At 57.6% G+C, this 134887-nt stretch overlaps 8 protein-coding genes across 20 annotated transcripts in view; 5 read left to right on the forward strand and 3 right to left on the reverse strand.

The window, feature by feature from the left end:
* Positions 1–914: 914 nt before the first annotated feature.
* On the forward strand, positions 915–9493 carry FAM89A (family with sequence similarity 89 member A). Its single transcript, XM_036436352.2, has 2 exons — positions 915–1202; positions 8491–9493. The coding sequence occupies exons 1-2, from the start codon at positions 930–932 to the stop codon at positions 8737–8739; spliced, it is 522 nt and encodes a 173-aa protein (XP_036292245.1). The 5' UTR covers positions 915–929; the 3' UTR covers positions 8740–9493.
* Positions 9494–12366: 2873 nt separating this feature from the next.
* ARV1 (ARV1 homolog, fatty acid homeostasis modulator) lies at positions 12367–17401 on the reverse strand. 3 transcript variants are annotated; one of them, XM_036436350.2, is made up of 7 exons: positions 17141–17401; positions 16953–17110; positions 15666–15785; positions 14160–14313; positions 13765–13989; positions 13062–13208; positions 12367–12407 (listed from the first exon to the last, which is right to left on the reverse strand). In XM_036436350.2, exons 1-6 carry the CDS (start codon positions 17172–17174, stop codon positions 13066–13068), a joined length of 834 nt encoding a protein of 277 aa, XP_036292243.1. In that variant the 5' UTR covers positions 17175–17401; the 3' UTR covers positions 12367–12407; positions 13062–13065. The 3 variants fall into 3 exon arrangements, with proteins under 3 accessions (XP_036292243.1, XP_036292242.1, XP_036292241.1); XM_036436349.2 differs by having other exon boundaries at positions 16953–17105; positions 17136–17401; XM_036436348.2 differs by having other exon boundaries at positions 16953–17401.
* On the forward strand, positions 17401–47262 carry TTC13 (tetratricopeptide repeat domain 13). Of its 6 annotated transcripts, none has more exons than XM_036436337.2 (23): positions 17401–17731; positions 23068–23162; positions 24712–24787; positions 26501–26571; positions 29806–29871; positions 31110–31202; positions 33984–34100; positions 35276–35386; positions 38316–38398; positions 38875–39016; positions 39187–39361; positions 40480–40636; positions 41313–41443; positions 41754–41886; positions 42113–42205; positions 42558–42641; positions 43384–43468; positions 44151–44260; positions 45110–45245; positions 46093–46172; positions 46614–46692; positions 46820–46899; positions 47053–47262. In XM_036436337.2, the coding sequence occupies exons 1-23, from the start codon at positions 17455–17457 to the stop codon at positions 47165–47167; spliced, it is 2589 nt and encodes an 862-aa protein (XP_036292230.1). In that variant the 5' UTR covers positions 17401–17454; the 3' UTR covers positions 47168–47262. The 6 variants fall into 6 exon arrangements, with proteins under 6 accessions (XP_036292230.1, XP_036292231.1, XP_036292232.1 ...); XM_036436338.2 differs by having other exon boundaries at positions 44154–44260; XM_036436339.2 differs by lacking the exon at positions 31110–31202.
* Positions 47263–51941: 4679 nt separating this feature from the next.
* CUNH1orf198 (chromosome unknown C1orf198 homolog) lies at positions 51942–65656 on the forward strand. Of its 3 annotated transcripts, none has more exons than XM_045581125.1 (4): positions 51942–52302; positions 58557–58607; positions 62543–62923; positions 64110–65656. In XM_045581125.1, the coding sequence occupies exons 1-4, from the start codon at positions 51997–51999 to the stop codon at positions 64164–64166; spliced, it is 795 nt and encodes a 264-aa protein (XP_045437081.1). In that variant the 5' UTR covers positions 51942–51996; the 3' UTR covers positions 64167–65656. The 3 variants fall into 3 exon arrangements, with proteins under 3 accessions (XP_045437081.1, XP_045437082.1, XP_036292244.1); XM_036436351.2 differs by having other exon boundaries at positions 51943–52302; positions 62504–62923; XM_045581126.1 differs by lacking the exon at positions 58557–58607 and having other exon boundaries at positions 62504–62923.
* A 4037-nt stretch (positions 65657–69693) lies between these two features.
* Positions 69694–87289, reverse strand: CAPN9 (calpain 9). Its single transcript, XM_036436345.2, has 20 exons — positions 87021–87289; positions 83542–83611; positions 82681–82799; positions 81799–81932; positions 81247–81415; positions 79429–79512; positions 79090–79175; positions 78752–78829; positions 77572–77732; positions 76546–76703; positions 75922–76130; positions 75480–75516; positions 74777–74857; positions 74552–74609; positions 73608–73672; positions 73113–73181; positions 72052–72130; positions 71466–71582; positions 70747–70805; positions 69694–69941 (listed from the first exon to the last, which is right to left on the reverse strand). The coding sequence occupies exons 1-20, from the start codon at positions 87231–87233 to the stop codon at positions 69915–69917; spliced, it is 2073 nt and encodes a 690-aa protein (XP_036292238.1). The 5' UTR covers positions 87234–87289; the 3' UTR covers positions 69694–69914.
* A 2177-nt stretch (positions 87290–89466) lies between these two features.
* On the forward strand, positions 89467–96175 carry AGT (angiotensinogen). 4 transcript variants are annotated; one of them, XM_045581122.1, is made up of 6 exons: positions 89467–89561; positions 90925–91764; positions 93507–93774; positions 93895–94039; positions 95229–95449; positions 95674–95732. In XM_045581122.1, exons 2-5 carry the CDS (start codon positions 90936–90938, stop codon positions 95421–95423), a joined length of 1437 nt encoding a protein of 478 aa, XP_045437078.1. In that variant the 5' UTR covers positions 89467–89561; positions 90925–90935; the 3' UTR covers positions 95424–95449; positions 95674–95732. The 4 variants fall into 4 exon arrangements, 3 of the variants coding, with proteins under 3 accessions (XP_045437078.1, XP_045437079.1, XP_045437077.1); XM_045581123.1 differs by having other exon boundaries at positions 95654–95712; XR_006741508.1 differs by having other exon boundaries at positions 89468–89561; positions 95229–95473; positions 95722–96175.
* Positions 96176–97850: 1675 nt separating this feature from the next.
* On the reverse strand, positions 97851–112464 carry COG2 (component of oligomeric golgi complex 2). Its single transcript, XM_036436343.2, has 18 exons — positions 112133–112464; positions 110544–110705; positions 109142–109207; positions 108399–108479; positions 107909–108012; positions 107119–107227; positions 106384–106563; positions 105773–105897; positions 105024–105150; positions 104255–104394; positions 102969–103030; positions 101834–101985; positions 101443–101640; positions 100897–100969; positions 100482–100624; positions 100220–100359; positions 98928–99111; positions 97851–98420 (listed from the first exon to the last, which is right to left on the reverse strand). Exons 1-18 carry the CDS (start codon positions 112202–112204, stop codon positions 98319–98321), a joined length of 2220 nt encoding a protein of 739 aa, XP_036292236.1. The 5' UTR covers positions 112205–112464; the 3' UTR covers positions 97851–98318.
* A 7163-nt stretch (positions 112465–119627) lies between these two features.
* PGBD5 (piggyBac transposable element derived 5) overlaps positions 119628–134887 on the forward strand; it is a 16807-nt gene continuing 1547 nt past the window's right edge. The window contains exons 1-6 of the mRNA XM_036436353.2: positions 119628–120257; positions 129592–130019; positions 131142–131276; positions 132359–132539; positions 134198–134395; positions 134480–134585. Of these exons, the coding sequence (XP_036292246.1) occupies positions 119933–120257; positions 129592–130019; positions 131142–131276; positions 132359–132539; positions 134198–134395; positions 134480–134585 (1373 nt within the window). The 5' untranslated portion in view covers positions 119628–119932. The remainder of the gene's footprint in view (positions 120258–129591; positions 130020–131141; positions 131277–132358; positions 132540–134197; positions 134396–134479; positions 134586–134887) is intronic.

The raw sequence follows: 134887 nt of genomic DNA on the forward strand, positions 1-134887 counted from the left end.
CCAGGGGCCCGCGGAGACATCTGCCAACCTTAAAAGCAAGGGTTCTGCCCCACCAGCGTGGCTCAGTGGTGGAGCGTCGACCTAGGAACCAGGAGGTCAGGGTTCAATTCCCCGTCATGACACATGCCCACTTGCATGCTCGGTCCCCAGTGTGGGGCATGTAGGAGGCAGCCGATCAGTGATTCTCTCTCATCATTGATGTTTCTCTCCCTCTCTCTCTCCCTCTCTCTCTCCCTCCCCCTCTCCCTTCCTCTCTGAAATCAATAAAAAAAATTTTTTTTAAAAAAACAACAAGGGCCGAAACTGGTTTGGCTCAGTGGATAGAGCGTCTGTCTGCGGACTGGGGGATCCCAGGTTCGATTCCACTCAAGGGCATGGACCTTGGTTGCCAGCACATCCCTGTTGGGGGGTGTGCAAGAGGCAGCTGATCGATGGTCCTTTCTCATCGATGTTTCTAACTCCTTCTCCCTCTCCCTTCTTCTCTGTAAAAAAAATCAATAAAATATATTTTTTTAAAAAGAAGAAGCGAGCGGGGGGCGGATCCGGGACAAAAGTGGGCGGTGCTGGAAGCCAGCGGGGGCGGGGCTGTAAGTCCTCGGGGGCGGGGCTGTAAGTCGGAAGGGGCGGGACTGGAAGTCGGCGGGGGCGGGACTGCAAGTTAGAGGGGGCGGGGTTGGCTCCAGGGCGCGCGGGATTGGACGAGACGGGGGGGGGCGGGGCGCGCGGGAAAAGTGGGCGGGGCTGTAAGTCGGAAGGGGCGGGGCTGGAGGTCTGCGGAGGCGGGGCGGGGGAGGCTACAGGGCCCGCGGGACGGGGCGGGGCGGGAAGTGGGCGGGGCGCCGCCGGGAACCGGGGGGCGGGGGCGGGGTTGGCGGCCGGGGACCCGGGGCTCGGGCCGGGGCGCTGGCGGGGTGCGTGGCCGGCGCGCGATGAGCGGGGCCGGCGCGGCGCGGGAGGCGGCGGGCGCGGCGCGGGGGCCGCGCGTGGACGGGCTGCCGCCGCCGCCGCGGGGCCTGAGCGGGCTGCTGCGCTCGGCGGCGGGCGGCGCGGGCGGCTGGCGGCGCCTGGAGCGGCTGTACGCGCAGAAGTCGCGCATCCAGGACGAGCTGAGCCGCGGCGGGGGCGGCGGGGCCCGGAGCGCGGCGCGGCCCCCCAAGCCCCCCAACCTGGACGCCGCGCTCGCCCTGCTGCGCAAGGAGATGGTGAGAACGGGGGGCCCCGCGGGCGGAGGCGGGGGGATGGCGAGATCGGGGGGCCCCCGCGCTCCGCTCCGGAAGTCCCCGCGCCCCCACCCCGCCCCCTTTCTGGATTGGGGGCCCCGGGAGCCGGCCCGGGAAGACGGGCGCTGCCCTCTCCACTAATCCCCCTTTTCTCCCTTCTTTTTCTTGTTTGAATAAGTTTTTATTGGCATTTTAGAGAGGAAGGGAGAGAAGCAGGAACATCGACGGGAGTGCTGCCTCCTGCGAGCCCCCGCCCCCCCCCCCCGCCCCGGGGCATGTGCCCCGACGGCCCGGGCATCGAACCGACGGCCTCTTGGTTCCCGGGTCGACGCTCCGCCCCAGAGCGCACCGGCCGGGCTCCACGACCCCCTTGGCTCGCCCTCTGTGTGCTCACCATTTGTCCCATCGCCTGGGGTGTGTGTGTGGGTCCCCACTCTCCAGGGTCCGCCTTCAGAGACCCTCCCCCCCCACACCAGTCCCGCCGGTTCGGAACCTCCCGGCGACTTCCCGGGTGGGGATCCGTGCCCCGCGCGTCCCGGGCCCGGGTTGGGGAGGGGGTGGGGGGCGCAGAGCTGGGTGCCCTGGCGTTCTCCTGCCCCCAGGAGGGCAGCTTTGTCCGGCGAGTGTGGACGGCGGATGGGAGCTGCCCCGGCCCCCTCCCCGCTCCCCGGGGGCGCGTGCGGGGTCCGGTTACCGCTTGGCGGGGCGGGCGCCCCCATCCTGTCTGTCTACGCGCCCGGCCCGCCCCGGCAGCTGCGCCCTCGGGTCTGGGGGTTGTGTCTGGGCTCCAGACAATGGGGCTCAGTCTTGCTCAGCTCTGGGGTGTCTGCGGAGCAGGACGCGGGTTAGGGGACGCGGAAAGCGGGGCCAGGGCAGGGATTTAGGGTGTCAGCCAGGCCAGGCGAGGCCAGGACGGAAACCTGCCTCCTTTCCAGCCCTCTTGTGGGCCCGGGTCACCTTCCCCACCGCTGGCATTGCTTTTAGAATCTGCAGGCCCAGGTGGGTACTTCATGTAGGAAATCAAATACACACCAAGTGGCCAGATGATGGTGAACTCTGGATGCATCCTATAGAATAAAAGGTTAATAGGCAAATTGTCCCCTCGACCAGGAGTTCCACCAGCAGACAGGCCAGCCAACCGCCCATGTCCACTCCCCCTGGCCAGGCTGGCTGGACCCCACCCATGCACGCATTCGTGCATTGGGCCTTATAAATATAATATCAGCAGTCTTCGTATATACACATATATATCCAAACTGAGTGGCCAGATTATTATGCGTTGAGAGAGCATCATCATCGGTGTATATACACGAAGACTGCTGCTCTCTCACCCAAGAATACATCTTCCAAATCACTGACCACAGGAATCCTTTATTCATCTAGAGATTGGTGACCGACACCCAGTGGGTGCGTTCTTTCCTTAAAGGCTCCCGTCAGTTCTGAGAACGGAGACCTCATTAAACATAGTAGACGGGCAAGCAGCCTGCACTCGTTCCCATCCATTAGGTTCTGCCCTCTCCCCCTTCGTCCAGGCCTGGACCGGGATTTCCAAGCCCCTCTGAGAAGGTTCTCGAAGCTGCTTACTTCCAATGACTCTTAATCCCCAGCGGATTCTGTGGACGGAACTGGGTTCGGATTAGAGAACAGGACTCGGCCTGCTGTGTCAGAGGGAGGGTGCCTGTGGGGGTGAAATAGGAAGGGCCCCCCTCCCTACCCCCCTCTGCCTGCTCGCAGGCAGGAAGCCCTGGGGGCCGCTCCTCTGCGGCTGCTGCCTGCTTTGTAAACAGGCTCTGAAAGTCCTATTGTGGCCGCTGGCCCAGCGAGCCCTGCTGGGAAGTCATTTTCCAGGTTCCTGGGGGGGGTTGTGGGGTGCCGGGTGCAGGGAGGGGGGGGGGAAGGGGGACGGGGATCAAGTTTAGCCTAACCTTGCCATGGTGCCTCGGGCGGGCCAGGGCCCTAAGTTTCTTTAGGGCACAAGGAAAATAAACAGCACTGGAGGTCTGTCTGTCGGGCCCTCTGATATTTGGCTGAGATAAAGAAAAGGGAGGAGGGGCTACGGGCCTTTAGAGAAGCCGCCAGGTCTTTGAAAGTCCGCGATGTTTTGGCTTGTTAAGAGATTTGCTAACTTTGGGACGAGGCTGCGGAGTCTCGAACGGGATTATTTGCGGAACACGCAGTGTGCTGGTCTGTTCCGTCTGAAGGCCCGAGGTCCCCTCTGTGTCTGGGGATGCAGGCAGAATGTGATGGAACCTCCTTTTTTTTTAATTTTTAAAATTTATTTAGCTCTGGCCCGTCTAGCTCAGTGGGTAGCGTGCCGGCCCTCAGAGGGAAGGGTCCCAGATTGGAATCGGACCAAGGGCAGGTACTGAGGTGGCAGGCTCCATCCCTGGGCCCTGGTTGGGGTGGGGGTGGGGGGACGCGTGTGCAGGAAGCAACCCGTGGATGTTTCTCTCTCACATCGACGTTTCTCCCTCTGTCTCTCCCCCGCTCCCTTCCACGCTCTCTAAACATCCTTGGAAAAAGCCCTGTGCCTTACAGAACGAGGGCTGGGCCCCCGGAGGCGGCAGGATCTTCACCGGGAGAGGCCAGGGCTGCAGGCAGGAAGGGAGTGTCCCCTCCCGGGAACAGCCTGGGGAGGCACGTGAGCCCCAGAGGCGCTGGGACGGAGGCCAGGCTTGGCCCGGCCCCAGAGGGCCGGGGAGGGGTTGACGCAGGAGACCGCACCGGCCTGGGGTTCGAGGGCAGGTGTAGGAGATGCCACAGGTGTGCACGGAGGAGGGGAGAGCCTCCAGCCGGGTGGGGGGCCCGTGAACGGGGGGCCAGACCCTGGCGGGAGATCCTTCTCTTCAGCAGGATCAGCAGGAATGGCCGATTCGATATTCAGAGTCCGGGGGAAGGGGGGAGGGGAGGGGAGGGATGAAAAGGAATCAGAGGTGACCTCGGCTGGCTTTTTATGGAAAGTGCCGTGAGGCAGAGCAACAATTCAAAAGGGCCCACAGTCCCAGCACCTGGAGAGAACCCTGCCAGTATTTTGGGCTCAACCCCTGAGCCGGCGCTCTATCCACTGAGCCACACCGGCCAGGGACCGACTGTAGATTTTAGAGGCCAGGTGGGTAAGGAGGCCCTCCCAACTCCACGGAGACTCAGGCCCCGGTGTGAAAGCGGAATCACTCCGGGGCCCGGGCAGAAAGCCTGCCTGTAGACCACGGCTTCTGCACAGGAAGCCAGCCAGGGCCCGGCCCCGTGAGATGCTCCCCGTCTCGCCCCACTTCCTCCTCCGAGCCCCGGCCTCCTGGCCACCCCCTTCTTTGTTCCAGATGTTTCCAGGGGATAAGCAGCCAGGCTCGTCCGGTGGCTCCGTCTCTCCTGATGCTCGTTCCTTCACGGACGGTGAACACAGGGGTTTATTCTCGCCCCCAAGAACCTGGGAGAATGACAGCCCGTGGTCTTCCTGTTAAGATGGGCGGCCTTTTCCGTTTTTTTAAGGATATATTTTTATTGCCCTAGCCGGTTTGGCTCAGTGGATAGAACATCAGCCTTAGGAGTGAAGGGTCCCAGGTTCGATTCCAGCCAAGGGCACATGCCTGGGGTTGCAGGCTCGATCCCCAGTAGGGGGCATGCAGGAGGCAGCCGATCCATGATTCTCTCTCATCACTGATGTTTCTCTCTCTCTCTCTCTCTCTCTCTCTCTCTGCCTCTCCCTTCCTCTCTAAAATCAATAACAAATATATTTTTAAAAAGATAGATTTTTTTTTTATTGATTTCAGAGAGGAAGGAAGAGGGAGAGAGTCAGGGACGTCAATGATCAGCTGCCTCCCGCAACCCCTACTTCTGGCATGCGCCCCGACTGGGATTCGAACCCGGGACCCTTCTGTCCGTAGGCCGACGCTCTATCCACTGCCACAGAGCCAAACCAGCGAGGGCGTCTCTTAAAGTTTTTATTTATGAGAACTTTCTGTTCGCTCCCTGACGGGCCCTCAGCGCCGGGCGCTGGCCTAGTTTTGCAGACACGAGCATCCTGTCTTCACGGATCGGCGAGGGAGGGAGGGCTGTCCCTGACCGGTCAGGTGGAGAAGGGAGGTCTCTGTTTTGTCCTCTGACCAGGGTGGCTCCAGGGGAGGGATGGCTCCAGCCCGGAGGCCCGGCTGCGGAAGGTTACAGTAATGCGTGTGGAGGCTGGAGACCGTGACAAGAGGGTGTTTTTATTAGGTTGTTGACTGTACTCAGAATCGGAGGCAGAACAGCCACCGCTCCACAGTGTTAAAGAGAGATGACAGGCTATTTAACATCCCTTATAAAAAATAAAAAAAAATACCGCAGGTTTGCAAATGAAAACAGTGAGCTGCCATGTAACGGACCAGCAAAGATTTAAAAGAATGATCATGCCTGGCTGGTGTTGCTCAGTGGTTGAGCGTTGACCTAGGAGCCAGGAGGTCACGGTTCGATTTCCGGTCAGGGCACAGGCCCGGGTTGCGGGCTCCACCCCCAGTGCGGGGCGTGCAGGAGGCAGCCGATCCATGATTCTCTCTCACCATGGATGTTTCTCTCCTTCCCTCTCTGAAGTCAATAAAATATATATATATATGATATATATTTAAAATAGTTCTTTGCTGCCCTAGCGGGGTTGGTTCAGTGGATAGAACGTTGGTCCATGGATGGAAGGGTCCCGGGTTCGATTCTGATCAAGGACAAGACTCTGTTGCAGGCTCCTCCCCGGCCTTGGTCCGGGCGCATGGGGGAGGCAACCCATCGATGTCTCTCTCACGTGGGTGTGTCTCTGTCTCTTCCCCTCCCTTCTGGTCTCTAAAAATCGGGGGTGGGGTGGGGGAGGGATATTCTCGGTGAGGATTAACCAAACAAACAAACACACAAGAAAAAAAGAAGAGTTATTTTCGGAATCCAGCTGTGAATGAGATCAGCCGTCCTCCGGGGACGCGTGGGGACCACAGGCTTCCTGTGCTGGTCGATTGGGGGGGACAGTGGTGGAAGCGAGTGGGCACCCGCACCCCTACTTTTTCCTGAAAGGATGAGGGATTTTTTTCTCGTGCGGGGTGTTATCGGTCCTGATGTCAGAGAGGAAGGGAGAAGGAGAGAGAGAGAAACATCCATGATGAGAGAGGATCATGGATCGGCCGCCTCCTGCACGCCCCACACTGGGGATGGAGCCCACAACCCGGGCCTGCGCCCTGACCGGGAACCGAACCGTGACCTCCTGGTTCATGGGTCGAGACGCTCAACCACCGAGCCACGCCGGCCGGGCAGGAAGGAGGCTTTAAGGGGACAGCCTGGGGGTGGGGGCTCAGCCTGACCCATGGCAGGAGGTGCAGATACGGGACCACAGGCCCCTCAGGGATGCCCAGCTTCCCTCTGGAAGATGCCCGGGCCAGGCGCAGGCGAGTCCTGGCTGGGAGGCCAGGTTTGTCCCTGCAGCTCCTCACCCCGTGCCCTACCCTTTGGGAGGGTTTCTGGGAGATGGAAGGCAGTTTGGTGCCCGGAGAGGCAGGGACTGGGCTGTGTGTGGGCGCGGAGTGCACGTCTGTGTGTGTGTCTGTGCTCGAGGCCCTGCCCAGTCCGTCTGAACGCTTGGCATCTGCCGGGTTGGGCGGGAGATGTGAGCCAGGCCAGCCGCACTCCCGGGCGGGTCAGCCTGTTTCTAGGCCAGCAGAGGCTCCGCCGGGGCGGGCGGGCGGGCAGCCTGTGAGTCAGCGGCGGCTGCAGGCAGCGGGCCGGGTCTCCTCCCGGGACACCTTGGCAATGGCATCTCCAGGGAAAAGCCTGGGGTGTCAGAGCGCCCAGGCCTGGGAGGGTGCCGGTCAGCGCGGGTCCGATGGCATACCCCCCCCCCCTTTCTGTCCTGTCCGCCATTCATTCCCGGCCGGATCCCCCAGCTGACCGATGGCAACTGAGTGGCTTAGGAATGTGATCTTCCAGACGAACATTTTCTGTGACTTTTCAAATATATATATATATATAATTGATTTTTTACTGAGAGGGATAGAGAGTTAGAAACATCCATGAAGAGAAACATCCATCAGCTGCCTCCGGCACACCCCACACCGGGAATGTGCCCGCAACCAAGGCACATGCCCTTGACCGGAATCAAACCTGGGACCCTCCAGTCCGCAGGCAGACACTCTATCCACTGAGCCAAATCAGTTAAGGCTATATACTTTTTTATTGATTTAAAAAAAAATGTTATTTTTATTTTTAGGGAGTGGGAGGGGATGAGAGAGACATCAGTGCTTCCCAAATGCATCCCACCGGTGGGTCAAACGTCAAACCCAAAACCTGGGTATGTGCCCCGATTGGGAATCGAACCAGCCACCTTTTTGGTGGTGTATGTGACTGATGCTCTGACACCTCCTGCGACTTTCTGAGCAAATACTGGTGTGACTCCCGGAGGGTGTGACTTAACGTTATCTAAGTTTATGCTCCTTGTCATAAATCCTGGGAAAGACGGGCTGAGTCAGGGTCTCGTGGTTGGGTGGTTGTGTTCACACCCGGACGTGGGAGACGGAGCACTGAGAGAGTCCCGAGGGGAGGGTGGGCGGCAACAGACCCAGCGCCCTTGCAAACACCTGGGAGGACCTGAGGGTATTCACTGGGGAGGACTGACGCTCTTTCTCCAGGGGGGAGCCGGGTAGAGTGAACATCGCCTTCAAACATTTCAAAGGTGCTTGAGAAAGAGGAAGTAGGTTTGCATGTGCAATGGTTACTCTGGCGTGGCTGAGGGGTTGAGCATTGACCTAGGAACCAGGAGACCACGGTCAGGGCACAGGCCCGGGTTGTGGGCTTGATCCCCAGTGAGGGGCATGCAGGAGGCAGCCGATCCAGGATTCTCTCTCATTGCTGATGGCTCTCTCTCTTTCTCTCTCTCTCTCTCTCCTCCCTTCCTCTCTCTGCTGCCCCAGGGTAGACAGTGACTGTCCCAGGGGCCCCTCTGACTCTGATCACAGCGAGAGGCCGGGACACACCTGTACCTGTCTCCACGCCCCTGGAGGAACCAGCGGGGCCTCCCGCCTGTGCAATGCAGGGCGTGCCGGTGAATTCCGGGACCCACCCTGCCTGGTGGAGCCAAGCCTGAGGTGTGGGCATCCATCACGCCTCGGTTCCGGCGGCTCAACCCTGCCGTGCCGGCGCCGCCCTGAGCCGTCGGTGCGGGAGGCGTGTGCCGGCGGAGCAGGCCCAGGCGGGCGCCGTGGCTCCCCGGACCGGAGCCTGCAGAACTGACGTCTCCTCCCCCCCCTCCCCTCCCGCCCTGTCTCCCCAGGTCGGCCTCCGGCAGCTGGACATGTCGCTGCTCTGCCAGCTGTACAGCCTCTACGAGTCCATCCAGGAGTACAAGGGCGCGTGCCAGGCGGCCGCCAGCCCCGACGGCGCCTACGCCCTGGAGAACGGCTTCTTTGAGGAGGAGGAGGAGGAGGAGGAGGAGTTCTTCCAGGAGCCCGGCCTGCCCAGGGACTCCAGGGACCCAGTGGGTCCCCTCTCCGGCAGCGACTGGATTCTGGAGTCCATCTAGGGGGTCTCCAGAGGGTCCCGCCCCCGCCCGGGCCCAGGGCCAGCATGTTGCTTCTCTGGCAAGCGGGCACCTCTGCGTCTGCGCTGGGCGGTCCGGTCTCCAGGCGCCTGGGACCAGGGCCAGCTCCGTGGGCAGGGACCCCGGTGGCCGTCGGTGGCGGTGGCGGGGGCGGGGTTCCTGTTTGGCGAAGAGGAGGTGCCGGGCGGCACCCTGGACGCCTGGGGATGGGACGGAGGGCCCCGGCGAAGATGCTCACGGCGTCACAGGGTTTCCTGCGAGAGGACTCCGGGCTGGGGAGGCCCCGACAGCTGGCGGATGGTCCACACCCCCTGTCGAGGGGGTTCGAGATGTACCAGAGCAGCCTCTTCTGCTGTTTCCAGAGCTTTCTCTCTCTGTCGGCTGCGTCAACGTCGGGGTGACCTGGCGACAGGTGACAGCTCGTTCCGGACACAGCAAGCGTTGCGGGTCGGGTCACACCGGCCGCTGCATTCTCCCGTGGAAACACGTCTCGCTCGGTCGGCTGGCGGAGGGAGGAGGACGACGGGAGGGCCTGCCGAGGGGGGAACAGGGCGAAACGGGGGGCAGACGTTCCTGTCTGCAAAGATTCTGGATGTTTTACCCGGGGTGTGAGAGAGCACAGCCCCTCTGCACTCAGAAACAGAGATCACCGCGAGCCTTAATCTATTTATTCGGAGCCTCTATGAACTCGTCACACACGTTGTAGGTGGAAGGGAGGAGGATAAAGTACGTTGAACTCTGCCTGTGGTGGTGTCTTTCTTTGGGCCTAAAAAAATTAGAATCCGCTTCCGGAGCTGGAAGGCGCTGAATCGAATCGGACACGGGGAGGAAGTGGCAGTCTGTGTTCTTGTCTCTGTTCCCCTGCCGGCTGCTTCCTGGACGTGTGTCCCCAGTGGGTGGTTTGCAGGGAGGTCTCAGGGCTGCTGGGCCTTTTTTTTTTTTTTTTTTTTTTAACGGTTAATCCTCTCCCGAAGATATTTTTCCACTGATTTTTAGAGAGAGTGGAAGAGAGAGAGCAAGACAGAAACACATCGATGGGTTGCCTCCTGCACATGCCCTGACCAGAGGAACGTGCCCTTGACTGGAATCGAACCCAGGACCTTTCAGGCCGCAGGCTGACGCTCTATGGCCTATTGGGATGGGGCCTTTAATACTCTAACCCCCTGCTCCTCTCCTTTTTTGGGGTGGAGATTGCTACTGGCACCTCTTTCGTGGCGCAGAGGGGAGGGGAGCCTCCTCGGGAGCGTGTGCTGGCGGCCTGTGTGTGCAGGGCCCGGCGTCGGGAACTGGGCGAGGTGCTGGGAGGAAGCACGTTCCTGCTCATTTCCTGCGTTGAAAGGAGCAGCTATGAGGGGGGGAGAAGGGGTGGCTTTCAGCATGTGACATGTTGTCCAGTGGGGACAAGAAATCGAAAGTGAGAAGACCAGCCCTAGTCTGTCTGGCTCAGTGGGTAGAGCATCGGCCTGTAGACCGATGGGTCACGGGTTCGATTCCAGTCAAGAGCATGTACCTCGGTGGCAGGCTCCCTCCCTGGCCCTGGTCGTTGCACGTGCAGGAGGCAAGCCATTTGTGTTTGTCTCCCCCCTCCCTTCCCCTCTCTCTGAAAAATCAGTGGGAAAATGTCTCTGGGTGAGGATTAACAGAAAAGAAAAAAGGAAGTGAGAAGGCCACACCATCTCTGGCCCGCCTGGACCTATTGAATTGGGCCTGTCTTTTTAAAATTTATTTTTATTGGTTTCAGAGAGGAAGGGAGAGGGAGAGAGGGAAGCATCGATGACGAGTAAAGACAGGCTGCCTCCTGCCCGCCCCACACTGGGGGTGGAGCCCACAGCCTGGACATGTGCCCTGACCGGGAATCGAACCGTGACCTCCTGGTTCATAGGTCGAAGCTCAATCACTGAGCCACGCCAGCTGGGCCCCTATTTATTTAATTCCTCTTTTTATTATTCTGTTTCACGAACAGTAAGTTACCCCTTTCTTAACAAGGGGAAATAGACCCAGAAACCCCCACTGAACTGGGTGCACAGACAACGTGGTCCCAGGGGTTGGTCCCCTCATAGACCAGGCTTAGAGGCCAAGGTCTTAGTCCCAATGTTGCCACCATATAACCATCCCTAAGTACATCCCTTAACCATCCTAAGCTTTAGTTTCTTCATTAAAGACTATGATTTACAAACGACGTTTTAGCTCAGTGGTTGAATGTCAACCTCTGAACATAGTTCAATTCCCAGTCTGGGTTGCAGGCTGGATCCCCAGTGTGGGGCGTGCAGGAGGCAGCCGATCCATGATTCTCTCTCATCACTGATGCTTCTATTTCTCCCTTTCCCTTCCTCTCTGAAATCAATAAAAATGTATTTTAAAAATAAGTAAAAAATATTTTTTAAGTGTTTTCGCCTTTTATTCTGTCTTGTAAATATCTAAAAACATTCTTTCTTTGGCTCATATAGACAGCACGATGTTTTCTTCCAAATTTAGCTCAGAGGGCTTCAGACCGGGATAGAAAACCTTGGAACAAAAGACCCCTTGTCCATGTTTCATGTGCCTCATTCGTGTCAACATAGTGCTCTCACTGAGCGCTTCTGGCTCATGGCTATGTTGGAAACTCAGCGGCCACCAGGGGGTGCTGTCAGTGTAGCCACCGTCTGCCCCAAGACAGAAGGCTGAATGCCCATGCTTTTCAGCATATGGGATATCTAAAAGGGATTTAGCTTGGCTGGTGTGGCTCAGTGCCCACCCATGAACCAGGACGTCATGGTTCAATTCCTGGTCAGGGCACTTGGGTTGCAGGCTTGATCCCCGGTGTGGGGCGTGCAGGAGGCAGATGATCAGTGATTCTCTCATCATTAATGTTTCTCTCTCACACTCTCCTTTCCTCTCTGAAATCAATAAAAACCTACTTTAAAAAAATAGAGGGTTTTAACTTTTATACCTTCGAGTGGTTTTCCATATAAATGCCTTGTTGGTTGTTAGTAGGCCACATCCCAAGGAGTGAAAGAACAAATGAGTGAAACAGGAGGAGAGAAAAGGGGCGAGGTAATATTGATTTAAGAACAGCTTCATTGAGGTATAATCCACTCCTGTAAAGTGTACCACTCAGCTGTTTTTAGTTATTTATTTCTGGATCTGTTCATTTGCAAGATAACTTACAGGGAAAGATACTGAATTGAGGATCGACAAAAGCTTATTTTTTTCTACTTTATTAAAAGTCATAAGAATACAAAATATTGTTTTAAATGTGTTGTTTAAGTCAGTAGCAAACATTTAAATGAGAAGGTACAAGAGAGCGACAGGAGACAGATTTGGATGAATCTGAGTGCATGCTCCTCTCTTCATTTAGATGCTTACCTGCAGTGCCTACAAGGTGTCCCTCTTTGCTGGTGCCCCCTTCCTGCAGCAATGCCGTGTGTGTGTGTGAGGTTCCGGTGTTCTGGTGTGTCTGTGCCTGTGCCTGTGGTTTTGTGGTCTCCTGTCGTTGGGGTGAGGGCTGAGGGGGTTAGGGTTGGGGTTTTGAAGGTCATGACCATGGCTTTCTTTCCAGTCTATCTAAGTCTTGGCTTCCTTTTGCTCCACAGGAATGAGGAGTTTGGTTGTATTTATGTCTTCTCTTTCTCAGATGGAGCTGGCCATGCCACAGAGAGTAAAGAATAAAACTGTGGGTGATAAAACAAGTATTTGGAACCGCACGTTCTGCTGAAATCCTAACAGTAAACACTGGTTAGGGCAGGCCGTGTCCTATGGGAGGCAGAGTAACCCGGGCCTGGACTCTGGGCACTGAACTTGACCCAGTTTGTGGGGGGTCAGGCACACACACAGGAACTGTAATTTCAGGCATCCACAGGTGCCAATGTAATGGCGGGTAAAGGTCTTCAAAGCACTGTCAAAGACAGGTGACCTTATTTTCCTAAACAGAAGTCATAGTGGGGCATCGTGTCTGCCATGGGGGCAGCCTCAGAAGATCTGGGAAAGGCACTGGGTCCTGGGCCCTGGGGGTGCGAGGGAGGGAACAGATGGTCGGAAAGGGTGAGGCAAGGTGTTGCAGGGACCGACTTCTGAGTCTGAGATCCTTGCAGGAGTGAATGGGAGCGCGGAGCCAGGGAAATGGTGAGGACGGTTTCGGATGTCCCTGAAGATGATGCAGTGAAGGGCCCTGTGAGGCAATCAGGTGTGTGTGTGTGTGTGTGTGTGTGTGTGTGTGTGAGTGAGTGTGTGTGTGTGTGTCCCCTGTAAGAGCCTCCTTATTCACAGTGACACCTGTCTGCCTGGGGAGGGACCCCTGTGGGCGCAGGCACCAGGCGCCGCTGTACCTCCTCAGAAGTCCTGTGACTTGTAGTCGGCGCAGTCGCTGCCGACATCCCACTCCATCGTCTGGAAGAGGTGGACCATGGCGCTCTCCGTCAGCAGGCCGCACACGATGGCCAGGAAGGACAGCTTGCGGCGGGTGTTGAGCGTCACTGCGGAAGCAAAGGCGCACGGGTAAGGTCTTCAGAGCGGAACGGCAGGGCGCTGTCATGATGACGTGACAGGTGAAAACGTTTTGAAAACTATTGTACATGTACCATGTGGTGAAACTGAACAGATACCGAATACGTGCTATGCAGACCGCACTATACAAATGGTAGGCACTGTCGTTATTCTGTAAAGATTTCCAGCGTTTAACAGGTCATATGAAAACTGTGATCTAGAAATAAAAGGCTATAGCTTTTTAAAAACGTATATATATATATATATATATATATATATATATATATATATTTACTGATCTCAGAGAGGAAGGAAGAGGGAGAGGGAGATAGAAACATCAATGATGAGAATCACTGATTGGCGGCCGCCTGCACACAACCCCTCCTGGGAATGGAGCCTGCAACCTGGGCAGGTGTCCTGCCAGGGAGTCGAACCATGACCTCCTGGGTCATAGGTCAAAGCTCAACCACTGAGCCACACTGGCTGGGCAAAGCCTAGAGGCTTTGTTCCGTGGAAAGCTGAGAAGACGGAGTCGAAGGGACGTACCTCTGATCGCCTGGAAGTTTGAGGTAAGGACAAACAGTCTGATGAGCCGCAGGCACAGCGGCGTGTACTCATGCTCCCAAATGACAGCGGGGATCAGCAGGAGCTTCCCGTAGCTGGACAGCAGCAGCGCCTTCAGCAGCAGCAGGAAGTTGGGGTTCTTCTTCGTTGCGATGGACCGTTCTATCCACAGGAAGGTAAAGATGCCCACAAAAAAGGCAGCTTGTTCTGAAAGAGGAAACGGGAAAGAAAAATCTTACGAATGTCCCAATCCACACAAACCCCAACCCCAAAATACAACGTATTACCAAGAACGATGGTTTTCTCTCTCCCTCTCCCTTCCTGACATCAGTTTAGAAAAAGAGAAAAGCAGGCAAGCAAGCGTGGCCTGCGCCTACCGAGAGACGCGATGGCGAACATTCGGTAGAAATCCCACTCCTTGGCGTATCTGATGAAGTCGTCGGGGTCCGAGTTCTGGCTGGAGTCCTGGAGCTGCCACCACCTCAGGTAGGCTTCACAGAGCAAGCAGAATATGCAGAGTTTTCCGTGCATCTGGCGGTCAAAGACACGGCACCGGCCAGTCAGGGGAAGCAGGGCTTAATTCCACTGGGTGCAGACACGGGGTGTATCTGTGGTTTTGAACATCATCGCCATTCCCAACTGCACATGGGAGTGCATAGCTCAGTGGTCGGCAAACCGCAGCTTGAGAGCCGCATGTGGCTCACGAGCTGCAGTCTGCCGACCACTGGCATAGCTGCATTCAATCTATAAACTGGTGGTTTTTAATTAGCAATGTCTTCAGCAGAATCACATGGGGAGACTTTTCAAAATAAATACCCATGTCTCGGCCCCAGTCCTGATTCGGTCTATGGAAGTATGCTCTGGAACAGCGGACGCCAATGTTTGGGACCTCAGGGAGAACCACCAGTGGGCCCTCGGATCACCAGTTGGCAAATGCTACTCTGGAACGTACTGCATACTTTGCCACAGCTCTGGAGGAAAGGAGGGGGATCTGAATGTGCAGCCCTAGTTAAGAATCACAGCTTTAGCCCTAACCGGTTTGGCTCAGTGGGTAGAACATCGATCAGCTGCCTCCTGCACACTCCCTACTGGGAATGTGCCTGCAGCCAAGGCACTGGGAATGTGCCTGCAGCCAAGGTACATGCCCTTGACCAGAATCAAACCTGGGACCCTTGAGTCCGCAGGCCAACGCTCTATCCACTGAACCAAACCGGTTCAGGGTTTCCAGCTTTAGCAAGTAAAAATACAAGCCACCCACTTCAATGTGAGTTCCAAATCAAACCCCGTCAGACACATACAAGGATAACCAATGAATGCATAAATAAGTGGAATAACAAATTGGTATTTCTCTCTCAAACCAATCTTTTAAAGAGTTCTCAACTCAATACACTAAATGTATATTTGAAAAATCCAACTTTATAAAGGGGGCTGCTGAAGTTCAATACTGTTACTTACCTCATGCATTCCCTCAAGAGCAGAGTATAAAATGGTACAAATGACATTTTAAAATATTTTTCTTTAATGTTTGCTTATTTCTTACAGGTGTAATTCTCTCCCTGTCTGGATATATTTAATTTTATTCTGTAAAAATAATTGATATCTGTTTCAAAGATAACCTACTGAAAGGCAACCCAGATAATGGCTTCTCAGTTTCCTACCGGTGACCACATTCTTCAATATTCACTAACCATGGTGTACTTAACGATTATTTCTAGAAACTTCCACACCTTGCCAAGGGGAAAAAAAAACAAAACCCACCCTCATCAAGATTTCTTTTTTAAGAAAAGGTCCTTTAATTCTGTTCACAATGATTCTTTTAAAATGCAAAAGCATCATCGAGTAAAATTAGGAAATTAAAAAAAAAAATAACTGTCACAACTTACGTTTATTTTAGTATTGAAAAGAATATGTCTGTAGGCCTGGGCTTTGCACAAAATAGCATTAATCAAAATTATCACAGGATCATACTCGATATATTTGTCCACAGCCTTCTGGCAGGATTTCTGAAATAATGCAAAAACAATATGAGAACATTAACCTTTTAAGCTCTCCTTTAAGAAGCTAAAAGGATGTTTGATTTAAAGACCGATTTTAGCAGGAAAGTATCCCAGAAAACTCTTCGTTTGTAGGAACCGTTATACATTTATCGGGTACTTCCCCTGATAAGCGGCTGCCTGTTCGCCCCCAACGTTGTGGTTCTTGAAACATGATTTGGAGAAAAGGGTTCAGAAAGGAACGCTGCACCCAGAGCTCCCGAGACCTACAACCCGTAAAGAATGTGGTGCCAGGCGTGGCTCAGTGGTTGAGGGTCAACCTGTGAACCAGGAGGTCAGGCTTCAGATTTCCAGTCAGGGCACATGCTCAGGGTGAGGGCTCCAGTCCCAGAGTGGGGTGTGCAGGAGGCAGCCAATCCATGATTCTCTCTCCCTCTCCCTTCCTCTCTGAAATCAATAAACACCTATTAAAAAAAAAAAAAGTAGCATTTCTGGTCTCTCAGTCTCATTCATACGAAGAGATCCTAAACATGGGTTATGGAGTGTACGAATGCTACGCCACTTGTCTGCCAAAGGGAGAATATCTAGAAATAAAACAGCTTTTAGTGCGAACCCAAATGTCAGCCTAATCTGATCTTTTTAATTTCTCTGCATCCATGTCCGCCCGAGGCCCGTTCGCCGGGTTAGGGCTCACCCACCGGCAAACAGGACCCCCCAAGAGAACAGCAGGGCGCGGTAGTGAGTCCCCGGTCACTACATGTATTCAAGGGAAGGCGTGACCGACCTCGGACAGGTTTTGCTGAGCATCCAACTGAAGACTGTCTTAGAAGATCCTGACACTCGATTCTTATCACCCTCAAAAAAGCTGGTACAGCCGAAACCGGTTTGGCTCAGTGGATAGAGCGTTGGCCTGCAGACTGAAAGGTCCCAGGTTCGATTCCGGTCAAGGGCATGTATCTGGGATGCGGGCACATCCCCAGCAGGAGGTGTGCAAGAGGCAGCTGATCGATGATTCTCTCTCATCGATGTTTCTAACTCTCTGTCCCTCTCTCTTCCTCTCTGTAAAAAAAAAATCAATAAAATATTTTTTAAAAAGCTGGTACAAATTGGCCCCCAAATCTCGCCACTCCATTTTCTCCCCTAAGGACCCCCCTTTCCCCCCATGGGACCACTCACGCAGATGGTTATCTTCAGCACCCCGTGGTTATAGTCTCGGTACAGCTCCTTGGCCTCCTGGTTGCACTCGATGCACCTGTACTGGCAGGAGGCCGAAGCGGCGGCGGCGGCGGCGGCGGCCGTAGGAGCGGCAGACGCCTCTTCGGGGTTCCCCTTGCCTCCTGTCACCCCCTCGGGGCTCCCCTTGCCGGGCCGCAGCCCACCCCGCCCACCGGTCCCCATCTCTTTGGCCGCTGGTAGCCCAGAACTTCCGATTCAGCGCCGCGGGAAGACGTCAGAAGCCAGAACGGAAGGTCTGCGTCGCGCGGTGCTTGCTGGGACGCGTAGTCCCTCCATCTGAAAGAGGGCCCTCGGAGCTGGCCCAGCGGGACTACAACGCCCAGCAGGCAATGCGGCTCGCCGCCCCGCCCCTTCCCGCCGCCCACCTGCCGGCGGCCGCGGGGTAAGCCTGGGAGGCCGGCAGCGCCCGGCGAGGGCCGCCGCACATGCGCCGTGAGGGAAGATGGCACCTGCCGGCTGCCGCTGCCGCTGCCGCTGCTGCTGCCGCCGGGGAGACGCTGCGGCCGCCGCCGCTCGGCGCGTGCTGGTGCCGCCGCTGCTGCTGCTGCTCGCGGTCCTGCCGTCCGGGAGGCCGGGCGCGCTGGCCACCGAGCACTACACGCCGCTGTCGCTGCTCAAGCAGGAGCTGCAGCACCGGCAGCAGGAGGCCCCGGCGGGCGGCGGCGGCTGCAGCCCGCAGTCCGGGGACTGGGGGGACCAGTTCTCGGCCGAGTGCGGCGGTGAGTGCGCGGCGGCGCCGGGGGGGTGCCGGGGCCGTGGGGGCTGCCGGCCGGCTCCACGCGGTGTCACGCCGGGGCCGCTTCCTGCCGCGCGCGCCCCGGGCCCCGGAGGCGGCCTGGGAGGGCGGTGAACGGAGCCGAGAGCGGACCCCAGGCTCCCGGGCCAGGGGCGGCCTCTCCCGAGTCCCAGCAGCTGCGGGAAGGGAGGGCGGTGGAGGAGCTGGCAGGCGGCCGGGGAAGCCCCCGGTTCCCGCCCCGGAACCCCCTGGGGTGCCGTGGGGACCAAGGGAGGGACAGACGGATGGGGACCCCGCGCCGGGCAGCAGGGATGCCTGGCCCATGGTGAGGCCTGGAAATCGGGGTGTCCCGACGACTCCCCAGGCGGCTGCGTGTAGGAAATAGCCTGTGCCATTCGATCCCCTGGAAAGAAGGAGGGGAACCGAACCGCCCGTCGTATCTGCTGTCGGCATCTCGCTTCCGGTTGCTGCTGGATGGACCTGGGACCTGTCAGGTGTGTCTCCCCGGAGGTGAAAAGGGCCCCGCGGGCCTCCAGCCGTCGTGGGACCGCTCATTCATTGCGCTGGGCGCCCTTGACCTCCCTGGAATGAATGGGCCGTGAGGGGTGCCGCAGAGGAGCGACTTAGAGAACCGGTTTTTGAAGTTCTGCAGCGGATGCTTTCACCCTTCAGCCGCCGCCCCCCTCCTCTCCCCCCCTTCCCTGGACTGAGTCGCCTTAAGGCTCACTTTTCAAAGGTCTGAGTCCACCTCCCTCTCTCGTAGGAAGTGGCGTGAGAGCCGTGTTCGTGGGCATTCTGTACCTGGAAGACAATAGTATTTTATTATCATTATTTTTTTTGGTTGAGATGAGATGTCAAGATTAGCACACACACTGATTTCCTTTTCGCACCGCCTGACTTCCTGGAGGAAGTCCCCGTTCCCCGAGGGCTAGGCCGCTTGCTTTATTATTGTGGATGTAGCATGTAGCTGCAGACTTTGGCTAGTGACGGCATGCACCGCAAGGCCAGCCTGTCTCGCCTTGGAATGGGTTTTATGATAGATTAAATAGAGAAGGTAGCCGGACACTGGGATGGCAGGACACAGGCTTTATTGGAGAGAAGAGTCCCCCTGCCGGCTGCTTCCAGAGAGAGAGAGAGCGGAAGAGAGCGAGGGCTGGGGTACCAGCACCTTGAAGGATAGGGGACGGGGCTTAGGGCACTCAGCACACGCTGATGGGTGATTAGGGACCCAGGGATTTAGAAATCGGGGGCTCAGGGTATTTGGCAGGTGCTGATGGGTGGTTAAGAGCTCAGGAATGTCCGGCTGCAGGTGGGGTTTACGTCTGTCCATCAACTGGAGGAAGGGAGGGTCTATCATTTCATACTTCGTGGCTCTCTGTGAATGGGAACAAGCCAGTGGCCTGCCTTTGCAAAAGGGTCTCCCCTCTAAGGGGAAGACACTGTGACCTAAGGACAGGGTTTTCTCTTCTTCGGCAAGAGTGCGTGCGGTGAGGGAAATGAGAAATCGCTAACCTATCCGAGCGCTTGCTGTGTTGTCAGAGTTGAGGGCGGTCAGCCTCTGCTCTCCGTCGATCAGGACACCCGTAACCGCAGCACAGATAGGAGGGTGGTTCCTGTTTCGGGTGAAACCACCTCTTTCCTGCGGCCCCACAGCTGCCAGTAGAGGAGCCCAGGTGGTTAGGCCCCCGGATAAAACCCTGCTTCACGCTAAGTGGTTGTAGGTGGGAGCACACGTCTGTCGCATTTACTAGCAAATGGTATACACGGAGTGGCCAGATGATGATGATCTCTCTGAACGCATGATAATCTGGCCACTCTGTGTGTGTGTGTGTGTGTGTGTGTGTGTGTGTGTATTAGAGGCCCGGTGCATGCATTCGTGCATGGGTGGGGTCTGGCCAGCCTGTCCAGGGGGAGGGGACATGGACGGTTGGCCGGCCTGCCTGCTGGTCGAACTCTTGGCGGAGGGGACCATTTGCATATTAGCCTTTTATTCTATAGGATAGACACCGAGTGGCCAGATGATTATGCGTTCAGAGATCATCATCCTCTGGCCACTCCGTGTGTATACTGTGTAAATCTTCATTCCCCTTCCCGCCTATAGTATAGCTGAGCTGTGTGATGCTCACTGGGCATCCTAGGCAGTGGAAGAAACAATTGGATTTATATCATCAATTGATGTTATTGATCCAGGTAGATCGTTTTATCCTGTAGCATCAGGCTTATGCCCGTGTGCACCTCGCCCCACCCCCCAATAAAGATAGATGTGGGTTTCCTTTAAAAATTTTTTTTATTGATTTCAGGGAGGAAAAGAGAAGAGAGAGAAATATCCATGATGAGAGAGAATCATGGATCGGCTGCCTCCTGCACGCCCCACAGTGGGGATGGAGCTCCCAGCCCGGGCCTGTGCCCTGACTGGGAGTTGAACTGTGACCTCCTAGTTCATAGGTCAATGCTCAACCACTGAGTCACTCGGGCTGGGCGCATGTGGGTTTTCCTAAACTGAGCTTGTAGAGGAATCATTCTGTCCCTCCTAACTCTCCCTCCTCTGTAGACTAGACACCATTGTCTAACCTTCTCTGCTTGGGAGGAGGCACACTGCCCCAGAAGCTTAAAGCGTAACTTGTTTCAATGTTTCACTTCACTTTGTCTCTCCCCCAGGCTGGACTTCTTTTCTTAGCTCGGAATTTTAAACATGCCATTGCTCATGAGCTTTGCGAGTCCCTCAGCCAACCTCGCAGGCTGACATGCATGTCCCAGCAGCTGCTGACAGGTGCTGGAGGGCCTTTGTCACTGCTGACGTCAGATTGTTCCCAGAGGCCACTGCTGGTGCTGCTTGGGGCTGCGGCTGGCTCTGTGGCTTCCCTGACTGCAGGCTCTGACCAAGTGGTGGAGACGCTGGGACATCTCAGATCGTCAGGATCAGACAGACCTGCACTCACCAGCTAGCATTCAGCTCTGGTTCTGGCCAAGTCCATGAGACTTAACGATGGCCAGTGCAGCCCTAGCTGGTATGGCTGGGTGGATAGAGCGTGGGCCTGCGGACTGAAGGGTCCCAGGTTCAATCCCAGTCAAGGGCACGTGCCTGGGTTGCGGGCTCCATCCTCTGTGTGGGTGTATAGGCGGCAGTTGAGCAATGATTTGCTGTCATCATTGATGTTTCTCTCTCTCCCTCTCTGAAATCAATAACACACACACACACACACACACACAAAATAAGGTGGTCAGTACAGGGGGTATCTTCCTTAATTGAGGGACCAGTAGTTTAAAACAATGAAATCGGTCTGATGGCCCACAGCACTTCAATCCTCAGTGCCTTGGAGGTGATAAGGAATCAGCAGACGGGAGCTTTTGTAATGAGAGCCATTTCCTTTCTTGCTCTGGCTACGAGAAAGTTAAGTAAATTTTTGGCAACTGCGGTAACCCTTACCATTAGTATATTTGCTCAATCCATTATTTCTTTTCCTTGATCCTGATTTTGTGTGTTTGTTGACATATGTACTTTTGTGACAGGTCTCTTCGGAATTTTTTAAATATATTTTTATTGAATTCAGAGAAGAAAGAGAGAGAGACATCAGTGATGAGAGAGACTCTTTGATCAGTTGCCTTCTGCACGACTCCTCTTCGGGATGGAGCCTGCAACCTGGGCATGTGCCCTGAGCGGGAATTGAACCGTGACCTCCTGGTGCATGGGTCAACGCTCAACCACTGAGCCACACCGGCCGGGCCTGCCTGCAGCTTTTGCCTTCAGCCTCTCTCCTTATGCCTGGGATGTCACGCCCTCTTGCCTTCCATCAGCATCACCTGCCTGTAGTACCCCCATCTCGAAAAACAAACAAACAAACAAGTAGCAGGGACGGGACCAGGGCCTTTCCCGCCGTGACCTCATCTCTCTGCAGATTTCCTCAAAGGAGGTTTCACGTGCTCCGCCTCCACCTGTCCAGGGCTCTCTCGAACCTACCCGTCATCTCTGCTGGGGAGGAAACATTTCTCCTTACCCTTCTCGGTTCTGACTGGTCTGAGAGATCGACATGGAACAGATCATCAGGAGAAAAACAAAAATGTCACTTTGTCTGGACGGGCGCCTCCGTAAGGACAGAAGCCACAGGCGGTCAGTCGGTCAACGGAGGCTCATATGCCATCATCCTGCGCTAAGACTTCAGAGGTGAAGAGGGCTGGTCCCGGAGACAGGAAGGACACACGTGTGCTCAGCGTTCGCCCTTCCGTGCAGAGAGCCAGGGACACGGAGGGGACTTGGGACCAGCAGGTCTTGTCAGTTTCTCCCCCAGCCCAGGGCACGCGGCCCCCATTCTGTCGATCTTTCGAGTAACGGCTCTCTCCCGGCGGCTGCGGGCCCTCTGTAAACGCTTTGAGGCCGGTCAGGGAGAGATGAAGACAAACTCCTCTCTTGTCTCCGCACCCAAACTGCTCCTCTCGGGCGGCCGTGGGTGCGGCCCGGAGGAAGGAAGTGGATGGCATTGCCCTGCCGCCCTGTTGGCTGCCAGCACCCAGCGCTGGGGAGGGAGTGGCGGCAGCTGGACCCTGGACCTTGATTGAGTGCCGATGTGGCAAGGCTCGGCTGTGCTCCTCCGTTTTGTGACTTTGAACGTGTCCATTCATTCACGCCGAGCTCATTTCCCCACGCGTCCGAGGAGCCCAAGGTGACGATTGCCAGGCTCCTGTGACAGCTCTTATCTACCTCTGTCTGGAATGAACTTCCTGCCTGCCTGTAAGACAGCTCCAAGCTCTGGACTTAAACAAAGTCGCTCTTCCCTCAAGGATTGTCCTTCCCCTTCAACTTCCCCTTTCAGTCCTCTTCCTGTCGTTTGTGTGGATCTGAGTGAAACGTTAACGCCAGGATGAGCAGGAGTGCCTGTGGTCACTCGTGTTTCTGAGCACTTTTTTGAGGTTGTATTAGCGCCATAAAATGCTGAGTGTACACATTAGAAAGACCTGGATGTAACTGCATGTAGACGATACAGTTATTCACGGAACTGACTCCCTGTTTGCCGCGGGACCAGCGTTGGACTAGGACTGGTTTGCCCCGCTGGCCTTCGGTATGTTCTACGTTACTTGCCAAAACCGCATCTTGGCAGCTGGGAAGTCTCACTGGCTTTGGCCATTTGCGGGATGGCCGTGAGCACAGTCATGAGTGGGCGTGCAGGATTCTGGACCTGTGAAACAGGTCCACAGCTGTCAGGGTGGACGGTCCACCTGTCCTCCCTCCGGTTTGGAGGGGCCTTCGCACGCTCGCCCCCAGGTGAGCAGCCGAGAGCTCTGCATTGGAGGTGCAGACAGTAACAAGGAGTGCTTGCCTTTCAGAGTCCTCCTTCCTGAGCTTCCACGACTCAGACTGCGAGCCCCGGGGACCGCTGCCCTGCGACTCTCTGCTCTCCCTCAACACGGAGAAGATCCTGGTGCGTCTCCCCACCGCGCCTCCTGCGCGTGCAATGCTTGTCCCCGCTTATCTTCCCAGGGGGTCCGTGTGCACTAGACGAAGATAGTGCACCTGTATTGGGTCACATTGAGCTCTTAGGAATCCAGAGGCCGGTCCCCCGGGACCTAGTACATGTCACTGTGAAATGCTAAGGAATGAGAGGGCATCAGGGACCTTATCTCTAGAGCACATGTGTCAAACACAAGGCCCGCGGGCCAAATCCATCCTGCCAGGCCTTGCAATGTGGCCCGCACCGTGCTGTCATCACTGCAGTCCGCTGCGTTTCCATCACAATGACAGTTTATGACTGTTCAGTAAACCATTCGGCCCGCGATTTAGGCTGGATTTTAGATTTTGGCCCCTTCTCTGATTGAGTTCGACACCCCTACTCTAGAGGATTTGAAAGTACAGTCTTACAGTAGCATCGACAGCCGTATTTGGGAAGTAGCAGCTCATATCAGACACCATTTGTCTCCAAAACTCGGTAGAGGTCTCATTTCGTGTGCTGGACCAATGCTGCTTATTGAAATCATCCCACGTATAAGCTAACTCGGTGGTCGGCTAACTGCGGCTCGCGAGCCGTGGTTTGCCACTCTGTTGACGAATGAGTTTGCCGACCACTGGGCTAGACTCAATGCTACGTGGTAGTTGGAAGCTGGGAGGACGGGGCAGTTGTGGCACATTGTGTGCAAAGAGGTAAAGGGTAGCACATAACGGTGGTCGGCAAACTCGCTCGTTCACAGAGCCGCAGTTTGCCGACCACGGAGCTAACTTACATACCCTGTTTCTCCCTGGCCCCACTTCTGTTTTGAGTCCTGCCAAGTGTTGTCTTGTTTCTTGGTCCGATTTTGTTGGTCCTTCTATGGTGTCATCTTTTTTTTTTTTTTTTTTTAATATATTTTATTGATTTTATACAGAGAGGAAGGGAGAGAGATAGAGAGTTAGAAACATCGATGAGAGAGAGTCATCGATCAGCTGCCTCTTGCACACCCCCTACTGGGGATATGCCCGCAACCAAGGTACATGCCCTTGACTGGAATCGAACCCGGGACCCTTCAGTCCCCAAGCCGACGCTCTATCCATTGAGCCAAACTGGTCCCGGCCTATGGTGTCATCTTTACAACGTGTAGCTCTTATTTCTAAACCATGTCAGGGTTTAAGAGCAGCGTCCTGTTAGCAAGGCCCACTGAGGAACGGGGCACTAGAATGTGAGGTTTGCAACGTAGCTGAGGTCATTCAGTGGCCCCGGGGATGCAGAGACGGCCTGAGGCCGCCAGAGAGGCCAGTCCCCACGGAGGGGAAAGGTCTGGCGCTCTGACATGGAACCACCACAGGAAGCACATGAGTTACACGCAGACGGTGCCCTTGACGGTGGATGTGTCAGTGACAACTGATTGCTTCACCTGTAAATTCAATGGAGCTTTACGTTTCCAAAGATAGGTTTTTATCATGGTTTCTCTTCCTCTCCGATAAGCTAACGTGTGTGTGTGTGTGTGTGTGTGTGTGTGTGTCTTTTTTTAAAATTTCAGAGCCAGGCCAAGTCAGTCGCAGAACAGAAGAGATTTCCCTTTGCTACTGACAACGACAGCACCAACGAGGAGCTGGGTGAGACTTTGTGGGGGTGCTCCTCCAATCTGTGTGTCAGCGTCAGGACCGGGCCTCGCACGTGTTAGGAGCGCAGCACACGTCGCTGTTGTCACTGTTGTTGCTGGTCCCTCTGATGTGACTGGGCCGCACCAAAGGAGTCTCTCTTATCTTGTTATCCGATAGGGCTGTCTGAATAGCGCCCACTGTTAGGGCGGATACAAGCTTGACCTTCATGTGTCTTTTCAAAGACGCCAGTCGAAAGACAGTCCTTTTTTAAATCTTATTTTGAAGAATGCCCTCAGAAGCCTCTTCTTGCATTATTATGATGCTCAGTGTTTTGGAACTTTGCTTTTCTCAAGTTAGTTATAAAGATGATTTAAATCTCTTTCTGCATTTCATGTTTTACTGCATGTAAGTGTTTTTGCTACTTTTAAAAATATATATATTTTATTGATTTTTTACAGAGAGAAGAGAGAGGGATAGAGAGTTAGAAACATCGATGAGAGAGAATCATCGATCACCTGCCTCTTGCACACTCCCTACTGGGGATGTGCCTGCAACCAAGGTACATGTCCTTGACTGGAATCGAACCTGGGACCTTTCAGTCCGCAGGCCAATGCTCTATCCACTGAGCCAAACTGGTTTTGGCAGTGTTTTGCTACTTTTTAACTGTCAGGAAATTTAAGCTCTAATGGCAGTAAAAGTTTTAGTTGCTCATCTTTTTTTTTTTTTTACAGAGAGAAAGGGAGAGGGAGAGTTAGAAACATTGACGAGAGAGAAACATCGATCAGCTGCCTTCTGCACACTCCCTACTGGGGATGTACCTGCAACCAAGGTACATGCCCTTGACCAGAATCAAACCTGGGACCCTTGTGTCTGTAGGCCGACGCTCTACCCACTGAGCCAAACCAGTTAGGGCTGCTCATCTTCTTGAACATCTATGACAGCTTAGAATTAGAGTTGCGGTACAGTTGTGTTTTTTTTTTGTTTGTTTGTTTGTTTTTGCAAAGAAATATAATCAAGTGGCACATTGAATGAGGAATATTTTTTTCAGGTGTATTTGGGGATGTACAGAGTTTGGGCAAGTATTATAGATGGAAACATAATAAATACATCATATTAAAACTTAACTAAACAATTTTATCAAAACTGCTCATTCTTCACTAGTGTACGTTTTGAGTAGTGTTTGAACGATATTTTGAATAGGAGAGGTAGATTGCAGTCCTGAGTTATTTACAGTTAAGTATGACGTTAATATATATTAATTTGAGCCTCTGTTTCTGTTCTCATTAGATGATTGGCAGTAAACTTAGCATCCCCAGGAATCGAGATTTGTGATGCTCTTTGGGTATTAAGACTTTCACAGTAAAATCGCCTATGATGTGGATATTATTCAGGCTCATTACTAGTTCTTTTGAGATATAGATAGAAAGGCTCATAAAGGTTATTGGGTATTTGAAAGTGAGTGAGGGACTTGAAAAAGATAATTACTTCTTGTAGGCAGATGTTTTATCGCTGGCTTTAATAATTTACATCCAGATAAAACCAGGAGACTGATTAGCAAGTGCGGAGTGGTAGAGGAATTTGATTACATCTTATACCTTCTCAGGTTTCTGGAACTGCTCCTGGGCCTCGGAGCTGCCTTCTAAGATGTAGTCACGCGTTTTCGTTACTGATTCTAGTCTGAGATCCTTGCTTCTGTCCTTTAACCTTTTTGTATTTCTTCCACAGCTATTGCCTATGTGTTGATTGGCAGTGGTCTCTATGATGAAGCCATTCGACATTTCTCAACAATGCTTCAGGTAATGTTCCTTCTTCACTATGTAATTTCAAGTTCATAGTCATGACATAAGCATGGACTTATGCGTCGCTGAAGTGTTGCAATAAGCCACCTGTTTTAAGGAAATCCACCCTGAGTGGGGGCACTTCCGTGGTGCAGGCCTTGTCCTGGGGTCTCGTTCCATCCGCAGTGTTACTGCCAGTGAGGGAAGTGAGTGTCCACCACAAGGTGGCAGGCGGGATTCCAATGCAAGTTTAAAAGATAGTCATTAGCTAAGTTCACTTTTCTCTCTCCCATGGCCTCTTCCCATGAGGGTGGACACGGGTGCTTCTTGGAATCCAGATGTTTGCAATCTACCTCTCCTATTCAAAATATCGTTAAAACATTACTCTATGCAGGAATTGCTCTCCGTGGTTAGCTTAAGTTCCACTCATGGATTTGTTTCTCGCTTTTTTATTAAAAAATATATTTTATTGATTTTTTTTTTTTTTTACAGAGAGGAAGAGAGAGGGATAGAGAGTTAGAAACATCGATCAGCTGCCTCCTGCACACCCCCCTCCTGGGGATGTGCCTGCAACCAACGTACATGCCCTTGGCTGGAATCGAACCTGGGACCTTTCCGTCCACAGGCCGATGCTCAATCCACTGAGCCAAACCGGTTTTGGCTGTTTCTCACTTTTAAGTATAATTATGAGACTCCTCAGTGGGATTATCGGGCCTTTGATGGCGGATAACTGCGCTAACATCTGGTTAAGGTGAAATGCTTAAATACGTAGCTGCCAGGGGACCCTTCGTGAAGCCTTACGTTGTTGGCCTTCTGTGCCCTAAGCTTATTTCTGTAGCTACTTCACCATTGCCGGTGATTGACGGGGAGAACAGTGTCGAACACGTGAACTTTGGAGTTAGGGATGCTCAGATTCCAACCCACTTAGCTGCTCTCTAGCAAGTTACTTAGCCTCCTGGGTTATGAGGATAATAACTACCTCCCCAAATATTCCTGTTAGTCCTAAATGCGATGCCCTATAAAGTACTCCGTAGCCAGTACTTGGCACACATAAACGCCCAGTAAATTTTAACGGTTCGGAGCACCATTCCGGCATACCTGTCTGTGCCGATACAGCATGGGCTAATAGCACGTAGACTTCATTTTAAGAAAATAATTTTGACACTTTTTGCTGTGCTTCTGTTTTCTCTTTTTTTTAAAGCATGGGTTCAGTTAGGTTGCTCATCCTAACTTGGCTCTCAAAAAAAATTGATGGTCCATTTTTTAGTTTTTACTTGAAAGTCCCCAAGGAGCTGTGCGTTTGGGTGGACATACGGAATAATACTCTTCAGTACTGAGTGTCACGTGCAAAGAATAGAGTGTAAATAGTTTTAAAGTCGCCTTTCCGTTTAACATGGCAATATTTAAAAAGGTAAGCTAGCACTTGTACACAGTGAACACATGTGCCCTGACCGGGAATCGAACCGTGACCTCCTGGTTCCCAGGTGGATGCTCAACCACTGAGCCACACCGGCCGGGTGATTTCTCTCTTCTTATTCCTCGTTTTGATGCCTCTTTGGTTTTCCACATCAGACGTGTGTGGAAAATCATACGTGCACGGCCCACTTACATTTCAGATGGAGTGTGGTGACCTTGGTCCCGTGTCTTCAGGTTCTAGGACTAAAACATAACATACAAGGACTTGATACCACATGCTAATGTTCTTTTTACTACTTTGGTAAGAAACTCGTTCCTGCTTTTCTGGCCAGAACTTTTCCATATTAGGCTTTATGTTTGAAAGTGAGAAATTTTCATTGAGTTCTTCAAATTCTTGATAGCCAGTCTCATCAAGAAACCGTACAAGTCAGTGGTGGCAGGTGTGCAAAGAACAAACGTTGCTTCGATTCTCACCGTGACTCAGTTTTATAAATCAGTCTCTTTAGATAATATTTTAGAAGTGGGATCGCTCTTGAAACCTAACTGCTCTTCTTTTTCAATCGTTGGCAAATGCAGTGGGATTCTTCCTTGGGGAGTGAAATTGACTTTTATTCCAACAACACCTTTCCGAATTCAGTCCCCTGAAAGGGGGTGCCTTCCACTCGCCACATTAGAACCATTTAATGGGGCAGTTAGTTGGCTTTTGCGGCTGATTGTGTGACCTAGAGTGATCTGATTCCGGTGGAAGTGACTCCAGTGTAATCTTAATAAACATCCTTTATGTCTATACGTCTGTAGTGCCACTTAGTCCACTGTAGTCCTCCTTACATGGCTGATCCCGTGACTTTGGAGTTTTAATTTAAAAAGCCAGCCTTGTGGCGGAAGAACAAGTCTTCTTAAAATTTTAATGCACCGTGTTAAATGATTGATTTGACAGAGGGATAGTGAGCTAAGATTAAAACCTTTATTGAGACATCAAGTGCGTCATGCATCCCACCGGGGACCCAAAAGGAGCTTACGCCCTTTAGTCCCAGGGTTTTTCCAATCGTGGGCATGTACGTAGATAAATGAGAAAAGGGAGATGGGAAACCATTTGTGTCTTGGGGAAACCACGGCCGTTTGTAACACTTGGAGATGAATGGGGGCAGACGAACGGGGGGGCAGAGGGGGGCGGTGGTGCTAGCAGATGCAGGGAGCTGGGGGAGCTTGGTGTCCGGGAGCTGTCCAGAGTGCTGACATCCAGAGCGCAGGCGCATGCCTGGGAGCGGGCTGAACAGAAGGCAGGCGAGCGGTATTTCCCGCAGGCTGCAGAACGGCCTGACCGTTAAGTGCAAGGACCACGTGGCCCCACCCGCCCGTGGAGCCCACGGGTGTCCTGCTGCTCACCGTGCTGGCTCCGCGGGCGGCCCTTCCCAGGTGGCTTCATGAGGACAGGACAGGAGGCACGCCGGGAAGGGGCCTGCGCCAGCTGTCCACCCCCCGAGCCCCCGTTTTCAGGGAGACTTGCTTGCAGATGCCGTCAGCATTGGAGTGGTTGAGGGATGACCTGCATTCTAAAGAGGATGCCTGTGAAAGACACCAGCCCCGGGCTCAATATTTTAGGGTTTTTGTTTCGTTTTATTTTTTTATTTATTTTTTTAATGCAAAACTCTCACTCCCGTGGGCGTAAGCACACAGATTGCCCTGGCTGGGGACTGCGCGTGGACGTAGGTGTGGTGGCACAGAGCTGCCACTTGGGGCGTGAACGTGCTTGAAGCAGAAACTGACTTTTGTTTTGTGCTGTTCTGTTCTGTTTTGTTTCTAGTTTTTGACGTGTTTCTGTTTTGGTCTGACTAGGAGGAGCCTGATCTGGTTAGTGCCATTTATGGCCGAGGGATAGCCTATGGAAAGAAGGGCCTCCATGTGAGTATGGAATAGTCGCGCCTGCGTAGTGCCTGCACGGCCAGGGTGGACGGAACGCTCGCTGCTGGACGAGCGTTGGTGGGACATGCGGAGGGCTGCCCAGGAGCAGGAGCAGGTGGCCGGGAGCAGGGGACCCGGGGGTGTCCGCCTAGGTCTCCAGAGGTCCATTCTGCCATATTGTCTCCTCCACGAGGGCAGTCTCGGCCAGCCCGCACGTGAACTGGGCATAGACCAGCAAGGCGGCAGACCAGGACCGATTCCTGAGGCACATCCCTGGTGCGGCCAGCGGCTGTGCAGGAGGGCTCCCAATTGGAGCTCCTTTCGCCGTGGTGGGGTTTTGCTTTTGCTTTGTTTTTTAATATATTGATTTTTTACAGAGAGGAAGGGAGAGGGATAGAGAGTTAGAAACATCGATGAGAGAGAAACAACCATCAGCTGCCTCCTGCACACTTCTCACTGGGGATGTGCCTGCAGCCAAGGTCCATGCCCTTGACCGGAATGGAACCCGGGACCCTTCAGTCTGCAGGCCGACGCTCTATCCACTGAGCTAAACTGGTCGGGGCAATTGTGTTTTTTTCTTTTCTTTTTTTTTTTTTTTAACATATATATATATATATATATATATATATGTATGTATATGTTATTGATTTCAGAGAGGAAGGGAGAGATAGAAACATCCATGATTAGAGAGAATCATTGATCAGTTGCCTCCTGCATTTGCCGCCCCCTCCCCCCCCCAAACTGACCTCCCGCTGGGGACCGAGCCTATAACCGGGGCCTGTGTCCTGACCGGGAATTGAGCCAGGACCTCCTGGTTCATAGGTCGACGCTCACCCACTGAGCCACACTGGCTGGGCCCTGGGCGTATTTTAAAGAGAACCTACCTGGACTTCCTGTTGTGTAGGATGCTCAGGGGTTTGATTGACACCCACTTGGCCCCTTCGCTTCCCACAATGCCACTGGTCAGCAGCGTCCTCTGCCCGCTGGTGTCCACCTGCTCATCCCTTGAGATGCTTTGCTTCGGGGCTGAACCGGATTCAGTTTAAACGATTCTGCCATCTGTGGAGCTGGGATAGGAGTCGGGGCCAGGTAGACAGTGAGCTGGATCCTGGTACTTGGACTCCTTTGACTTAGAGATGCTAAGTTGGAACTTATTTCTAAATCAGTAGTTCTGTCATTGCTGAGTTGTTATTGCAGACACCTTGAGTAATCTCACACTGAGCTGCTGCCTTTTCAAGGACATTAAGAATGCCGAACTTGCTCTGTTCGAGCTGAGCCGGGTCATTTCCCTGGAACCAGACCGCCCAGAGGTATTTGAGCAGCGAGCCGAAGTGAGTGCTTTCTTTTCCCCCTGCCCTTCCCGGAGTAGTTTAGTCTCACGTTTCTTTTCTTTTATCTCATCACTTGTCAACTTTAAAGCTCCCTATGCCTGCTCTGTTTTCCTCCTCGGTACTTAATGCTTTCAAACAACTCTGGGCTGATGATACTCCTGACTTAGCATGTAATAGTAATATTTAGTAATAAAACACGATACTCCTGACTTAGCATATAATAGTAATATTTAGTAATAAAACATGATACTCCTGACTTAGCATATAATAGTAATATTTAGTATTAAAACTTGATACTCCTGACTTAGCATATAATAGTGATATTTAGTGTTAAAACACGATACTCCTGACTTAGCATGTAATAGTAATGTTTAGTAGTAAAACACGATACTCTTGATTTAACACATAATGGTAATATTTATATTTACGACAAGTACTACTGTCAGTGTTCATGGAAAAGTATATTATTGTCTATATGACATATCTTAGCAAAACGTAACATGACGGTGTGGTCAAAGTGAAACGTGTCGCCTTTAGAAGCGTGTGTGTGAGTGTGAGCGCCCGTGTGTGTGTGTGTGTGTGTGTGTGTGTGTGCGCGTGTGTATGCACATGTTTATCTGTAATTCTTGTGAGACACACCTGCCCACGTGGAGACAGCTCAGGGCAGCGTGCCTGTCCCCAGACGGTGAGGGAACGCTGGGGGAACGGGAGGTCACATGAGGTGGAAACCCCAGGCCATCGCGAGAGCAGACGTGCGGGAGCTTCCTCAGGAGCCCGGTGGTGTGGCATCGGCCCCCAGCGTCCTCTGCGAGGTTGGCCAGGGGTAGGCCGGGGCCAGCTTCACAAGGCGCAGGCCTCGCCCTCACAGGAGGAGATCTGAGACGGGTCAAATCTCCTGGGGAACAACACAGGAGGGTGCAGACCAGAGAAAGGATGTGTGCGAAGGCACTCGCTTTTAATGTTTTTTAATGAACTGTGGTCATTTTACCGTTTTCAGAAGGTGATGGTGAACATCCACGCTCCCCGTTGTGTTTATTTTACTGCACACGCAGCATGTGGAATGCTTAGAGTTTACGTTAATGTGTTTAACCAGAATAAAACGTAACTTTAGTCATCCGATCAGGTGCCATGTCATAGTTGAACTGCTTTTTCCTCTTTGGGGAGAGAAAACTTAGCAAGGAAGCACTAAGCATCTTATTTTATTTTTAATATGTTTTCATTGGGAGAGGGAGAGAGAGAGAAACACCAACGATGAGAGAGAATCATTGATGGGCTGCCTCCTGCACGCCCCCTGCTGGGCATCGAGCCCACAACCCGGGCCTGTGCCCTGACTGGTTCATAGGTTGACGCTCAACCACTGACCCACACCGGCCATATTTTAGTAATTTCAAACTATTTGTTTTTTTTTTACAGAGAGGAAGAGAGAGGGACAGAGAGTTAGAAACATCAATGAGAGAGAATCATCAATCAGCTGCCTCCTGAACACCCCCAACTGGGGATGTGCCCGCAACCAAGGTCCATGCCCTTGACCGGAATCGAAGCCGGGCCTTTCAGTCCGCAGGCCGATGCTCTATCCACTGAGCCAAACCGGTTTTGGCCAGAATTCAGCATTTTTAGTTGTTTGGGTCATTATTCTGCCTGTTGATCATGGTTCTGTACTGAGGGATGCTTTTCCTTCCAAAGAGAAGCCCCGTCCACTCTGCCTTTGGGGTTCTCAGGCCTACGCTCTCTCGCTGAGCCAGCCAGCCTTTCTGCCACCGGCCACGTGCCCGCCCGGATCCTCTCTGCTTTGCTGGTTGGCAGCTTCTGCAGAACAGGCAGCCTGTTAGTAAAACTTGATCAAAACAACGACCTATCCTGTAAGGAGAAAGCCCTCACTAACTCAGCAACCCTTGCCGAGGAGAACGTGCCTGAGCTGGATGCGTGCCTGCCGACACCCACGTGGGGTCTCTCACGTCTTCTCGGTGGGCTTGTGCCGTCCGAGCTTCCGAGCTGCCTTCTGTGTCGTCCCGTCGCCTGGACATGCTGCTCGCCGGGTCAGCAGAGCTCTCCATTCGGGCTTACCAACGTGTCTCTCCCTACGTGGCGGCTCATGACCGTTGAGTTAAGAATGAACCCAGCCGAAGCTGGTTTGGCTCAGTGGTAGAGCGTCAGTCTGTGGACTGGAAGGTCCCAGGTTCGATTCCGGTCAAGGGCATGTACCTTGGTTGTGGGCACAACCCCAGTAGGGTGTGTGCAGGAGGCAGCTGGTCGATGTTTCTCTCTCATGGATGTTTCTAACTCTTTATCCCTCTCCCTTCCGCTCTGTAAAAAACCAATAAAATATATTTAAAAGAAAAAAGAAAAAAAAAAGAATGAACCCACCAGGGCTTACAGAAACCCCAAGACCTTAAAAATAGCCACTCAGCACTTCCTGCCCAAGGTCGTGGGGGGCTCTCTCTGTGCCCAGCCATTTCTCTGCCTCGATGGTTCCCCGTTTTCTTTCCGGTTGATTCGGACACGCCCCATTTGGGTCTGAAAGAGTCGTTACAGGTTGAGGGGGAAATGTTCCCATTTCTAGTAACGCAGCATTCGCGCTCACCCACATTATGGAACAAGCACCAGGCCCTGCAGTCCCCGCTGACCTTGAACCTCACCGCCCAGTGCCTGGGGTCAGGGACTCCGGTCTGCGGAGAGAGGAGTGCTCAGTGTGGAGCGTGCTGACGTGTAACTGAACACGGGGGCCGTTTTAGGGTTGACCATTGGGAGTTTTCTCCCCTGACCCCCTTTTCGGGTTTGTAGATTCTGTCCCCTCTGGGACGAATTAACGAGGCCGTGAGCGACCTGACGAAGGCCATCCAGCTGCAGCCCTCCGCGCGCCTGTACCGACACCGGGGGACCCTGCACTTCATCTCCGAGGTGCGTGGTGTCTGCCCACAAACACGTCCTTTCGCGACGATAAACACTGAGTTTACTTCTCCTGCTTCGGGAAGGTTTGGGTTCGGGGCTGTATAGTAATATGTTGGTGATACAAGACCGTGAGTTATAAGGGCGTTTTTATTTCATTTTTGTAGCTGAAATAGAACCCATAGAGAAATAGCAAGTACCGAGAATATCCTTCTTGCTTGAACTGTCAGTAGGAACTCACTCTGGCGAGGGGCGGAGCAGGGAGGGCGAGAGAGAAGCAGAAGAGAAACTGGGCTCCTGGCTTACACTTCAGTCTTTCTCGCAAAGATCCGCATAGGGAAGCAGGTGGCTGCTGCCAGTGTGATTATTAAACTCGGAAAGACAGTTTGAATTCCTCTGGGTATCAACCCAAGAGCCATGACGTGGGCTAACATGGCTCCCCAGGCCGCAGGTTCCTATGAGTGGTCCCGGCCTAGCAGGCTGGTCTTCTGTCATCACAGCGGCATTCCTGATTGGCCCAGTTCCCTTTTGTGGGTTTTTGTGATTTTTTTATAATAATTTTTAATGCAAGAACTATACACATTTTTTAAATCTCAGCACAATACATTTGAAGTTTGTGAACTGTTTTAGAAGTACTTAATATAATAACCTGTTAGTACCAGAAAGTAAATCTTAGGTTATGATTTGAGTATTACTGAAAGTAATATTCTCTTAATAGTTGAAACAGAATACTTATATTAAACCTTGGACATTTTCCCCACCAATTTCCTAAAAAAAATAAATAAATAAATAAACTATTTTAATAGTCTAAGAACTCCAGTTATTTAAAAAAAATATATCTATTGACTTTTTTACACAGAGGAAGGGAGAGGGCGAGAGAGTTAGAAACATCAATGAGAGAGAAACGTCCATCAGCTGCCTCCTGCACACCTCCCACTGGGGATGTGCCCACAACCAAGGCACATGCCCTTGACCGGAATCGAACCTGGGACCCTTCAGTCCGCAGGCCGACGCTCTATCCACTGAGCCACACCGGTTAGGACAGAACTCCAGTTAGTTATGGTCCTGAAATGTTTCCTCTCAGGCTGAAAGGGCGCAGAATAAATGGTTTTTTTCTCTCCCGGCCAGATATAGGGAATGCCCGGCTGTCCGGCGGATCCCCCTCATTCTGTCCGCTCTCCCTGCAGGACTACGCCACGGCCCACGAGGACTTCCAGCAGTCCCTGGAGCTGAACAGGAACCAGCCCATCGCCATGCTGTACAAGGGGCTCACCTTCTTCCACCGAGGCCTGCTCAAGGTGACCGCGGTGGGCGGCGCGGGCGCGGTCTGCGGACTCCGCCTTCGCCGTGCAGTGGGGAGGGTGCCGTGGCATTGAGCTTGGCACAGAGGGAAACCGAGTCAGTGGTGAGAGGCCTTCACTCCATGAACAAACTTAGTTTAGATTTTCCCTGGTGAAGGGTTCCTCCAGGCCAGCAGCCGTTCAGAAATCCAGGAAGTGGGTGATGGGTGATCCCTTATTCACGTCATAATCTAGCCCAGTGGTTGGCAATCTGCGGCTCGCGAGCCACATGCGGCTCCTTGGCCCCTTGAGTGTGGCTCTTCCACAAAATACCACGTGCGGGCGCGCGCACACAGTGCGATTGAAACTTCGTGGCCCATGCGCCGACGTTGGCTCTCGTACTATTGATATTTGGCTCTGCTGGCTAATGAGTTTGCCGACCACTGGGCTAACCCGTTAGAAGTCTACCAGGCAGCATTGCATGGCAGACGGCACAGCTGTCCGGTGCATAGCTGTACCAGACGTGGGATTTTCCTGTTGGGTTCTCTCTGTTGTATCTGTGTTTCAAGGATGCTTAAGAAATTGTATGTTCTGGGCACGTATTCTGATCAGCCTTGACCCTGAGGGTTCCCTGAGGTGGTGCTGCGGCCGGGGGGGAGAGCCGGCCGCCCCCCTCCGCCACCAGCCCAGAGCCAGCGCGCACCCATCGAGGCTGATGCACTCGAATGCAGTTTCTTTGTTCCCAATGGCTTCACATCTTGATTCTGCTATGTCCCCTCTTTGGCAGAATGAGGTAGAGAGCTGTGCAGTCATTAGACAGGAACCCCGAAACCAAAGCCTCTTAAAAGCTGAAGAGAAATCAGACATTGAAGATGTGTGGCGTCCGAGCATGCTGTAAGTGCAGTGGGCAGCCGACGGCCCTGGGCACCTGCCTCCCCAGACGCCCACAGTCACCCGGACGGAGCCCGCCCCCCTCCGGGCTCCGCCCCTCCCCTCCCCTCCCACCTCTGTCCTTCCTCCCGCCCTCCTCCCAATGGGTAGTGCTCCTCCCACCCAGGCTCTTCAGCTGAGAAGCTCCCTAACTCCCTGTTTCCTCGTCCTACACCCAAACAGCCGCCGGCGCCTCTTAGTTCGCTCTTAGGGTGTCTCCCGGATCGGACCCTTCTGTTCTTTTCCTGAGACACTGTCTCCGTCCAGCCCCTCCTCCCGGGCCCCCATCTCTCCCCTCTCAGTCTGTCCGCTCTGCTGTGCTCAGCCGTGACCCCGTCTAGAGCCCAAACGTAGGTCACACCCCCGCCTGCAGCCCCCAGCCCTGACACCGGGCTGGTTCCCGGCTCTCCCGTCTCCACCACGCCCCCTCCTCCCCCCCTGAGCTGCCCGCACTCCTGCTGACCCCTTCCTGCCCCCCCACCCCCAATTCTGAGCACCCTGTGCCCTGCTCCGCCCCTTCCCGTCCACCAGGCTCTGTCCTTCTCCAGTTCCTCCCCTTCACGTCCTCTGAGGCCCATCTCCTCCCCACCACCTCCCCCGGGAGCCTGTGCCGTCCCGGCCAGGTCACCGTGTCCCCTCTGCCCCCAGGATGCGGGCTCGCGCCTCTGTCGTAGTTCTTAGTGCGGATTCTAATAACCTGGGTAGATCCTAGCTTCTAACGCCACTGAGTGCCTGCAGGTCAGAGGTCATGACCCGCTCACCTCTGTCTCTCTGTGCCTCACACTGCCCTGCACGTAGTAGGCGCTCAATACATGTTTGCTGAAGTGAAGATAGAGTTGCAAAATTTTAAAAAAATCAAATTACGTCATAACGGGAAGCTTAGGTGCAGTGGTCTTTGACATTTCCTAAACATCGAATTTCCCTGTTCTCTTTCTACCAAGCAGCATTCGGTTGAATTCCTTCAAGTGCAGGTGGTCCCGTTGTTGCCTTGGAAGAATTTTTAAAAGCCAGCCTCTCGCCCCGCTGCTCCCTCCTCGCCCCTAAGAAAATCCAGAAGCAGGGGATGCATAACTTTAAAAAAAAAAAAAAAGAAAGAAAAAAAGAATTAGGATCGTACTGCTTTTGCAGAATTATCCTGTGTGCCTTCCGGATCATTCAATGTTTATCGAGTGCCTAGGGTGTGCAGGGCGTGTGACCTGTCCCGTAGTTTCCTGCTCTGAGCTATCTCATGAGGATGCAATGATGATCACAGAAGCTGTAACATCTTTCTCCTTAAAGCACGAGACTCTGTAGCCATCCACTTCAGCGAGACACTTCTTTTCCCTGGGAAATGTGTAAAATAATCTCTTATCACCGTCCACGATCCCATCAGAATGAAAAAGACACTTGGTGCCGGTGTGAGCCTGGGGTGTCGGTTCTGAAATAGAAGGGTCCTCCCGGCAGGGCCCCCCCCCCCCCAGCCGCAGACCTGCCTCGGTGCTGCCAGGAGCCGGGTCCCACACGCCCACCTTCAAGGTTTCTGTTTTAGTTTGTGCCCCTCTTCCTGTTTCCTGTAGACCACGGGGATCCTTCAGACAGCCAATCTCGGGGAGCCTTTTTATGGCTTTGTGAACAGTTTCCCCCCCTCTTTGTCGGGCCTGTTTTTTTCTGCTGGTTGTGAGCGTCTGCGTTATCCCCACAGCTGGTGGGCTCTGGTTCCAGAGGCTTCCATTCGTGAAGGAAGTGGTAGTGACTCACAGGAAGGTGGGAGCTTGAGGCTGAGCATCCTGAGGAAAGGCAGGGAGAGGCTGAGGTTCCTGGGGAGGCAGCTGTGGACGGAAGCACACCCTCCAGGCTCAGAGGTTGCACTTCCTCCCTCTCTCTCTCTCTCTCTCTCTCTCTCTCTCTCTGAAGTCCTCCTAGTCAGAAAATCGCTCAGAGACCATGTGTAACGGACAGTCAGGTGTTTTAGCGATTTAAGCAAAACACAAGTTGAACTGTTATGCGAGTGAAACAACGATGCCTGTGCTTTTTGCAGGAAGCGATCGAATCCTTCAAAGAAGCGCTGAAGCAGAAGGTTGACTTCATCGATGCGTACAAAAGCCTGGGGCAGGCCTACAGGTGAGGGGAGCAGCGCCAGGCGGGCAGCAGGCGGGTGGCGGGTGGCAAGCCAGAGCCTCAGAGAGGAGTGGTCTCTCAGCGACGTACTCAGAGGGTCCTGTAAAAGTTAGGAAAGGAAGACAGCAACAGAGGCCCTCTGCAAACCTCTGAGGGCCTGGCCGGCGCGGCTCAGCGGTTGAGCATCCGCCGATGAATCCAGAGGTCCCGGTTTGATTCCCGGTCAGAGCACAGGCGGGCTCGATCGCCAGTGCAGGGCGAACAGGAGGAGGCAGCCGATCCATGAGCCTCCCTCGTCATGGATGTTTCTCTCTCTCTCTCTCTGTCTCTCTCTCCCTCTCCCTTCCTCTCCGACATCCATAAAAGTAAAAAGGGAACGCCCACGCCACGCTGTCTGACCCCCAGATTAGGCCTTAACTCTGCAGACGACTTGCTGAGTGTGTGAACTGACGTGTCTGTACCGTGTGCGTGACCCTTAGGGAGCTGGGCAACTTCGAGGCCGCCACCGAGAGCTTCCAGAAGGCCCTGCTGCTCAACCAGAACCACGTGCAGACGCTGCAGCTCCGAGGCCTGATGCTCTACCACCATGGCAGCCTGCAGGAGGCGCTGAAGAGCTTCAAGGTGAGCGGCGCGGCCTGCGGGGTGTGTGTGTGTGTGTGGGTGGGTGTGTGTGTGTGTGTCTCCCCGCGGAAGTCGGGGGGTGTACGGGCCGGCTCGTTCACAGCATGTGCTGGGTCTGATTGCACCAAACCACTGACACTAACGGCGCTCCCCCCTCCCTCGCCGCCCAGCGGTGTCTGCAGCTGGAGCCCTACAACGAGGTGTGCCAGTACATGAGGGGCCTCAGCCACGTGGCCATGGGCCAGTTCTACGAGGGCATCAAGGCGCAGACCAAAGTCATGCTCAACGACCCGCTGCCCGGCCAGAAGGCCAGCCCCGAGTACCTGAAGGTGAAGTACCTCCGCGGTGAGTCCCCCGAGGCGGGCGCGCGCTCTGACACGGAATGCTAGAAGGCACAGCCCTGTCCTCTGAGTTCTCTCCTCTTCCTGGTTTTCCTGGTTCGGAGGACTTGGACTCGTGAGCTCTAGGCCGCGGGATGGGGCCCAGGTCCCGGGTGTTTTCCGCGCTGCCTTGTAGAGAGAAGGGTCGGTCCGCTGGTGAAACCATACAGGCAGTGACTCACCCAGCAGGTGAGGGAACCAGGCTCAGCCTGACACTCGGATTCGCAGCGCCCGGGATGGAAACGTGAGCTCTGTGTGTAGTGCGTGGAAAGGCGGTTAAAACCCAGCCGCAGCGGCCCCGGCTGACGGCTCATATTCCACCCGGGGACTCCAGTCCTTGGCAGGGCACTCCGATTGGCATATAGAAAAGGGACTTAATTAAATCTGGAGTCTCCAGTTAGGGTTAAAAAATATATATATATATATGTATATATATGTATATATATGTATATATATGTATATATATGTATATATATGTATATGTATATATATGTATAAAATACACACACACACACACACACACACACACACACACATATATATTTGATTTTTTACAGAGAGGAAGGGAGAGGGATAGAGAGCCAGAAACATCGATGAGAGAGAAACATCCATCAGCTGTCTCCCGCTCACCTCCTACTGGGGATGCGCCCGAAACCAGGGTCCATGCCCTTGACCGGAATTGGACCCGGGACCCTTCAGTCCGCAGGCCGACGCTCTGTCCACTGAGCCAGACCGGCCAGGGCTAGGATTCTTTTTTAAACTTATCTTTGTTGTTGAAAGTATTAGAGATGTCTCTTTTTCCCCATTGACCTTCCCTCCCCCTCGCTCCCACCTCCTCAGGCATAAAAGTTCTTCCTGGTTAATCTCTTCCCACCCACCCCCGCCTCCCCGCCGGGCCTGTTTTGTTCCTTAGATCCCACTCACGGGTGAGATCATGCGATGCTTGTCTTCCTCTGGCGTGATGCTCCCCACTTAGAGTTACCGTCGCTGAGTGACGTCGTCACGAGGCACGTGCGTGGCAGCCCGCCGTCGCGGGTGCTCCCTCCGCGGAGGCGGTGTGTGAGCGCTCCCTTCCGCCCGCAGAGTACTCGCGGTACCTCCACTCGCACCTGGACACGCCCCTCACCGAGTACAACGTGGACTCGGACCTGCCCGGGAGCTTCAAGGACCACTGGGCCAAGAGCCTGCCCTTCCTCATAGAGGACTACGAGGAGCAGCCGGGCCTGCAGCCCCACATCAAGTGAGCGCCCTGGGGCAGCGGCCTTCCGTTCGGGCGGAGCCATCAGTCCCTCCGGCTCCCTCTCCACGTACAGGGTTTTCTGTCCACACCTCTGATTCCTCCTGTGTTTGACACGTCTGCAAATATTTATATATATATACACACACACACATACGTATATATGGTAGCCTGGCTGGTTTGGCTCAGTGGATAGAGCGTTGGCCTGTGAACTGAAGGGTCCCAGGTTTGATTCCAGTCAAGGGCACCTGCCTGGGTTGCGGGCTCGATCCCCAGTGGGGGACTTGCAGGAGGCAGCCGATCCATGATTCTCTCATCATGGATGTTTCTACCTCTCCCTCTCCCTCCCTCTCTAAAAAATCAATAACAATATGTTAAGATAAAATAAAAAAATTTAAAAAGCATGCTGGAGGCACAGGCAGGAGGGCTTGGCTGAGCCGGAAAGGGCTGCACGGACCCCGTAGGGGACGGGCGGGAGGCGCTCCTGGGGTCTCACCAGAAGCAGGCGCAGGTCCTGCCGAGGAAGAACCCGGTGCGGGTTCGGGCCCCGCGTCCCACGGGGCCAGTTGGTTAATGCGATCGGCCCTCGGTGGAGGCGGCGGCCGCTCCCCCGGGGCACTCCGGGGCCCGGGGCCGTCGCGGAGGTCCTCACCGCGCGCGCGCGGACGGTTGCTTCCAGGGACGTGCTGCACCAGAACTTCCAGAGCTACAAGCCCGAGGTGCAGGATCTCATCTGCGTCGCGGACCGCCTGGGCTCGCTCATGCAGTACGAGACGCCTGGCTTCCTGCCCAACAGGAGGATCCACAGAGGTACGTGGAGCGCTCCGGGAAACGGAACATTCCAGACCGAGGAGGAGCGAGGATCGCTGGACCGCGCCGCCTTGCTTTTTTAAAAAAAAAAACAACCACCAGCATTTGTTGTGCTTATTACTCAAACATCCCCCCGGGATCATCACACAAACGTGCGGGTTCATTCACCCGCACTCCGAAGGGGCACTGCCTCCTGCCTCCGGCTCCGTGCGGTTGCCGTGGCGCCGACGTAATATAGACCGTGGGTCGGTCGGTCGGTCGGTCGGTCGGAGGGTTCCCGCGGGCTCAGGCCGCCGCGTGTCTCCCGCAGCCATGGGCCTGGCCGCGCTGGAGGTCATGCAGGCCGTGCAGCGGACCTGGACCAGCTCGAAGGTGCGCATGAATGGGAAGACGCGGCTGATGCAGTGGAGGGACATGTTCGACATCGCGGTGAAGTGGAGACGGTAACCGGCAGCATCTGCATGACAAGACGGGGGTCTCTTCCTCGCCCTGGCCGGTGTGGCTCAGTGGGTAGAGCCTCGGCCTTCAGACCGAAGGGTCCCGGGTTCCATTCCTGTCAAGGGCACAAACCGCGGTTGCAGGCTTCTCCCTGGCCCGGGCCCTGGTCAGGGCTCACGCAAGAGGCAGCTACTCAATGTGTCTCTCTCACATCGATATCTCTGTTCACAGGATCGCCGACCCGGACCAGCCGGTGCTGTGGTTAGACCAGATGCCGGCACGCAGTCTGAGCAGAGGTTTTAACAACCACATCAATTTAATCAGGTAGGACCCCCGTGCATCTCTGCTGTCCTCATCTGGGTTTATCCTAAAACGGGCGCCCGGAGCCCAGGAGAGACCCATTGCTCTTTTCCTGGTGAGCTGGGCAGGGGCCCGCACCTTTCCCCCCAGAACCGGCACCTTCACCCCCAGAAATAGCCCCTTTCCCCCCAGAACCGGCTCCTCGAGCCGACCAGCAGTCCTCGCCTCTCCGTGCCTTGGTTGCAAACGAGTGAATTCCCTGTAGGTGTGGCTGCATCATCCCCTTCACTTTCTCACTGTTCTCTGACATTAACTTGGACATCCGATGTTGTTTGGAATCTCTTCCTTTGTGAAAACTCCCAATTGTCTCTTCCAGGGGCCAGGTGATAAACATGCGCTATCTGGAGTACTTCGAGAAGATTCTTCATTTTATTAAAGATAGAATTCTTATTTATCACGGGTAATCCTTTACATTCTTTTTCGCAGTCCTGGGTCGGTTTCACGTATGTGTTGTGTTTATGAAGCTTGAAAACCAAGCCTATTGACGGAGTAAAGGAAGTGCATTAAATGTTTACGCTGCGTTTGGAATCCTAAAGCTTCTCATGGTGACTTCTCAGCCTTCCTCATAACCTAACGGACTCCACGGACCTCGGAGTCGTGGCTGGCTTTCCTAGTCTCCTCCTCCTCAAAGGCAGGCTGGCCCTCTGGCCTTCTCTGCCAGGGATGTCAGCCTCCGCATCCATCCCTCCTCCCCTGAGAGGCAGGGAGATGTAAAGCTATAGACATAACAGCGAACAGAACACTGGAGAGAAAACAATCTGACTTAGTCATTATCACCAAGTAAATATAAAGTTGATATAAAAGCCTAACAGGGAAATAAAAAATTAAAAAAACACAGAAAACCTAGCAGTGTACTTCTGTGTGAGCAAAGAAAAAGTATTTGCCTCTCATTTCAGCGTTGGACTCGGCAAAGGAGGTTTTATGGCCAAACAGGGTGCTCGTCCAATCTGCTGCTCCCTGTTTCCCCATCTGGATGGGCCACTCCTGCCTCCTCCATTCTCATCTGCGGGCCAGACTCACTTGGATTAAACCTTCCCATTATTTAGAAACTTCCGCTGTGGCCCAGCGGGAGGTAACCATGCAGTCACCCGTTCCTGTGTTGATGGTAGTTCTTTCTCTCTCTCTTTCTCTCTCTCTCTCAGCGCCAACAACCCCAAAGGCCTGCTGGAGGTGCGGGAGGCCCTGGAGAAGGTGCATAAGGTGGAAGACCTGCTCCCCATCATGAAGGTATAAGCGCGCCGTCCCTGCGCGGCTCACGTTTGGGGACCCAGTCAAGGGCCCCCTTCCTCGGGCTGCTAACGGCCACGTCTGTTACGATTCCCGCCGTCGGTGGTGTGAAGTTTATAAAGCTGCTGCCCGAGAACCCTGGCATATCCACTCAGCGTAGTAACCAACATAAAACAAAACACCGCACCGCGCCAAGGCATAGAAGCAAGCCCGTGAGGAGGCAGTGGGTGTGGGAGACAGAAGGAAAGGGGAAAATACGGACAGGTGAATCCTGCTCCCATCGCGTGGTGCCTCGAGGCTCACGAGTGCTGAGGCCAGGGGGACAGGGTTCTCTGAGACGGTAAACCACGCTCGGGGAAGTTCCAAACAGTACGGGGTACTCTGTGCTCTGTCGCTGACCGCCGGGCTGCGCCCCGGGCACCTCTCTGTGGCCTCCGGGGAGCGCGACGTGTGGTCCGCCCGCACAGCGGCCGGCGGCGGGGTTGGACAGTGGCGTGCACACGAGTGACTTGTACACGAGTGACTTGTACACGAGTGACTTGTACACGAGTGACGTGTACACGAGTGGCGTACACACGAGTGACGTGCACACGAGTGACGCGCACACGAGTGACGTATACACCAGTGACGCGCACACGAGTGACTTGTACACGAGTGACAAGCTTTTCCTTCCCCCCGGAAGCAGTTCAACACGAAGACCAAGGACGGCTTCACGGTGAACACCAAGGTGCCCAGCCTCAAGGACCAGGGCAAGGAGTACGACGGCTTCACCATCACCATCACTGGGGACAAGTACGTGCGTGGCCGCGGGTTCTCCGGTCGCTTCGCCTTTTCTATGCAAAGACGTCTGAAATCCAGACTTAAAGAAAACAAAATAAATAAAATAAAATAAAATCCAGACCTCCTCGGGAGCCTCGTGCCCCCGGAATGGCAGTGTCAGGTCCTAGCAGTTCCTGCCTCACTTCTGCCGCCTCCCTCAAACACCTGTGGCGCCAAATGACACCCTCCCGGCCCCGGCCTGGAGCTGCGCCTGCAGCAGAGGCTTAAAGAAGGGAGAGGAGCCTAAGCCGGTGTGGCTCAGTGGATAGAGCGTCGGCCTGCCGACTGAAAGGTCCCAGGTTCGATTCCAGTCAAGGGCATGTGCCTTGGTTGCGGGCACATCCCCAGTGGGGAGGTGTGCAGGAGGCAGCTGGTCAATGTTCCTCTCTCATCGATGTTTCTAACTCTCTGTCCCTCTCTCTCTTCCTCTCTGTAAAAAAAAATCAATAAAATATATTAATTAAAAAAAAAAATAAGAAAGGAGAGGAAGCTGGTGTCCCTGAGCTTTCTGACGCCCTGAGCCCCGCTCACACGGGGGGGCTGTTTCTGGGCGTTAAACGCCCTCTCTGCCACGGGGAGCTGTTTGCCCCTGTATTCGCTTAAGCTCCTAGAGCAAATGCATGTGGTTAGACCGAGCCAGCTCCCGTGTTGTGAGAAAACGGCACCCTGTGGCCCAGCCCCGTCCCCGTGGTTGGAAAGGCGGGGCCCGCTGTCCGCGGGGCCTGTGCCACGTCAGCGAGCCTTCGGCTCCCTGTTTCACTCTCTGTGTTTGGCTCTGGGCTGCGGAGCACCTGCCGCTGACGCGCGCTCTTGTATCTTCAGGGTCGGCAACATCCTGTTTTCTGTGGAGACTCAGACCACAGGAGAGAGGACCCAGTTATATCACGCGGAAATCGACGCCCTCTACAGAGACCTGACCGCCAAAGGCAAAGTGCTCATCCTCTCGTCCGAGTTCGGGGTGGGTGTGTGTCCCTCTCGCCCACGCCTCTCGCTTCTCTGCCTACTGGGAACTGTACATGTCGTGCTTGAAATCAGCTCTCGTGGTCCTGTACGCATTTTAAATCGTTCTCATCAAAACGTCCCCACCCTCAGTAACTGCAGTAATTGGGGAAGGGAAATGAATTTATTAGTTACTGTTTTATCATTCATTCGGGCTTTGTCACGACTGATGAAAAATTCGGTCCCTGATCAAAGTGACCTTTTCTGGTCTGCGACCTTGTCCCCCCACTGCCCACCCCCAACGCCAGGGGTCTCCCCGAGGGGGGCCTGGCCGGTCCCCAGATGCCTGCCCTGCCCCTGGGCCCAGAGGCTGAGTGAGGCTCCATCCACGTTTGGAGGCCCCTCGCAGGCACCTACTTTCTCTCTCATTTTTAATCAAGTCCTTCACATAATTAAGCATAAAGTTTTATACATAATTAAGCATATTTACCACCTACATCTCTGTGCAGCGGGGGGCTTACTAGCGTCTCTTGAGGTGGAGAGGCTTGTAAAAGGCACAATCCATACTAGTAAGTGCCTTATCTTCATCTCCATGTGTGCTTTGACCTCGCAGATAACATTAGAGCAGATAGAGATTTCTGTGCTTAACAGAAGTGTTTGCAGATGTAAAAACGGCTGGGAAGGTAGATTCTAAACTGGACCGGGCACACTTTTTTAGCAAAACCACGGGAGAGTGCCAGGGGTCAGGAGGGGGAGCAGCTGTGGGAGGAGGGAGGTGACCCCAGCTCCCAGTGTGTTCTGTCCCCCGATAAAGACTCCGTCTGACATCGAGGGGTGAGCTCACGGGCGCGTGTCTTTTTTCCTAGGAGGCTGACGCTGTTTGCAACTTAATCTTATCCTTAGTTTATTACTTCTATAACTTGATGCCGCTCTCTCGAGGATCCAGGTGAGTGCCGGCCTGTCCTGTACAAGGTTTTACGTGGAGAGAAATGTTTTTTTCTTTGCTTACGCCTCCTCCTGTGGGTGTGGGTACGAAAGTTTTTAACGCTGAACCGATGGGATCCGCCTGGATCTGCGGAGCGTATTGCTGATGGGCACGTTACGGGCAGCTGTTAGATAGAAACAGACGCACTTTCTAATTCTTTGTCCCGGGAACGGAGCGCCTGAGGGAAGGAACGTCCTAGTTACAAGGTGGCTTTTATTCCTCAGAACCAGAGTGTTCTCGGTCACGTGGGCCCTTCCGCTTTTGCGGTGAATCAGTAAGTGCTCTCTAGGCCCCAGGAGGTAGTCTTAGGTTTAATGTCCAGAGGGTTTTAAGGGAAGGAAACGGCCATCTTTGACGACGGGGCAGCCCGGAGCCGGGGACTGACCCTGCCTCCTCTCACAGCGTGATCGCGTACTCGGTGATCGTGGGGGCGCTGATGGCCAGCGGCAAGGAGGTGGCCGGCAAGATCCCCAAGGGCAAGGTAGGCGGCAGCCGGGGCGGGTGGCCGAGCCAGCGGGCGGCAGGCGGTGAGGCCCCGGGAGGGACCGGATGCCCCCGAGAGCCGCTCCTCCTGTCTGACCCCCTCCCTGATGCTCCTTCCATCTCAGCTGGTTGACTTCGAAGCCATGACAGCCCCCGGCTCCGAGGCCTTCAGCAAAGCAGCCAGGAGCTGGATGAACTTGAAAAGGTGGGTCCCGGGGCCCGCAGAGGGGAGAGGGGGTCGTGCGGACGGGGGAGGAGGGATTGATGGAGAGAGGGTGAGGGCGGGAAGGAACACAGCATCAGCCTCGCTGTGTCTGTACAGCCGTGAGGCTGCTCACCCTCCTGTGTCTCCCTCCAGCATCCCGCCTTCCTACAAGGCCCTGCCCTCCGTGTCGGAGACCTTCCCCACGCTGCGGTCCATGATCGAGGCGCTCAACGCCGACGCCTCGCCGCGCTGCCTGCAGCAGCTCTAGTCCCGCCTCAGGGGCTCTCCACCAAAGGGCCGGACTCTTGCCCCTTAAGTTATTTTTTAAAACGTGGAATTACAGAGAAATTAGGTCCTCTATTACTTTTGATACCAACTTTTGATAGGGATCGAATACTTGAAATCGCTTCCTGTACGGTCGGCACGGGAACAGCAATCATGCCAGGATCTGGGGGCAGCGGCGGGGGAGGGGGTTCGCCAGGGGCCTGCTGGCTCCCCCCACCCCCCCTCTGGCCTCCCTCCCAGCAAACGTTTACTTCACAACCCAAAGCTAACGGCGAGAAGGGGCAGAAACAACAGGGCAGGCGTGCCTGCATCCCCGCACGGGATTGATTTTATGACATCACTTCCCAGGTTTTGTGTTATGACATCATTCTGGTCCGCCTCCCGCGGGGGCTCCCCGCTGGGGCTGCCAGCGGAGCCCGCAGCCCGGAGCCCGGCTCCAAATGGTGCCGACCCGCACGCGGAATCACCGAACCACGTTTTCGATTTGTTTCTTCCCCTCGCCGCTGGGAAAAATAAACAGGGGCGGTGTCTCCGACTCCCCGGTCTCAGACACTGGATCATGTATGCTTTTTCGTTTTGTGAACCGGCTTCCCCTCAGGCCTAAGAGCATTCGGGAAAGCACGGGTCGCCCTCCGCAGACAGGGTACGTGAGCGGCGTGCGACGGGCTCATTAAACTGTTGCCATTTCCAGCCGTCTGCCTGTCCTCTGCTTTCGGAGGAAGCGCCAACCGGCCCCCTGTCCCGTTCCCGTGTTTACGTCGGGCCTCGCTGAGGGTCCGGGCTCCTGGGATGTAATCGCTGGACGATGGCCGGTGACCCGCCAGGCTCCGCAGGGCACGGCCGACCCGTCGGGTGGGGGTCCCCCTTGGGACAGACGTCCGTCTAGCCACCCGATGCTCGGATGCTCGGGAAGCCGCCCAGGGCCAGGAAACGGGGTGGCCATGGACTGCTGACCCCAGTCAGGTGACAGCACCGAGCCTGGGGCTTCTGCCTCCGCCATGGCTGGACTCTGGTTTAAATTAGGCTGGAAAATTACCGGCCGCGGCCGCGGCACGGAAAATTCCGCTTGTACCCGGTCCTGTGCCTGCACACGTCAGCCGTGACAGCAGCGGGCGCCCGTACACGCAGGCCGGGCCCTGTGACTCCTCGCCAGCGGGTCTGCTTGCCTCGTGCCCCCGAGCAGTTCTCTAACATGGGGCGTGGGCTTGCTTCCTAGCAAGAGCTCTGTCCATTAAGAGCCTCTGTACCAGATTCCAGAAGCTTCCAGCCCATCCGTGTGGCCCAGGGGTTGAGCTTCGGCCCAGGAGCCAGGAGGTCACGGTTCGGTTCCCAGTCGGGGCATATGCCTGGGTTCGGGTTCGATCCTCAGTGTGGGGCACTCTGGAGGCAGCCGATCAGTGATTCTCATCATTGATGTTTCTCTCTCTCCCTCTTCCAATCTGAAATCAATACAAATAAATATGTGTGTGTGTATATATATATATATAAAAGAATGATATCAGAGGACAGAGGGCCCTGTTTTGGGTCCTGTGGCTTTGCCCGGAGAAGGCGGTTCTGTTCCTTAGACATGGGTGCCTCGCCCCTGCTCGGACTTGGTGACAGACTATAATTCCCTCAAAACATTCACATTTCTGCCGAGAGTGAATCTGTCAGGTCCTCCCATCCTTCCCTTCCTCCTCGTCTCAGTCCTGAACTCAGCCCTCCAACCACACCATGCACCGGCTGGTCTATATCCACCAGGTTCGCTCTGGCCAGTGTTGCTCAGTGGATAGAGCGTCGGCCTGCAGACTGAAGAGTCACGGGTCCCACTCTGGTCCAGGGCATGTACCTCGGGTGCAGGCACCATGTGTCTCTCTCTCTCACATTGATGCTTCTCTCTCTCTCTCCCCTCTTTTTCCACTCCATAAATCAATAGGGAATTATCCTCAGGTAAGGGGATGAACCACACCAAAAAAATAAGCCAGGCTCACCCGCACCCGCACCCTCCCCCCCCCCCCCGCCTCCCCCACGCCCGTCCTCTCCGGGGGTGGGAGTGGAGCACTGAGCCCAGGCCGGGCGGCATCCGGAATAACCAGTCACAGATGCCGGATGAGTCACCGTCCTCGGGGCCCGCCCGCATCCCCACAGAAAGCGTCTGTAAGGAAGGTGGAAACTGGGAGAACAAATTCATTCCCCAGACATCTGTGTGTGTGTGTGTGTGTGTGTGTGTGTACTTTTATTGATCTCAGGAGAGGGAGAGGGAGAGAAACATCAATGACCAGAATCATTGTTCAGCTGCCTCCTGCACGCCTCCCACTGGAGATCCTTGGGATGGAGCTGGCAGCCAGGGCCTGTGCCCAGACCGGGAACTGAATGGTGACCTCCTGGTTCATGGGCCGATGCTCGACCACCGAGCCACGTGGGCCAGGCCATTCCATCTTTTTGCTTTTTAAATATTTTTATTGATTTCAAAGAAGGGAGAGGGAGAGAGCGATAGAAACAATGATGAGAGAGAATTGTTGATGGGCCGCCTCCTGCACGCCCCACACTGAGGATGGAGCCCACAACCCCGGGCCTGTGCCCCGACCGGGAATCGAACCCTGACCTCCTGGTTCACAGGTCGATGCTCGACCACTGAGCCACCCCAGCCGGCCTGTCATCTTATTTAGATTAATGGATCACCGTGGTACGAACACACAGGAAGTAGCACCCTTTGGGCCCGGCCGGGGTGGCTCAGTTGGCTGAGCATAGATCCATGGGCCCAGAGGCCACTAATTTGATCCCCCTGTGAAGGCACACGCCCGGGCTGCTGGCTGGATCCCAGTAGGGAGCGTGCAGGAGACAGCTAATGGATCTTTCTCTCTCCCTTACTCGCTCTCTCTAGAAAAACGGCTCTGTTTATATTAATTTTTACAATTCTTACACTACAGCCGCCATCTCCCTAGTTTACCTTATTACACATTTGGCATTTGCCTATTTTTAGTACGTCCCTGGAGTGCAGGACTATGTATATTCATTCCCCACCAGTTCCAGCCACGTTCTTCAATTCCCTGAGGGTCTTATAACCTGGAGGCGAGTTTCCTTTTAGCTGCTGCCCCTGATCTTCCAGACCGTGGACCTGACATACTTTTTGGCTGACGGCGGCCTTAAATTGGGTCTGTCAGGCCATCTTTATATCACGGCTTCTCAGGCAATAACTTATAGTTGGTCTGAAAAAAGGTAACTGGGTCGTGCTTTTTTTTTTTTTTTGAAAGCGACATTCGTTTGTGGCAGCCACTCTAAAAACCAGAGGCCGCCCCCAGTTTCTGATAGCAGCGAACATTTCCCATGCGAATTTCAAAGCAAGTGCCAAGATGTCAATGAACTCTGAGGAACACAGGTTTCCATGCTCCCCTCCCTACTAACCAAGGATCCCCAGGAGAAATCAGTGGGGCTCGGGTTAAAGGTACCTGACCTACGTGGCTGCTGAAATCCTATAGTCTTCCCCAAACTGCCATCCAGGCTCTGCCTGGTGGCTGTGCCCAGGATATCATGCTGATGACATTGTTGATAACAGCAATCTTGTATGATAGAGCCGGCCACATTCACGACATTCTAAAAATATTTTCTGGGCCAGACTGTGGTAAGGCCATCTCGAATTCAAAACAGAACTTTGGCCCTGGCTGATGTGGCTCAGTGGGTAGAGCGTCAGCCTGCAGGCTGAAGGGTCCCAGCTCCTCTCACCGGGACAAGGGCCCAGTGTCCTGGGCTCAGAGGAAAGCAGAAGAACTGGCTGGTGTGGCTCAGTGGTGAGCATGGACCTATGGACCAGGAGGCCACGGTCCCATGGTCAAGGGCACAGGCCCCGGTGGTTTCAGGTCCCCAGAGTGGGGGGAGCAGGAGGCAGCTGATCCATGGTTCCCTCTCATCATGGATGTTTCCATCTTTATCCCTCTCCCTTCCTCTCTGAAATCAATTTTAAAAATCTTTAAAAACACCGAAGCCGGTTTGGCTCAGTGGATAGAGCGTTGGCCTGTGGATTGAGGGGTCCTGGGTTCGATTCCGGTCAAGGGCATGTGCCTTGGTTGCGGGCACATCCCCAATGGGGGGGTGCAGGAGGCAGCTGATCAATGCTTCTCTCTCAATGACATTTCTAGCTCTCCCTCTCCCTTCCTCTCTCTAAAAAATAACATATATCTTTAAAAAAATAAAAATATATATTTAAAAAATATTAAGACTCTTTAAAAACAGAAGCAGAAGACGCTCATCGGGGCAGGGACGGGGAGGAACAGGCGGTGGCGGGTACATTTCTGGGCGGAAAAGTTTCCTTTGTCAAACAGTGGCCACGTGGCGCCATGGCGGCTCCGCGGGCCGCGGGGCCGGACTCGGACCAGGGGGCGCGCCGCCAGCGGCCTCGGGAGCTGGCCTGGGGGGGGCATCCCGGAGGGCGGACCCGGACCCCGGGCCACCCAGGACCTGCGGGACGTCATTGGGACAAACACGGAGGCGGGGGGCGGGGTTCCGGGGGCGGAGATAAGGCGGACGGGATCCTAGGGGGTTAGGGGTGCGGAGGACAGACTGGGGGGGGGGCGTGGGGGCGGGGCTTCTGGGCGGAAGGGCGCGCGGGGAGGGGCGGGGGCTCCGGGCGGGGCGGGGAGGAGGGCGCACGGGGCGGGGGGGAGGGGCGCGGGCAGGGAGGAGGGCGCACGGGGAGGGCGCGGGGCGGGGAGGAGGGGCTCCGGGCGGGGAGGAGGGCGCACGGGGAGGGGCGCGGGCGGGGAGGAGGGGCTCCGGGCGGGGAGGAGGGCGCACGGGGAGGGGCGCGGGCGGGGCGGGGCGGCGGCGCGGCGGGGCATGGCGTCCATGGCGGCGGCGATCGCGGCCTCGCGCTCGGTCGTCATGAGCGGGAACCGGCCGCTGGACGAGCGCGAGCGGCAGCGCCTGTCGTACCTGGCCTCGCTGAGCCCCATGGCGCGCAAGATCCTGCAGGACAAGGAGCGCGTCCGCCAGCGCTACGGGCCCGAGTGGGCGCGCCTGCCGCCCGCGCAGCAGGACGCGATCATCGACCGCTGCCTGGTGGGGCCGCCCGCGCCCGGCGCCCCCGAGCCGCCCGGCCCGCGCGCGCCGCCCGGCCAGAAGCTGGTGCGCTTCGGCGACGAGGTAGGCGCCGGGCCGGGCCGGGCCGGGCCGGACCGGAACCGGGGAACCGGGACCGGGACCCTCCCCGCCCCGCGCCCCTGCCCGGCCAGGATGGGGGGCGGGGCGGGGAGGGAAAGGGGGCGCCTCCCCGCGCGGAGCCGCCCCGGGATGGAGGGAGAGGGCGGTCCGGGAGCCGAGGGTCGGCGTGGGGGGCTCCGCGGAGTTTGGGGGGCTCCCGGGAGTTTGGGGGGCTCCCCGGAATTTAGGGGGCTCCCCTGAGTTTGGGGGGCTCCCCAGAGCAGGAGGAGGTCTCCAAAGACACCCCCCCCGCCCACCGCGGGGCCGTTGTTCGAAGCGGACACAGCGGGGGGGGGGGGTCCGAGCCGGACCAGCGGTTCCGATCCGCGCGCCCCCGCAGGGCAGACCCGCCCCCCGCCCCCGGGGGGCGCCCCGAAAGCTCCCGAGCCTGCGGGCGCCCGGCGAGGGGCCCCTGGAACCGCTGCGCACGATCAGGGGCGGGAGCGGCGCCCTCGGAGATAAGGGGGTGTCCCCGCGGGAGCTGGGCTTTGGGGGTGAGCGCGGCGGCCTGTGTCCCCCGGGAACACGGAGGGGCGCGCCCGCGGGACTCGGTCCGTTTCTAAGGGGGTGGCCGGGCCCCGGGGGGGGGGGGGCCTGGGGACTGAGGGGGACACGGACTCTGCGAGGAAAACTTGGGGCGCCCCACACCCCGTCCTGCGCTGCCCAGAAGCCTGTTTTTTGTTTTGTTTTGTTTTGTTTTCATTTTTTCTTGGAAATTTGTGGACCTGAAGCCTGCCTGCTGCCCTTAGGCTTAGCATGGGGATTTTTTTTGGGGGGGGAGGAAGGGCTTTGAAACTCAACTTTTGCCAGACAGAACGAGGGGTGTAAAAAGGAAGTCCCCACGGGCTGGTGGCCAGGGCTGGGGGTGCCAGTGGCCAAGGCTGGGGTTGCCAGTGGCGAACCCGGACCAGAAAAGCCTAATTTGCAAATTATCGGGGTGCCAGGGAGCAGGAGGAGGAGGCGCCTGGCTGGGGGGAGATTTTCCAAGGAAGCTGTGGGCTGTGGGAGGGGTTGGAGCTGGGAAGGCGGTTTGCATCCGAGCCCCAGGCCTGGGGCTGCGGAGACGTTTGTGAACAAAAGGTCTGAGCTCCTGAGCCCACGCCGATGCCCGGGACACGGACACGGGGTGGACGGAAATGGGCGGCCGATGGGGATTCATTCTGAGAGCGTCCCAGCGTCTGTCTCTCTCACCGCGGAGGTTTCTGCCTCCCCCTCTCCCTTCCTCTCTGACGTCAATAAACATATCGTTAAAAATAAATAAAGAAGTAAAAATGCATTCCTCTGGAGCTGGCAAAAGGCTGGCACCAGCTCAGGGGCTCCGTGGTTGAGCATCGACTTAGGAACCAGGAGGTCCAGGCGGTTCGATTCCTGGTCTGGCCACGTGCCCCGGGGTTGCGGGCCCCATGCCCAGGGTGGGGCGTGCAGGAGGCAGCGGATCCGCGATGCTCTCTCATCACGGATATTTCTGTCTCTCTGCCCCTCTCCCATCCTCTCTGGAATCAATAAAAATATATTTACGGGGTGGGGGGGAAAGAGTCTACATTAGACGTGAACTTCTGGACGCTTCGCCAGGAAAAAGAGGGTGGGGTCGGCCGGAGGGATGACAGTAAAGGTCGAAAATGAGACCTTTTCAGAGCGAAAGAATGCATCTCCCTCTCGATGTCCATTGCAGGGTCTGTGCTCAGAGGAGGCCGGAGGGGGTGGGGGAGGGGGGAAGTGCCGGCCGCTCCTCTGGAAAAGAAGTAAAAGCGAGAGGAAGTCAGCCTGTAAGTACTGTACTTACAGTAATGCTGGCCAGTGCCAGGCCAGCGTGGCTCAGGGGTGGAGCGTTGACCTGTGATGAACCAGGGCGTCACGGTTCGACTCCCGCTCTGGGCACAGGCCCAGGTTGGGCTGGATCCCCAGGGTGGGGTGTGCAGGAGGCTGCCGATCCGTGATTCTCTTTCATCAATGATATTTCTTTCTCTTATTCTCTCCCTTCCTCTCTGAAATTAATAAAAAATATTAAAAACAAAACAAAACACACACACACACACACACACACACAAAAAAAACACACCCAAATGTTGGTGAGTGACTGTCAGTTTCCCTTAGTTTGGGGTCTGGCTAAGAATATCCACAGGGCCTAACCGGTGTGGCTCAGTGGACAGAGCGTCGGCCTGCGGACTGAAATATCCCAGGTTTGATTCCAGTCAAGGGCATGTACCTTGGTAGCGGGCACATCCCCAGAAGGGGCTGTGCAGGAGGCAACTGATCGATGTTTCTCTCTCATCGATATTTCTAGCTCTCTATCCCTCCCCCTTCCTCTCTGTAAAAAAATCAATAAAATATATATATTTAAAAATATACCCACAGGCCTGCTCACCATCACAAAGCCGCGCCAGACAAGGGCCCAGGGTCCCTGATGAGGATGCTGTGGCCACGGTCACTCAGGACTGTCCTTCCTGGACCCGGTGCCAGGCTGAGCCCTTTGTGCGTGTGCACATCCATGTGATTTCAAAACAAGCTGGTACGGCCCTCCCCGCGGGCGCTTCCAGACCAAACCGGCCCTGCGTGTCCGTCCGCCTTGGGCTGTCCCGGACGGGCCGGGAGCAGGCGGCCGAGGCCCTGCCCCGCTCAGCACAGACACAGACACAGACACGTCTTTCTGCCTGCGCTGGCCGTGGTTTCGGGGCACCATGGAATTTAAAATGCATCCCTTAGCCCAGCCGGAGTGGCTCAGGAGTTGAGCTGTGACCGATGCTCCAGGAGGGCACAGGCCCGGGTTGTGGGCTCCATCCTTTGAGTGGGGTGGACAGGAGCTCCTGCAGCTGGTCCGTGATTCTCTCTCATCATGGACGTTTCTCTCTCTCTCCCCCTCTCCCTTCCTCTCTGACATCCATAAAAATATATTTAAAAATAAGTAAGTCGATAAAAATGCATCCCCTGGAGCTGGCGAAAGGTTGGCATCAGAGTGGGGACGGCGGTCTAGTGTCCAGGAGGAGGGCCGTTGGTTAATGAGGAGAGAGAAGCATGGACCGGCCGCCTCCTGCACTCCCCAGCCTGGAGATGGAGCCCGCAACCCGGGCTTGTGCCCTGACCGGGAATCGAACTGTGACCTCCTGGTTCACGGGTCATCACTCATCCCCTGAGCCACACGCTGGCTGGGCCCCAAGGCAGCGTTTTAAATGAGAGGAGGGGGAGAGAGAGAAAGAGAGAAACATCGGTGTGAGAGAGACATGGATCGGTTGCACCCTGCTCAAGCCCCGCCCCTGAGCCCTGGATCGAACCTGCAACCCAGGTGCTTGCCCTCGGCCGGCCGGGAATCAAACCGTGACCCTTCCGTCCGGGGCAGCCGCTCTAACCACTGAGCCAAACCAGCCAGGGCAGCCTTTGGCAGAAAATGCAAAAGGGAAATCTGAGAGTTGCTTTTCAGCATCCCGGACATGCTTAGTTTTTTGTTGTTTTGTTTTGTTTTGTTTTTTAAGAATGTGGATGTGTCATTATGGTCCCCACCGCATTCGCCTGGCAGAGCTGTGGGTTTTTTAGAAAAGATGACAGGGTGGTGTGGCTCTGGGGCCCTGCCCTGCTGGCGTCCTGGGCCCTGGCACAAGCTGAGGACGTGGCCACGAGTCCAGAGCCAGGGGCACAAGCTGCCCTGCAGATGGCGGGGGGGGGGGGCAGAGGGGGGGTAATCGGGGGGTTCCTCTACCCAGGGCAGCACCTGGCAGGTACCCTGCCCCGGGGGCTCCTGGGAGAAAAGCTGGTGACCCAGCTGTGCCCTGGGAGGGAGCCGAGGCTGGCTCCCGGGGAACAGGTTTGGGGAGAAATGGAACGGCTGGTTCCGGTCAGGCAGGGAGGGGACGGCTGAGACCACGTGGCTGGCCTGGAGTCCCCATTTGACTGGCAGGAGTCACTTGTACACTCTGAGCAAGAGATTCCCTCAGAACCAGGCGAAATAGCATTTTATTTTTTAAAATATATTTTATTAATTTTTTTCAGAGAGGAAAGGAGAGGGATAGAGTCAGAAACATCGATGAGAGAGAATCATCCATCAGCTGCCTCTTGCACACCCCCCATGGGGATGTGCCCGCAACCAAAGTACGTGCCCTTGACCGGAATCGAACCCGGGACCTTTCAGTCCTCAGGCCGAAGCTCTATCCACTGAGCCAAACCGGTTTCGGCAAGAAAATTTCTAAAAAATCATAGCCAGTCAGCCCTAGCCGGATTGGCTCAGTGGACAGAGCGTCGGCCTTCGGACTGAAGGGTCCCGGGTTCGATTCCCGTCAAGGGCACAGGCCCGGGTTGCGGGCTCGGTCCCCAGTAGCAGGGCGTGCAGGAGGCAGCCGCCTGATGACTCTCTCTCCTCACAGATGCTTCTCTCTCTCTCTCTCCCTGTCCCCTTCCCCTCTGAAATCGATAAAACCATATTTCAAAACAAATCACAGCCAGTGATAGAGTTACTCGCAACCAAATAATCTCGAAAGCGAAATACCCAGATCCTTCAGACATCGAGTCGCAGAAATGACATTTCGTGTGGGGTGTGGAGCGTTGGCTGCAGGGAGGAGTGTTTGGGGGGTGGGCAGGGTAGCCCCATCCAGGCCCCCGGTGACACCCTGAATCAGGGCCGTGGGGGGGGGGCCCATCCCCCACTGCCTGGGTGTCCGCTCCGGCCGCTGCCCGGGGCCGGAGGGCTGACATCAGTCAGAGCCCCGGCCGCATTTTTGTGCGGAGTGTTTATTTTTGTCCGGCTCGCTGTCGTTTCTCTATGAGCTCAGAATGGCAGCCATCTCCGGAATGTGCCCCTTGACTCGGTTTCTTGCGGGAGCAAACAGCAGGCTATCCGGCTTGACACCAAATTGGGGAGAAATCGCGGCGAGACGCCCTCCCCGGCTGACCCCCGCCGGCCTCTCGGAGCCCCAGGCCCAGGGTTTGTTTGGTGCTGAGCGCCCCGGACTCATTCCCCCGGGACCGGACGGCTGAGGGGTCCCGGCCGCCTGTCCCGACCGGAGCCGGTTCAGCGGGGGGATGAGAGCTGCATGGCTGATGTTTAGGAGGGAGAACATATCCCACGGGGAGGGATTGATATTTTTTACAGAGAGGAAGGGAGAGGGACAGAGAGTTAGAAACACCGATGAGAGAGAAACATCCATCAGCTGCCTCCTGCACACCCCCCACAGGGGATGTGCCCGCAACCAAGGCACATGCCCTGGACGGGAATCGAACCCGGGACCCTTCAGTCCGCAGGCCGACGCTCTACCCACTGAGCCACACCGGTTCCGGCCAACAAGGTCCTGCTGGTTCCATGGTTTCTGAGATCTTAGCACTGTAGGATCTTCAGGTCACGTGGCCCAACTGCACTCCCCCCCACCCCCCGCATCCTTCTGTCCCCCTCACCCCCACCCCCACCCCTACCCACCCGCAGGGGGACGGGCCGCGGGCGCCTGCAGCTGCAGGCTGGCTGACCGGCATTCCTCCCAGCAGCCTGTGGCCTTTTGAGGAGGGAAGGCGTTTGTAAGTGGAAATAACTCGGGTTTAACGTACGTTCATCCACCCACGCTCCCTCTTCGTTTTTATTATTTTTACGAACTTTGTTATAAATATATTTCTATTGATGTCAGCGAGGAAGGGAGAGGGGAAGAGAAACATCCATGAGGAGAGAGAATCCTGGATCGGCCGCCTCCTGCACGCCCCCCATTAGGGATGGAGCCCGCCACCTGGGCCTGAGCATCGACCTATGAACCAGGCGGTCAGGGTTCGATTCCCGGTCAGGGCACAGGCCCGGGCTGCAGGGGGGGGCGTCCGTGATTCTCTCTCCTCGTGGGTGTTTCTCTCTCTCTTTGATGTTTCTCTCTCTCTCATCGATGTTTCTCTCTCATCGATGTTTCTCTCTCTCTTTGATGTTTCTCTCTCTCTGATGTTTCTCTCTCTCTCAGATGTTTCTCTCTCTTTGATGTTTCTCTCTCTCATCGATGTTCCTCTCCCTTCCTCTCTGACATCGGTAAAGAGCACACGAGAAAAGAAATCGGACCCGGGTAGGAGCTGGCACAGACAGGACGCCCCTGGCACGGGGAACGGCGGGTGGGGTGGCTGGGAGGCCGCGGCCCGTACCGCGTGGGCCCCTGAGCGCGCACAGTGGGTCCGCGGCCCCGGCCGACGGCTGCCGGGGGAGGCGATGGGGCTCGGGGCTCAGGTGGCTTCTTGAACTTTCCTTTCAGGACATAACGTGGCAGGACGAGCACTCGGCCCCCTTCTCCTGGGAGACGCGGGTGAGTCGGATGGAGCCTGGGTTTTCGTGTGTGTGTGTGTGTGTGTGTGTGTGTGTGTGTGTGTGTGATGAGCTGGAGGGGAGGAGGAGGAGAGGGGGGAGGAAGGGGGAGGGCTGGGGAGGCGTTAGCCCCCCACAGGCGCTTGCTCTGTGGGGCAGAGCTGTGATTGGAGCTTCAGTGACCAGAGGGAATCAGGGACCGGCTGCCTCCTGCACGCCCCACACTGGGGATCCAGCCTGCAACCCGGGCCTGTGCCCTGAGCGGGAATCGAACCCTGACCTCCTGGATCCTAGGTCAGCCCTCCCCCCTGGAGGTGATGCCAGCCAGGCCCGTTTGGTCTGCTTTTCACCTGGATGAGGACTAGAGGCTCCGGTTCTGACTTCTCCGTTGGAGAGGGAGGCTGGGAGGGGGCTGGGAGGGGGGCTCAGCAGCAGGCTGCGGGGCCCAGCCGGGGTGGGGGCAGTCAGACCAGTGTCCTCCCACTCCTGTCAGCCTGGCAGGCGAGCGAGTGGGGGCAGGAGGGTGCCCCTGGGACCGGTGGATGCCTCTCTCAGGCTCCTGGTATTTCGAGAGGAAAAACCCAGCGGGTGGAATGCCCCCGGGAGGGGGGAGGGGGAGGGGCTGGAGGATTCTTGGCATTTCCTGCCTCTGGGCTGGTCCCTCACCCGCCCCCCAGCCCCACTGCGCTTTCCATCCCCAAGGCGTCTGGACTTTGCCTTTTAAAAATTATATGTATGTTCTTTATTGATTTCAGAGAAGGGAGAGGGAGAGGGAGAGAGAGAGAGAGAGAGAGAGAGAGAGAGAGAGAGAGAGAGAGAGAGAGAGAGAGAGAGAAGCATCCAGGATGAGAGAGAGTCACAGATCGGCGGCCTCCTGCACGCCGCCCCACACTGGGGATCCAGCCACACCCCGGGCCTGTGTCCTGGACCGGGAATCGAACCCGGACCTCCTGGTTCACAGGTGGACGCTCAGCCGGTGCGAGGGCCCCATTTCCCCCTCTTCTCCGCCCTCCCCCCTCTCGGAGGGACCGTGGAGAGCGTGGGTTTTTTGGGATTTGCTCCAGAAAACTCGTCCGCGCCCCCCTCCCCCCCCACGGCGTCACTGCAGCCGCTGGTCGGCGTCCAGCGCGGCCGAGGCCGCCAAGCCAAACAGTTGGCTCCGGCCGCCCGGCCGCCCGGCCCGGGACCTCGCATTCTTCTCCCTGAGCGGGACACAGAAAGAGGCGCTGGGCCCCGCTGCCGTCTTTCTGCTTTTAGAACGGACGTGGCCGGCTGAGCCGGGCCCCCCGCGGGGTCACTGACACCCTGTCCTGGCCGGACCGATGCCCCCCCCCCCCACACCCCCCCGCACACCCGCCCCGGCCGGCCGGCTCTGCCTTGGCGCCTGGACTCACCCCTCATCTCTCCTCTCACACAGCCAAGGCCAGCCCCGGCCGGTGTGCCTCAGCGGGTAGAGCGCCAGCCTGCAGGCTGAAGGGTCCCGGGTTCAAGTCCAGCCAAGGGCCCGTGCCCGGGCTGCAGGCTCGATTCCCCCAGTGTGGGGGGCGTGCAGGAGGCAGCCGACCCGTGATTCTCTCTCCCGTCTTCTCTGAAATCGATTTAAAATTTTTTTAAAAAGGAGCCCTCACCGGTGTGGCTCAGTGGGTAGAGCGTCGGCCTGCGGACCGAAGGGTCCCGGGTTCGATTCCGGTCAAGGGTGTGGACCTTGGTTGGCGGCACCTCCCCAGTGGGGGGCGTGAAGGAGGCAGCTGATGGATGTTTCTCTCTCATCGGTGTTTCTCACTCTCTATCCCTCTCTCTTCGGGTGCTCTCTCCACGCCGGGAAAACGGATTCTCTTCCCAGAAATGAGAACAGCCCCCCTGGATCTCATGGTCTCTCACCCCGGGGTGCAAAGTGTCCCCCACCAGGGCTGCCCCCTCCTGCCCGCCCGCTGGTCCGTCCCCGGCCCGGGGTCCCGCCTGTCAGAGTCTGCCCAGCGGCGTGACCCTCAGAGGCAGGGCGGAGGGTGGAGGTCACAGCCCCTGGCAGGCCGGGACCTGCGCCTCCGCCTCCGTGGGGGCATGCCGGGGCCCTGAGGCCGAGGGAGACGAGATCTGACAGGAGAAAAGGCCCAAGACCCGTCTCCCTCTCTCCCCCTTCCTCCGGGGCCTTCCCGGCCGGGGAGGCCTCTAAACACGAAAAACAAACCCCTGGATCTGGGGGGCGGTGAGAGGAGAGCGAGCACCCCCATGGTGGGTCAAGGAGGACTGTTTTCCAAGCATATGTTTTTTTTTTATTTCAGAAAGGAGAGGGGAGAGAGGGAGAGAAACATCCGTGATGAGAACCGTGGACCGGCTGCCTCCTGCACGCCCCCCACTGGGGATCAAGCCCGAAACCCAGGCACATGCCCTGGCCGGGAATCGAACCGCGATCTCCTGGTTCAGAGCTTGATGCTCAACCACTGAGCCATGCAGGCCAGGGGCCTGTTCTTTGTTTTGTTTTTTAAATACATTTTATTGATTTTTTTACAGAGAGGGAGAGAGAGCTAGAAACATCGATCAGCTGCCCCCTGCACACCCCCCACTGGGGATGTGCCCGCAACCAAGGCACATGCCCCTGACCGTAATCGAACCCGGGACCCTTGAATCCGCAGGCCGACGATCTATCTACTGAGCCACACGGGTTTCGGCAAGGGGGACGTTTTTAAGAGGAGATTGTAGTCCTTATTTGCAGGATAAAAAACACCATCTGCCTGGGGTTGAGGACTTACGGGTTCTTAATCTCTTAAGCTCTTGTTTTCCTCCATCTTCCTCCCAAAGCGCCCAGACCTGGTCAGCCTCACAGACCTCTCTGCTCGCCAGGGGGCGCCCCCCGCCCCCCGCCCCCCGGGAGGAGCGGGGACTGGTCTCCGGGTGCCCCCGGGGCTGAGGGGCCGGGGGAGCAGGTCTGTCCCGCTGGAGGAGGTCACACCCAGCCCAGTGCTGCCAGCGTGCCCCTTCCACCCGCCCCAGGCAGACCGGGCCCCTGCCTGAGCCTCTGGGCCGGTCCCCTCCCCTCCCCTCCCCTCCACGCAGGCAAACAGCCTGGCTTTCCCGAGGCTTCTCCGCAGGGATCCCCGTGGGAGGCACTGCTGCTCCCAAAAAAGGCCTCACTGTCCTCCTCACCCTGCAATTTCCACATCAGAGTCGGCTCTGTTTTTTTGTTGTTGTTTTGTAGTTTTTTGTTTTTTGAGCCGTTTGCTTATTTAAAGAAACCATCCTCTCTGTGTCTCTTCTGCCCGGAGCTTGGAAGACGCCGGGAGCAGGTGGCTGACTCAGAAACAGGCTTTAGCCCCGGCGGGCGTGGCCTCGGGCTGAGCGCTGACCTGTGAGCCAGGAGGTCCGGGTTCGATGCCCGGTCAGGGCACAGGCCCGGGTGGCGGGCTCCATCCCCAGGGTGGGGCGTGCAGGAGGCAGCCGGTCCACGACTCTCTCTCATCGTGGATGTTTCTATCTCTCTCTCTCTCCTCCCTTCCTCTCTGATATATTTTAAAGAGAGAGAGAGAGAGCCAAACCGGTTTCAGTGGATAGACTGTCAGCCTGCGGACTGAAAGGTCCCGGGTTCGATTCCGGCCAGGGGCATGGACCTTGGTTGCGGGCACATCCCCAGTGTGGGGTGTGCAGGAGGCAGCTGGTCCATGTTTCTCTCTCATTGATGTTTCTAGCTCTCTGTCCTCTCCCTTCCTCTCTGTAAAAAAGGAATAAAATATATTTTTTTTAAAAGAGAGAGAGAGAGAGAGAGAGAGAGAGAGAGAGAGAGAGAGAGAGAGATGCAGAAAATGGACACAGAGCTTGGTTCTCGCTGGGGCTGGGGCTGGGCTGTGTGGTCGGCGGGTTCTAAGGGCCCTCTCTGTTCTCTCCCCCACCCGCGCCCGGCAGAGCCAGATGGAGTTCAGCATCTCCTCCTTGTCCATCCAGGAGCCGAGCGGGGAGCCCCGCCCGCTGGCCCCCCGGCCGGCCCCGGGGGCCAAGTCCTGCGGCCCGGACGAGGAGGCCGCCTTCTGGAAGGTCAACGCCGAGCGGGCCCGCGGGGGGGGCCCCGAGGCCGAGTTCCCCTCGCTCACCCCGAGCCAGATCAAGTCCATGGAGAAGGGCGAGAAGGTGCTGCCGGCCGGCTGCAGGCCGGAGCCCGCCCCGAGGGACCGGGAGGCCCCGGGGCCGGTCCAGGCCGGCTGCCCCGGGGCGTCCGGGGAGGGCCCCCCCCCGGAGCCCGGGGCCAAGCCGCCGGCCCCCGAGGCCGGCCCGACGGACGGGGAGACGGCGACGGACGAGCTGTTCCCCGAACCCGGCGCTGCCCAGGTGGGTGGTGGTCTCGCTGCTGGGGGGGGTGGGGGGTCCCTCCTCTGGGGGGGACGTGGGAGTTCCCCCCTCGGGGATGCTGTGATCCTGAGACATACCTGATGGAGGTCCTGCTTTCATTTGTGTGTTTTTTAAATGTATTTTATTGATTTTTTATAGAGAGGAAGGGGGAGAGACAGAGAGCGAGAAACATCGATCAGCTGCCTCCCCCATCACACCCCCCCCCCCCCACACACACACACACACAGGGGATCAAACCCACAACCTGGGCCTGTGCCCTGACCGGGGAGCGAACCGTGACCTCCTGGTTCATAGGTCAGTGCTCAACCACGGAGCCATGCTGGCTGCCTCCCAGTACTTTTTATTCTTTCAGCTTTGCAAGTGTGTGTGTGTGTGTGTGTTCATGTGTGTATGTGTTCATATGTGTGTGTGTTCCCGTGCGCGTGTGGTGTACGTGTGTGTGTGTGATGTGTGTGTATGGTGCATGTGCGTGTGTGCACGTGTGTGTTCATGTGCATGTGTGTTCATGTGTGTGTGGGGTGTGTGTGTGTTCATGTGTGTGTGTGTTGTGTGGGTGTGGTGTGTGTGGTGTGGTGTGTGGTGTGTGGGGGTGTGTGGTATGTGGTGTGTGTGGTGTATGTGCGTGTGCATGTGTGTGTGGTGTGTGGGTGTGTGTGCCTGTGATGTGCGTGTGTTACATCAGGAAGACTATTTGTCGCCTGTTCTCTTACTCCGTGGTGACGACGTGTGCACATGCCTGTCTTTGCTGTGTCGGTTGGTCTAGCAGCTGCTCACAGGCATTTCTGGGGACAGAGAGGAGAGTGTGGATTCGGGAGGAGAGTGTAGCTAGCATTGAATTTGATTTTTTTTTTTTAAATTTTTATTGTTGATCGTATACAGATATCTCGCCTCCCCCCCCTGTTCCCCCTCTCCTAGCTCCTCCCCCCTGTCCTCACCACCCCATTGCCCATGCCCACAGGCTGTGCCTGGAGGTACACACGTCCCCCCAACCCCACCTCGAGGCAGGTCGGTCGCCTTGCGCCTGACCTTAGAACGTTCCGGGGGGCCTGGCCCGCGGGAGCGGCTCCCTCATTTGGGTCCTTTTAAACGAGACGCTGTTTTCAGGTTAACGCGGCGCTAAAAAAGGGCCTCCTGCTCACGCCAGTTCCCGTCCCTCCCCTCGCAGGTCAGCGGCAGCAATGTCATCCTGAAGACCGGGTTCGACTTCCTGGACAACTGGTAAACCGAGGCAGACACAGGCACACTCGCCCCGCGGAGAGCCGAGGACCCCCGACCCCCCACCACCGTGGGGCGGCCGGCGGCGGAGGGGCCACTTGCCGGGCTCTGGACCCAGTTTTGTTTTGTTTTTTGTTTTGTTTTGTTTTTTAAAATCTTCTGGAAACTAGTCAAGAATCGCCGAGTCCAGATTTCCAGCTCTCCCCCCTTTTTTTGCTAAGACCCGGCGCCTCTGCTGTTTTCCACGATTGGACAAACCCAGGAGTCCCGTTTGGAATGTTCAGAGGCTGCCGGGCATTCCCGTTGGGCGCCCTGTGACTCCAGCGTCTGCCTGTCCCAGCCACAGGGCTTCCCCTCCTCCGAGAAAGGGCTGTCTGTCCACCAGGCACAGAAGTGACAAATCGGCCTCCCTCCGTCCCCGTCTCCTTCACCCCCACCCCCTTCCCCCTCTTCCTCCTGGTGGGTTTCCGTGGATGGGTGACCTCCGGTGACCTTGGGCGGGTGGCCGTTGGCGGTGGCCTCGGCAGGCCGGCTGTGATGGTGGGCAGATCTGTTCCCCACGTGCCCACCCCCCTGCGCCCCCCAGCCCGGCGCCCGGCCGCCCAGGGCTCCCCTCGCCGACCCCACCCTTCGAGACCCCCAGTGTGTTGTGCTCACGGCTCACGGTGGCCTGTCCGGACCCAGCGGTGGTAGGGCTGCCCTTCTGCTTGGCGTTTGCACCGTTTTCCTCCTGGACGTGGTTCTTCGCTGCTTCTGTGGGTGCCCACGTCCCCCCACCCCCACCCCTACACCCCCTGGGAGGGCGGCGCGCAGGGTCCCCGGCTGGGGCTCCTTCACCCCCCCCCTCCCCCCTGGGGCAGGTGCCCCGGGCATCATAGATCCTCACAAGCCCCGAGTCTGCGGGGCCGGAGACCACTGTCGTCATAGGAACCCCGGAGACCTCTGTCGTCATAGCAACAGCATCTCCTGGAGAAGGACCTCGCGGCCCCCCTGATGCTCCAGTGGGGGTGGCTCCCAGGCTACCCCAGGGAGCCGGGCGGCCCCTGCACCTGCCGCCCCCCACCCCACCCCCACTTCCAGCCCAGTGCTGGGTGAACCCCAGGAACCTGAACCCCAGGATTCACCCCAGCGTGATGGACACGCACCTCACTGTGCCCTGCTCACCGACGCCTTAACCCCCGCCCGTCCCGCCAGCCGGCACCTGGGCCCAGCGTCCAAGCCTGTGTTTTTGGGTGTTTTTTTTGTGTGTGTGGGTTTTTTATTTTTGTTTTGTTTTTGTTTTTTTTTTAAAGAAACTTGCCTCTTTGTTCCCCGGGAACAGATCGGAGCCGACTCCCGAATATTTTCTCTGGCTTTGAGGCGAGCCCGTGGCCTGCCAAAGCCGCAGCCCGGCCCCCGGGGGCTCGGCTCCCATCAGCCGCCGCGCATCCCCGAACCTCCCCTGGCCCCCTGGGTCCCGGGTGCGACCCTCCTCCTTCTGCTGACTCTGCCATTTTTTTTAAAAAAGTATATGTTTGTGTTGATTTCAGAGAGAGGAAGGGAGAGGGGGAGAGGGATAGAGACATCAGTGATGAGAGAACCGTGGACCAGCTGCCTCGTGCACGCCCCACCCTGGGGATGGAGCCCACCACCCGGGCCTGGGCCCCGCCCGGGAATCGGACCCTGACCTCCTGGCTCACGGGTCGACGCTCACCACTGAGCCACAGGGGCCGGCCTGGCTGCTGACTGTCTTTATTGCGGCAAACGCAGGTTCTTCCTGTGCCGTGTGGATGTATAATAATTTAGCTAAACAAGGGCAGCGTCTTTCCAGCGAGCTGTGAGCCTGCGGTCCCCCCCGGGAGCGGTGTGGGGAGGGGGTCCAGACCCCGGCTTCCCCCCGGCCCTGTCGGGGCCATCCCGCACTCTCGGGCCCCAGCCTGGGAAGCGGGGACCCTTAAGAACCCCGAGATGTGCAGGCAGGCGTTTGCGTCCCCCCGTGTGGGTAGCAGGGTAGAAAGATCCCTGTCCTGGGACCATCCCCGCGAGGTGATGTCTGTGTCTGTCTGTCTGTCTGTCCAGGGAGATGATGCAAATCTCTCTCCCCCTTTCTCACGGAGCCCCTTTGCGGTCTCCTGGGAAACCCCAGAGGGGTCCCCGAGTCCCCCCGTTGCTCTGCTCCACTTGGAAGGGAACCCGAGAGGGAAGAGCCGAGGCCCAAGGCCTGCACCCCGCCCTGCCTGGGGGGTCCTCGGACCCGCAGCAGCCAGTGTCCCCCCGGGAATCCAGGCCCCGGGCCTCCAAACTGGGGGAGATTAAGCTCTTGTGCTGGCCACATTCCACCACCACCACCACCCCCCACCCCCCCCGGGTATCGGGACGGAGGTTTTAAAATAAGGTGACCAGACGACCCGCTTTTGGGACGCGGGGCAAATGGTTAATCGGGACATCTGGTCACCTTCTTATAAAACCAGGAGTTTCTGTTTATTATTATTATTATTATTTTTTAAATATACACCCTTTTCAGCAGAAGCCTGATGTGTTGGGGTTCACCCCCCAACCCCCCCCCCCCCATGGCCCCCCAAGCCCCGGATTCAGCTTAAGGATCCAGCGTCTTTCTCCAGGTGACTGTCTGGCAGACGCTCCCCGGAAGCCAGCCTCAGGCCTGAGTCTGCTCCCCCCCCCCCCCCGTGACCTCTGCCTTCCTGGTCTGTCCCCCCAAACTCCGGATCCGGGCGTGCCGCCCCATGTGGGGGGTCTCGGGGTGGCGCCTCCTTTTCTTAGATCCTCTCCTCCTTTGATACACAGTTTTCCAAGACGAACGTTCTTACCGACTCCTTGTAAGCGGCGGTCTTTTCTATGAATAGCCTTTAATAAATCCATTTCACAGAGTTCCGAGCTGTCTGTGGGGGCCCCTGAGGGGGCACGGGGGGAGTGGGGGCCTGTGAGGACGCATCTGGTTCCCCGAAGCCCCCGACTGGAGACCCACCCGTCCATGGGTCTGTGTATCCAGATGAAGGTGCGGGAGGGCGCGCAAACCACTGAGCCACGCCGGCCAGGCCTGGCTGCAGGTCCTCACGCAGATGGAGGGCTTGTCCAAATGCAGCCTGAGCAATGTGACTCTGAGGGCACGTGGGGGTTGTTCCTTTGGGGGGGGGGCAGGTATAGGGGGGCTGTGGCTCTGAGGGAGCTGGGATTGGGGCGGGGGGGGGGGGGAGGGAGACACTCCTGAGTCAGACTTGTAGTTCTCTGCACGTGGTAGCGAGCACACTCCGCCACGTGCCCTGTTCTCCCCGTAATTGGACACAGATGTGCCTCGTCTGCAGGCTCTGGGCAGACGGCTGCCTCCCCCGCCCCCTGCACCCTCCTGGGTTCTGGGTCTGAGCTGGGAGGGTGTGTGCACCCCACGTTGGGGGGGGGGGACCCCAGCCCACTAAGTCCCTCTAGCTTTTATTTTATTTCTTCATCCTTGCTCGAGGACATTTTCCCCATTGATTTGTAGAGAGAGGGAAAGACGGAAATACCGATGTGAGAGAAACACTTCGACCGGCTGCCTCCTGCCCGCCCCACACTGGGCATGGAGCCCACAACCTGGGCGTGTGCCCTGACCGGGAATCAAACTGTGACCTCCCTGTTTATAGGGACCGGCCTGGCTAGGGACCATCCCCTAACGGTCCACTGGGAGGGAGAGAGGCAAGGCCACGCTCACGTGCAGAAGCCCGGCTCTGCCGAGCGTAGACAGTGAAGGCGCCGAGCAGGTGGAGAAGCTGAGAGGAAGGAGGCGGCGGATTCCTGCCGCCCCCCACACGGGACCCCTGAGGACGGTCCCATCTCCGGGCCTGGAGCCTGGAGCCATCTGGGGACCTGAGCCATGACGGGCTACCCCCGCCCCCCACGGCCTCTCCCTCCGCCCAGCCAGACAGGACGTCAGAGCAGGAACCCTATGAGCACAGAGCGAGGCAGCCCGGTCAGGGCCAGGGCTACGAGGGAGGAGGTCCCACAGGGCTCCGGACTCAAGGCCAAGGCCACGTCCGCCCAGCGGTCACGCACTGGCTCCTTGTGGTTCCGTCGCCCAAAGCCGCTCCTGGGCCCCCGGAGGGCGGCTCTTCCACAAAACACCACGGCCTGGGCGGGTCTGCATGGAAGACGTGGCGTGAGAGGAAGTTTACGTTTCAACAACGTGGCTCTCCAGAGACACGTCCGTCGTGGCCGACAGTGGGCTCTGTGGACGGATGCGTTTGCCGACTCCTGGCCTAAAGGAAGAGGGATTTTTTCCTCCTGGCGGAGCTCTGCGGATGGTGAGCAGACCAACCGTGATGATGAGAGGGCATCCCCGATAGGTGGCCTTCCACCCCTGCTGGGGAGGGGGGCCGTGCAGGTCCAAGGGGGGTCTCTCTCCCCCTTTCTCCATCCTCCCCGCCCTCTCTCCCTCCCTCCCCCCTCTTCTGTCCCCCAGCCCCGGCCCCTTCCCGGAGGGCACCTGGCGCTGGGAAAGTGCCCCCCGCGGGCGGGCATCGGTAGCAAGCACCGCCTGCTGCCAGCCCACAGCTGCGGAGCCCACGAGGCCTCCACCCTGGCGCTTGGCAGGCGGCCCCAGCTCCCGGGATAATGGCGCTTTGTTACCGCAGACGAGCCGGCGTGTGAACCGAGCTGGCACGGTGACCCCGGCCGCCCTGCCAGCCCTGCCAGCCCTCCAGCCCGGCCATGTGCTCTGGTGGTGCCCGGAGCTCAGCACCAAACCCAGGTCCTCGGTCCAAACCCCCGGCACCGTCCCAGGAGGGCCCACGGGCCCACGGGCGCCTGTCCGGTCCCAGGTCCGGGTGGGCAATCGGAGGTAAATCGACCGAACACGGTGGTTCCCCCCTAACTCTCCCCATCGCCCGGCCGGCGTGGCTCGGTGGCTGAGTGTTGACCTAGGAACCAGGAGGTCACGGTTGGATTCCCGGTCAGGGCACAGGCCCGGATTGCAGGCTCCATCCCCAGGGTGGGGCGTGCGGGAGGCAGCCGGTCCAGGATTCTCTCTCATCATGGATGTTTCTCCCCCTCTCTCCCTCTCCCTTCCTCTCAGAAATCAAATATATATACATATTTATAAAATTATATATATATATTTTTTAATAGATTTTATTGATTTTTTTTTTTTTACAGAGAGGAAGGAAGAGGGATAGAGAGTTAGAAACATCAATGAGAGAAAAACATCCATCAGCTGCCTCTTGCACAACCCCTACTGGGGATGTGCCCGCAACCAAGGTACATGCCCTTGACCGGAATCGAACCTGGGGCCCTTCAGTCCTCAGGTCCACACTCTATCCACTGAGCCACACCGGTTTCGGCTATAAATATATATTTAAAGTCCACGTGGTTGTTTAGTATTTGACTATCACCCTGCCGTTGGGGAAGGGAGCAGTACAGACATATTTCCCCCCAACCCAGCCGATGTCTCCATTACTAAACAATGGGAAATTAATAGACAGACTTGGACGGGCTGAAGCTCAGCTCAGATTGCGTTTTGTTGAACGGATGGCCGGGAGATCAGTAAGGGAGGGAGGTGGGGGGCGGAGAGGGAGGAATGGGGGGGAGGCCTGGACCTGGGGTGCCATCCCCGGGCAGCGGAGTCACACAGAAGCAGCATGAACTCGGGCAGCAGAGCGAGGCCATGTCAGTCGTCAGTCTCCCCAGATCAGGTGGTGTGGGGCTGTGGGGGCGGACAGGGTTCGACAGAGGGCGGGGAGAGAGCGTCCAATACTAAATGGGCCGGCTGGGTCACCTCGGTGAAGCCTCAGATGTTCATTGTCAGGTAGAGGAACTGGGGAGAGAGAGAGAGAGAGAGAGAGAGAGAGAGAGAGAGAGAGAGAGAGGAACCGGTGAGTCCTCCACCTCCCCACCCGCCTCAGGAGAGGCCCCGTGGGCTCAGGCCCTGGAGCTCCGCCCTCTGGTCACCCTCCAGGTGCAACATGCAAAGTCCAGACGTGGAACATGCAAGGTCCAGGCGCTCAGCAGCTTTGAAGGCTATGGCCCCGTGGCTGCCTCCCCTAGGTGGCTCCCACACTGCTGGCTGTGGGACCCCATGGGGCAGCTGGGAGGAGACAATGCACACCTCCAGGCCTCTTCCCAGCCCCGGAGCCCCCTTCCTGCCCTCCCCTCCATCATGTTTGCTGTCATCAGCCCATGCCATTGGGTATTTTGAGGAGTTTGCATGTGTGCATACCTTCCTACATGCACTCGCTCTTTCACTCTCTCTCTCTCTCTCTCTCTCACACACACACACACACACACACACACACACACAAGCCAGGAACCACGAGACCCCTGGGACGACAGGAGCCAGGCGGGGCCTGGAAGGCAGGCTGAGGAGCCCCCGTGGCCGCAGGAGGAGGAGGAGAAGGCGGGGCTTGCTAGCTCCCTGCTCCCCGATCCCCGGGGACCCAAAAATCTCTCTATGCCTCAGTTTCCACTTCTGCAAAATGGGGAGACTCTTCGCCCAGCGCTTGGAGGGGCTTCGGTAACCATCCCGTAGCAGCCGTGTGCGTGTTGCTGTTTTTGCCCCAAAAGCTAAATGTTAGCCCTCCTGCATTCTGGGTCCCTGAGCCGGAGGCCTGGCTGGGCCGTACCTCGTTGATGTTGAGATGAAGGAACTCCTTGTTCTCGGTGCTGAGAGCCTGGAACACGCCTGATGGGGAGACGGGGAGAGGCATCCATGTGGGGATGGGTCCTTCCACAGGCTCAGGGCACTGCCCCCACCCCCACCCCCACCTTCACCCCCACCCAAGGCTGCAGAGGAGCTGCTCCCCTGGTGGTGGGCACGGGTATCACACAGGCCTGACTATGCCAGCTGATGGGATTTTGCTCAGAGGGGGGAATTCAGGTGACTGCGGGAGCCCGTGGCCTTAGCCCCCGAGGGTGGGGGGGGTACGTGTTGTCACCCCACAATATCCAGCCGGCCCCTGGGTCCCAAACATCTCCTGATCCGAGCTGTTGGGGGGGCTCCGACCCCTTGCAACCCACGCCCCTCCCCGCAGGGCGAATGGGCAGCAGGTGGAGGTTTGCAGGCCTGGGAGTCCCTTAGGAGAGGGGAGCCTGTGGGTGCTCCCACGCGGGGGAGGAGCCGGGAGCGGCTGTGCTCCCTCGGCCTCGGTTTCCTTCTCAGTCCCGGTGGTCCAGCCAGTGTCCCCCCCGTGACGGTCAGCGGGGCCCGGTGGCTCCGTGGCTGAGCGTCGGCCTGTGGACCGGGTGGTCCGGTCTGGGCCCTGCTCTTTGGCACGTCTGTCTGTCCCTGGTCCCGGGGGGTGGCCGAGGGGGCGGAGGGGACACAGCCGGATGGGACACTCACGGCTGGCGTTCTCCAGCCGCACCAGGCAGGTGAGGAAGTCGTCGAAGCCGAGCTGCAGGTCCGGGTCTGAGTACCGCAGCACCACCAGCTGCAGGAGGCGGCTGCTCAGCTGGAAGCCTGCGGGCGGGCAGCGGGGAGCTGCTGACAGGGCTGCCCAACCCGGTCTGAATTCTGAATGCAGTTGGCAGTGTGTGTGTGTATGTGTGTGTGTGTGTGTGCACATCTGTGTCTGTGTCTATGTGTGTTTGTGTGTTTGTGTTTGTATGTCTGTGTGTATGCACGTGTTTGTGTGTGTCTCTGTATGTGTCTGTGTGTATGTGTGTGTCTCTGTGTGTCTGTATGTGTGTCTCTGTGTCTGTGTGTGCACGTGTCTACGTCTGTGTGTGTTTGTGTGTGTATCTGTGTCTCTCTGTATGTGGGTGTGCGTGTGTCTATGCCCGTGTGTCTGTGTGATTCTGTGTGTGTGTGTGTGTCTGTTTCTGTACGTGTGTGTGCATGTGTCTGTGTTTCTGTACACGTGTGTGCATGTGTCTCTGTGTGTGTGTATGTGTCTGTGTGTGTGAAGAGTTGCCCGCCCGGCTCTCACCTGCGGCTCTCAGCGCGGTCCGCAGCTCATAGCAGGACATGGTGCCGGACTTGTCAGCGTCGAACCGAAGGAAAAGGTTCTGGGGGGCACGGAGGCCGTGAGGACCGCAGACCCCCGGCCGGCTGCACCCTCTGAGCACAAACCCTGGGCCAGCTGCATTTTGGCCTTTTAAAACCCCCTCTGGCCAAAACCGGTGTGGCTCTGGATAGAGCGTCGGCCTGCGGACTGAAGGGTCCCGGGTTCGATTCCGGTCAAGGGCATGGGCCTTGGTTGCGGGCACATGCCCAGTGGGGGGTGTGCAGGAGGCAGCTGGTCGATGATTCTCTCTCATCGATGTTTCTAACTATCCCTCTCTCTTCCTCTCTGTAAAAAAATCAATAAAATATATTTTTAAAAATAAAAATAAATAAATAAGAATAAAAAAAATCCCTCTGGCCTGGCCCAGGGTGGCTCAGTGGTTGAGCATCAACCTATGAACCAGGAGGTCAGCGTCCATTCCCAGTCAGGGCACAGGCCCGGTGGGGGGCATACAGGAGGCAGCAGATTCATGATTCTCTCTTACCATGGATGTCTCTCTCTCTCTCTCTCTCTCCCTCTCTCATCCTCTCTGGAGGCAATAAAAATATATTAGCCCTGGGGCACAACCAAATGTGGTGGGCGCCAGGACAGATGCCTCAAATTCATTCCTTCGTTATCATGTTAATTGTTCCTGCGCACACCTGAGTACACGCCCATCATTTTACTCTTTAGCCAATCCCAGGGGTTTCCCACCCCTTCGCTTTCTCCCGCCTCCTTACTCCGTCACCAATGAATTTCATGGAGCCCACCTACGTCCCTTCTTTGATGTCAGTGTATAAACAGAGAAAGGTAACCCGCCATTCTCTGGAGCATTATCTCAGTCTGTTGAGGTTCTGCTTCCCGGCATATGTCGACAGTAAGGCTCAAATAAACTCACACACACACACACACGTGTGTGTGTGTGTGTTTAAAACCTAGAGCTCCACTCTCTGGGCTTTTTTTTGGGGGGGGGGGGGAGGCCACATGTCCCCCAGGGCACATACCGTCCAGGCCTTCAGCTTCTCCCAGAACACCTTGAATTCATCGAACTCCAGCTTCCCATTGCCGCTGGTCTGTGCCGAGCGTGTGAAGGAAGACACACATGTGTTCCCACCGAGGCTCCTGGGGGACCTCCCGCCCGGGGCTACGGGGGGAGGGGCAGGGGCTGGCCTGCATGGCCTGGGGGACACAGTCTCAGCTTGGAGGGAGGTGGTTTCTCTCTCTCTCTCTGCTGCTCCCTTCCTCTCTAAAATCAATTATATATATATTTTAGCCCTGGCCGGTGTGGCTCAGTGGATAGAGCGTCGGCCTGCGGACTGAAGGATCCCGGGTTTGATTTCAGTCAAAGGCATGGACCTTGGTGGCAGGCATAGCCCCAGTCGGGGGTGTGCAGGAGGCAGCTGGTCGATGATTCTCTCTCATCGATGTGTCTGGCTCTCTATCCCTCTCCCTTCCTCTCTGTGAAAAATCAGCACAATATTATCTGCTGGAGAGGATACGTCCATCAGAGAAACAATGTTCTTACAGCAGATCAGGCTCAGCTCCTGGAATCGGATGCCCTTTTCTGAAATCACACAGACAGCAGGGTTCAGGTCACCACCGGCAGCACGCCCGCAGCCATCTGCCGGAGCCCGCAGTGAGGTCAGCTCTGGGGCGGGGCCCAGAGTGGCGTGTCCCTCTCCGAGGGTGGTGCTGGGAGAAGCTGACACGGCCTTTCGGGAGGGAAACTTGCAAAAGGGGGGGGGGGAGCCTTAAAAATGGGGCTATCCTTTCCTCCCATGGATTCTAGGTTTAAGAAGGCCAGGGAGCCGAAACTGGTGTGGCTCAGTGGATAGAGTGTTGGTCTGCGGACTGAAAGGTCCCGGGTTCGATTCCGGTCAAGGACATGTACGTTGGTTGTGGGCACATCCCCGGTAGCGGGTGTGCCAGAGGCAGCTGGTAGATGTTTCTATCTCATCGTCGTTTCTAGCTCTCTATCCCTTCCCTTCCTCTCTGTAAATATATATATATATATATATATATATATATATATATATATATATATGAAGGCCAAGGAAAGTATTCCCTAGTGAGACTTTTCTCATCTCCCTGGCTGGTGTGGCTCAGTGGACAGAGCGTCGGCCTGCAGACTGAAGGGTTGTGGGCTCGATCCCCAGTAGGGGGCGTGCAGGAGGCAGCTGATCCACGATGCTCTCTCTCTCATCATTGATGTTTCTAGCTCCTTCTCCCTCTCTGAAATCAGTGTGTGTGTGTGTGTGTGTGTGTGTGTATTTTTTTCTCATCAGATTCTTTAAGGTGGAAAACATCTAGAAACGAGGCAGTAAGTGATGCCCGCGTTAGATTACTGCAGGGCAGCAGGCCTGTGGCTCTGAGCAGCAGGGCCGGGGAGCCGTGCCAGGCCCCTCCCGGGAGCCGGCCCCCGGCGGGGGGGGGGGGCACTCACTCCTGCTCAGCACAGCGTTTAAAACGTTCTGCAGCTCCTCCGGGGTCACCTCCATGTCCTGCGAGAGCGGAGACAGTGGCTCGTCACCCCTCCGCGCCTCCTCTGGTTTCTGGAGGCCGTCCGGGGGCTCCCGGGGACCAGGGCTGGTCTCCCTGGGCATCTAGCCCCGCTAGGCCCGGGCACCGCTCCGGGCACCGCGCCTGGGCAGCCGCAGCCACGCCTCACCTCCCCGGCCACGTGGGCAAACAGGTCCCTGAACTGCTGCTGCTCCTCCGTCTCCTGGTCCCGCGGCGTCGGCTTCGGGGGCTGCAAACGGACCACAGGAGCCTCATTGGGGCCACACAAAGGCCACTGGCATCTGCTGCCCCACAGACACAGCCGGAGCCCAGCCGCGGGGCCCAGGGGTGAGCGTCCACCTATGAACCGGGAGGTCCCGGTTCGATTCCCGGTCAGAGCACAGGCCCGGGTGGCGGGCTCCATCCCCAGTGTGGGGCGTGCCAGAGGCAGCCGATCCATGATTCTCTCTCCTCATGGATGCTTCTCTCTCCCTCTCCCTTCCTCTCTGAAATATATATATTGTATATATATAGGATCAATAGTCAATGCAATTCAGTGGTTTCTGATATGCTCACAGAGGCGGGCAACCATCGCCACAATCTATTTTATTTTATTTTTAATAAATATTTTTATTGATTTCAGAGAGGAAGGCAGAGGAAGAGAGAGAGACATGGACCGGCTGCCTCCCGCATGCCCCACCCTGGGGATGGAGCCCGCCACCCGGGCCTGTGCCCTGACCGGGAATCGAACCCTCACCTCCCGGTTCCCAGGTCGACGCTGAACCCCTGAGCACAGGCAACCCTTCCCCGAACTCCCGCGCTCTCTGTGACGCGTTGGTGACAAGCCCCCACGGCCGGGCGGGCCGGCTCACCTCGGGCAGGTCGATGGCCACGTGTCCGTCCAGGTCCCTGCCGGGCGGGAAACACGTCTTAACGGCTTGTCTGGAGCCGGGGGGGGGGGGGGGGAGCAGAGCTCAAATGGAACTGCATCCTGCTTTGTGGGACGGGTTAAGCACTGCCCCCTGGCCCGGCTGGCAGGGCGCAGGGGCTGAGCATCGGCCTATGAACCAGGAGTTCGTGGTTCGATTCCCCGTCAGTGCTCATGCCCTGTGTGGGGCGTGCAGGAGGCAGCGGATCCATGATATTCTCTCTCTCTCTCTCTCTCTCTCTCTCTCTCTCTCTCTCTCTCTCTCTCTCTCTCCCCCCCCCCCCTTCCTTTCTGCAATAAAAATAAGAATATCCTGTGCCCAGTTCACAGGTGCATCTTGGGAACGGGGAGACGGGGGTCCCACGGGCCTCGGGCCTGGGACTCACCGGCTGCTGGTTTTCCTGTCCGAGAAGATCCTCAGGCAGAAGTCGGCCTCCTGGTGGGGCTCGAAGGTGCTGGGGACGAGGACGTAGTCCCCGGGGGGCAGCCGGAAGCGGCCGGAGACCTCCCTCAGGTTGATGAAGGACTTGCTGCGGGCCTGGGAGGCGTGGAACCGGAAGAAGTCCTTGTCCAGGTGGCCCTCCTTCCCGGGGCACTGCGGGGAGGGAGGGGCGAGGCTGCCGGCTTCCACTATGGGTTATTTTTAAAATATATAGACTTTTATTGATGTCAGAGAGGAAGGGAGAGGGAGAGAGAGAGAGAGAGAAACATCCACGAGGAGAGAGAATCATGGGTCGGCTGCCGCCCGCAAGTCCCCCTACTGGGGATCGAGCCTGCAACCCCGGGCATGTGCCCCTGGCCGGAATGGAACCTGGGACCTTTCCGTCCGCAGGCCGACGCTCTACCCACTGGACCACACCGGCCGAGGCCTCCACTATTTGTTGTTATTATGTTCTAATCCTCACCGGGGGATATTTTCCCGTGGATTTCTTAGAGGGAGCGGCAGAGAGAGGGAGGGACGGAGAGAGAGCGGGAGACACGGCGCTGGGCTGCCCCCGCACGGCCCCCACCCGGTAGATGGCGTAGCCGATGGTCAGCATGTCGGCGCCGACGCGCCTGAGCCTCCGGCGGTCTTTCTGCATCAGCGCCACGAGCAGCGTGCACGCCTCCTGGCCCTCGTCCGGCTCCGCCAGGGACAGCCTGATCTGCGGGTTCGTCCAGAAGGTGTCTGGGGGGCACAGAGGCACACTGCTTTGCCTCCTTTTTTTTATTTAAAAAAAATATATATTTTATTCTTTTTTTTTTTTTTTTTTTTTTTTTTACAGAGAGGAAGGGAGAGGGATAGAGAGAAACATCGATGGGAGAGAAACATCGATCGGCTGCCTCCTGCACACCCCCCACTGGGGATGTGCCCGCAACCAAGGTCCATGCCCTTGACCGGAATCGAACCTGGGACCCTTCAGTCCGCAGGCCGACGCTCTATCCACGGAGCCACGCCGGTCTCGGCTGTTTTTCCTCCTTTTAAAAAGCATGAGGGACACGCACACGTGCGCACACACACGTGCACGCAGGACGGCGTGTGTTGTGTTTTCTGTCTCTTGGATTGGAAACTAACCCAGTGGCGAAACCAGGGCGCTTCCCCGAGCAATTCTTTTTTAAAAAATAAAATATATTTTTTTATTTTATGTATTTATTAAATATATTTTACTGATTTTTTTTACAGAGAGGAAGGGAGAGGGATAGAGAGTTAGAAACATCGATGAGAGAGAAACATCCATCAGCTGCCTCCTGCACACCTCCCACTGGGGATGTGCCCGCAACCAGAATCGAGCCCGGGACCCTTCAGTCCGCAGGCGGACGCTCTACCCACTGAGCCACACCGGTCAGGGCCCCGTGCAGTTCTTGGCCAGCACCCTGCCAGGTGGCCCCTCGCCCTCCTTCCCCACCCATCCCTGCAACCCTCGGGCCTGACCCCACGGCTCAGGCTCCCGCTTGGTCCTGGCCCCGACGCCCGAGGCCCGGGGTGGGCCGGACAGGCGGAGAGGAGGAGGGAGGGCGGGGAGGGGAGAGGACGGGGAGGGCCCGCGGACACGCACCCAGGAAGTTGCGGCAGCCCCCGGCCGTGGAGCCCCGCACCCAGCTGCCCTGGTGCACCGTCACCTCCCACTTGTGCGGCGCGCCCTCCTCCAGGGCGTCCGGCGTGAGGTTGCAGATCTCCACCTTGTCGAAGTGGGCCCGGAAGTCGCCGAGCGCCATCCTGCCACGGAGCAGACACGGGGCGTGGGCGGGGCCACGCGACTCACCCCTCATCCCTCCGTTCACTCAGCCACTCGTCCGCTCGTTCACGCATTCGTGTACTCAGTCACTCCTTCGTGCACTCAGATATTCATTCACTCACTCATTCATTCATTCATTCACTCAATCATGCATTCATGTGTTCAATCACTCCTTCATGCACTCATATATTCATTCATTCACTCATTCACTCATTCATTCACTCAATCATGCATTCATGTGTTCAATCACTCCTTCATGCACTCATATATTCATTCACTGGTTTCTTCCTTTATTTATTCACTCATTTATTCTCATTCCCTCACTCATTCATTTATTCATTCGCTCATGCATTCATGTATCTAACCACTCATTCATTCATTCATTCATTCATCCACTCCTTCTTCCCTTCATTTATTTATTTTTAAAAAATTTATATTTTATTGATTTTTTTACAGAGAGGAAGGAGGGGGCTCAGAGAGGAAGGGGGGCTCAGAGAGGAAGGGGGGGGCTCAGAGAGGAAGGGGGGGGCTCAGAGAGGAAGGGGGGGGCTCAGAGAGGAAGGGGGGGGCTCAGAGAGGAAGGGGGGGCTCAGAGAGGAAGGGGGGGCTCAGAGAGGAAGGGGGGGCTCAGAGAGGAAGGGGGCTCAGAGAGGAAAAAGGGGGGCGCAGAGAGGAGGGGGGCGCAGAGAGGAGGGGGGGCTCAGAGAGAAGGAGGGGGCTCAGAGAGGAAGGAGGGGGCTCAGAGAGGAAGGGGGGGCGCAGAGAGGAAGGGGAGGGCTCAGAGAGGAAGGGGGGGCTCAGAGAGGAAAAAGGGGGGCGCAGAGAGGAGGGGGGGCTCAGAGAGAAGGAGGGGGCTCAGAGAGGAAGGAGGGGGCTCAGAGAGGAAGGGGGGGCGCAGAGAGGAAGGGGAGGGCTCAGAGAGGAAGGGGGGGCGCAGAGAGGAGGGGGGGGCTCAGAGAGGAAAATGGGGGGCGCAGAGAGGAGGGGGCGCCGTCGGTACCAGAACTCCCCGTCGTCCAGGGCGGCGTGGCTCAGGCGCTGCTGCTCGGCGGGGCCCACGGCCTGCCACTCGGAGGAGCTGGGAGCGGACACGTGTGCGTTAGGAGCCGGTCCCGGGGGGCGTGTGCCCGGCGCGGGGACTGATCCCGGTGGGTGAGAGCTCGCTGCGCCGGCGAGGTGCCAGGGCCCGGGGCCGGCGGGCAGGGAAAGGCCCCCGGGACTCGGGCACGCTGCCCCCGCCAGCCCGGCCTCCGTGTGCGGTGGCCGTGGCCGTGGCCGTGGCCGTGGCCGTGGCCGTGCGCAGAGGAGGGCACCCGCCGCGGAGACGGGCGGACTCACCTGTCGCTCCAGGCGCCGTTCCACTCCACCTGCCCCCACGGGTTGCGGACCCGGACGAGCTCCGTGTCCCGGCCTCGGAAGCGGACCTGGGAGGCGGTGAGGGCCGGGAACCGGGAAGTGACAGGCGCATTGGGAGCTCCACCTCTGGGCCACGACACGCTAACGACACCCAAACTCCCCCACGCGCCCTGAGCGGTGCGGCTCGTACCCGCAACCAAGGTCCATGCCCTGGACCGGAATCGAACCCGGGACCCCTCTGTAAGGCACGAAGTCAGCACAGGGCACCGGCATTGTTCAGTCTATCCCTGCACCTCACCCGCCCGCCCGCCTGTCACCTACCTGGTCAACTCCCGTCACGGTGTAGGCATGACCCTTAATGAGACCAAAGGGCGTCCGGGCTTCTGATTCTGCAGAATTTTTTATCTGAAACACGAGAGGGCAGTGGCATTGGACCCACGGAGTGAGGCGGGCGGAGCCTGGGCCGCCCGGCCAGATCCAGCTCCGTGCCGGCCCAGCTCCGTGCCCGCCCAGCTCCGTGCCCGCCCAGCTCTGTGCCCGCCCAGCTCCGTGCCCGCCCAGCTCCGTGCCCGGCCAGACCCAGACCCAGCTCCGTGCCCGCCCAGCTCCGTGCCCGGCCAGCTCCGTGCCCAGCCCAGCTCCGTGCCCACCCAGCTCCGGGCCCGGCCAGACCCAGACCCAGCTCCGTGCCCGCCCAGCTCCGTGCCCGCCCAGCTCCGTGCCTGCCCAGCTCCGTGCCCGCCCAGCTCCGTGCCCGGCCCAGCTCCGTGCCCGGCCAGACCCAGACCCAGCTCCGTGCCTGCCCAGCTCCGTGCCCGCCCAGCTCCGTGCCCGGCCCAGCTCCGTGCCCGGCCAGACCCAGACCCAGCTCCGTGCCTGCCCAGCTCCGTGCCCGGCCCAGCTCCGTGCTGGCCCAGCTCCGTGCCCGGCCAGACCCAGACCCAGCTCTGTGCCCGCCCAGCTCCGTGCCGGCCCAGCTCCGTGCCGGCCCAGCTCCGTGCCCGCCCAGCTCCGTGCCCGCCCAGCTCCGTGCCGGCCCAGCTCCGTGCCCGCCCAGCTCCGTGCCCGCCCAGCTCCGTGCCGGCCCAGCTCCGTGCCCGCCCAGCTCCGTGCCCGCCCAGCTCCGTGCCCGCCCAGCTCCGTGCCGGCCCAGCTCCGTGCCCGCCCAGCTCCGTGCCCGCCCAGCTCCGTGCCCGCCCAGCTCCGTGCCCGGCCAGACCCAGCTCTGTGCCCACCCAGCCGCTCTGGCCCGGAGGGATGGGGACGGTCAGGTTGTTCTGTTTGGAGGCAGGAAGTGAGCTGACCGCTGGCATCCTAGCAGGGGGCGGGGGCTCCTGACGCGGTGGACATCCCTGCTCGCCGCCCTCAGGTGCCCTGTGCACCCCTTTCACGTGCCCGGACACAGAGTCCGCCCCTCGGGGGACAGGTTCCCTGACCCGGATTGGGGTGCGAGAAGGAGGCAGCCCATCGGTGTGTCTCTGTCTCTCTCCCCCTCTCTTCCACGCCTTCTAAAACTCATTGAAGCTGAAACCGGTGTGGCTCAGTGGGTAGAGCGTCAGCCTGCAGACGGAAGGGTCCCAGGTTCGATTCCGATCAAGGGCATGGACCTGGGTGGCGGGCACATCCCCAGTGGGGGGTGTGCAGGAGGCAGCTGGTTGATGATTCTCTCCCATTGACATTTCTAACTCTCTATCCCTCTCCCTTCCTCCCTGTAAAAAAATCAATAAAATATATTTAAAAAACAAACAAACAAAAAAAAACAATACCCAAAAACCTTTCAACAAAAGCTTTCGCCTGCCGAAACCGGTGTGGCTCAGTGGATAGAGCGTCGGTCTGCGGACTGAAAGGTCCCGGGTTCGATTCCGGCCAAGGGCATGGACCTTCGTTGCAGGCACATCCCCGGTAGGGGGAGTGTAAGAGGCAGCTGGTCGATGTTTCTCTCTCATCGACGTTTCTAGCTCTCTATCCCTCTCCCTTCCTCTCTGTAAAAAATCAATAAAATATATTTAAAAAAAAAAAAAAAAAGCTTTGGCTTTCATTAAAGTAAATGAACATTTGATTAGAATGAGTCCCTCCCCCTCCCCCGCTGGAGGTCCTGCTCCCCGGGGCCCGGGGCCCGGGCGGGACGGGGCCACTCACGTCGATGGAGCAGCCCACCAGCGAGCCCCGCTGCAGCGCCTTCTCCAGGATCTCGTGGAAGTTGGCGGGCGCCTCCGTGGTGGCGAAGGTCTCCGCCACGCCCCCCGTGAAGTCCTCCATGGCCTCGATGGCGCTGCCCCCCTTCAGCGCCTCGTAGCTCCCGTTCAGCCTGGAAGGGCAGGGAGAGCAGCGTGGGGCCCGGCCTGTGTGGCTCAGTGGTGAGCGTCGATCTAGCGACCAGGAGGTCACGACTCGATTCCTCGTCTAGGGCACACGTGCCTGGGTTGCGGGCTCGATCCCCAGGGTGGGGAACCCGAGCTGAGTCTCCCCGCTGCTCCATGGAAAGGGCAGGGGGAGGCCGGGAGGGGGCAGGGGGCAGCTGGGAGGGGGCAGGAGGCGGCCGGGAGGGGGCAGGGGGAGGCCGGGAGGGGCAGGGGGTGGCCGGGAGGGGGCAGGGGGAGGCCGGGAGGGGTAGGGGGCAGCTGGGAGGGGCAGGGGGCGGCCGGAGGGGGCGGCCGGGAGGCGTGGCCCCGGGGAAGCCGCGGCCCTCACTTGGCGTAGGCCTTCTCCAGCAGGGCGCTCCAGAACTCGTTGTGGTCGGCCGAGTGCAGGAAGATCAGCCGGTCCTGGAAGGTGGGCAGCCGGTCATCCACCACCACGTCCAGCCACTCGCTGTGCTGCCAGAACTGTGGGCGGTGGGGACGGACAGACAGACGGACGGATGGATGGAGGGACATTGGTGGGCGCGATCCTTAGGGTGGGGTGTGCAGGAAGCAGCTGGCCCATGATTCTCTCTCCTCATGGATGTTTCTCTCTCCCTCTCCCTTCCTCTCTGAAATATATCATATATATATATATATAAAATCTATCTATCTATCTATATATATATATATGTGTGTGTGTGTATATATATATATATTAAAGAGCTCTAACTGGTTTGACTCAGTGGATAGAGCGTCGGCCTGCGGACTGAAGGGTCCCAGGTTCGATTCCGGTCAAGGGCATGGACCTTGGTTGCGGGCACATCCCCAATGGGGGGTGTGCAGGAGGCAGCTGATCGATGTTTCTCTCTCATCGATGTTTCTAGCTCCCTATCCCTCTCCCTTCCTCTCTGTAAAAAAATCAATAAAATATGTTTTAAAACAATAAAAAATAAAAATTAAAAAAAAGAATTTCCAAAAGTCAAAGCTCTTAACACAGACCTTTACTGTAGATTTGCCAAAACACCACTGCAAGTTTTTTCTTTCTTTAAATCCTCCCGAGGACATGGTCAGAGAGAGGAAGGGACAGAGAGGGACACGCGGATGTGAGAGAGAAACATCCACCCGTCGCCTTGCGGTGCCCCGGCCGGGGATGGGGCCTGACACCTGGGCCGGAGCCCTGACGGGGCATCGAACCCGGAACCTTTTGGTGACCAGGACGGCGCCCGCTTACCTGGAAGTGGAAGATCCCGGCGTACCCGGGCCCGAAGCTCTGGTCCTGGGGCACCACCCTCGCCAGCGCCTTCTCGTTGAGTGTGAGGGCGGCGATGGCCGCCAGCAGCCAGCAGTCGCCTGCAGAGGGGAAGCCGGGGAAGCTGGTTCCCGTCCCCGTGCACAGCAGCTGGGGACAGGCCGGGCCGGGAGAGGTGGGCGCTCCGGGTGTGGGCACGTCCTCTCAGCGTTGAGAACGTTCAGCCCGACTGGCCTGGCTCAGGGGTTGAGCATCGACCTGTGAACCAGGAGTCACGGTTCGATTCCCGGTCAAGGGCACAGGCCTGGGGTTGTGGGCTCCGTCCCCAATAGGGGGCATGCAGGAGGCCGCCGATCCATGATTCTCTCTCAACATGGATGTTTCTCTCTCCCTCCCTCTCCCATCTTCTCTGAAATCAATAAAAAATATGTTTAAAAAACAAAACAAAACAAAACAAAAAACGAAGTCAAATATCAGACAGTATTTTCTTTTTTCTTCTTTTCAATATATTTCTGGATTGGTTTCAGAGTGGCAGGGAGAAGGACAGAGATAGAAACATCCGTGATGAGAGTCATTCGTGGATCGAGCCCGCAACCCGGGCACGTGCCCTTGGCCGGAATCGAACCCGGGACCCTTCTGTCCGCAGGCAGTAGCTCTATCCACTGAGCCACGCCGGCTGGGGCTAGACAGTATTTTCTGTGTCATTCCAGACCCCACATTGCAGCCATGGGTCCCCAACCCCAGACACGTCCACCCCAGGAGGTCCCTCCATCGGAGCAGCCAGGGGGCCCGGGGGAAAAGGGTCTGTCCCATGGGCCGCCCCTGCTCCCTCCCTCTGCTCACCGAGCTCCCCCTGGCAGATGTCCGTCCTGGTGGCCCCTCCGAGGATGAACTCTGGCTTCTCCACGATCTCCTGGACGAGTGAGATGCTCTCTGAAATCGGAACTCACCCCGGCCCCCTCAGGCTGGGACGTCCCGTCCCAGACCAGCCCCGACCCACTCAGGCCCACAGCCCCTCCCCAAGGCCGGGTGCAGCCCAGCCCACCGGGAGAGCCTGTCCCCCGGCCCCCGCCCCCACCCCCCAGGCCAGGCCCCCGGGACATCCACCTCAGGGACTCCTTGCCCCAGGCTCCCTGGAGGGCCGGGCTGGCCGCCCCCGACCCTGCGATGTCCCAGGACGTGTCTGATTCCGGCGGGCACTCTCCGCCCCGAGCCCAGCCGTGTTTGACAAGCGGGCGGTGCTGAGGGCACACGGACCCGGCGGGACACGCACCACAGGCGTGTGGAGCAGACACGCAAGACACGCAGACACACGCAAGACACGCAAGACACGCAGCCGGGCCGAGGGGGACCTGGCCATTTCCCGGCTGCCCCCGCGGCCCCCCACCAGGTGCCTGAGCTCCGTCCTGCAGGCGGAACCCCGATCCCCACCCCACACCTTTTCCCGTTCCCCAGTCTGTAAGAACGATGCGAAGCCCCAGCCTCCCTCCCCCGGCCCCACCCCCGGGGAGGACACTGTGTCCGGGCAGGAGCTGTGTGTGTGCCGAGCTTTGACCTCGGAGAAATGCCAGTTTTGACCAAGACCCGCAGCCGGGCAGGCGGGTGGGACACAAGGGACCCTCCCGGCTCCAAGCGCCCCGTGCCCTTGACTGACCCCCCCACGAGGGCGACCCACAACCCACGGTCCCCCTTGCCCAGCCCTGCCCCTGCCCTCCCGCTTTATAGTAATCCTGGCTAACGGGAAATGTTGCCCTGGCCATAGTCACCATCGGCTGTTGCGGTAGTGACCACTGGCAGTTGCCATAGTGACCACTGGCAGTTGCGATAGTGACCACTGGCAGTTGCCATAGTGACCACTGGCAGTTGTCATCGTGACCATCGGCTGTTGCCATGGTAGCTGTGAACGGTCTGCATAGCAACTGTTGGCTGTTGCCACGGTAACAGCTGTAACTGTGCCAGACGGTTGAGGGTGCAGTGGGGCTCGGGACACAGGGCTCCTGCCCACGGGGCACGCTCTGAGGCAGCTGCGTCCGGCGCTGCACATGGGGGCGGCCCCGGGGCGGAGGATCCACGGGAGGCCATGAGCGGGGTCCGGGTTCCCAGGGGGAAGGGCCTCTCCGGCCACTGCAGCCGGAGCGTGCGGGCCGGGGGGATGGGTGCTGTGTGAGGAGGGGCAGGGGTGCAGGGCAGCGGGAGGGGGTCGGGGGATCCCTGCCTCATTCCCAGGCTAGGCTGAGCCCCCCGAGGGCGCTGGGCAGGGCTGGCAGGATCCCGGGAGGTAAGGGGAGGGCATAGGTCAGGCAGGAGGCAGGGAGGAAGCTGCTGGGATTCCGCAGAAGCCGTGGTCGGCAAACGGCGGCTCGCGAGCCACAGGCGGCTCTTTGGCCTCCTGCGTGTGGCTCTTCCACAAAACACCATGGCCTGAGCGAGTCTATGTGGAAGAGTGGCTTTAGAAGTTTAAAAAAGTGGCTGGCTCTCCAAAAACATGTCCATCGTGGTGCTGCTGGTATTTGGCTCTGCGTGCTAATGAGTTTGCCGACCGCTGCTCAGAAGAAAAGCTCAGCCGACCCAGGGCAGCCCTGCCAGGCCCAGGGAGAGCCCAGAGAACTGGAAGCAGCTTGCAAGGTACCCGGCAGGATGGCGTGTTGGCGAGCACATCACACACGCACACACGCACACACAGGCACACACGCGCGCTTGCACACAAGCACAAAGTACACACGCACGCCCACACCCGTGCACACCCATGCACACATGTGCAAGCATATACATCCACACCCATGCTCATGCGCGCACACACGTGCACACACACATGCACACACTCTGCCTCCACCAGGAAATAGCAATACAGAGCTTATGACCACAGTGTGTGTGCCCTCTGGGCCGGGCCTGAGGAGCCCGAGGTGGTTGTGTGAAATGGACACAGACGTAGGGAGCTCAGGAGGCCCGCCCGGGAGACCAGGCTCAGCTGACGCTGGAGCCGATGCCACCGGGAAGAGCCTGGCGAGAACAACATCGCTGATGGGGAGCGCCTGTGCCAGGCCCTGGGCACGCCCGGGTCCTCACGGGCCCACCTCACAGGTGGGAAGACTGAGGCCCGGGCGGTCACAGGGCAGGTGAGTGTGACCGGCACTCAGCTCTTACCGTCAGGGTCCCCCTCTTTGTCCACGGCAACCTGTCCCCCCCGGGGAGCCGCTCCCAGGCCAGTCCCCACCCCAAGGGAGTGAGCCGGCTGGCGCTGCCGGAGCAGAGGGCGGCCCTGACTATCCAGCCTGGCAAATATTGACTCCCGGGCACCAGCTGGCGGCCCTCGGGCCCTCTGGCTGCTGGGCGGGGCGGGATGGACACTGGCTCCCTTGGGGCACGCAGGCTGCTGGCTGGGAGTGAACCTGATTTGTGGTCTCCCTCCCTCCCACCGGTACTGGCGCCCGGGCACTCCACATGCCCACCCAGCGTTAGTGCCCGCGGCGGGGGGCAGCGGGGGGCTCTGAATGGCCCCCAAAATCTACAGCTTCACCCTGGATGCGTCCCCTGAGTCTTGTCCTGCAGAAACCTGTGGCCAACCTGTGGCTCTCCGCCTCCTGAGCGAGGATGGGAGGGAGGCAGAGAGCTGGGGGTGGGAGGCAACCACCCAGGAGCCCCGCGTACCAGCCCCCTGCGGCCCCACCTGCTGGCGTGTGTCCCTGCACATCCCTCTGTCGGGGGCAGGAAAAGGACAGCGGGGCCAGCTGCCCGGGACACGGCGCTCACGTCGGAATGCAGTCCACCCTCACGGACAGACAGACAGCCCTGAGGCCCACACCACCCAGCCCCGGAGGCCCCCGCTCTCTACGCACAGCCCCAGCCCCTGAGGCCGGAGTCTGGCCCCAGGGTGCCCGGCGGCGCCCGCCCCCCTCCCTCTGCCCCCCTCCCCGCCCGCAGGGCCCGCAGCCCCTGAGGATGCGCCGTGCGTCATGCCCACGTCTGTCATTCCTGCACCCTCACGTCCTCCTCGTCCCCCCGCCCCATATAGGCAGCTGGCTCATGAGGGGCAGAGCGGACGTCGGTGGATGCCCTGCTGCTCTCCTCGCTGCCGGCAGGACAGGGACACACGCTCCCCTAGGACTCCGCCCGTCTCTGCTGAATTGGCTCGAGTGACAGGCAGACCGGACCCCTGGGTTGTGGGGTTACAGCTCCTGTGCCCCCTGAGCATCTGTGCAGGAGCCACAGCAGGTGAGCCAGCCATGGGTGGGCACCCTCCTGTCCCCTCCTGTCCTTGCTGCCCCCTCCCAGGAGTCCCCCCTTCCCTGTCTCTCCCCCGCCCCACGCCCCTCTGCACTCACCCCCGGCCGCTTCCACACGAAGGGGATCGGGGGCCTCTCGCTGTAGAAAAGGGAGGCGCTGGTGGCCGGAAAGTCAGGGTCCTCGAACAGGACCCCCTTCTGCAGGCACTCCCGCCGCAGCTGCTCGAAGCTCTGGCCGGAGGAGTGGGTGCCGCGGGCATCCCTGGGCGTGGGGTGCCCCTGGGGCTGGGGGGCCAGGCGGAGGGAAGGCATGGCTGGTCCCCGGGCAGCGGACGGACGCGGGGCCGGCGAGGGACGGGAAGGAAGGAGTGAGACGCAGAGACGCGAGCCCAGGCCCTGGCTCTGCCTCTTTGCCCGGGAACCTCCCTGCCCTCGGAGGTGGGGCACGCCCGGATGGCAAACGCCAGGGAGAGGCCTCTGCCCACAGGGCGTGCGAGGCCGGCCAGGGCCAGGGTGGGGCAGGACCCTCTGGGGAGACCCAGTGGGGCCGGCAGGGAGAGGTGGGAGGTGGAGACGGCTTTGGGGAGAGAGTGGGAGCCACGCTGGGCCTGGAGGGGGTGGCCAGGACGGGTGTTGCTCAGGACGAGGGCAGGTCCTGAGTCGGAAAACGGTGGTGCTGCCCTCGGGAGGGGGCCCAGGAGTAGAACCTGTCACTAAGAAATAGCACCTGTCACGGCCGTTACTGACGGCCACGGCCTGCATGGCAGGGGCAGAGCTCGCTCCCGGGGCCTCGTTTTTATTCAGCAGAGGGGCTGGCAGACCCTTTCCGTAAAGAGCCAGCCCTATCCGGTGTGGCTCAGTGGATAGTGCGTCGACCTGCGGACTCAAAGGTCCCGGGTTTGATTCTGGTCAGGGGGCATGTACCTTGGTTGCGGGCACATCCCCAGTGGGGGAGGGGGAGCGGGGGGGAGGTGCAGGAGGCAGCTGATGGATGTTTCTCTCTCATCCGTGTTTCTCTCTATCCCTCTCCCTTCCTCTCTGTAAAAAAAAAAATCAACAAAATGTATATATATATTTAAAATAAATATAATGTATTTTTTTAAATTGATTTTAGTGAGGAAGGCAGAGGGGGACAGAGATAGAAACATCCACGAGGAGAGAGAATCACGGATCCGCTGCCCCCTGCACACCCCACCCTGGGGAAGGAGCCCGCCACCCGGGCCTGTGCCCTGACCTCCTGGTTCCTAGGTCGACGCTCACCACTGAGCCACCCCGGCCGGGAGTGCTCTGATTGGCCAGGGCACTCGCTCAGGCCCTCTCCGCGTCCGGGAAATCGGACACGGGAAGCACAAGGCCTGACCCCACGCTCCACGGAGGCCTCCCCAGGCTGGCGCCCCCGCCCGCGGGCGGCGGAGCCCGGTGTTTGCCTTGGCGCCGGTGCCGGGGAAGCGCCCGCAGAGGGCAGTTCCGTGCACCGGGCGGCGAGCGAGATAAGGATCGGCTGCCCGGATGGAAACATGCAGCCCGCCTGCTCCGCGGACACTCTGTCGCTGGCCTGACGGACGTGCTGTCCTGGGGGCCCGAGGGGCTAGCTCTTGCAATAACTGAGCTCCGGGAAAAACAATATTTACTTAGCGATCAGCTCTTCCTCCACGGAAAACATGGCGGAGACACTGAGGGGAAGCAGGCTGGCCGGCGTGGCTCGGTGGTGGAGCCTATGAACCAGGAGGTCCCAGGTGGATGGCCAGTCGGGGCCCGTGCCCGCCGTGTGGGCTGGATCGATGGAGTGCAGGAGGCAGCCGGTCCATGATTCTCTCTCCTCACTGATGCCTCTCTCTCTCTCTCTCCCTCTCCCTTCCTCTCTGACATCAACACAAATAGCTGGCTCTTTGTAAATATATATATATATTTTATTGATATTTTACAGGGAGGAAGGGAGAGGGAGAGAGAGCTAGAAACATCCATGAGAGAGAAACATCCATCAGCTGACTCCTGCACACCCCCTACTGGACTCGCTCATGCCCGCAACCAAGGTACATGCCCTTGACCGGGATCGAACCTGGGACCCTTGAGTCCGCAGGCCGACGCTCTATCCACTGAGCCAAACTGGTGAGGGGGAAAAAATAAAAATAAAAAAAAGGAAAGAAAGAGTGACCCCAGGCCTCGAGGGGGCATGTTCTGGGGCAGAGGCGCCACACACACACACACACACACACACACACACACAGGATGGCCTCCCGGGAACTCCAGTGAATGTGTAACTGGGCCGCGTCCCGTCCCAGCGCGTTGTGTTCAGCCGCGGGCGCATCGATCAGCCCGCTTCCTGGAAGCCGTCCCAGCAGGAGTCCCTCTGGCTTCCGTCCAGCCCCCTCATCGGCCGGGCTGCTGGGCCCTCCCCCTCCATGATGTAACCCCCTCCCCAGCGGGGCACAGGCCAGCCTGGGCCCAGCTCCATCCCCGCCCCTCACTTATAAAGAGGGCCCTGGGCCGGCCAGGGGAAGAGCTGACCTGATCCAGGGGACAGAACAGTGCGTGCTGGTCTCGGGGACAGAAGCAGAAGGTCCTGTTTTTGGGGACAGAAGCACAAAGTCTTGGTGTTGGAAGTGGACGCAGAGGGTGCTGGTCTTGGGGCTGACGCAGACGGAAAGTAAGCCGGGAGTCCCTCTCCACACACCACCCGAACCAGGCGCTCCCAGGACAGCTGAGCCGTCTGCTGGGCCCAGAAATTGGGGTGGGGGCTGGGATGGGGGGCAGAGCGGCTGGAGGGTGGTAGCTAACCTGCAGCCAGGGCCCAGGGGGCAGGGGGCAGGGAGCAGGGGCCAGGGGCCAGGGACTAGGGGGCAGGGGCCAGGGGGCAATGGTGACCGGCACTGCAGGCGACTTGACCACTGAAGACCCAGGAAATGTGCTGCCCTCCCGTCAAGCCAGCCGTGCAGGCCTGGGCTGTCTCCCCTCGGCCTCAGTCTGGGCCCCACCAGAGACCTGGTCCTCTCCCAAGCCTCACCATGGCCGGATCCCCCCCTCCCCCAGGTTCATGGTGGCCAGGAGTCCACTGGGTCCTCTCCCAGCCAGAGGGACTGGGCAGCTTGCGGTGCAGGCAGAGGGGGTGGTGGTGGGGAGTCTGGGGAACAGAGGGGCCAGGCTCAGGGGGCCCACGGCGCAGTCTCTGAACCCCTTTTGAGCAGACCTGTCTTTCCTGGCCTCCCTTGCTCCTGGCCTAGGGTCGTGGTCGGCAAACCACGGCTCGCGAGCCACCTGCGGCTCTTTGGCCCCTGGAGCGTGGCGGCTCTTCCACAAAATACCACGGCCTGGCCGAGTCTATTTTGAAGAAGTCTATTTTGGCTCAGAGGATGGAGCGTCAGCCTGCAGACTGAAGGGTCCCGGGTTCAATTCCTGCTGGGGACGCATGCCAGGGTTGTGGGGCGTGTGGGAGGCAGCCGATCCATGAATCTCTCTCCTCATGGAGGTTTCTAACTCTCTCTCCCTTTCCCTTATGTTTCCCCCCCTAAATATATATATTTATAAATTTTTATAAAATACAGTTATACATCTTTATTGATCTCAGAGAGGGGGGGGAGAGGGAAAGAGAGAGAGAGAGAAACATCCATGAGGAGAGAGAATCATGAATCACGCCAGCCGGGCTATCCATGTTTCCTGGGGACCTTGAATCCATTTCTTCTGGAAGCTCACATACATGAAGGGTTTGTACTAGGCTAGTACTCGGCAAACGGTGGCTCAAGAGCCTCATGCGGCTCTTCGGCCCCGTGAGCGTGGCTCTCCCACAAAAGACCACGGCCCTGGGCGAGCCTGTGTTGAAGAGGTGGCGTTAGGAGACGTTTACGTTTAAAAAAAAAAACTGTGGCTCTCCGAAGACATGTCCGTCGCGGTGCTGTTGATGTTTGGCTCTCCGGAGGGATGAGTTTGCCGACCGCCGCCCTAGGCCAATCGGGAGCCAATCAGACTCCGGGACACTCAGTAACCTTTCACCCTCCACCTTTCACTTCCAGACGCGCCATGAGCCGCGCCGGCGCGTGCCTCCGGGCGGCCGCGCTCTGCCTCCTGGTCTGGGCCGGCCTGCCGGCCGCCGACCGGCTGTACATCCACCCCTTCCACATGCTGGTCTACAACCAGAGCGTGTGCGAGCAGCTGGAGCGGCCCAGCGAGGCGCCGACCCCCGCCCCCACCTTCACGGCGGTGCCCATCCAGGCCAAGACGGCCCCGGCGGACGAGGAGGCCCTGCGGGAGCCGCTGGTGGCCGCCGCCCGGGGGCTGCAGGGCGAGGACAAGGCGCGGGTGGTCACGGTGGGCATGCTGCTCAACTTCCTGGGCCTCCGCCTGTACCGGACGCTGGCCGAGACCCAGGCCCCCCCGGCGGCCACCCTGCTCTCCCCGACCGCCCTCTTCGGCACCCTCACCGCCTTCTACCTGGGGGCCCTGGACCCCACGGCCGGCCGGCTGCAGGCCTTCCTGGGGGTCCCCGGGGAGGACCAGGGCTGCACCTCCCGGCTGGACGGCCACAAGGTGCTGTCCGCGCTGCAGGCCATCCAGGGCCTCCTGGTGCTGCAGGGCGGGGCGGCCGGCCAGGCCCGCCTGCGGGCGGCCACGGTGCTGGGCCTGTTCACGGCGCCCGGCCTGCGCCTCAAGCAGCCCTTCGTGGGCGGCCTGGCCCCCTTCGCCCCCGTGACCCTCCCGCGCTCCCTCGACCTGGCCGCCGACCCCCGGCTGGCCGCCGAGAGGATCAACAGGTTCATGCAGGCCGCGACCGGCTGGAAGACGGGCAGCCCGCTGCGGGAGGTCAGCCCGGACAGCAACCTGGTCTTCAACGCCCTCGCCCGCTTCCAAGGTAAGCAGTACTCTGTCCCTCCACGGCCCAACCTCGCCCTGGCTGGTGCGGCCCAGTGGTTAGAGCATCCGCGTGTGCACCAGAGGGTCCTGCGTGTGATTCCTGGTCAAGGGCATGTACCGGGGTTTGCAGGTCCAACCCTCACCCCACCCCCAATCAGAACCTGGGAGGGAGGCCACACCCACGGCTCTGTCTCTCTCGCATCCATGTGTCTCTCCTCTCCCCTCCTCCCTTCGCCTCTGTCTTAAAAATAGTAATAGCGTGACATCCCGTTACGAGGGCCTCAGGCACAGCTGGACGTCCCTCCCATGGGCTCCGGCCGCCCTTTGCCCAGCTCCGCTGACCACCCTCCCCCCCTCCCCCCGCGGCCTCCACCGGCCTCGGTGCTGGCCCTGGCAGGTTCCGCCGCATCCGTTGACTTAACCCGGAGAGATTGACTTAACCTCCGGGCGAGGAGGGAGCCTGCAGGGGGGTCGGAGGAAGAGGCGGGCGGCCCCTCCCTGTAGATTCCAGCGTCTGCTTGTTTCCATTTGTTGGTGGGAAAACCTGAGTCCTTTTCCCCCCTCTCTCTGAACGCAAAAGCCTCCTGCTGGGCCGGGGGAGGTCACCAACGCTTCTTTAATAAAAAAAATTTTTATTGATTTCAGAGAGGGAAGGGAGAGAGAGAGAGAGAGAGAGAGAGAGAGAGAGAGAGAGAGAGAGACATCCATGATGAGAGAGAATTATGCATCAGCCGCCTCCTGTACTCCCTGCACCGGGGATGGAGCCCGCAATCTGGGCCTGTGACCTGACCAGAATGGAACTGTGGCCTCCTGGTTCAGAGGTCGATGCTTAACCACTGAGCCACACTGGCTGGGCAGAAGCGTCTTTTTTTTTTTTTTTTTTTTTTTAAGTGGGATGCGAGGTGTGTTTTCCTTTCTTCATCTCTTCACCTTGTTCACCCAACCCCTCCCACCTGACTGACAGCTGTCCGGCTGCTCTCGGTCTCTGTCTCATTGGTCAGTCATGGTGGGCATTAGATCTCCCACGTGAGTGACACCCTAGGGTGCTTGTCTTTCTCTGCCTGGCTCATCAGATTCGGGGGTGGCGGGTGGGGGGGGGGTCCCAGGCTCACGGAAACCTCGGTGCCACCTCTTCATTTTCCCGTAGACGTAAGACTGCTCTACAAAAAGTAACTGGAGCCCTGGCCGGTGTGGCTCCGTGGATAGAGCGTCAGCCTGTGGACTGAAGGGTCCTGGGTTCGATTCCGGTCAAGGGCATGGACCTTGGTTGCAGGCGCATCCCCGGTGGGGGGTGTGCAGGAGGCAGCTGATCGATGTTTCTAGCTTTCTATCCCTCTCTTTTCCTCTCTGTAAAAAAATCAATAAAATATATTTTAAAAAATAAAAAAAGCGACCACAGAGCCAGCCTGCCAGCCTGCTGGACCTCAGGCTCTGGGCCCGGCCGGTTCTGGGGGACTTGCCCCGTCAGTTCCTAGTGGGGGCGGCGCCTGAGCCCTGGGATGCCCCTTGGGGCCCCCAGTAAGGGGGCAGCGGCACAAGCTCAGGTGTGACCTCGCGTTGGCAGCTGCCGTTCCCTGAGCGGCTCCCGGGCCTGGGTTTCTCAGGAGCAGGACTTGGGGGGCCCCAGCGGTGGGAAAGCAGAGGCCTTTGGGGTCCCCGTGGCACCCCCCTTCCCTGTGCGGGCACACCCCTCCCCGTGCCCGCCGCCCGCCGACGCCCCATCTCCTCCTCCGCCTGCAGGTCGGATGAAGGGCTTCTCTCTGCTGCCGGGGCCGCGGGAGTTCCGCGTGGACAACGCCACGTCTGTGGCCGTGCCCATGCTGACGGGCACGGGCAGCTTCCTGCACTGGAGCGACGCCCGCCTCAACCTCTCGCTGACCCGCGTGCCGCTCAGCGCCAACGTGGGGCTGCTGCTGGTACAGCCGCACGACCCTGCGGCCCTGGCCGAGGTGGAGGCCCTCACCTTCCAGCACGGCCTGCTGACCTGGACCAAGCACCTGGCTCCCCGGTACGCACCCCCCCAGCGCCCCCTCCAGCAGGGCTGGGCCTCGGGCACCTGCTCCGGGGGGCCCGGCCGCATGTGGGGGGAGCCCCCGGGGCCACCTGACCGGGGTCTTCTCCTCCGCAGGGCCGTCCGGCTGACGCTGCCCCAGCTGGCGCTGCGAGGCTCCTACGACCTGCAGGACCTGCTGGCCCAGGCCAAGCTGGCCACGCTGCTGGGCGCCGGGGCCAGCCTGGGCGGGATCAGCGAGGACCAGCTCCGCGTTGGACAGGTACGGGCGGCCCCGCCTGATGGGTCTTTTGGCTCCCGGGGCGGGGGGTGTCCGTGCAAGCGACACGGAGGAAGCTTCCGGAAGGTGGGGCGGGGCCGGACAGAGGGGATGCGTGGCCAGGGGGGCGTGTCCGGGTGAGAGAGACGTGACCAGCGCGTTCTGGGCCTGTGCAGAGGTGGGTGGAGAGGACAACCGCTCCCGCCCCTTCCTGGCAGCTCTGAGGTCCAGCCCAGGAAGGTGCCCCCGGCCCAGGGCCGGCCCGTGGCACAGCTCCTGGCTGCCAGGAAGCGCCCCACAGGGGACAGACGGTCCCGCAGCCACGGGAGACCACGCTCCCAGCTATGACCAGGGGCCTGCGAGCTCAGGCTCGTTGCTCAGTACCGTGGACACACGGGGTCCCGCCCAGGCCCGGCCTCAGAGCCCACTGTGGGGGGCAGGAGCCGTCTGTGCTCAGTGACTGGGGTCAGGCCTGGCCGGTTCAGCTCAGTGGATAGAGCGTCGGCCTGCAGACCGAAGGGTTCCGGGTTCGACTCCGATCAAAGGCACATACCTTGGTTACTGGGTCCCAGCCCTAGTTGGGGCGCTTGCAGGAGGCAAGCAATTGATGTGTGTCTCGCACATCGATGTTTCTCTCTGTCTCTCCCTCTTCTTTTTACTCTCTCTAAAAATCAATGGGAAAATACCTTCGGGCGAGGATTAAAAAATAAAGAAAAGTAGCCCTGGTCAGTTTGGCTCAGTGGATAGAGCGTCGGCCTGCAGACCGAAGGGTTCCGGGTTCGATTCCAATCAAGGGCACACACCTCGGTTGCCGGCTCCTCCCTGGCCCAGGCCCAGGCCCTGGTCAGGGCATCTGCAAGAGGCAACCAATCTGTTTCTCTCACATCAATACTTCTCTTTTGTGTTTCCCTCTTTCTTTCACTGTCCCTAAAAATCAATGGGAAAATATCCTCGGGTGAGGATTAAAAAAACAAACAAAAATAAAGAAATAAAAACGAACGAGTGGGATCACAGGGCCTTGTGATCAGCTCACACCTACATCACCCACGCACGGGGCTGGCCGGGGGTCCCGCCCGCCCGCCGGGACAGCCCGGTGGAAGGTGGAGACAGGCGGGTCCGAGCAAACCTCTGCACCCCGGCCTCAGGCCCCGGGGGGCTCCCAGGAGCGACCCCAACGCTGGCTGCTTTGCAGGTGCTGAACAGCGTTCTGTTTGAGCTCAAAGCGGAGAAGGGGGAGCGTCCCACGGGGTCGGCCCACCCTCCCACGGAGTCCGCCGAGGTCCTGGAGGTGACGCTGGACCGGCCCTTCCTGTTCGCCGTCTACGATCAGGACTCCACCGCCCTGCACTTCCTGGGCCGCGTGACCAACCCTCAGAACGCAGTGTGAGGCCAGCCACGGGCACCCAGCCACCGCCCCGGCCACCCAGCCACCATCCCGGCCACCCAGCCACCATCCCGGGCACCCAGCCACCATCCCGGGCACCCAGCCACCATCCCGGGCACCCAGCCACCATCCCGGGCACCCAGCTACCGCCCCGGCCACCCAGCCACCATCCCGGCCACCCAGCCACCGCCCCGGCCACCCAGCCACCGTCCCGGCCACCCAGTCACTGCCCCGGCCACCCAGCCACCATCCCGGCCACCCAGCCACTGCCCCGGCCACCCAGCCACTGTCCTGGCCACCTAGCCACCGCCCCGGCCCGCAGCAGCACCAGCTTGTCAGCACCACCTTCCTCTTCGTCTCCCCACGAGCCAGCCTGGAGCCGAGAGCAGCCTTCTCTGGACCTCAGATTTAGGGGGGACCTGGGGGAACGGGGTGGGGTTGGGGGCAGGTTAGAACCAGCGTTCAGCTCAGGACGACTGTCCCGGAAAGCGTTTGCCCAGACCAGCCTGTGTGTGGGCGCGATCGTCGCTTCCTCTCTCACTGGGAATGGACACCGGGTTTCGGGGTGAGACCGGGGCAGGGGTGGGGGTGGGGGTGTGCAGCGTATGGAAGCGGGGGCCCGCGTCCCTCTTGGTCTCCCCGTGTTCCTTTCCCGCGGCGCCTGGGGGCTTTGGAAAACGCCGGCGGCTGAGTGCGTTAGCATGTAACCCCGTGGCTGGCGATCCTGCTACTAATAAATCTTATCATAGAAGGCACAAAGGGACGAGTCTCTCCTTCACTGAGCACAACAAATATACGTCTTTGAGCAGACATACAGGCACTCGGAGTCACATGTGTTTTTTTTCCTTTTCTTTTTTCTCTCTTTAAAATGTTTTAAATTGGTGGGGGGGGGGGGAGGGAGAGAGAGAGAGAGAGAGAGAGAGAGAGAGAGAGAGAGAGATATTTATTATTCCACTTATTTCTGCATTATTGGTTGATTCTGGTATGTGCCCTGACGGGGGATCGAACCCGTAACCTTGGTGTATGGGGAGGCTGCTCTAACCACTGAGCAACCCAGCAGGGCTCTGAGCATACCTAGGACGGCATTCCATGGAAGGCAGGGCCTGCACGTAGCCATCCTCAGAAGAAGCTGAAGGCAGTGTTTTCTGGACCTTCCTTCCTGCGGGCAGTGGCCGTCTGTGTGCTGGACGGGCGGCCAGCGGGGCTGGGCAGGGGCGGGGCAGACGGGAGCTGCCTGGGCTGTCACTCACTGTGCCCGTTGCCTTGTGTCTGTTGAGCCACGGAGGGCACTTCCTCCCTCCCTACCGTCCATGCCGACCATCTCGGCCCGGCCCAGCTGGCCCTCCTGGTTCGTAGATGGACACTGGACCTCTGAGGCCCGCCGGCCGGGCCCATTACCTTCCCTCTTGGTGCTGCAGGTTCGGAGGTGCCCGCCCAGTGCCCGGCTGTGTGCTGGGCGTGGGGACGCAGCCGGGCGCCCAGTCCCCTCCTGGGAGCCGTCCTGAAGTCGCCCCGGGGGCGGAGCACGTGGGTGGCCCCGCTGCAGCCGGCTAGCGGGAGGACTGGGCACCAACGGCTCTCTGCTCGGCGGGCGGCTGCGCTTCGGCCAATGCCAGGAGGAAGACGCTGCCAAGCACCCGCCGCCGCCTCTGTTCCCAGAATCTCTATGAATGGGATTTGGGTCAGGACGTTCCAAGGATACAAAATCCCAACCGCTCGTTCTAAGGGTTTTTCTTTTTCCTTTTCAATCTGTTCAAAAATTGATTTCAGAGAGGAAGGGGGAGGGGATAGAAAGAGAGAAACATCCATGATGAGCATTCATGGACCGGCTGCCTCCTGCATGCCCCACACGGGATGGAGCCCGCAACCCGGGCCTGTGCCCTGACCGGGAATCCAACCGTGACCTCCTGGTTCCTAGGCTGACACGCAACCACTGAGCCACGCCGGCCGGGCCCAAGGGTTTTTCTTAAAACATTTCTTCTCTGCATCCCAAGTCCTCCTGGGCTGCAAAGTGTGTGCCTGGCAGGCGAGGCACTTACTCAGCAACTGGTCACCTCACCGGGGATTCGTGGGCAGGAGCCCAGGAGGCGGGGCGTCCCGTGGCCCCGAGAACTCACGAGGCCCCGCACCCTGAACAGCGGGGGCTCTGCAGTAGGTTTGTCCCCTCCTCCCCCGGGGCCAGAGGACCCCGCACGCCTGCTTCCTGTCACCGTGGTGCTGAGGACAGATGCCACCGCTCAGCACACGTGTGCAGGTGTGTGTTAGGATAGGGGTAGCAGAGCACCCACACGCTGTGGTCCTTTCCCAAGATTCCCAGCTCTCTGGCCCTCGGCACCCCACCCCGACCCCACCCGGGATCACCCCTCAGGGACCAGCTCCCAGCCGTCCGAGGACCGTCTGTGATGGACGGACTCAGAAGAGCTACACGCGCTCTTGGCAGACACTTTTTATTTAGAAAATAAAGCCTGCAGGGCTCTGGCTCTGACGGAGGTCGGGAAGAGTGACGAGCAGCGGCTCCCAGCACTGGTGGGAGAAGGACCAGCATCTTCCGCGCCTGAGCCGAGCCGGGCGCTCACCCGAGCCGCCGCGGGCCGCCCTGCCCTGGGCCGTCCACGTCCATTCACGTCCATCGTCGACTAGAAACGAGCGCCTCCTCACCGAGATTCACAATAAAAATAAAATCATCTGCTCTGTAAACTAGAGTAGAAAGTGTCACGTGTCTTAAAAAGGATCTTCCATACAACGGAAAAGGCGTAGTGTTCTGGGCGGGGGGTCCTGGCCCAGAGGTGCGGGCGGGTGCCGGGCCCGGGAAGCGCTTGGCAGGGGCCGAGGCGAGAGCAGAGCCGTCCTGGTGCGTCCGGCTCCTTCGGCTCCGGCCCGGCTCTCGGCTCCCGGGGCCTAGGGCTGCTCCACGGTGGCCTGGTCCCTGGCGGCGGCCACCAGCTCTGCGAGGGCCGGGAAGCTCCTGACGTCCTCGGGGCGCAGGCCCAGCTTCTGTATCTGCAGCGGCCGCGAGAACGAGCGGTGAGACGCGCGACGGGAGACGGGAGAGCCTGAGCCAGGTGGAGCCCCCTCGCCCTGACGGAGAGCAGCTCCCCGAGGACAGAGTGCTCGCTCCTTTTTGCGCTGATTGCCAATCCCCACGCTGGGCCGGACGCTTGGCATCTGAGAGCCGGCGTGCGAGTTTGCCTGCACCCACCCGACCCCAGCCCACCCACAGGAGAAGTGAGCTGCTCTCCCCGAGGAGAGGCCTCCACAGGGACAGGCCCTCACTGCGTAGCCTGGACAGCCCTTTCTCAAACCGGCTGAATGGGAACCCTGGCACAGCGTCGTCTGTGAATCGCTCGGTAACCGACGGCACAGCGCATTCCCATGGGGCTCAGCAACGGGCCCCCACACCCTCGGTGAGATCTGACTTCAAGTATTTGGGACCGACCCCTTCCCCAGCGCGAGGGACCAGCCTCCAGGCCCCTCGGGAGCCCCCAGCGGGCCCTCGGACGCGGTTACCTGGTCGCCCAGGTGCGCCACGTCCAGGGCCAGCTGCAGCCGGATCTTGTCGTCGTCGCTCATGCCGCCGGCGCCGGAGCCGCCGGGGGTGGCGGGCGAGGACCTCCGGGCCTGCTTGAGCCTCTTCAGGCTCTCCTCCATCTTCTTCACCGACAGCAGGACATCCGACACCGTCTCATAGAACCTAGAGCACGAGACACGTTAGGGTGCGACAGACACCGGCAAGGGCACACACGCACTCCGGCAGTGTGGACCCACAAAGGAGAAAAACAATTTTTCAGATAAAAATTCACTTCCAATAAAAATTAAAAAAAAATCAGCCGTGGTAAATATTTAATGTTTTTAAGACTGGAAGAAAATTGCCTGCCTAGCACTGCGCTCCCTCCGAACTTAAGAAATATGTGTGTGGGTTTTATTAAAAATTTCGGTCCTGGCCACTCCGAGGAAGTCGTGAGCCATGCTGCCTGACTTCCGCGGCGTGAGCATCCGCAGCGCATTCCTCCAAAGAAGCAAGTTCACTCGCCATCAGTTCTGGGAAGTTCATCTTTTAAAAGCGTTTCAAGATTTTAATAAAACTCCTTCAAACAGTCTCCATGGTCCGTCCCAATGATGAATGAGTTACATTCAAAGACTTTGTTTACAAGATGATTACTTGGCATTTACACAGAAATCATATCAGAATTCATTGTGATGCTTGAAATGAGCCCACAAATCCACTTAACTGCTAAGTAATTGAAGTAAGTATAATACTATGGGAAAATTAATAACTGAACGAAACTCAACAACAAAAGGAGCCACGGGCCCTGGCGCAGTCCACGTGGGCTCCTGGAGGAGCAGGCGGAGTGAGGGACGAGCCGTCCACCCCGGGGCCGAGGCCTCCTCGCCCTGGTACGGGCTGTGGGCACCCCTTTCCTCAGCCCGACAGTCTCCCCACTGCCAGCTCTCTGGCCACGTGGCATTTTGGATCAACAGAGCGAGGAGAGAAAGGACCTCCCAGGAAAGCATGTGACGGGACGTACAGAATGATGCCTGCAGGAGATGGGGCCCGGGACAGGAAAGGCAGGCCAGGGCGGGGCGGGGCCTGAAACTGTATGACCTGGGAGAGCCAGGGCAGGGGAGTGCAGTGAGCACAGCCCGGTGCCCACTCAGATGGGCAGAGACCAGGCTGCCCTCCTTGGTCCAGCAATGCAGCCACATAACGGTCTCCCCGCCTGGCCACCCTCTGATGGCTCAGCGACCTTGAACGTGGGCTCTCTGGGGAAGCCCAGCGCGGCCCCCACGAGGGTCCTCACCTGTGCGTGCTCTCCGAGAGCGCGCCCTGCAGCCACTGCTGGATCAGCTCGGGCTGGAGCTTGTCCTGGTGCCCGCTGCGCAGCTGGTGGCACGGCCGCAGCGCGCTGTCCACGTAGGAGGAGGCGGTCGTGGGAACCTCCTGGGGTGGAGGCGGTGGGGGGAGAGATGCACAGAGAAAACGAGAGAGGGGCCGTCGTTCAAACCTCAAGGTCTCCTGCCACCTCCCCCGCCTCACAACTCCCCGCAGGGAATGGCGCCGACCTTGTTGGTCCTTCGGTAAAGCCGGGGCACTTCCAGGGCGCTTTTCAGGTAACCGAAGCAGGACTCACTCAAGTCCTGGACGATCCTGGCGCTGAGGGCGGGCACGCAGGCCGCCAGGGACAGCCGTGAGTCCTCCAGGGCGGCTGTGACACACAGACCGAGCTCAGCCACCACCCAGGCCGGCGTGACTGTTACTTTAAATGCTGCCGTGGCATTCAGAGAGTATCACGCATGGAATCAAACGGCCGGCATGAAACCCCACTGCCCACCGAGGGCCGTTACAGTCACACCATAGAGTAACCACCAGGGGTTTATAGCTACAGAGAAGGGGAGCTGAAAAGCAGCCCAGCCTCTCAAATTTTATTCTAACTCCTTTCTTACTCACACATGTGCTAAGTCTGAGATTTGCTTTTACCTGAGAGGGAAGAGAAATTCTTAAAGCCGATCGTCTCCAGTTTGGGCCTGATGGTTTCCAAGAGTTCCGGGAGCTGAAACAAACGTGCAGTTGAGGCCGCAGCTTCTTTTTACGCAAGAGGCAATCCCCTTTGCATATCAGGGACATAAACTCAAATTTAGCCACCAAGTTCTCTTAATAAAAGCCAAAGCATGGGCAGGTGCAGAAACAGAGAGAGAATTAATAGTCCAAGGCTTTCCCAGGGGAGCTGAAGAGTGAATGTGACTAAGAAGTATTTGGGAGCTTGAAGGGAAATCATTAAAACCCAGCCCACACCGATCCGGACACCGATCGGGCCGCACAGGAAGTTGAGGATGAAAAAGGGCTGGATGCCATCCCAGGAAAATCGGGGGGCAGACCCAGCCGGGAGGGGGAGGAAGAGCGGCTGCCAGGGAAGGCTGGATGAGGGGAGATGCAGGAGGTGGCTCTTGAGGGGCCTGGGCCGTGGTCTGCAACCCTGTGGCTGCTGTCAGTGTCGGCGCGCGGCATTCTGGGACACGGGCTCACCTGCTCCTGCAGCCGGGCCAGGTCGGCCGCCGCGTGCACGAGCTGCGTGCTGGTGACCGAAGCCGGGGGCTTCGCCTCGGAAGGACCGCTGCCCGGGTCCTCGCTGTTCCCCTGGGCAGCGGGAGCGTCTTTGCTACCAGTTCCCAGAGGCTTCCTAATGTCCTTGGCGCTCTCATTGGAGATGGGCCTGAGCAGCAGCTGAAACAGGATTTCCACGGTTACACACGTCTCCACCAGGAAGAGCCATGAGACTTACATACATGGGCCATCAAGTCACGGGAAATGCTAGCGTCTACCATCAAACGCACCTCCCATGGCAACATGGCCTCTTCGATCTCAGTGCACTCAGCAGCTCATGTATCTTTACAGCCATGTGGCCTATAAAGCTCACCTCGCGGATGAACACGGAGTACCGCGCCAGCACCTGCAGCGTGAGCCTCCACAGCCGGTGCGCCAGCGATGGCAGGAACATCTGCTCCGACCAGCACCTCTGCAGGCAGCTCCACGTCCTGTCCGAGGCCAGCAGGCAGTAGGAGCTTCCGGCTGCAGAGAAAGCACACACGAAGGCAGGCGCCCGTCAATCGGGACTGCAATCTGGGATCTTCGGTGTGTGATCTGGGCGTGCAGAGTGGCATTCTGAAGAAGTCTGTTTGGTCAGCGACCCCGCTCAGCGATGCATTTTCTGATTTCACACGATTCCACCTCCCAGGGGTTCGATGACTATTAACCATATACGGCATTCGGAAATAGTTAAGAAGTGCTTTATACCACATCAGCGATCTGAGTCAAAGTGGCCGTCAATTGCAGGGTTTGGACTTCGGTTTTGAATTTGTCCTGTTTCATTCGTCACCTTCTCTGCCCTACCTGAACACACCATTTGTATGTAGGACGTTCACTGCACTTGAGCGTTTTTGGCAAAGTCGAGTGAGAACTAACTTTCAGGCCACGGAGTGCAGGGCAGAAACTGTGCAGCAGCCAGACCTACATGGCTACAGACACAACCCGTGTTCTGTGAGCGACTAACTGTCTTAGTCAACAGGCTGTCATCCAACAGGAACCTCTTTACTTGCTAACGGGACTGGGGCTGGAAGGAACGCAGACACGGCCGGAAAGCCTGCATCCCACCAGTGCCGCCTGCCCCAGGTGCCAGGACTGTGCCCGCACTGTGGGGGCCCAGCCCCAGGTGCGACTCCCCAGGGAGGGAGGGGCCGTCCGGATCCTGGGAAAAAGGCAGCGGGGAGCCAGTTTGCTATAAAAGGGCTGGTCACTTGGCTCTGCCCCCAGCGTGTGACATTCAGGAACCAACGTACGCCCTGTATTCTTACAGCAGCCCCTTGTTATCTCTGCAAAGCAAGAAACCATGGAAACCACGAGATCTGATTTCTTTTGTCTCTTACAAAGGCCAGTCACAGTAAGTCTAAGGGCCAGCGTCCTGGGGCCCAGGAAAGGGGACAGGGCCCTCGGGATCAGGGTCTGGATGGCGGGCTCCGTGCACCCGCGGGGACACCTGCCACCTGAGGCCTCACCTGGAGCGTCTTCCAGGGCGTCTGTCAGGGCTGCTTCTAAGGATCCCGCGATCTCTCTGAACCTGGGGTAAAACAAGAGCACAAATGAGTGTTTCTGCTGCTGCTGACCGCTCCCTGTCCATTCTCCCTTCTTCCAAGTACTAGGTGCTAATCCCTGGAGCACAGGGGGCTTTGCAGGTGGAATTAATGAGACCCTGAGGTGAGGACGAGATCCCGGGTTATTGGGGTGCCATCACGGGCTCCTTAAAAGGAGGAGGCTGGGGGAGAACTGGAAGACTCAGCAGACAGAGACGCAAACGCTAAGTTTTATGCACAAGAACGATGAGGGGGGAGAGGGGCATACGCGCCGTGGGATGCAGGCACACACACCCGTGACTGGGAGTGCAATGGGAACACTTCTCCTGAGCGACACGTCAAACAGTCCCCTCCCACTGGTTTTGAAACTTCCTTCAGATAACAGCGCAACTCTGACCCCAGCCATGTTTGCAGGGTTCTATGTCGTAATTCGGGGTAAACAATCCAACGCCTGATAAAAATCAATAGGAGAGTCCTACAAAGCATGACTTGAGTTTATTTTTGAACGGAAAAACAAATGTATTGAGAACAAGTTCCATATCCGGAAATTTTTTTCCACAACCAGCCCAGGGCCGTGACGGGACACGGGTGACAGTGCATGGGGCATGGGGCCAGGGGAACGATAGTAAAGGGGAGTTTGCCTGGCCCGTGTGGCTCAGTGGTTGAGCATTGACCTGTGAACCAGGAGGTCAGGGTTCGATTCCCGGTCACAGGCCCGGGTTGTGGCTCCATCCCCAGAGGGGAGCGTGCAGGAGGCAGCCCATCCATCGTTCTCTCTCGTTCTCCCTTCCTCTCTGAAATAAAAAATATATATGTAAGAAAAGAGGAGCTCGCAGGCAGTAGAGAACTCCAGCATGGATGACAAAAGCACCGGCCAATGTCATCAGGCCCACGTGTGGAGGCGGTGACGAGTCAGGGACAGCGGCAGGCAGGAGCTGCTGTGACGCCTGCTCCCTCTCACGCTGGATGAGAGGACGGTGGGAGGGAAGCTGGGCTTGGAGTCCAGCCTGCTGAGCCAGTGTGTGCAGCTCGCTGGTCTCCAGAAACTCAACTTTGCTTTCTCATGCAAGCCATGATGGCGGACATTTCCCTTTGTTTCCCAAAGGATGGCATGACGAACGCCACAAAAAAGCTGTTAACGGGCCACAACGTCCTGATCCCGGACTGGAACGTGCTCAGAAAGGTGGCAGCGGGAGTGAATGAGGACTGACCGGATCTGGAAGTACACAGGCAGGTTCCACTTGTTGTTGAAGCTGTGGTAGGCGGGGTGCGCTCGCAGCCTCCGCACGCTGGCCTGGGACCCACACTGCCGCTCGAATGCTCTCACGAACCCCATGCTGACGGTGTATTTCTGAAATAAGAACAGGCGGGCATCTGCACCGCAGGCGAGCACCCGGATGGGAGCATCCACTAAACTGACCAGATAAAGGAGGGCAGCACAGAACGGCAGCTTCCAGACTACAGGGGCCCCGAGGGACCGCCTTCAGCCCCACGTAAAGACCAGGCAAGGCCCCCGTGGCCCGTGGCAGGCCCAAGGTCTTCCGTGGCCAGTCATCTGGACACCCAGTACTGTAGAGCCGTGCTCTTGACGCGACAGCTCTCATTCTCTAGGCCAGTGGTTGGCAAACTCATCAGTCCACAGAGCCAAATATCAACAGCACATGATTGACATTTCTTTGGAGAGCCACATTTTTTAAACTTAAACTTCTTCTAACGCCACTTCTTCAACACAGACTCGCCCAGGCCGTGGTGTTTTGTGGAAGAGCCGCACTCAAGGGGCCAAAGAGTTGCATGTGGCTCTCGAGCTGCAGTTTGCCGACCACGGCCCTAGGACTGTTACACGAATAAAGCCGTGTGTATGCTTTACGGTCAGTGCCCACGTAGCACCTCAAACTGTGGTTCTGACCCACCCGCAGAGCCACGCCTGATCTAAAGCCTCCGGGAGCATCTCAGAGAGCCAACACGAAGGAGGAGAGGTACCTCGTGAAAGGCATCGGGGTCCCCGGGGTTGAAGAGCGAGGGCAGGTTCTCCTCCAGTCCTCGCACTATTTCCGGCCACACCGAGTTCACCAGGAAGTCATATCCGGGCACAGTGCTGCCCTTCTCACTGCGGGGCAAGAGCAGAACTGCCGTCAAACACACCGCCGCCAGCTAAATGGAGACTAGGTAAGCCTCGTTTCATTGCGCTCATGTTTTTTTACCAATTGAGGCGAGACCCTTCAGCAAAAAGACTGAGTTGCCGAAGGCTCAGATGGTGGTTAGCAATTTTTAACAGTATTGTACAGTGAAGGCAGGCATGCTTATTTAGAAATAAGGCCGTTGCACACCTAACAAACCACAGCATGGTGTACCGTAGCTTTCAGATGTACCGGGAAACCAAAATGGGACTCGCTTTATTGTGATGTTCACTTCACTGCTGCGTTCGAGGGCAGAAGCCACCATACCTCTGGGGTGTCTGGGCCCAGACGGTACAAGTCAGCGCCTACCAGCGTGCACCAGGCAGCAGGGCAGCCATGACACCCAAGGGCGCTCTAGCACCCCCTATCAGCGTGCACCAGGCAGCAGGCGCAGCCATGGCACCCAAGGGCGCTCTAGCACCCCCTATCAGCATGCACCAGGCAGCGGGCACAGCCATGGCACCCAGGGGTGCTAGCACCCCCCATCAGCGTGCACCAGGCAGCGGGCACAGCCATGGCACCCAGGGGCGCTCTGGCACCGGAGACAAGCACCTGGAGATGGCTCCGCCGGTGACTTCCCGGAGGAGGCGGCAGTGGTGAGGGACGAACTCCAGGAGCTTGTTGTACATGAGCTGAAGGCCGTTTGGATGGGACTCAACCACCTGCTCTATAATCACCTGTGAAAAGAAGGAGCGTTTTTAAAAAGCATCTAAGAGACGTATAAACTATTTAGTACAAAGAGAAGAATTGAGAATATCCGCCCTCCTCCCCAACTGACGTTTTCTTTTTTTTAATTTTTATTTTTTAAATATATTTTATTGATTTTTTACAGAGAGGAAAAGAGAGAGATAGAGAGTTAGAAACATTGATGAGAGAATCATCGACCAGCTGTCTCATGCACACCCCCTACTGGGGATGTGCCCTCAACCAAGGTCCATGCCCTTGACCGGAATCCAACCTGGGACCCCTCAGTCCACAGGCCGACGCTCTATCCACTGAGCCACACTGGTTTCGGCGGGACCAGCCTTTCTTTCCACCCCGTGCTGCAGCAGACCCATGCCTCCCAGAGAGCTCTCTGACCTAGCCTCGCCCCCCATGGGGTACTGAAGCCGGAGCAAATGCTCTGAGGATGGCGGTGGAATGAAGGCCTCGGAGGCACAGACCTGGTCCATGTACGGCTTCACCAGAACTTGCCCAACGAGGGCCTCTGCGTCGCGGGTCTTGTCGATGGTGGCGTATGTGCGTAGGCAGTGGCGGACAATGTCCACGTCCGACGTCTGGAGCCCTTCCAGCAGGAGGCCCTCCAGCGACTGCTGCAGCATGGCTGTGATGCCCGCGATCCGCTGCAAGGAGTCAGGTGAGAGCAAAGCTACACACACACACACACACACACACACACACACACACACGACCTCCTTATTCTACCAGGAGGTCATGTATGTGAGAGGAACACGTTCACCTCTCCTGAGGACTAACAGTGACTCTCTCCTCCTCCCCACAGTAAACCTTGGCATCATCAGAGGCGAGGTTAGAGAAAATACAGAACAAAAAAAAAAGTTATTTCCTCTTCAGCTAGAGTAAACCTGACCAGCACCTGGATGTAAAGTGTAGTCAAGAGCTCCGGATACATGAACTGAGTCATACAAAATGTCAAGTTATATGAAATTCACAACTCACTTCCCTCTTGCAATTCAGAGAATATGCCTGTGTGTTTACCCAAAACCTATAATGCATGACACGTAGGAAGCAGGGGTCTAAAAAACAGAAAAAGAAAAGAAAAAATTCACAGCTAGCTTCACAACCCAGTGGATCAACAACTAGCAAGGGCATTGCTAGGTTAAACCAAGATTATCTGGCAAAGTCCTAGACGCCATGTGTGAGGACTGAAAACAACTCACTGGTCTGACTTTGTCCAGGAGAGGCATGCCTTTGCTTTGAACGGCGTGAAACTGTAACTGGTTGAATTCTGTAGCGATTCTCTCCAAAATCTGGCCGGTCAGAAGCGGGCTGGCGGAGACAAGGACAGGGACAGACACGTGATTCCTGGCGTTGGTTCATTCCCGAGAGAACACACCGCTCGGTTAGCAACAGGTCCGGGAGCACCACTGTGCTAGAACTTTCCCCCGAGGGTCCCACACCCTCCTGGCCCAGGTGCAGCTAACGCATCCTCTTCACCACGAGCCACAGGCACAGCGCGGAGCAGGTGCAGCGGGGAAGTTACGGGGGCCGGATGCTGGCTGGCCACAGGCCTCAGGGCCAGACAGGAGCCGGAGCCGGAGCCGGAGCCGATCAGTGGGGTGCAATCCTGTCTGTTCCCCCCACCTTCACCAGGCTCTCCCATTCACCTTTAACCTCCTTCCTCACCTTTAACCTCCCTGCTCTCCTCTTGCCCTTTCCTCTCATTCACACCTTTTCTAAATAAAGCACCTCTAATACCTCTCACACACCAAGTACTGTTGTCTCCTTCAGCGAATCAAACTGATCTTCTAGGAGCAACAAGTAAAATACTTCCAAACAGCTTCCTTTCCGTCACCATTGACCGATGGCTGAGAGAGCAGGGGTTTAGAGGCTCTGGTCCCAGCGAGAGGACATTCATCGTGTATCTTCCCCGGAGTCTAATAAGTCCCTGTTTTCCCTAAACACATTATGAAGCATTAGCTTATGTGCGACTCAGTAAGAAATAGTTACCTGTGTCCTTCCAGCGCAGAGGTTTCTTTAGAACTCGGAGAATTTAAGATCTTTTCAATCTTCTCAACCGATCGGATAACTTGTATAAGCCTCAACACACACATCTATTAAAATTAAGCAAAAACATGTTATGATGTTTAATCCTAATTATCTTACTTCCTCATGCTAAATGCAGGAAAATATGAAGCCAACAGTGAACTTACTCTTGAGAGCACCCTACATTTTGAATGTCTATATGACATTGAACTTGCAAGAATGCGAATCTTAATTCAGGCTTTCTGTCTACAAGCATATTCCACCATTCTATTGCAAGGTTATTATAAGAAAGAAATTGGACTTCTTTGCTTTCTCATGCTCTGTACTCTCATTCCTCCCTTCTTTTCCCATCTTAAATGAACCTCTCAACTGCTACTACATGTATTGTGCCTTCTGTCAAGGTGCTGTCTGTCATAGTCCAGGCTACCACATGTTGTATGACACTGTACTGTACCTTTTTCCCCCTAATGTCCTCTTGTTTAGACATCCGTTCATCGACCGCCCGAATTCCTTCACTCACAGATGACCTGAGACTCTAAAACAGAAAGGAAATGTACTGTTGAAATTGTCTCATAACATTTTACACATTTCATTCACAGAACTGAACTTAATTTACATGATTAATTCAATACAGTAGCTACAGGCCAGTATTATACAGATACTGGCAAAATACCAAGTTTCAGACACAACTGCTATTGATTTGGGGGCGAAATGACATATAAAGCTAGGGTCACACAGGATCAATGGCCCAGAGAATAATCTACAATGACTGTCACAGAGGGTCAGGGTAGGGAAAGGTAGAGTACAGGAGAATTTAGCGGGGTTTGCAGAGAAGTAGAAATAAAAAGGAAGGGGTTGACTTAGAAGGACTTCATTCCGATAATCTAGCAGACTAGATTCTATACATTTTGGAGAACTAAAGATATATCACGATGTAAAGTTATTTTGGGAATATTAGGAAGCAAGAAGGAACAGAAGGGCCAGGAAAAGGGAGAGGTCAGAGGATCAAGGCACATATGCAATCATTAGAAATTAGGTCCAAGATAAAGATAAGGCAAACAATGAGAATAAAAAGGACAGCCTGGCCGGTGTGGCCCAGTGGTTGCTAGTCACAGACCCCTGAACAACCAATTCCTGCAGGAGGACACAAGTTCGCATACTTGATGGCGGTCTGTGCCATAGAATTTGGGGACTTACCAGAACTTCTTCTCGTAACTGTCCCAAAGGCACCGAAAGCTGGTTGAGGACTTTGTCCATGCCAACCTAAAAGCAAAATCATGTTGGCACACACATCAGAGGCAGGAGTGAGAGTGAAGTATCTGTTTAATCAAAGCAGTACTAGATGTAGTTACTCTCTCTGCATAACCATAGACTGCTAAGCAACTAACTAAATAACTAATGTTATTTTGCCATAAATATTGCTCATAGGTTTAAAAAAAACAATCTGTTGATACATGTGAGCCAATACATAAGGAAAGTCATGATAAATGAATGCTTCTTTATGCACCATTTGCCTTTGGATGAGATTTTAAATGAATCTGAAAAACATTTTCACGGGAGGTGAGTAGAGTTGGTGTAAAAGTCTGATGGATGGGTCTAGCTCTTCTAAACAGGATTGTCACCTTTGGGGAAAAGCCACATTAAAAAGAAGGGAGATAAAATTCATTGGATTTCTAATCTACGGAAACATTTATCTTAGTGGCAGATTTCCCACAAGCAAATACGGCTCATTAACCTTAATGCTTCTTGAAACCCCCATGGAGATAACGACTTTCTGTACTTCTTTAAGCAGATAGGTTGAAAAACAAAATAAAATATAGACAAGACAACTTTTTGGCAAGTACTAAACCCCAAACATTTATTTCTCAATGACTTTTACAAACCTCTCGCACATTTTTATGAAGCAAGCCTCCTACAGAGCAACACTGACCACTGCTCCTGCAACCTGGCTCTAGCCAGCACATGCCTCAAAGTAAAGCAAGCATTTCCTTAAGACGAGTTGATAGCCAAAACCAGTGTGGTTTAGTGGATAGAGCGTCGGCCTGTGGACTGAAAGGTCCCAGGTTCGATTCAGGTCAGGGGCATGTACCTTGGTTGTGGGCACATCCCCAGTGGGGGGTGTGCAGGAAGCAGCTGATTGATGTTTCTCTCTCATCGCTCTCCCTTCCTCTATAAAAAAAATTAATAAAATATATTTTTTTTAAAAAGAAGAAGAGCTGATATTTACTCTTGCAAATTAGTCTCAAACAGTGAGATTTCATGTAACCACTTGGAAACTAACAAAAGCAACTATTTTGCTATTATTATCCTTTATCTTTTGCTACATATGTGTTATGTATACATATAACTTAAGCATGTAACTATATATAGTTATCCTTAATAATGAATTCAAAAATAATCAAACTAAAACAGTCTTGAATGAGAAAAAATGAAAGCAAAACTGTGTAGAAAAAGAAAGTTTAGTTCTTTTATTCATTAATGAGATTAGTAGCCTCTTTAAGTTCTCAAGGGTGAAAAAGCAACGGAAAGGCTTCTAAAATCCTCAGCACTTTTAAGAAGAAGCCTGAGCTGCCGGTGCGGGAAGTGGGGGTCTCGGTACCAGGTTTGTGGAGAGGTTGACGAAGTCCGCGTAGTCCTTGTTGATGAGCTCCACCATGGCGGTCTTCAGCAGCTTGTAGTAGAGCTCCAGGTCATCCCTCAGCTCCTCCAGCTGCACGCGCTTCCGGCAGTCAGAGACAAAGTGATCGACATCGAAGTCTTCCTGGAAACACAACGGGAGCAGCTCTGAGTCACCCCCGAACACTTCCAAGGCCGTGCCTGCAGACCCTTTGTTACCAGTAAAAGGGTCTCAGCTGACCCTTCCATTCTGCATGTCTGTGTCCTACTAGAGGCCCGATGCACAAAATTTGTGCACTGCAAGGGTCCCTAGCGGTATCCAGTGGCCGCCGGTACTCCCTCCCTTCCCCAAGCCCCATGCTATGGCGGCTGCCGCAGGCCAGGGCCTCCCTCCCTCCTTCCCTTCCCCTGGCTGGCCCCGCCCCCTGGTCAAACTCCCAGTGGAGGGGACAATTGGCATACAAGGCTTTTATTATATAGGAGGAGGACCATCGTCTGCACACACCCACATCCTGTTCCCCTCATCCAGAGGGCGGGGCACCGGGAGAATGAGAGACTGGTGTGTTTTGCTGCCCTGCAGCAGCACCAGTAGGAACCGAACATCCACTCTGCCCTCCCCAGTTGGGCTCAGTGGATAGAGCATGGGCCACATGACAGCCTGAAGGGTCCAGATCCATTCATGTCAAGGGCATGGGCCTCCACTGCAGGCTCGATCCCCAGTAGGGGGCGGGGCGTGTAGGACGCAGCTGATCGATGTTTCTCATTGATGTTTCTAACTCTCTATCTCTCTCCCTTCCCCTCTATAAAAAAATCAATAAAATGTATTTTTAAAAATATCCCACTCTTTTTTTAAATGTCTCATTCCAGCCCAGCCCGCTTGGCTCGGTGGTTGAGCGTGACCTATGAACCAGGAGGTCATGGAGGTCAGCCCATGTGTGATTTTTTTTTAAATTACTTTGTTAATTAAGGTATCACATATTTGTCCTCATACCCCCATTCCCCCCCCCCCTCCTCCCCATGCATGCCCTGACCCCCCTGTTGTCCTTGACCACTGAGTATGCACACAAGTCCTTTGGTTGATCTCTCCCCGTGATTCTCTCTCATCATTCATGTTTCTAGCTCTCTCTCCCTCTCCTTTCCTCTCTGAAGTCCATCAAGATATATATATATTTTTAAATATACTTTTTTTAAAAAAAGTCTCATTCCAGAAGCTTCAGACTGAGGAGCCTTTTATTTCGGACCCGACCCTGGAAGGAGGCACATGCTCTCAGCGATTTGTTCAGGACGGAATTCCTGATCCTCGGGGGACAGGACACTGGTCTCCACGCTTCTGTCCTGCGAGGGGACCGGCCATCGGACGGCGCTGCCCGGGACCCGGGACCAGGGACCGGGGACCAGGGACCGACAGGGACTCACAACTTTCAGGTCTTTCCACCCAAAACGCCCCATTTCGCAGAAGGGCTTTCTCCAGGCGGCACCAGCCAAGCCGGAGCCCATGGGGAGGCCCCGGGGGCGGAGGGCAGAGGGGGGCGGCCCCCCGCGGCCCGGCTCCGGGGAGAAGCGCCCGGGTACCTTCATGAACTCGTCCTTGTCGAAGCACAGAGTGTCCGGCCCCGTGGGCAGGTTCATCCTGCTCCTCTCCATCCCGCCGGCCGCCGCCTCACGGCGCCCAGATCGGAGCGAGGCCCAGGAGCAGGAGGCGGCGCCCAACGGACCGACCCGGCGGCCGCAGCCACGATCAATTTCCACGGTCGGGGAGGCACCGCTTCCGCCAACATGGCAGCGCCCCGCGCCGCAGCCAATCAGCGAGGAGCCCCGCGGGCCCGCCCCCGCCTGCGCCGCCAAGAGGGACGGCGCGCTCCGCTGGGGTCGCGCCGGCGGGCGGTGCTGCCCCCTGGCCGCGGAGGGCGGCACTGCAGCCCCGCGCGCTCCTAGGCTGGGCCCCTAAAGGGGGACCTCTCCATCCCAAGGTCTCCTGCCCAGATTGCTCCTCCGTGGATGGCCTAGTGCTGGCCCTTTGGTTCTCAGGTTAGTCTTCCCGGGGTGGGCACATCCCCGGCTCCTTCCTGCTGCCGGTCCCTGTGCAATGAGGCCTCCGTGATATTCGGGGGCCCCACCCTCAACGTTGGCACCCTCAGTTCCACAAAGTTCTAGGGAAGAACAGGTGGTGGCTGGGCAGCCCCCTGCTCCGCATTGCACTCAGGCCCAGGGTGGCCAGATCCTCAAAGGAGTGCCCTGCATATTTGTGATTTATAACTATATTAATTATTATTAATTTCAGAAAGGAAGAGAGAGAGAGAAGCATCCATGATGAGAGAATCATGCATCAACTGCCTCCTGTATGCCCCACACTGGGCATTGAGGCCGAAAGCAATCTGGGCCTGTGCCTGGACGGGGAATGGAACCCTGACTTCCTGGTTCATTGGTCGACGCTCAACCCTGAGCCACACCGGCCCGGCTTCAAGTTCCGTTTTTTGGAAAGGTTTCGTGTTTTGGCTTATCTTAGTGGACATTTTCATTTCGTGATGAGATCATTTCGGTGGGTAGGTGTGCTGGGGGGGGGGAAGGGCATGTCATCAGAAAACCGAGCCACGGTTGCCTGATAGTTAATGAGATAGAGGAGACGTCTGCTTACAGACCCTAGACCAGGCACCGCGGAGCCCAGATGGGCCCAGGACTCAGAGGAAAGAAAACCGTTCGGAGAAGAGACCCATGACAGGTTTTTGATGTGGTTGCTTGTACCCGAACCCTGACCCTGACCCTGACCCCTTCCAAGAGTTTGCCTCGGGAACGCTGACCACTCTGAGGTCCCAGGAACGGGCTGAGCCGTGTGTAACCTCATAGAAGATTAACCACCTTGTTATCAGGCTTGGAGCTCCCGAAGGCCAGACGGCAGGCTCTCCCCTCCCCTGTCCGTGTCCGTGTGGCTCTCGGCTGCACGTGGCAACCCCTGCCCTGCTGTGCCTATAACCAGCCGCCTGGCAAGGCGGGCTGGGCGGACAGGGGTTACACCGCTCTCCCCCGCTGCCGGCAGGATTGGAATAAACGCCCAACCCTGGCTCTGCTTCGTGGGCTCGATCGTGGCAGGCAGCCCGGACCCCTGGGTCGTCCAGGTACAGGTGGGCACTTAGATTCATTCTGTCAACACCACAGAACAGGTCTGTTTACTTCGGCACCTGTGGCCACACAGGAACCTGGGTGCTGGTAAGGGCTTAAGACCAAAGGGGAGGCCCCAGCAGGTGGGTGGCCCAGTGGATAGAGCGTTGGCCTGCGAACTGGAGGGTTCCGGGTTCGATCCCGGTCCAGGGCACGTACCTTGGTTGCAGGCTCCTCCCCGGCCCCGGCCCCGGCCCAGGTCATGTTCACCCAACTTCTATGTGTCTCTCTCCCATCGATGTTTCTCTCTGTCTCTCCCCCTCCCTCCCACTCTCCCTAAAAACCAATGGAAAGATATCCTCAGGTGAGGATGAACAAACAAAAAGACTGCAGGGGACAGTGAAAACTCGCATTTCCCCTGGGAGGAGGGCCTGGGATGGGGATCATTATCTGCTCCCCCCCCCCCCTTTTCTCCGTCACACACAGCTGGAGGCACAGGAGCGGGGTCAGAGGAGGGAGAACACAGTGGGAGGACCTAGTGAGGCTCCCTCCACCCCTCCCTCCCCACCAGCTGAAGGAGGGCAGCCCTAAATAGAGACGGGATTTCACACTGGCTCTGCAGATTTTCAAAAGGAGCAAGAATCAAGGGCTTGCGAGCACAAGTCGCAGATCTAAAGATCTAACGCCCTTGGCTTCCAGCTGAGCAGGGGACCCCGTTAACAATACCTTTATTTTCCTGCCCCGAAGAGGCCACGGACCATCCTTTGCAGAAATACACGTCCCTCCAGCTCGCAATTCCTCGTGCAGTCTCAATGGGGACCGTGTCAGCCGTTCGGCAAGGCCAGCTGTGCTCCCGGGGAGGACTGCACCAGACGGGTGGCTGCAGAGACGGAACTGCAGTGTCTCCGAACATCCAAGGCCAAGTTGGTTCCTTCAGAGGCCTTTGTCCTTGGGGGCAGGGGGTGTGGGGAGCAGAAGGCCGTCCTCCCTGTGTCCCCACATGGTCTCCCCCTGAGTGTGTCTGTGTCTGGTCTCCTTCGAAGGTCACTGATCAGGCACCAGCTGGTGTGCCCCCGTGGATAGAGCGTCGGCCTGCGGACTGAAGGGTCCCGGGTTTGATTCCGGTCAAGGGCATGGTCCTTGGTTGCGGGTACATCCCCAGTAGGAGGTGTACAGGAGGCAGCTGATCAATGTTTCTCTCTCATCCATGTTTCTAACTCTCTATCCCTCTCCCTTACTCTCCGTAAATAAAAAATAAATAAATAATAAATTAAAAAATTAAAAAAATAAAGAAAATGGAGCAGAAAAGAACAAGTACTAGTAAAGGCTAGTTTTCTACATGGGCCTCGAGGGACCATGTCCTCAAAGCAACAAACTCAAGTTTATTTTTTTATTCTTTTTAAAGTATATTTTTGTTGACTTCAGAGAGGAAGGGAGAGGAAAAGAGAGAGAGAAACATCCATGATGAGAGAGAATCAATGATCGGCTGTTGCCTGCTCACCCCTCACTAGGGATCGAGCCTGCAACCCGGGCCTGTGCCATGACCTCCTGGTTCCTAGGTGGATGCCCAACCACTGAGCCACGCCAGCTGGGTGAAATGCCTTTCATCTGACGAACGTGGTCTTCAGGTTTTCTGTGCCCAAAAAGCCACCCTGAGCCTTCGCCTAATGCCAAGGAGGCGGGATTTAGTCAAATAACGGTAACATGACGCCAATGGGGGAGCAGAAATCCGATGCTCCCTTCAGATTATCTTCTGCCCGAAACCTCTCCATCTTGTGCACGGACACCACCAGTGGCCACCAGCACCTCCATCTGCTCCAACACCTGCCTGCAGGCCTGAGCAGGGCTTCCTGGACTGGCCTCCATCACAGACCCGGCACGGTTCCTCCATCAGAGGCCCAGTGTTGGCCAGCATCGTTGTTGCTATGGCGACAGTCACCCATGCATACATTGAGCAGGTGTACAGTACTAGCCTGGCCTACCAGTACTGGCTTACAAAGTTTTCTAGGTGTTTTATTTTTTTGTTTGTTTGTTTTGTTTTTTTGTTCTTTAAAAAATATATATTTTTAAAGATCACACTTTTTATTTATTTTTTTTAATATATTTTATTGATTTTTTTACAGAGAGGAAGGGAGAGGGATAGAGTTAGAAACATTGTTGAGAGAGAAACATCCATCAGCTGCCTCCTGCACACCCCCTACTGAGGATGTGCCCGCCACCACGGTACATGCCCTTGACCGGAATCGAACCTGGAACCCTTGAGTCCGCAGACCGATGCTCTATCCACTGAGCCACACCGGTCCCCAAAACATTTCCTCCTCTCCCCTTACCCCCCCCACCCTAGGACTTTTTAAATCAGGAGCCAAAATGCAACCACATCATTTCCCTAGCAACCACGGCAAAGCGATTCCCTCTGGTTGGGGAGGTTAAAAATAACACTGCACATGCTACTGCGGCCAGCCAGAACCTTCTGGAACATCTCTTTGGTTACTGCAGATGCCTAACTCCCTAAGTCTCACCTGTGATCAAGGTAACCTTTCTAAGGCACCGGGGAGACTTGCCTGCTTAGAGTGGTTCAGGCTTCCTCTGACTACAGAGGGGAAATCATAGCCAGCTTCCTGCCCCTCCCCGCACCATACGGCGTGCTAACAGGGGTGAGAACACCTTTGGTGGTAGGAAAGACATCAGTGGTGCTTCTATGGGGAAAATCTCATGTTCATGTCAGTGGCCAACAGCCACTGGCATTGAAATCAGCTAAATTGCCCTGGCCAGTTTGGCTCAGTGGATAGAGCATCAGCCTGTGGACTGAAGGGTCCTGGGTTCGATTCCGGTCAAGGGCATGCACCTTGGTTGCGGGCACATCCCCAGTAGGGGGTATGCTGGAGAGCTGATCGATGTTTCTGACTTTCCCTCTTCCTCCTCTCTGTAAAAAATATCAATAAAATATATTTTATAAAGGAAACTGCCCAACCGATGTGGCTCAGTAGTTGCACATTGAATGGAACCAGGAGATTGCGGTTCCATTCCCGGTCAGGGCACAGGCCTGGGTTGCAGGCTGGATCCCCAGTGTGGGGCGTGCAGGAGGCAGCCGATCAATCATTGATGTTTCCATCTCTCTCTCCCTTCCTCTCTGAAATCAATAAAAACATATTTTTGGAAATGTTTCATTCTTCATGTCAAGCAATTTGCAGGCATCTCTTTTGACCCTATGACTCCATAAGGTAAGGACTCTGCCCATTACCTTCCTTTGCAAACGAGAAAATGGAGACGGAGAGCAGGTCATCCTTGGCCAAGGGCGCTCGGTAAGTGATGGATCCAGGGTTTGGGGCCAGACTGCCTGACTCCAGAGGCCAAAGCTCACTCACAATTGCTTACAGCCCCGTTTCTTTTTCTTTTTTTCTTTCTTTTTGCATCCACAGGCAAGCATGACTCACGGCTAACTGCGAGGTCTTATGATTCACGGAAACTCTTTTTTGTTGAAATCACCAACCCGTCTCCCCTTTGAAAACTCCAAGGAGCTGAAAATGTTCATTCTCTGTCGTGCGATGGAAAAGAAAGGACGATTCTCCATCTTGATGGCTTTGCTCCCACGAATTCAAGGTCTGGGCTTTCTTTTCTGCCCCGCCGCTGCCCCCTCCCTCCTCAACCCCCCCCCCCAGTCCCGCCCCACCGCAATGTCCCGAGCAACGCCTCTGTTCATTGGAAATGGAAACACTCAGTCCCAAGGACCACAAGTGCTCTTGACCTTGGTACAAAGCAAAACTGGGTCACACTGAATGGATTTAGAGGGCGGCAGGGTTCAAGGTCGCTGCTGAGGTCTGTTCCCTGAACTTGAGCAGTGAGTGACAGGAGCTGGTCATTGACGAGGGCCTTTCACAACTGTCACCTTGGTTCTCAAAAGTGAAGGCTGGGAATCATGTCAGCGCCAGAAGCTACGCCAGTGTGGAATATAATGAACAACCTAAACTGATGAACAAAATAGATCCAGAGACACAGAAGCATCGAATAGACCGTCAAACCTCAGAGAGAAAGCAGGGGAAGGCAGAGTCAAGGACACATGCCCAGGTTGCAGGCTCCATCATAGAAGTTAACAATGCACAATCAGCTGAAACCGGTTTGGCTCAGTGGATAGAGCATCAGCCTGTGGATAGAGCGTCAGTCCCGGGTTCGATTCCAGTCAAGGGCATATACCTTGGTTGCGGGCACATCCCCAGTAGGGGGTGTGCAGGAGGCAGCTGATGAATGTTTCTCTCTATCGATGTTTCTAGCTCTCTGTCTCTCTCTCCCTTCCTCTCTGTAAAAACAAAAACAAAAAAACAATAAAATGTATATAAAAAACACACACAACACAGTGCACAATCACACAGGCAGATGGAAAGTTTGGGGTTTTGTTTTCTCCCTTTTCCTTTCCTCCCTCTGCAACGAGAAGCCGCCACCTGCCTCTGGGAATATTTTTGGCTGGAATATTTTTGCTCTTCTTGGTGGAAAACATTTGCTTAAACAAAGCAACTGGATTCTGAGCGGAACTAACCATCTCATTTATACGTGACACGCTTTGGGGTAACCATTGGATATCCCAGTCTGTTCCTTTTGGGACCATATAATCCTCTTCTCGATGTTGCCTGCCCCGTGTGGCTACAAGCACCTGAGAGCCCAGGAACCACAAAGGCCCACATTTTCGCAGGATTAACACGATACAAGTGCACACTACGGACAGAGAAAGATTGTGTCCGTTCTTGTAACTGCTATGGCTCCGTTTGGTGCTTTCTAGGAGAAGCAAAACAATTCCTTGTTTTCAAAACACCCCTTCAGCCGAAACCGGTTTGGCTCAGTGGATGGAGCGTCAGCCTCTGGACTGAAGGTTCTCAGGTTTGATTTTGGTTGGGGGGCACATCCCCAGTATGTGCAGGAGGCAGCTGATCGACGTTTCTCTCTAATTGATGCTTCTAAAAACTCTATCCCTCTCCTTTCCTCTCTGTTAAAAAAAAAAAAAAAAGAATCAATAAAATATATATTTTTTAATATTTTGAGTTTACAAGATGTCAAAGTGTCAAACGCGATGAGGAATGACGATCTACCTAACTCCAGATGCCGCCCCCCTCCAATGACAAGGGGTAATGAACCGCGACTCAGTTCAACCCCAGGACCCCAGAAACGGACCTGCGAGGCGGGGTCCTCATTAGAGCAAGAACCCAGGAAGCCAGACAGCCCTGTGTTTGGAGGAGCAGGCGGCGCAGCCGGCCGCCATCCCCCCCTCTCCCCCTCGGGGAGGCAGCCGCCGCCGCCGCCGCCTGCCAGCAGCGTTCCCGCAGCGCCTGGTGGAGAACCACCGGGGAGGACAGCTCCCCGGCGTGGCGCGCACTGCGGAGGGGCCCCTGATCGCGGCGGGTTGGACAAGGAAGAACCCGCTGGGACCCCCCGCACCCACCCTGCGGGCAGGTCGGGGCAGGCGGGTTGCCGTCCCGGGGGGAGGTGGACAGGTCCCTGCAGGACAGCGGACCCGCCACGCCGCTGCGGCCCTGCCCCTCCCGCTGGCACCGCCCCGCCCGGGAGAGAAGGGTGGAGCGTCCCCGGCGCAGGCCCCGCCCACAGCGCCCAGCGTTGGCTCCCTATTGGCCGGAGGACTGACAGGGCGAGGGGGCGGGGCGCTCTGGAGGGCGGGGCCTCCTCTGACAGCTCGAGCCCAGGAGAGGAGGTTGGAGCACCCCCAGCGCAGGCCCCGCCCACCGCACCCAGCACTGGCTCCCCATTGGCCGGAGGGCTGACAGGGCCAGGGAACGGGCGTTTTGGAGGGCGGGGCCTCCTCTGACAGCTCGAGCCCAGGAGAGGAGGTTGGAGCATCCCCGTCGCAGGCCCCGCCCACCGCGCCCAGCGCTGGCTCCCCATTGGCCGGAGGGCTGGAAGGGCGACGGGGCGGGGCGTGCGAGGGGGCGGGACCGTCGCTGGCGGCTCGCGCCCGGGAAGGTCGGCCGGCGAGCGCTAGGTGTGGAGACGTCGCGGTCGGTGCCTGAGGACGCAGCGGCGGCCCCGGGTCCAGCCGCCGCCCTCGTCTCCCGCCGCGGCCCGCAGCCGGCGGCGCCCCAGCTGCGAGTGCGCTTCCCCGGGGCGCGGGGGTCCCAGGCGGCCAAGACGGCGGGCCGGCCGGGCGCGGAGCGGCGGGCGCTGTGCTGCCGGCTGCGCTGGTGGGGGGCGGCGGGCCCGGGCCCCGGCGCGTGCGGCCGGGAGGCGCTGCGCGGGGCGGGCGCGCGGGCGGCGGCGGCGGCGGCGGCCGGGGCGATGGCCGAGGGCGGCGGGGGCGCGCGGCGCCGGGCGCCGGCGCTGCTCGAGGCGGCCCGCGCGCGCTACGAGAGCCTGCACATCTCGGACGACGTGTTCGGCGAGTCGGGCCCCGACAGCGGCGGCAACCCCTTCTACAGCACCTCCGCCGCCTCGCGCTCCTCCTCGGCCGCCTCCTCGGACGACGAGCACGAGCGGCCGCCGGGGCCCCCGCCCTGCGTCCCCGCCGCCCCATCCGCGCCGGAGCCGGAGGAGGACGAGGCCGGCTCAGGCTGGAGCGCGGCGCTGCGGGACCGGCCGCCCCCGCGCTTCGAGGACACGGGCGGTAAGACGCGGTCCTTTGGGGGGAGGGTTCCGGGGGGGGGGTGCCAGGGAACCCCAGCCAGGGAACCCCCGCCCAGGGACGCGTGAGTGCGGGGCGGGGATTCCAGATGCTCCTGGGGCGGCGGGTCCCTGGCATCTGTGCGGGGCGGGGCGGGAGCGGGTCAAGTGCAAGAACCCACCGGACTGCGTGGGAGGGGGTGCGACTTCCTCGTGGGGCGGGGGGAGGGAGAGGATGGAGCGAGGTGGGGCCAGCCCTTGGCAATGGCAAGGACGTGGGGGGATCGGGCACTTGTTCTAGTTGTGTCCTGGCGACCCAGCCCCACTCGCGGGCTTGTACCGTAAGCCTGGGTGACAGGTGGGCTTGCCTGGCTGAGGGGACTGTGAGACCCGGACGTGGCTTGGAGAGGGCTCTGGGCCAGCAGGACCCAGGTGCCAGGGGCCCTGGGCCAGGCGAGGGGGCGTCCATCCGACCACGGTATCTTCTTCATGGTCCGAGTGTTCTGCCTGGGAAACTTGGGCCGTCCGTGCTGCTTGGGATCGCTGGTGAACCACACGCGACAGCGAAAGGACCGGCTTGGCTGCGGTAAGGTGTGGGTCTCACAGCAGGAGGCGCTCCTCGGCCTGGTTCTGCTCTGCTCCTGGCCACAGATGGTGCTGACCCCAGAGACGCTTGCTGGAGTGCTGGCAGAGGTGGCTGCTGCTGCTGCTTCTTTAAAAAAAAAAAGCATATATTTATCTCAGAGAGGAAGGGAGAGAGAGGGAGAGAGAAACATCAACGATGAGAGAGAATCACTGATCGCCCCCCACGGGATGGAGCCTGCAACCCCGGCAGGTGCCCTGACCGGGAACCGAACCCCGACCTCCTGGGTCATAGGTCAGCGCTCAACCACTGAGCCACGCCGGCCAGGCCAGATGTGGCTTTTTGAGGGCCTTCCCACTGCCTGCCTTTGAGGGAGGTTTGTTTTTAAATGTCACTCGGCCGCCCCTGCTCCCTGACAGGTGGACAGAGTGGACACCAGCCCTTTCCCCGGCTGTGTTCATGGGTGGGAGTGTGTGTGCGGTCCGTGCTGGTGAAGGCCAGGGAGTGGCCGCCCTGAGCGGGGTGAGGGTGATGGTGGTGGTGGTGGTGGTGGTGTTGATGGTGACATGGCTGCTCACCCAGACTGGAATCAGCACCCGTGCGGCAGCTGTGAGGGGCTGAGTCTGGGGCCTCCGTCCTTGGATCTGCACCCCGTGCTGCAGCCTGCTGCTCGGCCGGCGGGCCTGGCGGGCTCCCAGCAGGGAGTGGTCTGCAAACAGGCAGGCAGGCTGCAGTGGGGATGTGCTGAGCTGCAGCCGGCTTACAAACTCCACCTCGGCGGCACTGCTTGGGATGGGAGGGTTAAAAGCGTGTTCTCCGTCGGGATTTAGGGGAGTTTTGGAATTTTCAAAGTCACATCGCTCTGTGTACTCCTTTTATTTTTATTCTTTAAAATGTTTTTTATTGATTTCAGAGGAGAAGGGAGAAGGAGAGAGATAGAAACATCGCCGAGGGGAGAGAACCACTGATGGGCTGCCTCCTGCACGCCCCACACTGGGGTTGGAGCCTGCAACTGGGGCCGTGCCCTCACAGGGGAATCCAATCGTGACCTCCTGGCTCACAGGTTGATGCTCAGCCACGGAGCCATGCTGGCTGGGTTGTCTGCTTCTTTTCTGCCCCCTGCGTCTTCTGGTTTGTTGTTAGTCTGCCAGCCCTCGTTTGGCAGGCTGTATTCGAGGAGCGTCTGATCTGGCTTGTGATCTTGGAACACTTGAAACCCATGCCCACCTGGGAGAGAGGACACAGTGACTCTCCCTACATCTCAGGGAAAGAGTGGAATTGGGGCCTGGCCGGCGGGACTCAGTGAGTGAGCGTCGACCTAGGAACCAGGAGGTCAGGGTTCGATTCCCGGTCAGGGCACAGGCCCGGGCTGCAGGCTCCATCCCCAGTGTAGGGCGTGCAGGAGGCAGCCAACCCTTGATTCTCTCTCATCATGTATATTTCTAGCTCTCTCTCTCTCTCTCCCTTCCTCTCTGAGATCAATTACAAAATATATATAGAAAAAGAAGGGAGTGACATTTTGATCTGTAATCAATCTTCATAATAGAAAACTTGTAACAGGAATATATGTTGCTGATAGGAACAGATGAGGAACAGGCGGCCTGCCCACCTCCTGTTACATAAACGTGCCCGTGCGTGCTTGCGTGTGTGTGTGTGTGTGTGTGTGTGTGTGTGTGAGTGACTGTGTCTCGTGTGTGACTATGTTGCTGTGCTGGCTTTGGCTGAGTCAGGTTTCTTCTCTGAAACGGAGGAAGGACTGCTGTCTGGAACCTGCGATGACCGAGACCCCGTGCACCAAGGCGGGAGGCACTGGGTACCACAGCCCCGCGATCTGCCTTCAGAAAAGGGGGGCCCCTTGGTGTCCAGCTGATAGGAGGAGGGAGGGAAGCGGTGAGCATCCCCGTGGTCAGGGCTGAGACTCCTAACGGCTCTGCAGGCTGTCCCAGTCCTCCCAGCCTCTGCCTTCTGTGTGTTTCGTGGGTTTAGGTCCTGGGTCAGGCTCTGCAGAAGCGCAGCCCGCAGTGATGGGCAGAGAGGGTCCATCTCTCCCCCTTCGCGCTCCCCCTCCCCCAGGGCCTGGCTCGGTCTTGAATTAGGAGTTCCCTAGGGAGGATGAGAATGCAAGCACTGCGTGTGGGCTGCCTGGCAGGCTCTTGGCCCCTAGAATGGAGGGACAGCTACTGCGTTCTGGGAACTCGGGGCCGGGCCCTCTCCCACCAATTTTGCAACGAATCCCCTAAAATAGCTCCCGCAGGCCATCAGCCTCGCCTGCCCACCCTGCAAATGACCGCAGCGTGCGAGCGAGCAAGCTCTCGGGAGGCGGCCCGGGATGCAGGCCTGGCTGCCTCTGGCTCCTGGCCGTGTGGTTCTCTCTCTGAGCATCTTGCGATTTGTTCTCTCCGAGCAGATGCTCGGGCTGCTGTCTGTTCTGCGTCGTCGATCTGGGTCGTGCTGCCTGGGGTCCGGGCTGTTTGCATTTCCCATCAGAGGTCAGACTTCACGGGAGTTTCCCTCCCGTGCTCCGTGGCAGCGGCCTCTGGAATCGTTCCGGGAGGAGCCACGACCTTGGGAAGCTGCAGAGGAGCAGATGGCGTTGGAAATTAGCACTGCTCGCTGCTTTATCTTCGGAGAGCCGGCTGGTGCATTGGGAATAAAGACTAACAAGAAAGAGGAGGAAAGTCTTCTTCTTAAAACCAGCATTCACCAGTCATAGGATTAAAATATATATATATATATATATATATATATATATATATATATATATACACACATATATATTTATTGATTTCAGAGAGAGGAAGGGAGAGGTTGAGAGAGACAGAAGCATCCATGATGAGGGAGAATCATGGATCGGCTGCCTCCTGCACGCTCCCTACTTGGGATCGAGCCTGCAACCCGGGCATATGCCCTGACCAGGAATGGAACCGTGACCTCCTGGTTCCTAGGTCAGTGCTCAACCACTGAGCCACACCAGCCAGGGTGTAATAGGATTCATGAGCAAAGCTACCTGGACGCCTGTCTTGGGGGAAAGGTGTTTCCTACCTTGAGCTCTGTGGCTCCAGGAATGTGAGTCCTGCATCTTGGTTGTTGCAGGATAAGCCTTACGAAGTGCCACGCAGTATCAGGCATGTGCCGGGCCCCAGAAACCACGGGGGGCTTCCTGGAGGAGGCGTCCGCTCATGTGCCAGGGGAACCTGTGCCCATGACGAGGGCCATAGCCACAGAGCAAGGCTCGCCCTGCTTCTCAGCCCAGAACAGAGAGCACAGGTGGGTCTTCTGAGGCCGAGTCGGGGGTGGTGAGAAGGGTGATCACCGGTTAACGATCACCATCAACTAGTCAGACTTTCATTCAGAAAAGGTGGTGCCCCCCCCCTTTTTTTTAATAACTCCGAGAACTTTTCTCAGTAAAAAAGCTTTATATTTGTCCAGCCGGTGTGGCTCAGTGGTTGGGCGTCGACCTATGAACCTAGTAGTCATGGTTCGATTCCCGGTCAGGGCACATGTCCTAGTGTGGGGTGTGCAGGAGGCAGCCGATCAGCGATTCATCACTGATGCTTCTCTCTCTCTCTCTCTCTCTCTCTCTCTCTCTCTCTCTCTCTCTCTCTCTCTCCATCTCTGAAATAAATGAAAATATATTTAAAAATCAAAGACTCAGTGGGTGGCAATCCCTCTGTGTAAAAATGGGGGAATTTTTTTCCCGTACCTGAATTTTTAAGGTGGAAGCGTTGACTTCCTGAGTTTATCGTCACCAGATGAACAATTCCCAAATAGGACTCTGTCTCCTAATACTCGTAGCCTGAATGAAATCAAGTGACTACACAATTACATTATATTCTTAAGGGCTATTTTGTTTAATGTTATGAAAAGCTAATACATAGGATAATTCTACCAAGATTATAATTAGGATATAACTTAAACTCTATTATACTGCTTGGTATCGTTATTAACATTTTATAAAAGTCAATCTGAAAGAATATTCTTTTTGAAGTTACTGGGATAACTCTCTGGAATCAATTTAAAAAAAAAAAATCATTGTGTGACCACCTCACCCTCTCTCTGTCTGAAGAGCTATTTTGTTGAGAAATCACGTTTTTAGTGAAAGGAACATCGCCCTCCCTCCGTGTCCTTCCCACGGCATCTCTTTGAAAGCTATTATTGTTTTCATTGAGATTCAAGTTGTGTCTGTATCTCCAGGAGCTGTCTCTCTGGATGCGGGTTCTGCTGCTTCTGGGCCATCTCACTCTCACTGAGACCATGGGAGGGCCCTCGTTTTCTCTGGGGGCCCAACCACTGAGCCACCCTGGCTGGGTCAAACTTACTTTTTTCAAAATTCATTTTTATTTGATTGTAGAGAGAACAGAAGGGAGAGAGAGAGAGAGAGAACACTTTGATTTGTCATTCCACTTGTTTATGTATCCATTGATTCTTGGATGTGCCCTGATGGGATTGAACCCCCAGCCTCGGCATAGCTGGACGATGCTCTAACCAAACAGTACTACCCACCCAGGGCTCTCAGACCTTGTAACGAGGACGTGGTCTGGTGGTTGCCTGGGGAAGATGGAAGCCATGAGGGGCAGCCGTGAAGAGCCTCCTCCTGAACCAGGGTCAAGGGCCGCACGCACAGATGCAGGAGCGGCCGTGGCCGGGAGTTGCCTGCGCTCCGCTGGGCTGTTACATAACGGGCGCGTTCAGATGTTGCTGTCGCTATCATCAGAGGCTTTCAGCCTTGGTCTTTCAGGAGAGCTTAAAATTGTTTTGACCTATTTTCCGCTCTTTCTACCTGGAGATTAAAAGGCCAGCTCCGCTGAGCCATGGTGTTTGGGTCGTGGCTCAGCAGGGTTCTGTGACCTCCCCCCAGCCCGTGGGTCAGTGCATCAGGCACCGGATGCAAGGGAGTCTGGGAAGTGTCTGGTGTGATGTTGGGGTCCGTGTGATATTGTAAAGAACACGGGTGCCCTCTCTATCCATATATCTATATAGCTATAGTAGAGGCCTGGTGCACGAATTCATACACAGGTGGGATCTGGCCAGCCTGCCCCATGGGGGCCCATTGGGCTGGACCAGTGGGAGGGAGGGGCCACAGGCAGTTGGCTGGCTGGCCCTGCCCCTGACTGGGTGGGGGAGATGAGGCTTTTATACATATACATATCTACATATCTACATGTCTATCTACACATCTATATGTTTATATGTTTACATGTCTACATATATTTTTAAGTTGACTTCAGAGAAGAAGGGAGAGAGAAAGAGATAGAAGCATCAATGATGAGAGAATCATTGATTGCTGCCTCCTGCACGCCCCACACTGGGGATGGAACCTGCAATCCGGGCCTGTGCCCTGCCCAGGGATGGAACCGTGACCTCCCAGGTCATAGGTCGATGCTCAACAAGTGAGCCGCGCCGGCCGGGTGAGAACATGGCTTCTGAGTCAACTTCCTGAGTCTGCTCTGAGTGCAGCCACGTCCTTCAACTCTCCCACCTCCCAGCCTCTAGGACTCACTCGACAGAGTCCCTTCACCTGAGCCTCCGCTCGCTCCTCTGCGATAAACCACTGATGGCTCCCAGCCTGGATGGGGGGGGGGGGGGGAAGGCCACGTGGACACCCTTCCCAGCAGGTGGGGAGCGGCCAGCGGGAGTCCAGGTGGGAGTGTGCTGGGGCTGGCGCCAGCAGGGGAGGGGAGGGGAGGGGCAGGGGCTCCCAGGTGGCAGGAGCATGGAGGGTTGTTCAGACCATTGTAAGGATGGAGGGCAGCGGGAGCCCAGGGGTTCTGGCTGAGGGCACCCTGGCCCGGTGTGACTGCAGAGAGATGCAGGCCACAGGAGGACCCGGCTCCGCCTTCATCTGACAAGGTGGGGGAGAGGGGTGGGGACGAGAGGAGGGGGAGAGGGGTGACAAGAAATAGGCAGCCCTCCCCCAGTCTCCCCCCACCCCCCACCCCCCACCCCCCGGTCCAGTTCCCGGGCGCCTTGGGCAGGGCCCGCCGCTCTGGATCAGCCTGTGAAGGCCCTTTGAGCAGTTCAGAGGCGGGAAGGTTCCCGTGGGTGTGCAATCTTGGCGGGCAGTCCTCACCGTCCCGGGAGCATCCGTCCGTCCGGCCTTTTCCGTAAAAAGGCCATTTCATCTTCTCTTTGCAGCCGCGTCACTAACGAGCAGGTGCCCGGCAGGGGCCACCGTGGCCAGCTCGCCGGGGCCCGCTCCGCTCCGGAGGAGGGCAGGCTGGGCTCGGGCATCCTCTGGCTAATGGGGTGACGACGGCCGTGCCTCTGGGGCCGTGTAACGGGTGCCAGGCCCCTTGTGTTTATTGCCGTCAGCGATGGTGAGGGTGAGGTTTATTTCTCTGGGAAATGGCACATGCCTCGTAATTGCACTAAATTCCTGCAGGAGCTGGTTTGTGGACGACCCAGCGCCGCTCTCCGTCCTCCTGCGTCTCGGTTTGATGCCGGACGCGGCCCTGGTGCGGGGAGCAGAAGGTCCTTGGCGTGGCCCCTGGGTGCTGGCAGGTCGGAGGTCAGGGGTCTGATGTTGCTTAGAGTCTGTCGCTGGCGCTGTCCCCCACGAGCGGCACCTTAGCATGTTCATTTTATAATGATGCCCCGCGAGAGCTTCTGTCTGTAAAACCTCTGCTGTGCCCGGCCGGCGTGGCGAGTGTCCAGGGGGGAGGCGGCAGTGAGGGAGAGGGCCTCTGAGTGATGGATGTGTGGGGAACTTGGTCGGCGGGTGAAGGGACCCTGGGGGAGACAGACCCGGGTTCCAGTCCTGCCTCTGGCCTGCGGGGCTGGGCCCTTGGGCCAAGTCCAAACCCTCCTCCTGGCGCCTTCCGTCTGCCGCACACCCACCATGTGCTGGGCACCCTGCCAGGAACCTGCCATCTGTGCCCTGGGCCCCACTTCCCGAGTCTGGGGGGGTGGGGTGGGGTGGTGTTCATTGTCTTCGTTTTACACGTGAAGAAACGCAAACTGAGGCTCGAAGCTGCTCATCCAAGGTCACCCAGCTGGTAAGGGCAGAGCGAGGACCTCAGGGCTGCTGGATGGCCCTTTAGGACACGCTGCCTCTTCACCTCAGTCTCCTCATCTGTGAAATGGGTATTTGTGATGCCAGGGAATTGTGTGTTCAAGTCCTAGCACACTCCTCTGTACCCACAGGGCCGTGGCCAATTATTCGTCCCCTTCCTCCTCTCCCCTCCCCTCGGGGCTTCTCCGCTCTCTGAGCTGCTTCCTGGAGTACCCGGTTGGTCCAGGGAGCAGCTGCGGGCTTGCCGGTGTCCTGGCTGACGCACTCTCTCTCCCCTGAGCCATAGTGAGGGCTCGGGGAAGGGACCTTCCTGCTAACTATGTTGTTAGTCACTGAACTCCACACTGCCCTTTGCAAAGGTGACAGTGAAATTGCTGCCTTTCACTTCGCCTGTCAGCCTCGCGTTCCGAATGGAAGTGGCTTTCTTTCTTTCTTCCCTCCCTCCCTCCCGCGACGTATTCACACCCGCCCCGGCTTGGTGTCTGTCCCTGGCACATGCGTGTCAGGGCCCGGACGGAGGTGCCCCCGTGTCTGCGGAATCACGTGCGGCTGGCTGAGCGGCCTGGACTGGGGGCGGAGGGACAGATGCCCGGTCATTACCGGCTTCCTCCCACGGTTGTTGTTGTTGTGGGGGGGGCTGGCAGGGATGGCCTTGTGTTTTAAGGGGGCAGTTAGGCAGCGTTTTAAAGAGCTAGGCCTACAGCTTTTTTTTTTTTTAATCTCATGCGTTCGCGCCCACGTCGGCGCTGGGGAGGGAAGCCAGGCGCGGTCTGCCCACGTCCTCCTGGCTATTCTGCTGTCTCACTGGGAGCCGCTTCCATCTTTCAGGAAAGAGACAGAGGGCAGGACCCGGTGAAAACGGCACGTGCGGCCCCAGCCGCCTCCTCTCTGACCGGGAAGGGGCTGGGCAGTTCTTCCCTGGCCGGTGTGGCAGTGTCAAGCTGCCGGCCTGCTCCCGGGGTTTAGGCCGGCCCCCAGCCAATCGGAAGTGGGGAGGTTCCCCATCTTTGACATTCAGACCCCCCCTCCCCCCAGTTGGGCTCTTCCCTGCGTGTCAGCAGCATCTGCTCAGGCTGCTTTCCTCCAAGTCCTGGCAAACAATAGCCCGGGTTTCTCGGGGATATTTATAACCGGGACAGCACAAAGGAGCATTTGATGCCCACGTAGCATTTAAAGAATTCTTTTCTCCCCCCTCCCTCCCCCCGCCCCCCCGTCTCATGAAAAATTCATCCCCCGAGGCCTGGCTGCTCTCCGCCTCCTAAGTTTGGGTGTCTGGGCTTGTCTGCTCCTCTTCCTTCTTAGACGCTTAGGTGGGGTATGGGGAGGGGGGCAGCCTGCGGAGATCTGTCTGCTGTGAGAGGGTGGACCCACCCTCTAAGGGAACGCAGTGACCACCAGGGGGCAGCCCCTGCGCTGAGCACGCAACCCGGGCCTGTGTCCTGACCGGGAATCGAGCCACGGCCTCCTGCTTCATAGGTTGACGCTCCACCACTGAGCCGCGCCGGCCGGGCTCCCTTGCTCTGGATCAGTGTTTCTGAATTTGCCAGATTTGTAAGAAGGGTGTGTGCAGCGTGAAGAGGGGCCCCTGGTGGTGGTGTGTGAGTCGCAGGAGACTGGGGTGCGGGGGGGGGGGGGGGGGGGGCCTGGTGCGTGAGCCCCAGGGTGGCCCGCGGGCAGAGGGGCAGCGATGGCAGCGCCCCCACCCTGGCCTGGGCGTAATCAGCCCCCGGCCTGCCGTTGCAGGTCCCACCCGGAAGATGCCCCCCGGTGCCAGCGCCATCGACTTCTTCCAGCTCTTCGTCCCCGACAACCTGCTGAAGAGCATGGCGGCGCAGACCAACATGTACGCCCGCAAGTTCCAGGAGCGCTTCGGCGGCGACGGCGCCTGGGCGGACGTGACGCTGGCCGAGATGAAGGCCTTCCTGGGCTACATGATCTCCACCAGCATCTCCCACTGCGAGTCCGTGCTCAGCATCTGGAGCGGCGGCTTCTACAGCAACCGCGGCCTGGCGGGCGTCATGAGCCAGGCCCGCTTCGAGCGCGTCCTCAAGTACTTCCACGTGGTGGCCTTCCGCTCCGGCCCGGCCGCCCACGGGCTCTACAAGGTGCAGCCCTTCCTCGACGCCCTGCAGAGCGGCTTCGACGCCGCCTTCCGGCCCTCCCAGACCCAGGTAGGCGGCTCCGCGGGCTCGGCGGGCCCCTCGGGGCCCCCACCATCGGCAGCTGTGCCGGGGAGTCACCCTGGGGTCCTCCCTTCCTGCCTGGACTCTGAGGTCACTTCAGGGTCATCCACGGGGAACCCAGGGTCGTGCAGGTCAGCAGCTCCCGGCCCCAGACGATCAGAACTCGGGGTTTTGCTCTGAGATGCACTTTTTCCTCCTCTTTTCTCCCCACCCTCCCTCTCCTTTATTTTATTTTCCCAAAAATAGTGTTTTTATTGATGTCAGAGAGGAAGGGAGATGGGGAGAGAGAGAAACATCCATGATGAGAGAGAATCATGGACCGGCTGCCTCCTGCACGCACCCCCCCCCCCCCCCCCCCCCCCCACCGCTGGTGATGGAGCCCACAACCCGGGCCTGTGCCCTGACCGGGAATGGAACCGAGACCTCCTGGTTCACACGTCCACGCTCTAACCACTGAGCCATGAGGGCCGTGTGGGATTCGTTTTAACGCAGACAGGAAAGAAATTCTCGCTGGCCCTGCCACGCCGGTGAGGCGTGTGGTTTGCGCCGATAATGCAGGCGGAGTGGAGGCGTTGGCTCTGGGAGCGTGCGTGGAGCGGGCAGCCGGAGCGGCCTCTGCAGCATCCCCCTCCCCCCTCCCCCCTCCTCCTCTGCTCCATCTCCCTCCGAGGCGGGCACTCGCCGTCTGGCTAGAGTGGTTCCAAATGGTGCTCGACTGTTTGCTGAGCCGCAGGTTCAGGAGGCAAGTGGGAGGCACCTCCTCCGGGCAGCTCGCCAGGCCTCCCCTCTGAGCAGGAGTCGCTGGGCTTGTCGCCCCTCTAACCACAGGAAAGCCGAGGGCCAGGGCGGGACCCGACGCCCCTGTGGTTTGTAATGGCATCCAGGCGGCATGGAGGAGAGGGTGGAGGGTAGGTGAGCGTTACCCCCCGCTCTGCCCTCGGCCCAGCGTGTCCGGACTCCGCAGGAGCCTGCCGGAGAGGCAGACCTCGGGCCCTGCCCACTGCTTGCTGAATCAGAGCCGGCCCGTTAGCAAGTCCGCCCCCCACACTCCCCACCCCTGAGCCAGGCCTGATGAGGCCCTGAGCATCTCTGCTCGCCCTCCGCCGGCAGGTGCTACACGAACCCCTGATTGACGAGGACCCCGTGTTCATCGCCACGTGCACGGAGCGCGAGCTGCGCAAGAGGAAAAAGCGGAAGTTCAGCCTGTGGGTCCGGCAGTGTTCGTCCACCGGCTTCATCGTCCAGGTGAGCCCGGGGGGCAGGGCCGAGGAGAGGCGGGGTAACGGTGACCGCTCCCTCACGGCCTTTGGCTGTGCGGCCCGCAGATGTTCCCGCCGAGGCTGGGCCCCGTGCTGCCCTCCACGCTGAGCACTGGGGAGGCCGACGCTGTCCCCTGCACGTTCGTCCCACCCACCTCAGCCCTCCGGTTAAACTGACCCAGACGCAGGCCCCACCCGGCCGGCGTGGCTCAGCCATTGAGCGTCCACTTAGGAACCAGGAGGTCAGGGTTCGATTCCCGGTCAGGGCATGTGCCTGGATCGTGGGCTCCATCCCCAGTGGGGGACGTGCAGGAGGCAGCCGACCCATGAGTCTCATCATTGACACCTCTCTCTCTCTCTCTCTCTCTCTCTCTCTCTCTCTCTCTCTCTCTCCCCCCACTGCTCCCTCTAGGAAACCAATAAAAATATATTTAAGAGAAAGAGCAATGATTGGGTTAAATTGAAGTCGTTAGGGCTGAAGCCGGTTTGGCTCAGTGGTATAGCGTCGGTCTGCGGACTGAAAGGTCCCAGGTTCGATTCTGGGTAAGGGCATGGACCTTGGTTGCGGGCACATCCCCGGTAGGGAGTGTGCAAGAGGCAGCTGGTCAATGTTTCTCTCATCGATGCTTCTAGCTCTCTATCTCTCTCCCTTCCTCTCTGTAAAAAATCAATTAAAAAAAAAATATATATATATATATACATATATATATATATATATATATTTTTTTTATTTTATTATTTTTTTTTTTAAATGAAGTCGTTAGGGACGAAACCTGTTTGACTCAGTGGATAGAGCATCAGCCTGCGGACTGAAAGGTCCCAGGTTCGATTCCGGTCAAGGGCATGTACCTTGGTTGTGGGCACATCCCTGGTGGGAGGTGTGCAGGAGGCAGCTGATCGATGATTCTCTCTCATCGATGTTTCTAGCTCTCTGTCCCTCTCTTTCTCTCTGTAAAAAATCAATAAAATATATATATTTTTTAAAATGAAGCCGTCAGGGACGGAAGCCGTGCTGCCCGCGTGGGCCTGCCGCCGCCGCTGTGGCTCACGGCCGCTGTCTCCCCGCAGATCTACGTGCACCTGAAGGAGGGCGCGGGCCCCGACGGGCTGGACGCGCTGAAGAACAGGCCGCAGCTGCACGGCGCCGTGGCCCGCAGCCTGTGCCGCAACGCGGGCGGCAAGAACTACATCGTCTTCACGGGGCCCAGCATCACCAGCCTGGCGCTGTTCGAGGAGTTCGAGAAGCAAGGTCGGTCCTGGGTGCGGCCCGGAAGGAGGTGCTGGGGGTGGGGGGTGGCGTCCAGCACAGCCGTGCCAGGAGGACAGACCCGGGGAGCAGATTGCCGCGGCCCCGGGCCCCGCCGGGCACTGCCGGGCACTGGAGCTGAGGGGCCCGAGTCCGGCTCCCGAGGACCAGCCAGCACACAGCCAAGGCCGCGGCCGCTGCGGGAGCCTGCGGTGCGGTCCATTCGCTGCTGTAACAAGAGGCCACAGGCGGGCTCACAGACCACCAGGGGTATTGCACTCACACCCGCCTGTACACACTCACACCCGCCTGTACACACACACACCCGCCTGTACACACTCACACCCGCCTGTACACACACACACCCGCCTGTACACACTCACACCCGCCTGTACACACTCACACCCCACCTGTACACACACACACACCCGCCTGTACACACTCACACCCGCCTGTACACACTCACACCCGCCTGTACACACTCACACCCGCCTATACACACACACACCCGCCTGTACACACACACACACCCGCCTGTACACACTCACACACCACCTACACACACCCACACCCACCTGTACACACACACACACCACCTACACACACCCACACCCCACCTGTACACACACACACACCACCTACACACACCCACACCCCACCTGTACACACACACACACCACCTACACACACCCACACCCACCTGTACACACACACACACCACCTACACACACCCACACCCCACCTGTACACACACACACACCACCTACACACACCCACACCCCACCTGTACACACTCACACCCGCCTGTACACACACACACACCCGCCTGTACACACTCACACCCGCCTGTACACACTCACACCCGCCTGTACACACTCACACCCGCCTGTACACACTCAACACCCGCCTGTACACACACACACCCGCCTATACACACACACACACCACCTACATGCATTCACACCCACCTATACACACACACACACCACCTACATGCACTCACACCCACCTGTACACACTCACACCCGCCTACACACACACACACACCCCACCTACACACACTCACACCCGCCTGTACACACCCACACCCGCCTACACACACACACACACACACACACACACCTGTACACACTCACACCTGCCTATACACACACACACCACCTACACACACCCACACCCGCCTGTACACACTCACACCCGCCTATACACACACACACACCACCTACACACACCCACACCCACCTGTACACACTCACACCCGCCTATACACACACACACACACCACCTACACACACCCACACCTGCCTGTACACACTCACACCATCTACAGGCACTCACACATGCCTATATACACGTGTCCCACACACCCGCCACAGATGGGAAGTTTGATGAGCATTCGTCCTGTCCCGAGCCCGCTGGGCTGGGGAGCCGCTGGGCTGGGAGCCGCTGGGCTGGGGAGCCGCTGGGCTGGGGAGCCGCTGGGCTGGGGAGACTCTGGGGCTGGGAGCCTCCGGGTTGGGAGCCTCCGGGCTGGGGAGACTCTGGGGCTGGGACCCGCTGGGCTGGGAGCCTCCGTGCTGGGGGGCCTCCAGGGCTGGGAGCCGCCGGGCTGGGGGGCCCGGGGCCTGATGCCATCCGTGGTCTGTGTCCTCCCCCCACAGGGATCTACTGCTGCGGGCTGCTCAGCTCCCGGAAGAGCGACTGCACGGGCCTGCCGCGGTCCATGCTGGCCAGCCCCGCCACGCCGCCCGCCCGGGGCCAGCACCGCATCCGCACCAAGGGCAACATGTCGCTCATCTGCTGGTACAACAAGGGCCACTTCCGCTTCCTCACCAACGCCTACTCGCCCGTGCAGCAAGGTGGGCGCCGTGCGTGCGGGCGGGGCGGGGCGCGGGGTGCTGGGGGGACGCCGGTGAGTGAGGCCGCCCCGCTCTGTCCCCCAGGCGTGATCATCAAGCGGAGGAGCGGGCAGGTGCCCTGCCCCCTGGCCGTGGAGGCGTTCGCCGCGCACCTCAGCTACATCTGCAGATACGACGACAAGTACAGCAAGTGGGTGCCGGGCTCCCATCCACCACTCCCATCCGGGCGAGGGCCGGGGGGCGGGGGGTCCTGCCGTCACCGCACAGACACAGGGACCGGGGGCGGGAGTGGGCCTTTCCATTTCACAGGGAAAGATGGAAAGAACAGGCCCCCCGAGAGCAGCCCGGACGGGGCCCTCCCCCGGCTCCCCAGCAGCCCAGCGTCCTCCGCACCTGCCCCTTCCCTGGCCCCTCCTTCCCTGCCCAGAGGTGCCTCCTCCGCCTGCTCATCTCTCCCTCCTCCCTGGCCCAGACCCCGCACCCCTGTCCCAC

This window comes from Pipistrellus kuhlii, unplaced genomic scaffold (assembly GCF_014108245.1).
Source record: "Pipistrellus kuhlii isolate mPipKuh1 unplaced genomic scaffold, mPipKuh1.p scaffold_m20_p_135, whole genome shotgun sequence".
In the NCBI taxonomy this organism is placed as follows: Eukaryota; Metazoa; Chordata; class Mammalia; order Chiroptera; family Vespertilionidae; genus Pipistrellus; species Pipistrellus kuhlii.

What these genes read in the sequence shown, in the direction of transcription:
- FAM89A (XM_036436352.2), top strand. Translation starts at nt 930, where the DNA reads ATGAGCGGGGCCGGCGCGGCGCGGGAGGCGGCGGGCGCGGCGCGGGGG. An exon ending in CCCTGCTGCGCAAGGAGATG is followed by an intron (nt 1,203 to 8,490) that starts GTGAGAACGGGG and finishes CTGTCTCCCCAG; the next exon opens with GTCGGCCTCCGGCAGCTGGA.
- ARV1 (XM_036436348.2), bottom strand. Translation starts at nt 17,174, where the DNA reads ATGGGGACCGGTGGGCGGGGTGGGCTGCGGCCCGGCAAGGGGAGCCCC. An exon ending in TTTTCAATACTAAAATAAAC is followed by an intron (nt 14,314 to 15,665) that starts GTAAGTTGTGAC and finishes TTTGACCGCCAG; the next exon opens with ATGCACGGAAAACTCTGCAT. An exon ending in GTTCGCCATCGCGTCTCTCG is followed by an intron (nt 13,990 to 14,159) that starts GTAGGCGCAGGC and finishes TTCCTCTTTCAG; the next exon opens with AACAAGCTGCCTTTTTTGTG.
- TTC13 (XM_036436337.2), top strand. Translation starts at nt 17,455, where the DNA reads ATGGCACCTGCCGGCTGCCGCTGCCGCTGCCGCTGCTGCTGCCGCCGG. An exon ending in GTTCTCGGCCGAGTGCGGCG is followed by an intron (nt 17,732 to 23,067) that starts GTGAGTGCGCGG and finishes CTTGCCTTTCAG; the next exon opens with AGTCCTCCTTCCTGAGCTTC. An exon ending in TCCACCGAGGCCTGCTCAAG is followed by an intron (nt 35,387 to 38,315) that starts GTGACCGCGGTG and finishes TGCTTTTTGCAG; the next exon opens with GAAGCGATCGAATCCTTCAA.
- CUNH1orf198 (XM_036436351.2), top strand. Translation starts at nt 51,997, where the DNA reads ATGGCGTCCATGGCGGCGGCGATCGCGGCCTCGCGCTCGGTCGTCATG. An exon ending in TGGTGCGCTTCGGCGACGAG is followed by an intron (nt 52,303 to 58,556) that starts GTAGGCGCCGGG and finishes CTTTCCTTTCAG; the next exon opens with GACATAACGTGGCAGGACGA. An exon ending in CCGAACCCGGCGCTGCCCAG is followed by an intron (nt 62,924 to 64,109) that starts GTGGGTGGTGGT and finishes CTCCCCTCGCAG; the next exon opens with GTCAGCGGCAGCAATGTCAT.
- CAPN9 (XM_036436345.2), bottom strand. Translation starts at nt 87,233, where the DNA reads ATGCCTTCCCTCCGCCTGGCCCCCCAGCCCCAGGGGCACCCCACGCCC. An exon ending in CCGGGATCTTCCACTTCCAG is followed by an intron (nt 81,933 to 82,680) that starts GTAAGCGGGCGC and finishes CACCGCCCACAG; the next exon opens with TTCTGGCAGCACAGCGAGTG. An exon ending in TGGTGGGCTGCTCCATCGAC is followed by an intron (nt 79,513 to 81,246) that starts GTGAGTGGCCCC and finishes CTCGTGTTTCAG; the next exon opens with ATAAAAAATTCTGCAGAATC.
- AGT (XM_045581122.1), top strand. Translation starts at nt 90,936, where the DNA reads ATGAGCCGCGCCGGCGCGTGCCTCCGGGCGGCCGCGCTCTGCCTCCTG. An exon ending in CGCCCTCGCCCGCTTCCAAG is followed by an intron (nt 91,765 to 93,506) that starts GTAAGCAGTACT and finishes CTCCGCCTGCAG; the next exon opens with GTCGGATGAAGGGCTTCTCT. An exon ending in ACCAGCTCCGCGTTGGACAG is followed by an intron (nt 94,040 to 95,228) that starts GTACGGGCGGCC and finishes GCTGCTTTGCAG; the next exon opens with GTGCTGAACAGCGTTCTGTT.
- COG2 (XM_036436343.2), bottom strand. Translation starts at nt 112,204, where the DNA reads ATGGAGAGGAGCAGGATGAACCTGCCCACGGGGCCGGACACTCTGTGC. An exon ending in TCCTGGACAAAGTCAGACCA is followed by an intron (nt 106,564 to 107,118) that starts GTGAGTTGTTTT and finishes GACTCCTTGCAG; the next exon opens with CGGATCGCGGGCATCACAGC. An exon ending in CCTGTGTACTTCCAGATCCG is followed by an intron (nt 103,031 to 104,254) that starts GTCAGTCCTCAT and finishes GTTTTACCCCAG; the next exon opens with GTTCAGAGAGATCGCGGGAT.